Here is a 125,087-nt window from a genome sequence, read left to right on the forward strand (position 1 = left end):
TAGAACAAGTCCAGAGGAAGGCCACAATGATGCTCAGAGGCTCAAGCACATCTCCTATGAAGACAGCCTGAGGGAGCTGGGGTTGTTCAGCCTGGAGAAGGTTCCAGGGAGACTTTGTAGCAGCCTTCCAGTACCTGAAGGGAGCCTACAGAAAAGGTGGGGAGGGACTCTTTGTCAGGGAGTGGAGTGATAGGACAAGGAGTAATGGTTTTAAACTAAAAGAGGGTAGGTTTTAGATTAGATATTCGTAAGAAATTCTTGACTCTGAGGGTGGTGAGGCACTGGCGCAGGCTGCCCAGAGAAGCTGTGGATGCCCCATCCCTGAAAGTGTTCAAGGCTAGGCTGAATGAGGCCCTGGGCAACCTGGTCTGGTAGAAGGTGTTCCTGCCCCTGACAGGGGGTTGGAAATGGATGATATTCAAGGCCCCTTCCAACCCAAAGCATTCTGTGATTCTATGATCCACTTAGGCTCTTAAATCATGCTTGGTCATCATGCAAGAGACTGTACTTTACCCATGTGCTGCAGTAGTTCTGTCTGCACGAAGTACATCAAACATGTAGAGCTCCTTCAGAAGCCTCTCACTCTCTTCTGCAGCTTCTTCAGGAGACGGCGCCTGTAACCAGACACATGTATGTAGCACGCAGATCTAATACAGCTGCAGCAAGGGAACCATTACTTGCTGTCCTGCATTTGCACTGCAGTGATCACCACACACAGACCTGTGACATACCTGAGTGAGAATTTAAACATGCCAAGCTAATCCTTGACAGCAAGCAAAAATGTATGCAACTTACACACTGTGATTCCCTTCTACTTACTTATAAAAATAATCTCTCTTCAAGCACATTACAAGGTATAATACATGCCTTTGCAAATACATTGTTGTCTACATAGAAGCTATAGTTTTGATTATCTTCATTTTCAGGCTTTCAGGAGATTATTTAGGATCTCAGAACTAGCAAAGAATATGCACAAGAAATAGTCTCAGCAAGTTTGAAGTTTAAAAGTTATTTTTGAAGTGATTAAATCAAATCCCTTGGATTTTATGCCACTTCAGGAGAAAGTCTCAATAAACATACAGCTGTACCAACTCTCAAACTTCGCACCTTTAAATCTCAGTAGAAGTTTTCTGTTGCAGGGGAGAAAAACAAGTGCAAGGGCCTGTTGAACAGTAAATGTATTTACCTTATGGAAATATATATATCCTTGTGTCAGCTCATCTGAGCCTTCTCCTGAAAAGATGACCACACTGTCTGTTTTCTTGCGTATGTACTTGGAGACAAGATACATACCTTAAAAGAAGGAGAGAGTTATTAAAATAGAGCTATAGATACATTATATACAGTACAGATTTAATTTAGCATTTTGGAAGTTTCTCTCCAACCATATGTTCTTCTGTAGCAAACAGATTCAATACACTAACATAACATGTCGTTGATACTCAAAGCCACCACTAGCCACACAAACCAAGTGCTGCAAATAGATCTAAACTGTGTACTTATACTTGGCCCTCAAAATATCACTTGAGACGTGTGTTTGTGTGTGTTCATGATCCTGGGAATGCTGGAGGATTCCCGTAGGAACACATATCGGAGTTGTTCTGTCTCAATTAGAAATTAAGCATAAGATTAATTCCAGCACAGTCCTGAACAAACTTTTTAGTTTTGGAGAACAAAAATACCAGCAAAAGCTGCTGCTTAGCTCTCTACCACTATGGATTGAACTAGACGAGGGCATTTTTTTTTTCCCTTTTTTTTAAAAAAATGTTTATTAACCAGAAGTATGTCTTACCCTCATTGCATCTTACTAAACAATTAACTTTTATAACATAAGTATTAGAGATCTGTTGAAAAGGACTTATTTTGCTGTATTTCATATTAAGCAAGAATTGCAAAGAAAGAAGGATGGCAAATGAAAAGTTGCTTTCATTCTTAAACTAACATTTTCAGTATTTCACTTAGCAAAATTCTAGCTTCTTATCCCATGCAGTTTTCAAAACTGTCTTGCCTGTTTGGTATATTAGCTTGTTTACAATGCTTTGCACTGACACAAGAGTAACTGAGTAAAATGCTGTAAGGGCATTACACAGAAGGCCTCATTAGATAAGGGTTTTTCATTCTTATCATGTTGGCAACCTTTTTTAAGGACCTGCTGATGGCTTGTAATTTCTCAGAATCAAATGTACATTAGAAGTCTACCTGACTTCAGTGTATACGTATTACTACTAGAGGGTCACAAGAAATACTTCACTTTAGTATTATTCAAGAAATGGGGTAACCATAACTGTTTGGCTATCATAACATTCAGTGACCCAGATACTGAGCCTCAAATACAGGTTATGCCTCAGACAGCCAGCAAATTTTCTCCTTTCCTCCAAGGTTCATATTTATCACAATAGAAAACTAAGACCTATAGAACTATTTTTTTTAAAATCATGTTTCTTTTTAATCCCAAAACTTCAGGAACAGCTCTGGACAACATTTATACAGTCTGTGACTTTGAAACTAATAACTCATTTTGCCTCATTGTGAGGTCACAGACAAGACTAGGGAGTCTCATTTCCCAAGTTCTACAACAGCTGAAGGAAGGATCTAGTAGATGACTACAAGGTTTTGCATAAAATTTATTCAAGCAGCATAAAGCAAAAATTGTTACTAAAAATCTTACCGATTGAAGCTCTTACTGTTGTTATGTCGTAGGTTTCCAAGGAGAAAATAACCTCCTCAATTGCCTGAATTCCCTCTTCAGAATTAAATATTACTTCATGATGTTCGCTGCCTATATGTGCTGCCACCTGTTTGCAAAAGGTTATAATAATGTATTGCATTTCAGTTAAAACATTGTTTTAAACACACCTTGTGTTTTACACACCCATTTTACACACAAACTGGAAGCATCAGCTAACTTCCTTCTGCCACAGTGAGGATGAGATGACATAAGGCCAAGAAAAGGTGACACTGGAGCAACCACTCTGACTTGCAGTGGTATGTTTGCCGAAGAGAACACAGTCTCCCTAATTACACAGTGTTCAATCGTGACTGCAACAGAACATCCAGCTGCTTGTCCAAGGCCTAACAAAATCTGCAGAGAATCTAAGTACTTTGAAATTTGCTCTGAAGAGAAAAAGCAGCTTAAAAGCCTTAACAGGCTGGATACCCAAAGTATATCCACAGTTATCCTTTCCAGTGTACAGTTTGTACATGGCTCTAAATTAAATAAAATAACAATTAAATTGCAATATTTAATATACATACAAATGTCATAGCATAGGAGCAATAGCATGGTGATAGACTGTAAAACCTAGAGGCAGAATTGGGACAACTCTGAAGGATTGTCCTGTTGGTAACAACACAGTAATAATCACAAAAAAGTCTTCCAAAAAGAAGAAAAAACGGCTAAGACTCAAGATATCTCTTTCTTAAGATTTAACTAAGCAGCAGATGTCGTACTAAATGATTTACTGCAAACTGATTTGCATCATAGCAATAAATGAATACTAATCAGCATTATAATCAATACCATATCGTGAAGTTACCACCATTAATTTACATGGTTTAACATTCAGCAGCTGCAAAGTGGAAGCCACATTTACTGTACCTTTCTGGCAGCCAGTAAATCAGGGCTGTTTTCCATTCCAATTGCGAAGGTTTGTAATGGATAATTGATGTTCATTTCTTTCATCAGTTTCAGAAGAATGGCTGCAACCAAACTGGAATCTAAGCCCCCTTTAAAAAAAAACACACAAAAAGCCACCCTGATCAACCACATTTCTGGTTAGGTGTTTGACTGTGTTTTGTTTCCCTCTAAGGGAACCAACTCTAGAAAGCTGAATCTTATGAACAGGTTTCATTTTTAAGCAACATGAATCTAAGGTAGTTCTTCTAAAACTTTACCTCTGCTTAACAAGATAATCACGTGACTTTATTGGAACATCTTCAGTAAGTTACTAGTACTTTTGATATCAAAAGCATCAATGGAAATTCTGCATTAAGACAAAAAGTATTCTAAAGTCACTGTATCACTAGAGATGTCCCTTCTCAACTCTGCTACAATTGGCTTTACTCTTCATTCCAAAACTGCTCTCCATCCTCTTCTTACCTACACATTTGATACTGAAATAATAAAACTATTTACATTTTTTGTTTTGTTGCTTGAATCAAACAGAATTAAGTAAAAGCCAAGCAAAATATTTTGTCTGACCTACAACAGAACATTCAGTCAAAGGATTCCACTCTTCCCCAATCATTTTTCAAAAGCACCTCTAACTTTTTTTAGTGAAATTAACCTTTGTAACATCAAAATTAAAAGGTTCACTAGCTAGTTCTATTACTTCTTGACCACTTCTACTTGTTGCTCCACTCTCTGAAGTACTGATCAAAGCACAGTACCTCTTCTCCCACACCTGCCTGCAGTTCTAACAAGCAGAAGGCAAAATCCTCTTCTCTGCTTCCTACACTCTGCATGTGTTTTTTCAGCTGAGTGCATCTGCATCTGTTCCCACCCTGATTCCCTTTGTAGGAATGCTTCCCTGACAAAAAACGTCTTCTCTAGAAAAAGACATGCAAAGTCTGAAGAAATAATGAGTGTAGAAATCAAACCAAGTGCTTGGGATGTGAAAATCAGGGAAATGAACACCTGAGTTTCCACTGTGAACTTGAGGAACTCCCTTTGTGATTGAAGTGCAAGCATTTCTCTAACTGTGATGCTCCAAGCATACTCAAAATTGTGAAGCATGAAGATACTCTGTTATTATATCAGCCCAGGACATTAGATACACCACAGATACACAGTGTGCATGTGGATTTGAGGAGCTGACTGTCCTCTGATTTAATATCTGAAATTTGGTTTTGAAACGAGCTTTTTGACTGAGGCTGGGAAGTTCTAGCTCTGCGTGTCTCTGTTTCGTTTATTTCCCTCCTACTTTTTATGATTGTAAGGAAATACTCCAACAGTATTTCCTGTTCAGTTCTCTCTCATTCAGATGCACACTTAATAGAGTATGTGATAAATGAATGTAATTACTGATGCTCAGTGCATGAATGAATAGCATACTAGAACTCTAGCCACAAGTACAAAGTGCTACAAAAACACAGTGAATAAGGTGTCAGTCCCATGGCTACCAAGCCTTACCTCTGCAAGACTGAGCCACCAAATCACAACATTGATCAGCTAAGTCAGAGAACAAGTTCTTGAACCACAAGCTATTACCTCACCTGAAAAAGAGTGTACTAAATAATTATGGTCCAGATGCTCCACTGCCATTTGGTAAATCAAAGGCAGTCTGGGATGGAAGCTAAAGCAAAGTAGGCGGTAACAAGACTACTTTTTCTTTTTTCTTTTATCTTTGGTTTTTCTTCGTCAAAAATGGTCAGTGTTTCAACATGACAACATCCCAGCTCTAAACCTTAAAAGCATAAGACTTTCAAGATATCTGTAAACTGGATTTTTTTTTTTTTTTTTTTTTTTTTGTCACAAACCACCAAGTTCTCTGTAACCAAGAAAGCAAATGAAGATTCAGATCACTTCAGATACCTCACAGCAGAACAGTCAGTTTACTTTCTTCTAACTGGTAGATGATGTGTGGAAGAGAGAAAAGACGGAATCATTGGAATTCTTGCTACTTACCTGACAAAAGACAACCAATCCTTCTGTGAGCCATCAAACGCTTTCTAACAGCATTTTCAAACAGAATACGGATGTTACTTTTCACTGTTTCAAGATCAAAGCCTGTCCAGGAAAGAACAAAAACAAACAAAAGAAACATTAACAGTTCTGCTTAAAATTAGCTGCATTATGTGATTAGGAAAAAATATAATTTGTCTGAATCTCCTTTGATAATAAGGGCATGCAAGTTCATACATCTTTGTATATAAATATCTTCAAAAATGATTCTCAACTTCCTACATCATAAACACTGTTTCAGTTCTTTCAAATAGAACATTTTAAAAAACAATTGGTTCAAGTTTCATATTGAAAGATTATGATTTTCCTCCACTTTTTAATCAAAATTTTAATCAAAATTAACAGGCAAGTGTTTTATTGTACTACCTGAAGGCAGATTTTCCACTGTATCACAAGCAGCATGGAGTGGTTCATCTTTATAACTATGAAACTTTACTAATTCTACTGATGCAACCTTGCCAGAAGGCTTCAAATCCAGCACTTCATAATGTCCCGGAAGAAATGGTTCCACTTTAGGAAATAAGGATTCTGAATGCTTTAAGTTGATAAGTCCTATAGATAAAATGGGAACAACAACAAAAGAAAGTTACAAAAAGTGTTACAGAGTTTTTAACCTAGATTGGCTAAGGCACATCTCACTCAACAACCCCACTACTAGAACTATATAAAACCATTTTCTCCAGATCTTAAATTTGGTATAAAAATATACTTCTGAGTCAAGTCTGCCCTGGTTTATGGAAAGGTAGAGGGAAAAATGCAGTGTCCTTAGGTTCCTCAGCTGCAGCATGGCTGGAGAAAGCAATGTTGGCGTGACAGTAAACACAACACTTCACTTACAGGTACTTAGAGATTAGAAAAAATTGTTAGGCCCCTACATGTGGGACAGTTAGATGTATACAATCCAGAATTGTATTCCACTGCAATCAGTGGAATAAAACAGTTAGGACACGTAGAGGCCTGAAATTTCATCTCCTTTAGCGTTTAGAGACAAGAACACCTTGAGTCTCTAAACAGTTAGTCTTTTGAAGAGACGCAGGTATAACCTCTCCTTTAGAGAGCATGGTGAGAAAACACCGCCTCTCCTATTTGTAAAATACCTAGAGATTAGAGACCTCTCATCCAGGAAGTGGTATGCCCAGCTTGCCACTATGGAGTACGATTCTGCTTCTGGCAGGTTACACGCCCAGATCTGAGCCATTTCAAGCTGAGGCTGACAGCATACAAAGGAAGTGTGATTCTACTAATTGATAAGAAGCACTTGACTCCTGTGAGCATTTCTCTGACTGAATACATGATGTCCAGGTCAAGATCTAAGATGCTTATGACAATTCAAAAGAGTTAATAACTGATTTTATGTTAAAAATTAAGTGTAGTCAAGCTAATAATGGGGTTGTAATAAAGCTATATCACTGAAGTGATTGCTTAATTAACACTGATTTACTGATTTCATAATTCATCAGTTTCAGCCTCTTCTACAATGTTGCTTAACAGAAGCCAAGAATCAGACTTGTGGCCAAAACTTATGTCCACTCCTCTTATGAAAGAGGATGTTTTGCACCTGTTCGTCACCCAGATGCTACTTGAAGAATTCTACAAAATGTTCCTAAGTTACTGTTATAGACAGACTGCCAATCCACAGTGAGTGTTACAGGATACAGTTCCTAAAATATTCACTTCCTTTCTTCCTCTCCAAGAACCAGAGATGGTACAGCTGTGGTACCACTGAGCATTACTAGTAGAGGAGTCAACTTACTTCAGAGTCTGATAATAAAAGTGATATACAACAACCATGAAAGTCCATTTTAGTCAGAGGTCATTTTAGGCAAGAAATTCACTTTTGGCATTATTTATGTAGACTGGAGAGAATTAGGTTAAAAAAAAAAAAAAAAAGGAACAGTAAAGGTGTCATCTCAAACTTTAAAGGAGTTCATCAAATAACATAAGCATCAGTAAAAAAAATATCCAAGGATGCAGGAAATTTTAGTAGGGTTTTAAAATTCGTGGCTTTTACAGATTAGCGGTTCTTATGGCATTATTTCCCAGTTCACTACAGAATACCAGGAACAAATACTAGTATCATTTACTGTGGCATAAATCTAGCCCAACTATATAGACTATATTCAACTTTGAGCCTAAGGGGTCTTAAGTTAACCCAATCTGCAAGTTATTTTGTGGATATTAAGGATAATTAAATGTCTTCAAATATTATTCTCTGTAGCTTTTTGTTTTACCAATGCATAGATTTTATACTACTAAATATAATTCATTTATCACTGAACTTACAGTTCACTTTCTCTTCACACTTAGGAGAGCCTGACAAAGAAGTTGTCTCCAATAACAACACCTAAGTTTATTTAGGCACTAAACACAACTGTTTTTACCTTTTGCCTCAGAACAGACACCCAAAAATCCATCATCGGTCAGCACCTTAAACAGTGGTCTGACTCCATAGGTATCTCTCGCCAGAAACACTTTTCTGTTTGCTGTGTCCAGAAGGATGAAAGCAAATACACCATCCAGCATGGATGCCGTTTGTTCTATTCCTCCTTTGTTGTAAAGATGAAGGATAACCTCACCATCCACCAGTGTTTGATATTCAAATCCAAACTGCTTCTGCAACTAAGAAAAGGTAAAAAGAAAAATGCAAATAAGTATTTGCAAACATTTCTTATTAACTGGGAAAAAAAACAAAACAAAACAAACAAACAAAAAAAACCACCCATGTAATTGTTTAAGATGACAACAAAGTTGTTTAAAATACAGTTCAAAGTTACACAAACATTTCTGCCAGTGAAGGAAATTAGACTTTTGTGTTCAAATTACCATCCAAGATCATCTCTCACCCAACATCGATTGACTCTGTAGTCTTAAGCAACGTTCATTATAGCAGGTTTTCAGAGAAGCATATTTGGGGATGTCAAAGTGCAAAAACACAACACTAGTTTAGCCTCCCCATCTCCACAGACAAATGGCAGGAGGAGACAAGCACTGGTTCTAAAAATCCAACTCAAAATAGGACCAGGAACAAAAGACAACAGCATTTCATGTAGTCTCAGATCTCTCAAGATACCACTTTCTTGTCAGATAATAGAGATAGAGATAGCAACATTTACTTAAGACTCTCTGCCCTCCAACACACTGACACAGTTAACATCTTTGCAGAGTAAAGTACTTCAGAAACAAACTGTGTTTGATTTGTGCAGTTACTGCAATTCTTCAGTGTGTTTTACGCACAGAGTATTTCCTTCTGCATAATCTTCCTCCATTCTTCAATCTAACCTTTTCACTTTGCCTGTGCAGGTGAAGTAGGGGAGGAAGAAATGAGTTGTCAGACTAAGTCAGACCAACTATGTATTTTGTGTTCTTGTGGTGCTACTTTTAAAGGCCCTTCAACATCTTCCAGGCACCTGGGGTGAAGATAGGGATGACAGGTTCAATAAAACACTAAAAAAAATAAATAATACTGAAGAAACCCCACATAACCAATGATTTTGCACTTTAACTTATGTTCTTTGGTTTCACTTGGTATTCATGGAACATAGAGTTGGCTCAGACTGACTCAGTATTAAAATCACTAAGCCATTGCCCTAAACAAGATGGCTGTTTTCTTCAATGATGTTTTCCCTAGGTAGGTTTCAGATATATATTTGCAGTTGAAAGCCTGAAACAAAAATTTATTTATAAAGAAAGAAGGCACCTAACCAAGGTAGCGAAAACAACTGAACAAATTCCTGCTGATGGTAATGCAAGTTTTATACAATTAAATTCCCCCTAGGTTTCTGTGTGTGACACAACTGGGAGTGATTCTTACTCCTTTCAGCAGCAGAAAAAAACAAAAAACAAACAAGACAAAACACAACACAAAACACAGTAAATACCGTAGCCTGCTGACACAACACATTTCACATACGTTTTGCCCTGCCATACACAAAATCATAGAAGCACTTAGGTTGGAAAAGACCTCCAAGATCATCAAGTCCAACCGTTAACCTAGCACTGCCAAGTCTACCACTAAGCCATGTCCCTAAGCACCACATCTACATCTATCTTTTGAGTACCTCCAGGGATGGTGACTCAACCACTTCCCTGGGCATCCTGTTCCAACGCCTCACAACCCTTTCAGTGAAGAATTTTTTTCCTAATACCCAAGCTAAACCTCCCCTGGTACAACTTGAGGCCATTTTCTCTTGTCCTATTGCTTGGGAGAAGAGACCAGCCCCCACTCTGCTACAACTTCCTTTGAGACCACTGTAGAGCCAGATACTTACAAGATTAAATAATAATAATAATCTCCTTTCTTTTCAGTCAAAGTCCCAATGACACCATTGACGGTAACCTGACTGCAAAAACGCATCGTATTAGAAGTACTGACACTTCAAAGTATTTGTAGATTTCTGATACTACCATGCTCAATTTATGATCCATTTTAGGCATTTAGTTTCAGCATGATTCAGGATCATTCAAAAACCGCAAGCCATACTATATGCTATATTGAGATGAATTAAATCACTTCCCTTTATGAGCAACACAGGCAGTGTAGACATCTCAGCACTGGGAGAGAGACACAGACAATGCTCAGCAGCAATATCACACCTATCAGGGATATTCTGACACAGGACAGAGTTGCAGCTTGTTTTGTGCCTTAGAGACTTGTTTAGGTGACTCTCAAAAACTCCACAAAGCTTCTGCCTTAAGCTGCAGACACCTAAGGACTTTGGTGGCCTACTGGAAACTTCTCCCTAGTGTTTGTTGTTGTTACAGAAACACATATGCATTCCTGTTTTAAGTTAATAACTGACAAGTCACATCTAGGTTGACATGCAGAAGTAAAAACGAAATACCTGACAGACTGGAGAAAGATCCAAAATAACTGATGTGCAAGACACTCTAAAATCATTTGCATTATGAAGAGGAATGCGGGTGAGAAAGGGGGCTTGGAATTTCCCTCCTGAAGGATTAACGAAGAATGAACCTTTGTTTTATGTTCAAACCTATAGATACAAATACTATTTCCTTTCTTGCCAATTAAAAAGGATTTTTCAATATTGAAGACTGTTTGTCACAATCTAAACCACCAAAGATTGACAGCTTATCCAGAAATTTTTCTTCCTTTTTTCTTCCTTCATCTGATAGCTTTTTTTTTTTTTTCCTGATATTTTAGTCTACCACGTTTTAAACAATTTCTGAATACCTACCAGTTTTGAAATAAAAAAAGAAAGAAACGTATGATCCCTACAACACTTACCTGTTTGAAATTGTAGATTTCTCCATTGTAACACAGCCACAGATAGGGGAACTTCTTCACCCGGATAGGCTGCATGCCATACAGCTGATCAACAACCGCGAGGCGATGGAAACCAAAACAACAGTTGGTGAATCCATTGACGTTCTCAAAACGAAATGCATCGGGACCTCTGTGTGCAATCTTCATGGCACTTAGACACTGGACAGAAAGGCACTCATCGCTTCCAAACAGGGCCCAGATACCACACATTGTGAAGCTGTTGAGTTACCTAAAAATGAAGAATGTGTTCAATTAAAGAAAACAGCATCACAGTGTTATTTAGGTTAGAAAAGACCTCCAAGATCAAGTCTAACCATCAACCTGATCTATATGCAATAGATGACACCTAGAAAGCAGAGATACAGAACCCAGGTACCAAACGTAGACTATCGGATGTTGGACTATAAAGAGAACTGATGAAAAAGGTAGCAGACTTTATTAACATAAGGTAAAACAGTTTCCCACAACGTGATAAGCAATCTTCGTCCAACTCAAGAAATTCAGTTTAAACCTGCTTTTATTTTTTGTTTGTTTGTTTGTTTGCTTGTTTTGTTTTGGTTTTTTGTTTTTCTTCATGGAGCACAAACAAAACAACTTATTTCTGGGCATTGGGTATGACCCGCTGAAGTAACATCACAGCAGCAGATCCCTTCAACTCTTTCAGAAGAGAAATGCCCTCCCATGCTGCAGCTTACCAAGGCATGAAGTAAGTAAGCCCACGGTCAGAAATCAAACAAGTCCAAGCACTTCCCCTCGCATTTAGGTACTGAGGTAAAAAGCTGTTCACCCAGTTACGCTACCTGGGCAACAACTCTTTCCATGCTCTCAGCCAACAGAACAGGCACAGACCCAGCATTTACACCAGCTGCAGAAGCCAAACAGCAGCTGAAGGCCCCAGGTGCTCCTCAGGGAGTTGGGATGTCCCAAGCGCTTCCCTGGGCCTCGGGATGCCCCAAGTGCTTCCCCCGGGGCTGGGACCCACCGGGCACTCCCCCCCGCGGGCTTGGGACCCCCTCTCCAGCCCCTTCTCCCCTTTAGCTGGGCAGGGGCTGACATTTGGCCATACAACACACCGGGTCCCACCTGGGCACGCCGGGCTCTCAGCCCGGGGAGATGTCAGGGCACGATGCCAGGCTGGGGGAGATGCCCCGCAGAGCCAGCCGCGGGGCGGGATGCCCACAGCCTGCGAGAGGCAGCTTTAATAACCGGGGAGAGGGGAAAATTTGCGCCATCAGAGAGTGCCTCCGGCCCTGCCGGGTGCCTCGGGGCAGCTAAGAGCAGCCAGCACGAGGGAAACAAACCGCTCCTGCCCCGCTCGGCTGGCTGAGGGGAGCCCATTCCCCCCGGCTCCCCCCTGAACCCCGGCAGCACGGACCCCGCGGCCGTGCCCGTGCCACCCCGCGGCCCCCGCCGAGCACGCCCGGCTCCCCAGGCACCACGCGGCAGCGGGCCCGGGCCGCGGCCGCCCCCTCCCTCCTTCCCCGGCCGGCTGCAGCCGCCGCGGGCACAGCCCGGCTCCCCTCGCTCCCGAGCCGCGATGCGGGGCAGCAGCGGCGCCGCCGGTGCCCGTCCGCCCACCAGCAGCCGCCACCGCCCCCCGGGCGCTTACGGTGTGCCGGGGAGAGCCGCTCGTCCTCGCTGCGGCGTGGGGAGGAAGAGGCGGCTCCGCGCCGTGCCAGGCAGCCAGAGCCGGCTGCCGGGCTCCTCCCCCGCCGCCTGCTGCTGAAATCCGCCGCCGGGTTTCATCATGCGGCTCCCTGCCTCCAGCCCGGCGGCCCTCGTGCGCCCCGGAGCCGCCCGGCGCGGGGCGAGGCTTCCCTCAGGCACCCGCTGCCCGGAGCTGAGCCTCCGGCCTGAGCGTGCGGCGTTTTGCTTTCTCCTGTGTTAAAACACGGCCCTGCGGGCGGTGCCGGGGCCCTTAGGTTGATACTGGCGGTGTGCAGCCATCGGAGATCGCCGCGTGGTTGCCCGAAAGCCGCTTTATTTCGCTCGGAAGAGGGAGCGCTTACAAAGCTGATCCCGTCAGAAGCGTTCGCTGAGGGGGGAACTCGGTCTTGAATAAAAGGTGCTATGGGTAAAGGCGTTTTGGTCCTGATCTCACAGGACCTGAGCTTCATTAAGGGGCTTTATCCTCCACACAGCTTCAGGGGTGCCATTAGAAGTCATTTACATGCTCTGCGGTTTCATGGCTTGCTTTAGTGCACGTGGTTTAAAGCTGCAGTGCATAAAATTCCTCAGGTTATGGAGACTCAGCAGGCAGGGGATCTGCATGTGGAATTTTAAAAGGATCTTTAAGAACCCTTTAAAATGAAATATTTGAGAAAGAAAAGCGTGTTAAGGTATTGCATGCATAAGAAGCAGGCTCCTGAGCTGGCCGTGAACATATGGAAGCTTCCTTTCAGCACTGCTTCACCTACACCTAAACCAAACAGCGCTGAGACTTCGAGCAGCTGCGGTGCCAGGTGTGTAGTTCGCAGAGGCTTTACACAACCTGGACGAGCAGAGTGAGAGCGAGAGCAGTGGCACATCAAGACACAGCTCACAGAATGGTGTTTTTGTTTTTTTCTTTTGCTTCTTTCCTACCCGCAAAGACACACAGAAAAGATTTTTGGAAGGGTCTGCTCAGGCTTAGGTTGCTGTCTTGGTGTTTTTATTTTATGGGCAGCTCCTGGTTCATAACTGGATCTCATGCAGTACTTTACAATAGCAAATGCAAAAGCATTTGGGAAAATGAAGGTCCTTTCATGGAGAAAGTGAAGGAGAGCGGTGAGAAACAAATTGCAGGAAGTCACCCAGAAAGGCCGGGCAAGCACAGCCTAAAAAACTGCTGAAGTCATCACTAATGTCTGCATCCCTGGGGCACACTGGATAACAGCCACATATTTCCCTCCCTTTTACTACCCTCTTGTAAAAACTGGAAATAACTGCTACATTTTAGTATGTCTTGCATGGTTTATCTTCCATTTTAACAAAGTTTATGGTGTTAAATATAGGACAAATGGGAGAAATACCAGACAAAGTCTATTTTCAGACATTGGCAGTTTTACTATTCTCTAGCTACAATAGCACAGGTAATAACTGATATGTCTCTGTCCTTTTCTAGCCTTTTCTTTACTATGGCCAAGTAGCCCTTTACTGTCCATTTACATTAAGTGTTGTATTTGCATGTCCAGCCTTTGCTTTTATCATGTCTCTATACAGCACCGCATGTAATTATGCCCCAGAGTCTCCCAGCTCCATTCCTCAGTCATTTTTCCTCTCAGTTTTCCCCCTTCTGCAGACATTGTCACACGTAGTTAGTTTCTCCATAGCATTGTCTTCTCCACTATTTCCTTAGAGCAACTTGTGGAAGCATTCCAGCTTTCCCATTTCTGTATGCCAGGATCACAGCCATCTTTGTAAATCAGACTCTTTGCAAGAAGACTCAGATCTGTATTCCTTCTTATTTTGATAAATTCCAGGCTTAGATTGACTTTTGGTCAAGGTTCTACATATCCCAATGTCCAGAATCTCTCCTCTGGCTACTCAGAGAAAAGCTAGAGAAAAGTCTGGCTGTCACTAGTAGAAGAGGAAGGTTTTGTTGACCTTTTGGCACCCTCCCAGTGTGGCATTCCAGGACCACCAGCTAGAGCATGCAGGAATATATAGTTAGGGAAGAGCCAGGTCATTTTTTTCCTCCCGTGTCCCCTGCTCTTCTTAGCCTTAATGTGACTCTGTACTAGAGCAGTGGCTGAGTTCCAGTCCCTCAGAAATGAGTCATCTCCCTAGTCATAAGCCTAGAAAGAACTTTTCAGAGTGTTGCACCATGGGTGATGACTCACAAATAATGATGAAGAGGGGTGAGTAATGCAGTCATTAACGTTAAAATGGTAGCTTCTGTCTTACTTGTTCACGAAGGGACCAGAAGTGCTTCTGTTCTTTATTTTCTTTTTTAAGTCTTAAGAATTCTGGTGCTCATGGGTGATACCAGGCAATGAAGGGCACAGCTGTATTGTAGCTGACAAAATGGCTTTGTTGGAGGTATGGGACACCTGAAATGAAGGGCAGAGAGCTTTCACTGGAGGCAACAGGTAATTGAGTATTTAATTAATTGAGTGGAAGAGACCAGGTAAGTAAGTATAATGTAGCAGCAGAGGAGCAAGCCCCAGAAAGGCATTAGTGGGAGTTACTGGATATTTGTAGACAATTTGTAGAGAAACTAAGGTTGGGAAAGATATCCTTTGGAATGGACAAGTATGAGTAAATGTCATCTGCCTTCCTTTCTGACCCTGCCCTTCAACAAACTCACACTTTTTCTGCTTGGCTAACATACTACTACCATTAGAGAATTTGCATCTGCTCCCTTTGAAGATGCTGCCCCTTTGACAATTTGCAAGCAATAATTAATGAGCACTGACTTACGAATAACACTCAAGTCCACTGTTTCCTCTTGGTCAGCTGGCTTGCTTTCACACTCAGTTTTTGGAAGGCTGTATGTCATTGAACTGTTGCAGCTATGTTAGCTATTGCACTGAGGTGGTCAGAAGTTGAGCACTGCTCGTCATTGAAGTCCGTGCTCAGTTTTTTCCCTAAAGATTAATACTTTTTCTTCATCCATCAGATGTAGTGCCACCAGCATGCCTGGAAGACTGGAAATGTATGAGTTCTGTGAGATCCATGAAATCTGCTTGTAGGGCAGGTAGAACCAAGGGGACAGCGGAGAAGTCAGAGGTTGTGATATAAAGAGACATGCAGTGAAAGTCTTTTGGTTTCAAAGCGATCACTGCAGTACCTGGAGGTTTTACAGAAAGTAGCATTCTGAAGTGTCCCTCATGACTTTCTGGCTTTTTGCATGAGAACAAGTTTCAGCTGTTTTTGTGACCATAGCTCTCCAACCTCTCTGTTTCCATTCCGTGCTCTCACCAGGAGAAATAAGAGTTTTTGTTCAAGAAAACAAGATCTTAAGTAGAAGACAACCGACAGAATGCTACAGAAATCCTTTCCCTTTTATGTCAGCATCAAATGCACATACTCCAAAGTTTCTCCAACAGGAATTGAAGGCCCTATGTTGACAACGAAGATCACAATGAGTGGATTTACAGGCCAGGTCATTAGGTAGGGTAAGACTGCAAAACATCTAGTAATCTGCCTCGGCTCAGCCTTTGTACCACCCCTCTGCATGGCAACTAGTAGTGAATAGCTGGGGAACACAGGCATTCTGCACCCCGTCTGAACATCTGCATAAGGGATTGTTAAAGACGCTTTGTCACCAAAAATGTGAAGGTTGATAAGGATAATTCTGAAACATTTTCAGTTTTTAAAAAATGGGAGATTTGGGGAGGGGCGAGGAGAGTGATATATGTCTTGTCCACGCCCTTATGACTTCCTTTGCATCATGTATCCATTTCTAGCTTGAGCCAACTACTCTCCATTTAGCCTTGAACACATCCTGAATTACAACAGCAATTTTTTTTTCTGTCTCCAGTCCCAACTGGTGTAGTAATACAGTCACGGGAATAGGCGGTTTCTGGATTCCAGATGCCTCATGCTATCCTTTTTTCAACTCTTAGTGACTGGATGCTCATGATGTAAACTCGTCACTGATCACCAAGAATCCTGCATTTGCCAGCTTGAAGTTTTTCCTTGTTGTATTCACTACACAGCACTTTGCCACATATCGTCATAGGCCCAACTGAACAGGATATGCTACTAGGATTTGTGGTTGCCAGCATCCACAAATTACTTTGGTGTTGAAGACTGTGTACTACACTTTATGTGCTTCCATCTTCTCTTCCTGAATGCACACTGTAACAAGAATATAATGGCATTCTTGGGGCAGGGAGAATCAAGTGGCAAACAGCAAACACTTGTTCTGGCAGCAGCCTGGAATATTTTCTAGGGTAGGAACTGTACTTGAAGACAGAAGGCTGCTTCTCCTGGAGCCCCACGGGAATATGATAGCTTTGGCAGCCCATTATACACTGGGAGATATTAGTGGCGGGCAGGACCCAGTGGAAGCTGGAGATCAGTTTCTCCTCCCCAGCTGCATGGATTGACAAAGATAATGTATACTCTGGCTATCTTTACAAATATGAAGACATGCAGTTGGATATATGTACACTTACCAGGAAATATTTGCAACGCTAGGTGTTCTGGTAATATGACATACAGCTATGTGTCAGAGATATGCATATGCAGAGAGCAAAGCCCTTTTCCTATCTTGGTTTTTCTTCCCCAGGGGAATAGTTACACGATGAGCTAACTAGGTGAAAGTTTGAGCGATTGCACTCAAGATCTCAGGCAGCACCATGCTTTCATACCCATATTTGAGTGGGGAAAAAAACTGAAAACAGAAACTATCAAATTCAAAACTGTTTGCAGGTCTGTAGCTCAAAGCAAGATAGGCTCACATTTGTATGAGCCTTAGTCTACCTTTTACCCAGGGGGATTGCACCGCATGTCAGAGAGCTTTGAGTTTACAGCTTTTAAAAACCTTATCGACCTATTGCAGAGCTGCTTATTCCTATAATTTTGAATATATCTATTTTTCTTTTATTCCTCTGTGTTCGTTTTTTTTATCCTTTGGAGACATTTAAAGGACATGCAGACTGTTTGCCTCTCCTCCAGACAAAATCCTCTCTTGCTATAAAAAGTAGTCGTCTCTCCCCCTGGGAGTTTCTATTGCTGTCGTCTCTCTTATTTAATCCTTTTTCTTTTCTTTCTACTTAATTATGTTAAGCTTCAAAACAAATAAGGCTTGCTCTGACCTCAGAGTTGAGAGGTCACAGCACTGAAGTGTTAAAAGAATATCTTTTCTAGAGCTGGGCATTCAGATCTTCAGTAAAGCACTAGAAAGGCATGTCTAGTGCAGCAGTGGGAGAAAAAACAAAGTAAGGTGATTTGTTACCACCCGCACAAAAGCCTTGGCATTTTGCACTACTGCAGCATCCTTTTTTAATGTCCCAAGTCCTTCCATTGTCCCCCATGTGTATTAGCACATACAAGAAAAGGTTGTTGAAAGAGCTGTTGGCCATACAGCGCACATTGGAGGCATGGCATATGGCATACCAATGGCTCTTTTGTAAGCAGGCCCAGGACCACAGAGGAATGAAACACTGCTGACTTTAACTGAATAGTGGTCTTGGCTAATGAGAAGAAATCCGGTGTAATTTATGCTCTCTTCCCTGGGGGTCGGTGAACAAACCCCCAAACCAAAGAACTATTACATATGTTTTTTTAACCACTTGTAAAACGAGACAGAAAAATTACTTGTCTGATGCTAATAATATAACATAAAGCAGAATAATTCTCTAGAGTTTTTAGTCATACTAGTAGAACTAATTTAAATTCTGGTTCTTCTTCATACAGTAAGAAAGACTGTGTCAGCTGAATTAGCATTTAAACTAACAGATAGAGTCAATGTGGCAGGATTAACTAAAAATTACAATCTTCAGTTCACTTCTTCATTGTGATTGACCCATTGTGATATTTTGCCCAATTCAGTAGATGTTTTAATACAAACAAGGTCCTTTTCATCTAGAGTAGAGCTAAATTCCACTGTAAGAGATGTGGCTAGCTGATGTAAAGTTGTTGCAGCAAAATCCATGCTTGAATGTATATAACAGTCTTAAACACGTTGGAATGTATTTTTCATTTGGAATAACTGGACTCGATTCTAACAAAGTCATTTTCACACACATCATTAGTGCTGCTTTCGTCTTTTAAAGCATTGTATTTCATTTTGTGGTGTATCTGGAAGACATCATCAACAGTGTCCCAGGAAATATGCTTGGATGCACGTACGTGTCCTCCTAAATACAATTAAGAACAACAACAGAGGAAGAATGACAATTATTGAATACTACATGTGGATAATTTTTTCAAATAAAGTAAAATGGTCTTCGGCAGAGGACTGAGAAACTATTCTAAAACGTATGAGTGCAGCTGCTCTTTCCCATCACTAGGTAGAGCTATTGCCTCAAAATGAGAAATCGTCTCAGTGTTTGCAGCTATCAAATATGGGTGGAGAACAAATACAACTAAGATCGGCAATAAAATAATTAGACTAGCAAATGTAACACTTTGCAGTGTGGAAAATAAACAGCTGCAATAGCACATACACTGAGACAATTATTTTCGTTAAAAGAAAAAAAAATGTTTTTTTCCAGTTTTCTCACCAAAGTACATACTAAAATATAGCTTGCTGCACAGTCAGTGTATAATGCCTTTTTACTAATCTGTTAAATCAAACAGTATTGAACCCTTCAAATGATTGTCTTGCTCCTTTATTATAGCTATTTAGTCTGCTTTTTTTCCTAGGAATTAATTCTGAAATCTGTACAGGAGTAAACTTTTTTTGCTGCTATTTCTATTGTATAAACGGTAAAATAGAATGTCTCTCCCTTTTATTCTTCCCTAGCTAGAAACTCTAACAACAGGCTTTGTAAAAATTGTTTCCTTACATATTAGAAGAAGGTAAAAGAGAAGAAAAGTAATTTTGTAATTGGAAAAAGAGAAGAAAACTAAAAGGAGACAAAAACCTAAAGAGAAGAAAACCAATTCTAGTGAAACTCAAAATGCAGTAACAGTTCAAAAGGATTAAAAGAATTGAACAATTGAAGCACTGGAAAGTAGGAGAAAACTTTGTTCTGCGTGTATGAGGTATTGTACTGAACAATACCTCATTTCTCATCATAGATGTCAGATAACAATGTGGATAATTCTACTAATTAAACAGGTTAATTTCCAATATTAATTCCAACATTTTTATTAATCCTTTTTTTTTTTTTTTTCCAAAGAAAAATAAGGAAATAAGAGCCAACTAAAATTTTCTATTGACTCTCACAGAAATACAAATATATGATGTTGATGCTCGAATTTCATTTTAGCTCACAACGATCCATTAAACCTTTTCACTTTTGCCAGAAACAAGTCCAAGATAGGCAAACAAAAGAATATATCCACAAGTGTTGGCTACTCTTCAATCCATTCTGAAATGTACTTCTTTTGGTTGGGACCTTTTATGTGACATTTTCGTAGGCTTTGACAGAGAAAGTATTTGCTCTTGCGATTGCTACCTTCTAAATTGCTTGTAGCTGTAGAATAAACGGAAATTTACTTATCTATATAGAAATATATCAGTAAGAATAAAAAGAGGTGCATTTTTCTTAGGTGCCTAAATCATTTTTTCAATGCTATTTCTATAAATAAAGCAGGGCCAGCAAGTACATTTCAGTACAGTAGGCTGAGTAATTATTACCACACTTGTCAGTGTGATTTATGCCCATGCCAAGCAGCATTCCTTGAGAAAATCCCTGGGCATGGTTTACAGAATAACACCCACCAAGAGCTAGTTCTAAGGAGTGCTATGGGCAGGACCGAGGTTTCCCCCCATCCACAGTGCAGTCCGCCAGGGGAATCCCAGCAGACTTCATAACTCTTCAGTACCCCTGCATGCCTCCTCTCCACATTGCCCAGTATTGACAGTGTGCGTCATTTTCTCAGTTTTGTGATACAAAAATGTCATTCTGGCAGGCTGCCAAACAGCCCTCAACTTAGTTTGAACTGAAAAATACTAAAATAATTATGCCAAAGAATGATCCCTAGCTCTGTCTTACTTAGAAATAGGGGTGTAGCCCCAAGCATTTGTAAGTCCTTTTTGGGGCAGGTCTGTAAGCCGGACAGAAACACTGTCTGTGAGCACTGTGGGATGTGCTCTTCTTGCAGAATTTCCAGGACAATATCATATTGCATTTTGTCCAATATTTCTAATAAAAATACAAAGACATTTCACACTCTTTAATTTTGGTAGCGAACAAAATTCCTTCACTTCACACTCTCTTAAAGTGCTCTTTAAATAACACATGTTCAGCAAGATCCAGTGATTAATTTTTTATTCTGCCACTCGAGGTGTACCGTTTAAGTTTTTGGCAGGTACCGAATACTAATCTATAAATTCACAGCGGATTGTTTTAAGTCAATTATTTGTTGCAAGTAGATCTAATTAACGTGAATACCAATGCAGATATTGTACATTGTTTAAATGCAGAGAGTACTTCTAACTTTACAGATCAGTGGTGTGTATTATCGCATGGCAATTCCATTGTTGTTTGTGCAAGCAATGCAGGGAGTGAAGTTCCTTACCATAATAGGTGGTCAGACTGGGAGGCAGCTGGTGTGTTTATGAATAAAGGGAAAGCGGGGTGACACACTTCAGCACAGAGAACCCTCTTCTTTATTATATTAAAATCCCATTTTCTCAAATAGATGACAGTAAATAAATTAGAATTACAGCTTTTTATATGGTTCTAATTGTCCCAAGACAGCCAAAGGAAGGACCAAGCACCAAAATAGTGTGTGCCTTCACAAGTGGGCAAAGGTCAGGTGGTAAGTTGAAACTTTGCATGCTTTCCTAAAGGCCTTTGTTTTGCTCTTGCAGTTAGTGTAGGCATGAATTATACTAGTACCTTATCTAGGCCAGCGTGCCTACAGCTACACTTTGTGGGTTCACAAGGTGACACAGAATAGGCTCCTTACAGAACGGTCTCCCTTAGTCTGAAAGGCCAAGATAATAGAATTTTTTTAATAAATACTATAAAGCAAATAAAATAAAACATTTAATCTGGTCATCTCTTTGATCAAAAATGAGTGAGAATGGAGAACACAGAAGCAGCTTTCAATTAAAACACATGGAAATTACTCATTAATATATATTTTCATGGTCTTTGATGATTATTCATAAAAGTAATGGTATAAAGGAAGTCAAGATAAAGTCAAGATAAGACCATTCATAATTGAATAAATCGTTAAGAAAACAAAACAGCTATCCATGAGAGTATGTAGAATTTCACAGAATGACAGAATCACAGAATTGTCTAGGTTGGAAGAGACCTCAAGATCATCGAGTCCAACCTCTGACCTAACACTAACAAGTCCTCCACTAAACCATATCACTAAGCTCTACATCTAAACGTCTTTTAAAGATCTCCAGGGATGGTGACTCCACCACTTCCCTGGGCAGCCCATTTCAATGCCTCACAACCCTCTCAGTAAAGAAGTTCTTCCTAATATCCAACCTAAAACAACCCTGGCACAACTTTAGCCTGTTCCCCCTCGTCCTGTCACCAGGCACATGGGGGAACCCCCCACCTCTCTACAGCCTCCTTTAATGTACTTATAAAGAGCGATAAGGTCGCCCCTGAGCCTCCTTTTCTCCAGGCTGAACAAACCCAGCTCCCTCAGCTGCTCCTCACAGGACTTGTTCTCCAGGCCCCTCACCAGCTTTGCTGCCCTTCTCTGGACTCGCTCGAGCACCTCGATGTCCTTCTTGTAGCCAGGGGCCCAAAACTGAACACAGTACTCGAGGTGCGGCCTCACCAGAGCTGAGTACAGGGGGACGATCACTTCCCTAGCCCTGCTGGTCACACTGTTTCTGATACAAGCCAGGATGCTGTTGGTCTTCTTGCCCACCTGAGCACACTGCTGGCTCATATTCAGCCGACTATCAACCAATACTCCCAGGTCCTTCTCTGCCTGGCAGCTCTCCAACCATTCCTCTCCCAGCCTGTAGCTCTGCTTGGGGTTATTGTGCCCCAGGTGCAGGACCCAACACTTGGCCTTGTTGAACTTCATGCAGTTGACCTCAGCCCATTGGTCCAGCCTATCCAGATCCTCCTATTTGACCTAGAAAAGCTGTTTTCTTGCCAGCCATCAGCATGTAGAAAGCGACTTGTGAAAGGAAGTCAGTTTCACCTTGGATATCTAATTAAATATTTAAGTGTATTATGTATGCCACCAATGACTTGCCAAATGACAACACCTCTTCCTCTTCCACCTGAACTTTGTCCTTTCTCTTATTTAGAAACCAGCATTCTCAGCCTCCTGTACATGGCAATGAGCAGGGTTAAGTAGCTGATCTGTAGCTGTTAGAGTAGATGTGTACTCTGGAGTGCTCTCCAGAGGGCTCACAGGTAAAGATGCCCAGCCAGGCAGCTCATGAGGGTGTGTAAAGTGGCTGAGGGCCTCTTTCCCTGCCTCTACCATGTCGCCTTTTGAAAGCATGCATTAAAAAGTCCTTCTGTTGACTACAGCTAGCCTGTCTAGGTAGGGAAAGATCTGTCTTTCCTTCCTTTCTTACATACTGCCATGAAGACCAAAATGACCAATTTCCTTGTAAATTAAATGACTGAAATGTTAATTTCCCTCTCATTCATTCCCGGCCACACATACCCGAGAAGGTAAGTGACATGAGCAGAGGATAAAGTCTCTCACAGAAGTAGTGCATTTCTAGAAAGGACTGTGGTCAAGCAGATCTGCAGGCCCTACAAGCAAGAGAGAGCACCAGGCTGCTCCCCTTTCCTACCCAGAACAAGTGGATGGCTTTTCCTTCTGCAGAGCCACCCAGAGGCATGCCTTGTTGTGCGGAGCAGAGCAGCACTACAGAAGGTTTGCAGAAGTGTTTGCTACCGCAGCTCATGCTGGGCAGCCCTTTAGAGGAAGTCCAGCTCTGCATGCTCTGTCGCTCTGAACCCGCAGACTGCTTATCCATCCCCAAGTGAAAAACAAACAAACAAACAAACAAACAGCTTGTATGTTTGCTATGCAAGTTTCTCCATAAAACATGAAACAGCAATTATACAGTGGCCAAACCAGCCACATTTGTTAAAGCAAACACTGTGTGTACACCAATATTGGCAGACCATAATTGACCTTCGTTAAATTACGGTACATTCCACCTTCTCTTTGAAATTTTCCTTTCAAATTAAGCTAACAAAGAATAAGATGGCTCAGTAAACGTGTCCATATGAAAATGTGTAGCATATGTATATATACATGGACCACGATCCTTGACAGTGCCACACCCATAACACAGGTGCCAAGCAAAACGAAGTCTTACATTCAACTAAATCCTATTACATCATCCATAAGATGAGACATTTTGAAAACTTCATTTTATTTCAGAATTTTAAGGCATGCCCTGGGCATGGGTGGACAGAACTCCAGTCAGAATTAGCCAGGGGAAAAAAGGAGGAAATGAGTAAAAACAACTCTCTCTATTTTGCAGCCTTTGCAATTTCCATTGCCTTTTAATAGTTTATAGTCAGATTTATTAATGCCAAACCCTCAAACTTTTCCTCTACAACAACAACTGTATTCACCACACTTTTGTCCTTTCTTCTCTGATTGAACTAGCTCATGGAGATACCATTTCCTAAGTTGCTTTTAATTATTATTTTGAGGGTGCAGCAAACCATGAGATGGGACAGGAATGGAAACAGTGACCTGAAGCCACACAAGAGTTTCTTTGACCCATACAAAAGCCAGAATCTTGTGTACCTATCGCGAATGCCTCATCTTCCAGAGAAAAAGAACTGAAAACAAAGGAGAGGACACATGCCACAGTGTCCCATTTTTTTTCAGAAAGAGGAGAGACAAAGAACAAGGACACATCTCTTGCCATGAGGGGTGATGCTATAGTTTGAACCAGACCTCTGGATGGTCTGGAGGGAGAAGCAAGAGTCACGGGGAGGGGGCTATGGCAAGACACCAAGAGCAGTGTGTCCAGTGGGCTCCGCTGACAGGAACTGGTGGCCCTCACCAAGGACCGGTTCTTGTCCTCACTTCTCTGCACCCCAGTCCTCTTACAAACACGTCCCAGTGGTGGAGTCACCGTTCCTGGGGGTTTTAAGGTTGGACCTGGTGCTTAGGGATGTGGTTTAGTGGGTGACAGTGGTGACAGGGGGATGGTCGGACCAGATGATCTCGGAGGTCTTTTCCAACTTTAATGATTCTACGTTCTCTATGTGGGAACTACAAAACCCCATTAACTCCCTGCTGCTTGCAGGACGGCTATACAGCAACGCAAAGCCCCTTTCAAATCCACAATCCGTCTCCGTGCTTAGTCAATTCCCCTCAGGAAACACACCGGGGGCGCGTTGCCCGCCTGCGCTCGGAGGCAGGCCGCGCTCGCCCGCGGCCACCAGGCGCCATTTCCGCGGCCGTTCCCTAGCAACCGCCCGCAGCATGGCACGGGCACGGCGGGGGCTGCCGGCCGCCAGCCGCCCGGCCTGAGGGCCGCTCCCGGGGGCGAGCGGGCCGGAGAGGGGCCGGTAGTGCGGCCGGGCCCGCAGCCGCCGGGCCGGGGCGGAGCGGAGCGCAGCGGAGGGGCAGGGCCGGGGCGGGCCGGGTGACGCGCGGGGCAGCGCCATGGGGGCGGCGGCGGAGCGCGGCGCCTTGCGGGGGCCAGCGGCTGAGGGCGAGCCGGGCCCCCGCCGGTGAGGTGAGGGGACGGCAGCGGGGCCGGGGGGCGGCGGCGGGCGGCGGGGGGGGACGGAGCGGGGCGGGCGGCCCCGCGGTGCCGCTGCCGGGGACTTCCTGGAGCGGGGCGGCCGGTATTGGCACGCAGGGCTGCTGGGGGAGGGCTTTGGTGCTGCTTGCTTGGGCGCTGGGCAGCCAGCGGTGCCGCCGGGGGTTCGGCTCGGGGCGTTGTGGTGCCCGGTGTGGCTGCCGGGGGCATGGTGGCACGGATCGGCTGGCTGCTCGCTGCAGCCTCAGGGCACGGCTGCGGCGCGCTGGGCCCCAGCACTCGCCGCCAAGCCAGGGGTACAAGGCAGAGCCGGCCGCGTGTGTCTGCCACTCGTGTTTGTCACGGTGAAATTACGGGATCTTAGTCTAAAGCGATGGCGGGGCGGCGCTGGGATTAAACAGGTGCAGAAGTATCTGCATTCTGTGCTGCATGCTGTGAACTGCGAAACCCCAGATTCATTATCCGCTGTTGAATGCGTTTCCTCTGAAACAACTCCAGAAGGTTTTATGGTCTGAGTTGGCTTAAAAATACGAAAGGTGGTTTTGGGGGGTGAGCTCCAGTGTCATATATTCCTATTCCTTGCGAATCCCCCTAAGGAAGGACCCTAACCCTTCTCAGCACAGCCAGCAGACTGAGAACAGTATTTTAGAAGATGGGATAAAAGCCTCATCTCCAGGAACACAAAGGAGCAGAGAGGCACAACGGTGAAGAAGGGAAGAACCATTAACATCATTTAGGCAGGAAGCTCCCTGCCCTGTCACAGGAGAGCCAGCACCCTGTCTTCCAGGTGTGAGATGTCAAGAGAAGTCAGCAGAAAGGGTCTTTAGATCATCTTACAGGGTTGAGGTGGGTAACTGCCTACAAGGTATGGGGTCATGTTATGGGATGCAGAAGAGCGTCTTGTGGTTGTATAGAACTTACAGGATGCGTAGGATAGGGACCAAAGGAAGGTGACCAGGTGGTTTGCAGGGGAATAAGTATGAGCAAATAGATGGGTAAGAGGATAAAAGGGCCATGCTCTGTGCCAGATTACCACAGCCTGTTCCCTTTTCTCATTAAGCTTCATTTCTAACTGCTTTCCTGCATGGGAGGACTCTTTATTCTGTGTTCACCTGTGCATAGTGAGGTTGGAGCTCCAGCAACAGGAGCAGTCGGTCCTGTAAGACCTCCGTGTCTGGAGTCAGATGGTCTAAGTACCCGTGGTGGACTGGGAGCACAAGTCCACAGTGCTGGTAGCAGAGGGTCTGGAGTGCACACACGTGGTATGCGTGAGCCCATTGTGGTGCTGTGGGTGGAGAACATCGGGCTGGGCTGGCGCACGGTCAGCAGAGTGAGAGGCCGGGGAGCCAGGGACCGAGCTGTGAGTGTGGGCACGGCACTCGTGAGATCAGAGGGTCCTTGGGCGGACAACAGGAGAGATCAGGATGTCCAGGCCAGCTTCTGGAGAGACTGTAAGATCTGGGGGCCACTTCAGAGACTACTTGATTGGGTGGCACAAGGCCAGACCACTGGTGCCATCTGTGTTTGCACGAGCTCTCAGTTTAGCTGGGGCAGTCTCCCTGTGCAGGTGTGTGTGTAGCTAGGGAAACGCAGCCCCTGCCCGGCCCCTGGCTGCACCTCGGGCTGTGACACTGGGCTGCCAGGTCCAGCAACACCTAATGTGCGTACAGGACCTCCGCTGTACGTTGAGGACGCCAAAGTCTTTGGCTCTCAAAACTGAAATTTGGAGCGAAATCTGCAATGGCTGTTAAGTTGCAATAGAGTTGTAAAACATTTGTCATTCTGGCTAATGCAAATAAGGCTACTTGCACGGGTGTGTAAATAGATTTGTTTAAGCTGCCGCGGTGTAGTAATGGAGCACAGATTAAACACAAATTTAGGCTTTGTAGGTTTTTTTTTTTTTCTTTTTCTTTTTAAATGGGATCTGGTGTTGAAGTCAATAGAAGTGAAGATAGAAATAGGAATAAAAATGGGGAACTTTTAGTGTTGTGGTACGTTTTGCACTTTCCTTTTCCCTCTCTATATTTCTCAATCTTGAATAAATCTGGTTGTGGAGAAGAATGGTAACACAGAGCCAGAACGGGGGTGCTTATCATCGTAAGAATTGACCTTCCTTTCAGACACTTTCTGGTTTTAGTCCAATGCTGTAACTGTCAGTTATCGTTGCCGGCAAATTAAAGGACTCTGCTTGTATCAAATATCAACATCCTATTAAAAAAAGTAAAACCAAAAATTGCCATCCTGCTTGCTGTTGGAGCTTATGAAGATGTGGATATGCACTCATGGGTGTAATGGTCCAGTCTGGTGACATGAAACTGGTAGGCAGAGGAGCAGATTCTTTTAGACTGGAAACTGTGACTGGAGGCATTTCATAGGGAATCTGAAGGGCTGCTTCAGCATCTGTCCCTTCTTGCCCCAGAAATCCTGCTTGCCTGTGGAATACCACAAGTAAGCTTCAGATTGCCGAATGGGCTGGATGTACTTTCTTCTGCTTTAACATTTTCCATACACTTATTTTTTTTAAATTATTTCATTGTTGTTTAAGAATGTAATGCAGTTTTAATTTAACACAACGCCATAATTTAATAACCTGTCGTTATTTCAAATGACTTTATTTTGCTTTCTCCAAGCAACAGTAATTTTAGCAGCTGTTAGGGCAGATAACCGAAAGTGCATGGCAGAGAGACACGGGATTGCAAAGTGGAACAATGGGGACTTCCAGAAAGTGCTGTAGGTATGCTGTGTGCATCCATGGATGTTTTTTTTCCCCCTTTAAAATATGCTGAAGGAGGCATTGTTTTATCCTGATGCTCTCCCTTTCTGTATTGCTAATTTTGAGGGGACCTTTGTGGTGATAGGTGAGATAAGTAACAACGACAAAACATATTTTTAGTACAGTGAATGCTTCTCAGTGTCATGGGCTGCTTCTGCATACAGGCTGTTCCTTAAATTGTGGCGGGGGCAGGGTTGGAGTGTACATGGTGTAAGCCTTTGTGTCTTCTTTCCAAGTTAGTGGCATGTAAGACATCAGAAATAAAGCTAGACACGTGATGTATGACAATATATGATTAAAAATTGTATACTATGCATTTTCATATTAAAGGACTGGAGTTCCTTAAGACCTGTAGCTGTAATTACGTGAATTTGGTACAGCCTTTAAGTTTCCTAATTTTTCTTTTGTGCTTCAAGTTGTGTTTCCAGTTTCATTTCATTTTTGTGGCAGCACAGAAGGAAAGCCCTACCACATGTTACAGCTTCTCCCCTCTCAGATGATCTAGGTGCATACGCGTGCAGTCAACCCGATGATCTCCGAAAATGCCAGCCTAGCAGTAGGCACACCTGCTCTCTGCCTGCTCTGCTTTCTGATCAGGAGAGAGGTGGGAGGGATGAGAGCTGGTGTTCAGAGCAGGTTCTTGCTGTGGGGCTGGCTTGGGGGCAGTCTTTTTGCCATGGACTCTTCGTAGCCAGCAGGAGAAGTGGGTGCAGGCTAAATAAATTGTGTTGGTGGTTGCAGCTTGTCTCTGACCAGGGGTTTTCAGCAGGAGAGCAGCGTTTGGCAAAGATTGACACCTTGCTTGGAGTCAGCTGTGTGCATTGGGCCTTTGCTTCTGCTCAGATGCAAGACTTGGCAGCACCGGGACCGTGTAAGATGTAGAGCCTGGGGTCATCCCAGTGCTTTTCTCTACTCTTGTTTCTTTTCAGTGGTAGTAATGAGATACACTTCTGCAGATTGAATGTATTGCAGACAGCAGGACATCAAATATAATTGCTGCTCTAATATTAACAAGGAGGGGATGCAACAACTTTTTGAGCAGTGTCCCACCTTTATACTTTAATATGTGCTCATTTTGGGTATTAGGAAACTTGGAGATGAATTCAGAACAACCTAAATTGCACGGGTTAAAAGATGTTAGGAGATGGTACTCTATTAGCCTGGTTCGCTACGTGTCAGGGAGCACAGTAACATTCCTGTTCCCTAAATAGTTTCTCCCTTTTATGTCTGTGTGCCTCAGACATACCTTTGCAGTCTGGACCCCGTTCTGAGATCTCCTTCCCTCGTTCTTGTGTAGGAGGGCCCCATTCTTCTCCCACACTAGTAATTCTTCTCCTTCCTTGCAGTTGTTTTTCCTGCAGCGCTGTCAGTGTCACCACAGAGCTGAAGGATGTTGTCATGGAGTGTCTGAACACTTGCTCCTGCCCGCCTTGCTGATCTGCAGAGAGCAGCAGATTGTGCAGACAGCACTAGTTCTTTAAAGCTAATCCGGATGGTCTGTGTAATCCCGAACTTTTTTTGGCTTGCTACCTAACACAGTTGGGTTCACCGTTGGTGATGCTAAGAGTGATGCTAGCGGAGGGAACGCCATCAACTCGTTTGTAAGGTCCTGGCTTGACTCCAGCGAGGATTTCACTGCCTGTGGTTTTGTAGCTTAGTCATGGACTATTAAAAAATATCTCAGCCCTTTCCAAAGATGAAAAGGCCTTAGGCCTTAATGGCCTGAAATTGGCCTGCAAGCGCTTAATATATTATAAATTCAAAATTGATTTGAATGTGTAAAGCACACTTTACATAGGCATAGATGTTGGCTGCGATTAATTTTATAAAAATGCTAAGCCAAGACCTTTTGGTTTTGAGAAACAAGGGTGTGGCTGAAGTGGAGGTTTACATGACTGGAATACACACTTTTTTAATGTGTAGAAGAGGCTTTAAGGCTGATATGTCTCATTTGCCTCTTCTGCCAAATGCCTTCAAAAGAGAGTGTTTCTTCATGAAAATTCAGATGTTGTCCTACTCTTTCTTCTGAACATCTATCCTCAGCACTTTTAAAAGTGGAAGAAAAGCTGCCCTGCTTTGAGATGAGAGTAGATTTGCTGTATAAGTCTTCAATATCTGCTTGTATTTGACATCTGTGAAAGAATTCCTGTAATAAACTAACTCCTCGGGTTTAAGTACATCTCATGGTGACATGGGATCCTGACAAGTAGATTGCCTTTGATTATCATCTTTTAGTTTTGTAAGATTGAGCTATTACTTTTTTTAAGCACAATTTTCTGAAGACCAAGAGAATAAAGAAGTGAATGTAAACCACCTTTTTATAATTAAGATCTTGCACTTTAAATGTGTACATTCTTTTATTAATATTGTACCAGTATAATTAAGTAAATGAATGTTTTCCGTTGTGTATTCTGACTGTCCTTTACAATTCTAAGCTACATAGTACACAGCTGGCCTTTTACTAGATATAAGTCTGTACAGTTTTATGTAAATATTTGCATTGCTCTTGTACTTAAACTTCCGTGCAAGCCCCGGGGAGCTGGATCTGAGGTAGTGTTAAGATTTCTACTTTTAAAGATTTGGTCCTTGATTTTTTCATATTTTTTTTGATTCGAGTTCTGTGTTAAACTTTTAGGCTTAATATATTTTTCATTTGTTTTGGACAGTGCATTATCTTCAGGAAATGGCCTCTTCTAAGTCCTTGATGAACGTTCTAACCTTCAGTTTTGGATCTGCAATAGGATTTTTCCTATGCTATCTTCTGTTTAGCATGATACTGGAAGAAAAGGTTGAAATCCAACCTCATATTCTTCACAATGATCCACATGGCCAACACGCAGCAGATACAGATAACGATCAGTTGCAAGGACAAATGAATTTCAATGCAGACTCGGGACAGCACAAAGGTATCTTGTTACACCTGACTAATGATATAGGGTGTTCCCTTTTCATGTATTGCAAAATGTTGTTTTCTTCACTGCCAAAATTTTGTATGAGTCATTTTCTTTCACTTGCCAATGTTCAGGTTACACCTAAATAATTTTGATCTCCCAAGGTCTGCTGAATGGTGGTTGTCTTCAATTACATCACGGCAGTGATTTTTCCCTTTCCCCTTGGAGCCTGTTTGTCCAAGTACTGTGTCCAGACTTGGCAGTTTCTTTAGGAAGTTTAGAATTTCTCTGTAGGAACTTCTCAGACGAACCATTGACATCAAATGTGATTTATTAAGGAGATATATTTGCTAGTGCTGTAGATGTGGTTGAATTGCTTTTTAGCTTTTAGAAGGTAATTTTGGACCATTTCTAACATATGATCTAACCTCTCAGATGAAGCTAAAAAGAGGGGAAAAAAAAAAAAGAAGAAGGAAGAAAAGCAGCAATGTGTCACTGGGCCCTCCTTACTAGGCTGATTATGTGGCAATCCAAAGACAAATTGGTGTTCTCAGTCAAAACCAGAGAAATTTGTTTACACTTTTTTTTTTTAAAGATGGTAGACCCATCTAATATTTCAGGTATACTTTTACATTTGACACATCTCATTATATGAGTTCATTCTAAATCCTAAAAGCGGGCAGTATCTGAACTGGGGCAGTTCAGATTAGAAAAAATGCTTGCGCTATAATGCGTTTGCTGAACAAAGACATTAGTAAGTAATTTGTTATTTCAAGTTATTTAAATTGCAAACTCTGTAAGATAAATTTGTGAGTGCTTTGCATGTAATCACAGAAAACTGTTGCAAAGAAAACCTTGAAAAGGTTATACGGGAATATTTTAGGACCTATGGTGCAGATCTCCCTCTCCATGGAACGTTCTGTTCTATGAGTTAGCATCACTCTGTGTGTGTCAGTTGATAGGTTTCTTTGAGGGAAATGAACACTTTGGCACCATGGAAAACATTATATTGCATACCTTTTGTTCAGCACAGCAATAGAAGGTTCATACTATGCCATTTTACTACTTCTGACATCTTATAAATAAGATTTATCATGATATTATGATAAGTTCTTTTGTTCTGGCTTACCATCTGCTTTTTCCCTTCAAAACCACATTGCTTTTTTAGAAATATTTATTAGATTCTGTTTGTTAGCATAAAATTACATAACAAAGCTGAGAAGTTTTTTGACCTTTTTGTTGCAGTCATGTTCACTGTGAATGGTAAAAATACTCAGTTTTTAAATTGTCATTCGTTTTCCAGTGCCATAAAAAGGATGGCTTCTGATAGTTTTTGTGTACAAATGAAGACATTCTAAAGTCACACTTTCTCAAACAGATTCCCATTTTGATGTCAAATCAAAATTTATCTTTCGATGTCAAAGTAGCTTGAAGAATTTTAATTTCTTGGTTTGGGGAGTTTTGTTTTTCTAAATGTGAAGTTAATTTCATTTGGAAACAAAGACCTCTTCTCTGTCTTTTCTGATTTAGGAATGGAACGTTTGGGGAGACGTTGTTCTTGGATTTATTTTACCACTCAGTGAAGTCTAATGCTTTCAAATTTTCCTCTTTTTTTTTTTTTTTTTTTTTTTAGATGAGAATAAAAATGTTGCAGATGGACTGTATCAGAAGGTGAAAATACTTTGTTGGGTCATGACTGGACCTCAAAATCTAGAAAAGAAAGCCAGGCATGTTAAGGCCACTTGGGCCCAACGTTGTAATAAAATACTTTTTATGAGCTCTGAGGAAAATAAAGACTTCCCAGCTGTGGGCCTAGAAACCAAAGAAGGCAGGGACCAACTGTACTGGAAGACTATTAAAGCTTTTCAATACGTGTATGACCATTATTTTGATGCTGCAGATTGGTTCATGAAAGCAGATGATGATACATATGTTATACTGGACAATTTGAGATGGCTTCTTTCAAAATACAGTCCTGAACAACCGATATACTTTGGAAGAAGGTTTAAGCCTTACGTGAAACAGGGCTACATGAGTGGAGGAGCAGGGTATGTTCTAAGCAAAGAAGCTCTGAAGAGATTTGTTACTGCATTTAAAACAAACAAATGCTCTCACAGTTCCTCTATTGAAGACCTAGCACTAGGAAAGTGCATGGAGATCATCAATGTAGAAGCAGGAGATTCTAGGGATACAAATGGCAGGGAAACCTTTCATCCCTTCGTTCCAGAACATCTCCTAATCAGAGGATACCTACCAAAAACATTCTGGTACTGGAATTACAATTATTACCCTGCTGTAGAGGTAAGCCTTTAGGAACCTGACAACTGTTTTATGAAATTCATCTTATGATGGTATGATGTGTGTATTGGCATATTAATGGCAGCTAAATGTATTCTAGAAAAGAAGATTTTGTTGTGACTTCCTGAGAAATACCTCTGAGCAGACTCATTAAACACAGTAGTCATCAACTAAAACTTGATGCTAAGAACTTAAGATCCTGGAAGAAGTAATGAATCTGGAATTATTATTGCTGTCTTCCTATGTTCTGTGGACAACAAGAAATGATTAAATCTTTCCAATAGGTTTATCTGGTGTCATCACCACTGCCTTCCTTGCAAAGTTACCGCTCTGTTTTGTACCTTCATGTCCCATGTAGTAGCTTCTCTTCCAGCCACCCACCTACCAGAGTGCAATGAGAAGGGAGTCCAGTGAGGTTCATTACAAGCTGTGTGTTAAAACTAATATTTGTTTCTTATGTTTTTATATGCTTCCTCATCCTTCAGGGTGTTTTTCTTCATTTTATCTTACAGTTTTAATTTTGGCTGGCTTTGCTTAAATTAAGTTTCCAACTTGAGTATTTATTTGTTCAGCTCAACCGTTTGAACTTTCACTTTCAACTGTTTTCATGGAAAAGAATAGTCATTTTTCATTTAGATTTTTGCATATCTTTGTATGCCATATGCTCAGTTACAGGATTTTTTGCCCTAAGATTAGCGTTGATAAGAAATTTCCAAGTGTAAAAAATACCTGAATCAAAGACATTGTCTCAAAGCTGAATCAGAGCTAGTCAAAAGCAATTTGTAAAAAAATGTGTTAACAGCCATCTTTTAGCTCTTCAAAATGCTTAGTAATGTCAATTAAATTAATAAATTTAAATAAATAAATATAATACCTCCAAACTGATTCATTACAGCAGCTGCCTCTATGTAGAAAGTTAGATACTGGCAAACCAGGCAGTGCTCGAGCACACAGAGGTATACGTGAGCACGTTTGGCCTTTATTCTGGATAACTGATAGCATGATAACAAGCGTGTATTGTGTCATATATAAATGCAAGTGTATTGTTTCATTTATAAATACAATATACTTATACCTGCTTGATGCTGCTTAATTTTGTTTAAACACTGACATAAAAAGTGAAATATGGAAAAGAAAGAACACCCTCTGACATTTATGAGAGCAGCTGGTTTCTTCACTGGCATGGCTACAGAGGCAAAAGATTTTGTCCAACTGTGCTTTTGGAAAGATGAGTTGGCAAATGTGTCTGATTAATATTAAGCAAGCAAAATGGATTAAGCTTTGAAATACATGAATGATGATGGTGAGTTTCTTCCCATGAAGTCAAGTGTGTGTTTGAATTCTTCCTACAGTATGCAGGGCATGCTCTGGAATTCTTCCTGATTATTTTGACTTGTTTTGCATTTTAGGGTCCCGGCTGCTGCTCCGACCTGGCCGTTTCATTCCACTATGTTGACTCCATGACTATGTATCATTTGGAATATTTGATTTATCATCTCCGTCCGTATGGCTATTTGTATCGGTACAATCCTGATTCGGCAAAGAATCTAGAAGAGCAGAACAAAAATGAAGCACTAGAGGATAATCAAAAGCTAAAGCAAACAATTTCTGAGAATTAAGTGGACTTTGAAGGAAACTGAATGAAGCCAGTACAGAGAAAAAGGGTCTTCCCCATCTCCTGCATGAAGCTTGTGGACTAGGATTATTCGTGGATTCTTATTTCAAAAATCACGTTGGCAGTACTTCCAGCCAGTGTCTGTGCACAACAGAGTCCAGCGTGGGCTCTGACTCTTTGGGATAGTATGATCTTGCAGCCCTACTCATGAAGATTTGGGGCCCTAAAGCTGTGAAATAGGAGGTGGTTCTGGTACATTAATCTCTGGAAGAACTTGTATTAAAAACATAGTGAACAAGTTCGAAGATAATCATACAGTATTTCTTTTCTTTGTTTCTTTATTTCCTTCCAAATGTTCTGTTAGGTGAGGTCTAATACTAGAAATCTGATATTGCACAGTCAAATATTTCGTGATGGAAATATTTATCTTGTGTTCTTAATATTTAGAAATTACTTTGGGTATTTTGCCCTACAAGGAAGGGAGAGGGGTAAAAATACAGCCTCAAATCTGCTTTGCCTTAACGACAGACCAGTCGATATGAATAGACAGAGACACACCTCAGTGAATAACTTCTGAATTATTTCAGAAATGAAATTCACTGCTGTGAATTAATTTTTTTTTTTACTATAAGTCTCTATTCTACAAAACAATATGAAGTTGGATTACTACTAGTAGCCAGGAGCAGTTACAATTCAGATTGCTGAGGTGATGTGAGGAGCTTGCATACTTGGCCATGGCTTTTTTTTGTTTGTTTTTAAATCAAGTTGCCACCTGGTAGAATGGATGACTCATCTGAGAACTTCATAAGATAAGCTAGATGCTTTGTCTTACAAAAGTCTCTCCTCCTTCATACCTCCTCTGTAAATCAGAAAGGTTAGTATCTTAACAGAGCTACAACGGCATATAATAATTTGGTTTCATCCTGTGTTAGAATTACTTCATCTCTCTCTGATTCTTACATTACTCTACTTTGTGAAATTATCTTATTCATTAAAATTCTGCAGATACAAGCAAGTCCTATTTTAAAACTACAGCAAAGCTGATTTGACTGCTTGGCCAAAGTACTTAATTTCACTTTTCTGAACTTTTTTTCATCCATTCTTAACATTTGTTCTGTATTTGTTTCTTGTTGTATTTTTCCAAACGAAGTGTTACATGATCCCTGCTTCACTCTTGTGAAGCTGAAGTATGTAGTTGTTCAGGTGCACCAGCCTGAATGCAGGAATCTTTCAAAGTGCATTAACTCTCTCCACTACTTTATGAGTATCTCTGCCTCTTAACTGCCTCTTAACTGAAAACACTTTCTTGGTGTGAGACAAAATTGTGTTAATAACTTAAGAATTTTCAAAGGCCAAGCCTGTGTTTTATGTACCCAAACCTTCTGGCTTTCTCTTCATCAAATTCAATTGATAGCAAAGTTCAGGGGATGGGGTTAAGCTTGACATGCCTTTATTCCACACGTCGACAAAATTTCTTTCTTTTTTATCATTTTTCACCTTCATCATATTGATGAATTTGGACATAACCTGATTACCTCCAGTCATTGCTTTGGAGAGGGCACATACTGGTAGCAGACAGCCTTGGGGACTGCTGCTGTCCTTCAGGGTGTTCCTTGAAGAGGACGTTACCATAAAGTACTGGAATTTTTTTTTCCAAAGATAGCTCTCGCACACAGATTGGGGTTCTCTCTGTGGTCCAGCAGTAAAGTTCATGACTTCCTTTCTGGTCATTACTCTGCAGTATAATGGCAATTACTGAAATAACTTAAGGAATTGAAATGCTATGTACAACTTCTCTGCCTGAATGCAGGTTGGGTTTATATACAAAGTATTAGTTAAATGAATAGTTCCTGTTGGGTTAAATCTGTTGATCGTGAGAAAGATCCTCTCTGAAATACTGAAAGAGACAAGAGCTTTATTTTAAGTTAACTGACTTATGTAGAAAATTATAAATATATTTGTTTAGAAAAAGGAAAAAGTCTCCAGTTAGCTGTAGTCAGAGGGACACTTGTCCAGAGGAGAATGTACGATACTTTATTTTAGATAGATGCTTCCTTCTGTGAGCTAAATGTTTATCCCATGTGCAACACAAAACAATAATATTGTGAAATCCATATGCTATTGATAAATCCAGTGGCATTGTTCAAAGCTGCAATTAAAAGATTCTGCAATATGTAAGGAAACCATAAAACGTAATCAATATCCCAACTTTAATCTCTCTGCCTTTCCTCAGCAGCAGTTGTAATACTTGTCTGCTACCCAACTGTCTTGTGGGTTTAGCAGGGCAGGGCAGGAGTGTCCCTCCAAGAAACATGCAGCACCCTACAGGGAACGAGGAAATAGAGGAACAAGCAAGCAGCGTGTATGTGCAAGTTGCATCTCTTTAGGGAACGAGGCAAAGAACATCCAACCTTGTGATAAGCCAGCACCCTATCTGGAGGAGCAAGAGTCGCCTGCTCTTCAAATGTTTGTTCTTGCTCTGTTTTAAAGTGTCCTTGCTCTTGGGCCTCTGAAATGATTTTCTTTGCCTTTTTGGCAGCACTGCACAGTATTTATTTTTTCCTTTCAATATCCAGACAGGCTGGAAAAAAGTATTGATTTTTTCATTCTGTGGTTCTCACAGAGGGCTCTTTGTTGAATTGTATGGTTGTAACCATGAGCTGATACCTCCCAGAACAATTGGTTTGCATCTCACTCTTCAAAAGCTTAGGGAGGGAAGATCGGAATGTGAGCAGCTTAATTTTCACATACAATATTACACAACTATTAGTAGTTTATTATTTCACTCTCAGGGCTTCGTGCTTTGACAAAATATTTAATGAGTTTGAGTATTTCAGCAGCCCAAGGAGGCTACGTTACAGGTGGGGTCCCCATTCTGAAGCACAGGAACAGGCTCTTTCAGGCTATTCAGATTACTGTGCTCACTTTCTCTGAGATTTCTTCACTTTATAAAACCTAAAAGCTTCCATCACCATAGTAGTGATTTAAAATGTCTCATCTCAAAAATTTTGAATGAGTTTTCTTGAAATTACAGAGCAGCAGGGTTTTCTTAAGCAGTTGCTTGTGCTTGGATGTGGGATGTCACTTAGTGTAACAGCACCATTTTTACCTTGTGTTAAGTCAGTTTTAGATCAGAAGGAACAAGAAGGCAAAGTAGCTGCCTTCTGATCAAAGTCCCTAGCTGAAGGACAGAGGTAATCTTGGCTTGCAGAAAAAGACCAATTTTAATCTTCACTCCCAGTTCAGTTTTGCAATTTCTATTGGTCTTATATAAGAGATTAGACACAGTCTCTTGTTTTGTGGAAGATCTTTGCTGATGCATTTTGCCTTTTAGACCGCTTTGGTTTGCTTTGTTGTGGGTAGATACTACAATCACTTTTTGTTCACATGTTGCCATTTGCTCTGTTACATTTCCAGAAGTGTACCTTTCAGTAAGTAGCTGATAGACCTGTTACATGCAGTTTGCTGTCTGAGAAGGGTTTTTTATCTTTGTACAACAGAGAAAAGTGGATTATTTCCCTGATGTACCTCCTACTGATGCTAACAGTGCACACATGGATGAAAATAGACCCCTCAATATGGGTCTGCTTGGGAAGGCTGCTTTGTCCTTTTTCTGTCAAGAAAAAATGTCTGTGGAACTCAAAAGGTGTAATTTGCTTTGTTTTACCATACTGTATTTAAAATACTCCAGAAATGTTGTTAATCCTCTAAAAAAAAAAAAAGATATTGCTGCTGGACAGTATGTTCCACTTAAAACCTGTGAATGTTTCCTTTTGCGGTTCTAGGTAGTTGTGTCCTTAATGGCAGGTATAGGTGACTTGTCTGGACTGATCACCATAAGGTTTGTTTCTTAAATACCTTCTTTAAAGTGCCTTTGACCAAATTTTAGCATCAAAATTAAGTTGAGAATTGAATAAATAAAATAAGTTATCTCATACACAGTGCATGTCTGTCTTCATTTACCCATCCCATACACTAGTAGTGTAGCAGCACAGTTTTGATGAAGAAAAATCACAGAATCACAGAACTGTAGGGGTTGGAAAGGATCTCGAAAGATCATCAGGTCCAATCCCCCCCTGCCAAAGCAGGTTCCTCAGAGCAGGCTGCCCAGGTAGGCGTCCAGACAGGCCTTGAATGTCTCCAGAGAAGGAGACTCCACAACCTCCCTGGGCAGCCTGTTCCCATGCTCCGTCACCCTCACTGTGAAGAAGTTCTTTCGCATGTCAGTGCGGAATTTCCTGTGCTCTAACTTGCAGCCATTTGATGGATACAGGAAAGTTGAAAAGCTTCTTGCACTTACTAAGTTTTCTGTTGTTATAGTTACATTACTAACAGATAGCAAGCTATGTAGAAAACAGTTTTGTTTCAAATATTAAATTAATTGTAAGTGCTAGTGCTAGATTCACATACACGGACTGTTGTAACTGTGTTTCGCTCCTTTTCAGTGTCTCCATGTTGTTACAGCATCCTGAGTGAGCTTGACTGTAGCTGGTACCTCAAAGATAGAGCAACCCTGTTCAAAATTAACCAGATTTGACAGGGAACACTGCCTTTTTTAAAGGATTTATTCTTTCACTGAACCTCTTCTGCAAGAAAACTGTTTAGATGTAAATGTGTTTTCTAACCTCACTTTCTGCTACCTGTGCTGAGTCAGGTTCAGCAATAAGGAAAGTTCCGTGTGTGCAGATAGGAGGCATCTTTATGTGTGTCCTTGCTAAGTACAGGAAGTCAAACAACCAATTTGACTGTGCTCAAGAGCTGGCACGTTTTAGCTAAGAAACAACAGGCAGTTGAAGAGAGGATAAAAGCTTCTCTCTGGAGTTCCGTGTACCCGTTACACCCTTATTGCTGCTACCGTAACTTTCACCTGTCAGGATGAAACTAGATCCAGCAAATTGCAGGATGCCATTGCTGGGGCAGAACAAAAACTGCTCTAGTGAAAAACTGTTTCGTAACTGGGTTTGCTTTGCCTTTTTTTTTTTTTTTTTTTAATATGTAACAGACACTGCAGATTTGATTACCAGAAGTTGCAAAGATATGAGTGAAAGAACGTTAAATGAAGGTAAGTTCTCAAAACCAGTCCACTTACAGAAAGCTTCACTGGCTCAAGGGAGTTTTCTGGCATTCTTTTCTCTGTGCTACCGTGAGTTAAAAAGAAATTTAAGTAAATATCCAGGGACTGTGAAGGTTGTTGTAAGCTGCATGGAAAATAGGCCTGCACGTTCCAGCACTCACTGCAAAATGTTTTTTCCTCCTTTTTGCTAGTTTTTCACCTTAATGCGGCATGTGGCAGGGAGAGATTACTTCTAAGTGCGCTGTTGTTAACACTGGAATTCAGATGTGGTTTTGCACTGTGACCCAGGCACTTTCCTTTTAACTCTTCTTTCCAGATGACCTCAGCCCCATCCCATTTACATGTAACACTTCACTCTTGTGGTGAAACTACAAGCCACGAGGTATGTGCCCTTCCTTCCTTTCCACCAAATGCCTTTCTATAAGCTATGTGGTACTGGCCCCAACTTCATATTCCAGCCTCCGCTTCTACTTCAATGTGTAAGGCAGCTTTTGGGATGAGAAAGCGGCAGTTCTTTTGCATGCTCAAGGTGTTACTTTCTTTGAAGGTGTGATTTGGCTTTTAAAAAGATTCACTTTTTTTTTTTTTTTTTTTCTCCTCCTGTGAATAGCTTCAGCTCCTGCTCTGCGAAGTGCCGAAGTGCCGTTTGAGGAGCGCATGCTGGTGGATGGGTTGTTGTCATTTTCACACTTCAGGTGTCTGCGGTTCACTTCAGGTCTGTCTGTAAAACGTTACACTGTCATCGGTGAAGTTAGTAATTTACCAAACATTTTGAAATCGCCCTGTCTAAATGGGTCACTACTGCAGCAAGAGTCAAATTAAAAGTTACAAATTAAGAAGATCTGAAGTGATGGAGTTGTGAGTTTCTCAGGAATGTTTGTTAAAAAGCAAGTTGTGAACAGCTTGCTTATTTCCTGTCATTTAAACTAAAGTTTTGCGTGAGTAGGTAGATAAGTTTGCAGGATATAGCTCTTCAGGTTTACAAAACCAATCTGCAGCCTGTGTGAACACATCACTTTGACATCTCAAAGTCAACAAGGCTGGTTTATTTTTCTGAATTTCTATTTTGGCTGCCAGCAACACCTTGCCCTCTTTCGATTTCTTTCTACTTCTAGGATAAAATCCTCGTGAGCTGAAAGGGGAGAAGCTTTGTCAGCAACTTCACCCCCCTGAAGAACTGGATCAATCTGCTGCTTTTGTCCTGTTCCACCCTGTGGTTTCAATGTTCCCAACAGCTCTAGGTCCTCCTTGCTCCTAGGTGGTCAAGGTCTCGACTCTTCCTCATCTCAGAATTGATTAGAAGGACTTAGAAATTGATGTGTGTTAGTACCCTGCACCTTTAAGAATTTAAACAATGATTTTTTTGTTTCATTGTCACACTTGAATTCTTATCTAGCAATCACAGCAACGTTAGGCTGTTAAGGGTTGTAGTGTAAGATTAATGATAAAAATTAACTTGGGGCCAAATGCTGAGTACTTGGTAGAAATCAAAACAAATAGATGTCTGTATATTTTTTTATGTATGTTTTTTTCTCCAAACTCGCAGTTCTACTAAATTTGGGAGTACAACAACACTGTTGAACATCTGTTCTCTGGCTCATCTATCCCAAGTAGAGGAGGTGGCTGTAAACTTGAGTCCGTATCCTTCCTAGATTTGTAGCCCAGGTGAGCAGCCTGCAGGGATTAAGCATAAATCATAGGAAGATCACACCTGAGGCTCTGAAATCTTCCCAGCACAGAACAGTACTTCACCAGCAGCTCAAGTGTTTCCCATCCGAAATGGCAAGTTTCACAAACTCCACTGTAGACTCTCTTGGAACCAAATCTACTGGTGTTTCAAGGACAGGAAGGGTAATCGTATTTGAAATCAAATTTCAAATATTTAGAAAGGTAAACCTCTCCTGTTTAGCAGCTGGCGGAAGTTCAATGTGAACAATGAAGTCATTGTTCCTGTTGGTCAATATTAGTGGAGAATAAGTAGAGTCTGTTTACACAGATTAGAACATTGGTTGTCGAACTAATTGAGAGCATCCTGATTTTAAAACAATTCCATACCAGCTAGCTTGGGTTTTATGGGCTTTATCAGCATCAAAAACTGCATTTCAAGCACCGTGTTCAGATTACTTAAAGTAAATATTACTAAAGTGCACTGGCCATATTCCATTCTAGGTAAGTTTCACAGTCTTTAAATGTAGACATTCACAATCTTTAAATGTAGAAGTTGCCTTACCAAACTTAGATTTGAATGTTCACAAATTCAAGCCAATTCCAGTGGAAGAAATGTTTTCATGTTTTCAAACCATCATTACAATGATAGCATTTCAGTCCTATTACTGCATTGTACAATTACTAGTACTTTCTCCAGGAGATTGTGCTGAAGATCTGGCAGACCTTTTTGTATTTCATCTTTAGAAAAACCCAGTTGTAAATGCAGTTATGCCAGTCCACAGTCTGGCCAGTGCTTGTTCAAAGAGCTTTCAGCAATGTTGACTGAAAAACTGGTGGCTTTCTGGTTTGTGCTGGTCTTTGCTGTACTGATCAACCCTCCAGCATTTGAATCTTGGTCTGGATTTCACAGGTATTTTCAGCAATGCTTTTTAGAAGATCCATGTGTACTGGTGGCAAGCAGTTGTGCTGGATACTCAGTGTGAGTCCATAAGACGCTCGTCAGTCTTAAAGAAGTGAAGAGACCATGAGCTACTCTCATAGCACCCAGGAATTTTACTCCTGACATCATTGTAAAATAAGGAAACTGTTACAAATGTTTAGCAGCATGTGGAAAAAAAGAAGGTGTGGTCCTTTTAGCTAAATATGTTCGTGTGCTAAGTCTGGTCCCAAGTGAGAAAGATCTTGCAACATGTAAATGAACCAAAAATGTTGGTTGCTCCTGTGGGATTTTGCAGTTAAGCAAAAGTTAATTACATGCTTTTTTTTTTTTTTTTTTTTTTAGCTGAACCACCTAGCATTTTTTATTTCTAAATGTGTAATTGTGTACTGTAAAGGTATCTCCAAGATGGGCGTAAGGAAAGAAAATACTAGTACAAGTAAAGTGGATGTCCCCTGCTAATATATCAGTCGGTAGTAGCAGTAGAGGAATTCTAACAGGACTGAAGAGAGGACAGAAACTTTTGATTTTGCACTTTTTGCATTATGCCTGACTGCCTGGGTCTCTGAATTCCCACATCTGTTTCAGCTGGAGCATTTCCTCAGGGGAACGCCTTAATGACGGGGTTTCCATGTACAGCTGGAAAGCTTTGTACTCCCTGCTGTCTGGCAGCACATTCTCCATTTAATAACAGCCCAGGCTTTTCCACCCAAAATGCCCTGACACTCCTGAAGAGTTTTGAGCTGTTCAAGATGGTCAGGTTTTGGGGGATGAGGCTCACTTTTGTGGGGTATTTGCCTGTCTGCTGGAGTGTAGAGGCTTGAATGATCTGGTTCAAGCATGCAGCTGACTCTTTTGAGAGGGACTTCTGGATGGACCGGATGACTTCTGTGGTCCCTTCCTACCTGAGTTATCTCCTACAACCCTAAAATGTTTTGTCAGCTTTGCAGGGACATGTTTTGGCAGCTGCATGTTTTCTCCTGAACTCCTCTGGGTCCTGCTGGTCCCAGCTTTGTAGCCAGCTCCATCCACAGCCTGCAGAGACCCTGCTGGACCTCTGTGGGCTGCAACCTGCCCACCTCATCATTCCTGTGATCCCATCCTGCTTTTCACTTACCCCCTTTCTTTCCAGAGGAAAGGAGATACCAAGGCAGGAATTCTGTACATCTTTTTGACTAACACAACACGAAGTCTGACTTTCACGACCCATTTCACTATAAGGGTAGTTAGATGGCTGTTTTATCTCAATGGTAAAGCATATTATTTCCATCAGGTGGGGAAGGGACTGTTCCCTTCTGTGTCGTTTGTGACATTTATACAGCGTGATGTAAGTGACTAACTGTAGGTTGTTTGCCTTCCTCCTTTCGGTGTTGTATCCTGGTTAGCACACAGTTACTTTTACGGGTGTAAGATCCTCTCTCTGTCTTCCTGTTCAGTAATTGTGCCTATTGACTGCTGAACTGAGATCACATTTCCTTGGTATACAGAGCTAGCAGGTTATCCCTGGTAATGACACAGGTCTTTTGTGTAACAAAGGCTGCTAGTATCTGACAATCAGCAGGCAGCTGCTATTGAAATCCCCATAAAAACAATTAAGGACAAGGTGAGAACATAATCCAAGACATTTTTTTCATGCATGAACGTAATGAAGTGTCACACAGGCTTGCTGCCTGCAGCACCTGTGCCAATCTTTAAGAATTACTTTTTGTAATTCTTAAAAAGTGAGTACATAAAGAACAGGAAACAAATGCAACAAGGTAGAAAACGCAGTCCCTTGATGTTCAGCTCAGCATTATGCTGATATTTAGCATGCCATTACTGTTTCAGAAATACATCTGTTCCTTGTTAGAGGGAGGAAGCAAACTGGTTAAAGAAAGCACAGTTAAAGAAACACAGGCAGTATCCAAAAACTTTACTCAAAGATCCATGAAGGAAAATGTCCAAACTAGGGCTTGCCACACCGTGGAGTAACCTGTTCTGAGGAGAGCACCTGAGGACAGGTGGGGATGGAGACCACAGTGTGCTGCTGCCATGTACGGGGACAGTGAAAGCTCTACGTACACCTACATATCTGCATACACCTAATGATCCTGATATGATGGTTGGGCTTATTTTTATACCACAAATAACTTCTAGATCTGGTGTTAATGCTGCCCCTTCCCATTGCTGCTGCTTGACTAATAGCCACTGTTCTTTGGAAAGCAGAAAAGGGATCTCATTACAGAATAAGAAGGTAAAAAACAAACAAACAAACAAACAAACAAAAAAAAACAGTGTAAGATGCATAAAAGGGAAAAAGATGGGGGAGGAATTTAATGAAATGATGTTCCTGGAGTGAAGCCTGGTTCCTGGGGCTGTAACATTGGAAAGCTCTAGAGAATGGATATTTTGGGGCGTTGCTCGTTCGACCTGAATGGGGAGGAAGGAAGGTTGTTCAGCTTCTGTCCCACGTTGTATCCAGGAAGGGGTCATTCTTGGCACACTGATGTACCAAAAGCAGAGATCAAAATCTAATCCTGCCATCATCCTCCTTCACCTCTCTGCACACTTCCTTCTGAGCTCCTTAAGCTCCTGAGCTCCTTACGGGCTCCTGAGCCCTTACCCTCAGATCACCCCGGTGAGAAAAAGCTGTTCCTGTGCAACGCCTTCATTTCCTGCACAGCCAGTTCTCCACCCAGCTTTGTGTTGGAGACAGCCTGGGACCGGGGACTCTCATTCACTGATGCTGCTGTTATGCTGAGCCCAGGTTTCCCTGGTGCTTGGGTTTCCAGAAGGTGCTCCTAGGCTTGACCTTAGTTGCCTGAAATTTGTTAGATGCAGCAGGTCGTGGCATGGTCACAGATAAAGTCGCGTGCTGCAAGGAGAAATTGATATCTGCAGTTAACCATTTATAATATCTGCAGTTAATAATTTCTCTCCTTTTCATTGTGTGATTATGGGAAGTGTTGCTCATTGGCTTTATAACAGTGATATGGTGCTTAAACACCCTTTTTATAGCTGTGTTCCTGCTTCGGCAGAAATACCCTAGAACATTTGTCCCTGCAGTACTCAGTATCTGGCTTCGCCTCCTACTTACACAATACCCAGTTTAAACATCAGTCATGAGACAATTTATAAATTTGTAAAGTTATAAATTAGACTGAGGAATATGGAGTAGCTACAGTGGTGAGAAGTGAATGTAATTTTGTGGGATGAGTTATGAGGCAAACCAGAAGTCCTCAACCAGCTACTGCTGAGCCAGTTGTTCTGGGAGTTGTTACTCCAATCTGATTTTGCAAAAACCTCTTGAGATGTTGCTGTGATTGCTTTATTTTGTTGTTTTCCTCCTGGTGGCACTACAGGATAAAGCTATGGTTGTTGGGGCCCTGGGCTGCATCACGTAAGGTGCTGGGATTTCTTTTCCCTGATGTGAAAAATTCTGTAATGCTCAGTTTGGGAACCAGTACAGCCTCCTGCTTCGTGTTACCCTGAGTTACCAAAGTGAGCTTTAACTTATTTAAGGGAACTTTTGCTGGATAATTTAAAAGTTGTTTTTGTGTGCAAATGGTTTTCATTCTGCCAGGGAGTCAGAGCCCAGGGGCAATAAAGTTAATGGAAAAGCAGCTTTTCCTCCCCTTCGCTGAGATTTGGATGAGAGATTATTAGCTGTGTTTGCAGCAACCTTATAGCTATTCCAAAATGGGTTTATTCTGCAGGTTTACTCACCTATTTATTCTTGTCAAAACTCTTATCTCTTGTTATTTTTACACTAACAGATTGTTTTGTTTGTGTCTCACGGTCAAATAAATGTATGCCAAATGCTGGAGAAATCCCTTTGGCCATGCCAATAAAACATAAATGTGGCCCTTCTCCCTCTCCCTGTCCGCACATAGGAAGGTTACAGTTGTGGGAAGCAGAGACTGTGAGACAATGGGTCAGTGTTCTTCCTTTATTCTTAGAAATTGCTCTCAAATAGGCATTACATACTGTTAGAAAACCAAAACAAAAGTCTTCATGGATCCCAGTTTAGTGCCTTATCCCTTTGGCTGAATTTCTACATATTCCTTGTTAGGAAGAAAAAACAACAACAATAACAACAATACAAACAAACAAAAAACACAAAATGGGTTTAAACAGAACTTGGCTCAAAATTTTGGTTTCATGTGTCCATGAAACTTAGACCTGATTCCCTCCCTCCTAAAAGAAGTGATAAAACTCCTGGAAGTAAAGACATTTATATTGAAGGGTACCTCAAGTAATAACCTACTATTATTGATATAACTTATATTTCTCTTTTTTTTTTTTTTCCTTTTTTTTTTCTTTTTTTTTTTTTTTCTGTTTAATCTCAGATTCACCTCTTGATCATTTGGGGACGTATTTTATTCCTTTATTTGAATCTTATGAAAAAATGTTATGGTCTGTAAATGATAACAGCTACACATGATTATGGAACACAATGAATTGATTCTTGCTCAAGAATACGGGTTGGGTCTTTGACAAATTTTGGGGTTATTCTGAGTGATTTGACTTGTTGAGTTTATGATTTGACATTTAAGTATTCTTTTTTCAAACTGAAACTATTTTCCAGCACTCATTACTTCTCTGCAAACACACATTTTTTAATATTTTTTTTTTTCTTCTGAGAATTCATTGTGTAGCTATAGGCTAATGGCCTTTTCAGGAACTTAAAGCAAGCATGTATTATATCTTTCTATTGTAGATGCCATTTTTTATTCCTTTGCTATTCTCTGTAAGAATTAAGACAAATTTTCTGTTTGGCTTTTTTTTTTTTTTTGGCCAGATTGCTTGGCTGCTATATCCATGTTGTTTTAGAGATGGTAATAAACAGTTAAATAGAAAGCCTTCTTTTAAGACTGACCTGCATCTTGTCATGTCACTTCTCTATGCTATGTATTAAAAGAGGAAATTAAAGATATTGATCATTGCAAATCATTGCATGCTGCTGCTCATGCAATGCTCACTTCTCCCAATGCTTCTTCCTCCCTCAATTTGCACATGAAAAGCATATCTAACATAAACTGAACCAGATAATCTAATTTTTCAGTGTTTCTATGCTTTTTCAAAACGGTTCCATGTTAGTGACAGAAATGCTTAGCAGACAATTTTATCAAGTGAGGGGCCAAGTTTCCCAATGCTTTGCTAGTAGTTCTGTTTATAATTTGCTATCCAAATATCTCAAATAGAGAAAAAACTAGGTCTGATCACTTTACCTTTTTTTTTTTAAATAATATATGTATATACATACATATATATATATATATTTTTTTGCCTATTCTTCTGCAAAAGGCTACCAATAATGTAAAAAGAATCATCCTATGAAAGCAAACAGCAGTAGGTAATGCAAGAAACAACAAAGTAAATTTAGTCCATAGCTCTTACTATTTTTATTTTTTGGAGCAGAAGTTTCTGAGAAGATAGTGAGGTTCTCGTGATCTTTATTTTAGCATGTGCTTTGTTGAAAAGAACCATGTTCATGGGTTCATTTTTAGTCCTTGTACCTCTCAGTGCTAAACCTAATTACAGCTCCCTGTGCAGACAGGTTAGCTGAGGGACAGAAGGGGAAATTATAATTCTGTCATAACCATGATGGTTTGGGGCAGTCTATAACAGGAGCTGGTTATATGTTGTATGCAGAGCTGAAAAAAAAAGTCAATGCAGTTTTAGGATGTGTTTACCAAATGGAGCCACGTGTACATGAGGACATTTCTGTGTATGGCTGTACTTGTCATCTGAGGGAACTTGATTTGAACTGTGTGCTGGGCGTTTCTGCAAACTCTGAGGAGGGTGTGCTGCTTGTACAGTTGGCACTGAGACAGCTAAAAAAGATGCTAAGGAGGAAAAGTGCAGGAATGCTGCCCTAAATCTATACTGTTCATAAAAGTTTCCTGTCAGAAACAAAATTAAAAATAATATAAAATAAAGTTAAGAAAAAAAAAAAGTGGGTGTTTGGAGCTTTTTTTACAGCCACGTCCAGACGAGGAAACGTGGTAATCATTTTCCTGCTCAAAACTGCAGTTCAAGGAACGCTGCCTATGTTTAGTCAATTTAGAGTAACGCAGAGGAAATTTGAAGATGTGGGAGAAACTGAGGAGTGCAGCAGGACACTCAGTAAACAGACAAGGTTATTAACCACTTTGAATGGGCCCTGGGGACAGGCAGCAACTAAACTGGATTAAGGCAGAGACGAATTCATTTTGATGGTGGTTAGCAAGAGAATTGCAGAGTTGCTCAGAGTAAAAAGCTGCTGCTGCTCTACTGTGAGTAGATAGGTTGCTATTTTCTTTTAATGAATTTTCTTTTCTGAGCCTTTTTCCATGGTTACAAGCACAGATGTCTGAAATAGAATTCAGATTACAATGATCAGTTATACACGGGGTGAAAAAAAAAAGTGTTATTCTCAACCATTTTTAGCTGTTAGGGCTTATAGCATTGGGCATGGTCTTTAACAAGATTTAAAGATGTCATGATTAAACTCTTCTTGCTTTAAAATTTACCTATAATGTTAATAAACTTTTTGTTTGTTTCCCAATGGAAAAAGTAATACTTTCAACTAGTAATGATGTTCTAGAGTATTCACAACTCGGGAATAATCAGTGGGCATTTGGCAAAGAGTGCCCTCTCCTGGTCTACTGATCCCAAACAACCTGGAGGATGTGCAGCTGGGTGAAGGGGCAGGTAAAGGACATTTATTTCAGGCTAATCTGACTTAAGCAGCATATAATTATTATTATTGTTAATATTATTATTATTATTAATAATAATAATATTAACAATAATAATAAACCTTTATAACCTTTGTTTCTGCTTTTTTTACCTGAGGAGTCATGGCTTGCAGAGGAAGAAACAATCCTTTGAGATCATCACTCCTCAGTGTGCATAGTTTTGGGGTGTGATATGGAGAAAAAGTCTGCTGGGTGAAGTTCAGTGGAGCCATGGGGACTCTCTTTAGTGGCTTGAAGGAATTAATGGTTGGGGGGGTACTTCATTTTATTTTTTTCCCCCCAGTAAGCAGTGACAGCTTACTGTATTTAAATGAACATACAAAAACCACCCTAAGAAGATCCTCCTGTTAAAAGAGGGCAAATTTGGTCTTTGTCCAAGTAATGATGAGACAGCTTCTTGCTTACTTTTGGATAATCTTGGTCCAAACAACAGGAGGTCCAGTTATCACTATCTGTATTTAGGCATGGAGTTTTTCAACTGAGCTGAGGCCAATGGGATGAAGTTCAACGAAACTTCATTGTGTTCAAGAAAACCCTCATTGTTGCCTTTCAATACTTAAAGGGGGCTTATAAAAAAAAAAAAAAAAAGATGGAAAGTGACTCTTCACATAACCAGATGATGACAGGACAAGGGAGAATGGTTTTAAACTTTAGTTTAGCCCTGTAGCGTGTGCAAAGAAGGTTTACGAAGCTGGTGAAGGGCCTGGAGCACAAGTCCTGTGAGGAGCAGCTAAGGGAGCTGGGTTTGTTAGTCTGGGGAAGAGGAGGCTCAGGGGAGACCTCATTGCTCTCTGCAACTGCCTGAAGGTGTGGGGAGCTGGGGGTTGGCCTCTTCTCACAGGTAACTAGTGACAGGACTAGAGGGAAGAATGGCCTCAAGTTGCACCAGGGGAGGTTCAGGTAGGAAATGAGGAGACATTTCTGCTCAGAAAGAGCAATCGGGCACTGGGACAGGTTGCCCAGGGTGGTATTGGAGTCACCATCCCTGGGTATGTTCAAGGAAAAGTTGGAGGTGGTTCTTAGGGACATGGTTTACAGTGGGTGACATCGGTGGTAGGGGGATGGTTGGACCAGACAATCTTGAAGGTCTCTTCCTACCTTAATGACAGTGTGATTCTATAAATTCAAATGGACGTTGCCACTGTAGGGTGTTTTTTGTTTTTGTTTTTGTTTTTCAGGAGCAGCTAGTCCTAAAATATTTCTGGGAGGTGTATGGTAAGCTACGGTAGAATTTAACTACACAAAATGTTCATCTTTTCTGGATGGAAAGTTCTCTTCTCTGTATACTCATCTGGATACATATCTCAATTCCTATATATAAATATATAGGGACCTATTTGTTTCTCTGGTTATCTAAATCTCTCTCTGTCTCCAACTTCAATAACTTGCTTGCCTATATCAATGTAACAAGTTATTCCTAATGAAGTGTAGGATATTATACTGACTTCCTGACTCCAGGCTACTTTGGGGTGAGGGTCTTTTTGGGATGGGGACATGTGTCTTTTTTTCCCTTCAGATGACTTTTTTTTTTTTTTTTTTTTTTCTCATGAAGGTCATATTTTGTGCTAATCTTGTTCTTAAAAGGATTGTCACTGTCTCTTTGTTTTAGGATTTCTTACATTGTCTTCGTGATCTAACTGAAATAAAAGACAAATACTGGATTTGAGACCTAGCCTAGAAAAAAGTCTCTCAATACATCTTCAAAGTTTGACAGTATATTAATGTTATGTATTAGTATTTTTTAAGTTTTGAATGTACCATTTCCAGCAAAACTGCAAACAATACTGTGATCTATCCCTCTTGCTCTTCTGTTCCCCTAGACTTTGTGTTTATTCCTCTCTTGCTGACTATATTTGCACATCTGTTCACTATTAAAGGTCTCCAGTGCATAGATATTTTTGTATGATAGCACAGGCTTTTTTACAGAGCAGTAGCTTGATTCTTCCCATGATCTTTTTGCACCATGAGTAGGCAGTTTATTTGCTTGAAACCTTTTATTTGACCCTTTGGTTATTTCCAGCTCTATACATAGCTAATATTATTTATCACAAGAAAAGATCCAGATCATTTATAATATACTTTGAAGATATTTATTCTTCTGATTTAAAAAAAAAAAAAAAAAAAAAAAAAAAAAAAAAAAAAGGAAAGCAACCAAAACCAGATTTATTTAAAGTAGTGTCAAATTTTAGTTCAGACTTCTTTCTGTAAAAGGCAAATAATTCTTGATTTCATCAGCTTTTTGTTCAGCTTTTGTTCTACACCACTGAATCCCTTCATTTTCAAGGTCCTGTCCTTGTGTTCTAGTGTTCCTTGGCAAAACAAAATTAATTGTGCCCTCAGGGCTGTTTGTTGTTGTTGTTTGTTTGTTTTGTTTTGTTTTATTTTTGGAGTGTCATTATATTAGTTCTGAGTATAAAAATAGCAGGATTTCTTGTTTTGGGCTGCTGTCCGTTTTTTATTTTCTAATTTATAACTAACAAAGCCAGATTCTTGGAAAAAAAAAAACAAACTTTTAATCTGCTGTAAACAAGTTCATTTTGTATGGCATATGCCATCTTTTGGTTATCTGGGGAGGGGTAGCAGTTGTACAAGCATTGTTTAAATGTATCAAGAACTCAAGAACTGTCCAGAATGCCTATGTCTTAGTATCTACTAAGGTGTTTTTTTTGTTGTTGTTGGTTGTTTTTTTTTTCTGTCTGCAAAAGAGTAAGAATGCCACACTTTATCAGATGTTGCTTTCTATTTTAATCACATGATAATATTTTTCAGTTTTAATAATAGGGTTATTAGGGTTATGGTTAAAAGTAGAAAGGATATTAGCAAATATTTATATACATCTCTCAGTGCTTTTCTCTTTTTAACTTAGTAGCATATATTAAAGCATAAAATAACTTTTTTTTTTTTTTTTTTTTTTTTTTAATTAAACACAGAGGCCCTGAGAAAAGAAATTTGCAGACTTGACATAAAGGACATGAAGAATCCTGTGTTTTATGTAATTCCCAATGAAAGTCCTACCCTGACAAGTGAAAAGATTGTACTGGTGTTAATCCAAATGTGCTTTAATGAGGAAAACAACAACAACAAAAATACTAATTACTTATAGCTGTGGAATTTACATTCAAATGAGGTGATAATTTGTCTTAATTTATGGCACTAAATGCTGTAATAAGAGCACTAATTTCAGGAGCCACTTACTCTTGTTTAAAATGAGAGCACATTTTATTCTTCCAAGAGAACAAGACACCTCTGTCATTAAATGCTGAGTGTAAGCAGTTTGGGTATTTTAATCCTAAAAGTAAAATCTCATCCTTGCCACATGTAATATTACCAATTTAATATAAACATGGATGGAAAAGTTATGCTCCTCTGTGTGTGTGTGTGTGTGTGTGTGTGTGTAATAAAGTTGTTGCTATGGTGTTGTAGATAACATGCTATACAGGAATCTAGTTAATGTGAATACCATAATGGGAAGAGCAGTGGAGAGTGGCAGTAATATATTCATGTTCACATGGGTTTTGGATTCTTCTCAGCCATTTCTTTCTCAATACATGTGAACTCCCAGCTTTAAAAACTTCAAATGGCAGTCATTTCTAGAAGAAATAAGGAATTGATTAATTTTCTTGAAATGTTCAGAAAGAAAATATGCTGCTAGTTCCCTGTACTGAATTTTCCTGTACTGAAAGAGGAAATATAGAATTCAAAACGATTTACTGGGGAGGAGCTATATGGCTTTTGTAAAGGAAGTTGTGCACCACTGATAACAAAGCTCTTTGGAGCCCATGCCTCACTCACTGAGCATGTGCACCTAAGGCAGTTAGTACAGTCTTCCTGGGCTTCCAGAAAGGTACCTCACCAAAGGAAAGTTATATTGGATTAAGAGGTAAAGTTTACTAATTTATAAATAAGTCATGAGGAGAAGAAAAAGGAAAGGGAATAAATGGCCAATGGAAAGAAGTCACTGGAGGATGCATGCTATGGCCTGTCGTACTCAATATGGTCATAAGTGATCTAGAGAAAGGAGTAAAAAGTGGGGTGACAAATTTTGTGAAAGTGCTGTCAATGCTGATGAATGTGAAATAATACACACGAGAAAAATGATCTTAAATTCACATATAATATGATGGATTTTCAACTTCTCTGACCGTAATGATCAAAAAATCAAATACAATGTTAGAAACTGTATGATAAGGAATAAAGAGCAAAGTAGAAAACCTCACTGTGTTACTGTATTAATCCATGACTGCAAAGTGCACTTTTGTTCCCACCATCTCAGAAAAGCATCAAGACTGATCAAAGGTAGAAAATATGTATGTATCACATATTATAGGAGACACTTAAATAGATTGTTTTATCCTGGAAAAGAGGTGCTTGAAGAAGGACCTGGTTAAGACAACTTACTTATTCATCAATGCAGGTTTTTCGACATTCTTCATCTGTTTCAAATCTATTGTTGTTACCATTACAACCTCCGTACCAGAACCGACCACAAGAATTGCCATTTTTGTCATAATACCATTTTACCACATAGTCTCGACAATCCCCTGGTTTCATAGGTTCCAAGCACCTTGGATCTGAAAGTATATTATTAAAAGTTAGCTTGGATTCCGGGGATAAGTTACATTATCCTAAGAGTTCATTTTGTAGTTAAAGCATCCTTTTTTTCTTTTTCTTTCTTGTAGTGCCCAGAATATATTTGCATATGAAATTTGTAGCCAAATTCTGTTTCAATTAACAAAGTACATGAACAGGTCTGAAAAGAATACAGGATCGGTTTGAAATGAGACTGCTTAAATTCAGATGCAAGACTCAGATGGGTATTTAAATAGGTAAGCACAATGATACACAAGGTTGTCATCTAGGTTTGAAACTCTGGCTCTCAGTGTGTGCGCTGTCTGCAGCCAGAGCACCCAGAAAAACAAAATTATGATTACAGTGACTGCATTGGGTAGGGTTTGTTGGTTGCTTGTTTTTGGTACAGACTTGCTACCCCATAGTCAGGTTAAATATTGCTTACCTTTTTGAGATGATGCTATCTGTGGTTGCAACACTGCTAGGCTGCGATCTTCAGTAATGGTTACATTGAGCAAAGGATTGGCAACGGGACTGTGGGGTCTGGATTCAACTATGTCATAAAGTGGGGGGAATTTTGATTCTCTATGAACAGAAGTGGTCACAGTGTGATCCTGAGCAGATGGCAGCACCTCAGTGTATCTGGTCTGCGGTGGACTAAGCTGCAAAAGGAATCAAAAATCTGGTAACTTAAAATACTGTCTCAGATGTTACGAAGAAAAAAATGAGAAAATTAAGTAGGAAAGTAAGGGTCTTTCTCACACATGTTATCTAGCAATAATGGCAGGTGGATTCAGACCTTGTTTTAGTGATTACTCAGTATGGGGCCATGATTTTAGAATCCTAGAATTACAGTCCAATGCAAAAAGCGAAACAATACCGAAGGGCTGAAAATTCCTATCACATGTAGCCATGACGAGCAACATTGCACCAACAATCAACTTTTACATAAATAAATGCTTACATACTATCTTCCTGAACAGGGAATATATCTGCAGGATTTCCAAATCATTTTTAAGGTGCATCAGAATTCCAAAAAAGTGAGGACTGCTATCATTTATTGCAACTAAGAAACAGTATTACCCTCTTCTGCAAACTGTTCTAAACAAATAATTTCAATCTAACTTTAAAAGTTTTCTTCAGATCTTTTGGTACAGCCAAATGACACATTCTTTACATATTACAAGATTGATAATGGTGCATTAAATAGTGTATGAATTTAAATAAATATTTGATAACTTACTGGGTAACCAATTCCTTCTGTAGGGGGCATATAAGTCTCTGAAGTCGTCATTGTAGGTAACTGACTAACTTCAGTGGGTATTTCAGATCCTGGGCTTGGAGACGGAGATAGAACATCTTTTCTGGTGTAGACTTCAGATACATTATCACAAATTTTTGTGAAGAGTTTATTTTCAAGAGCTGAAAAGATTAACAAAATAATGAAATGTATTAGGGGTAATAAAGAAAAGTCACAGTGATTCTCCACAAGCTTTTAGTGCAGTATTAACCTTAAATCTTCAATGACAATGAAACACTGCCTTCTGAAGTTATGTCAAAACTCAAATGAGAAATAATAAAGTAACACACTCTCAAAGTTATTTGATTTTAAGAACCTCTAGTTCTTCTATGAAACAACAGATAAAAGTACCAAAATCCCTTTTTAAGCCTAAATCATAACTCCATGGTCTACAGAAAAAAAAAAAAAAAAAAAAAAGCATTAAAAAAAAAAAAAAGAGTTTATTTCTAAGAAGGAAAAACTGGGTTATACTTTCTACTTATGCACACACACTAAATAAATAAATAAATAAATAATCAGCAACTGGGATATCTTTTATGTTGAATTCTGAAGCCAGAACCAGAGCCCTAATTTTAATGCTAGCTGGGACCAGAACTGTAGCTCGGATTCTGTTCTCACTTTTTAAGACATCAGCCTTAAATACAGACCTAAGTCCATCCACAGGCTCAATGTAGCAAAATGAGTTTATGCTCAGGATAAATACAGTTTATAGGGTTAGTCTGTGGTTAGTCTAGACCAAAGTATATTTTTTTTTCCATTGGTCATTATAGGTTTCGTGTGTTTTTTGATGTGATTCCAGTTGTGGCCAGATAATTTTTCAAGCCTTGGTTTGAAATGAATAATGGAGAATAAAGCAGATCCCTTGTTGGTATTCCTCCACCATCTCTTCCCTAGAATCAGGATGAAAGCATAGCTTTTCCTATGGCTTTCAGAAGAATACAAGAGATGGTAAAGGGACTACAAGACTGACAAATCACCAGCGGAGTACAACAGCCATAGGAAAGACAGAGAGAGAGACAGAGCTATTGCACCAAGGTGGAAAGAAATCTGCACCTCTCTCAGGGATGAATCTGTGTGTGGCCCAGCACAAAAGCACTGTGAGAGAAAGCTGGTGCTGGCTCTCAGTAAAGAGTGCCCCAAAGAAGGCTTTTGCTGTGAAATTGCTGTACATTGTGCTTTATTGCTTCTGCGAGAGGTAAGAGCTTGGCAAAGGTTTCATTTGCCCAAAGAACAAGGGAAACTGAAAAACGAGCTGCATCCAAAAGACAGACATAAGCTGCCATTCAATGAGCCTCTACTGGCTGTCTTGCCTTGCTACAGGAAAGGACAAACCCTGTTAATTGCTTATTTAAAATTTTCTCTTACAAACATAGTTTCTTTTACCTGAAAGTGTCATGAAGTCATCTATCTCGTAAACATGTTCTTCATTAGGATCTGTTGCAATGAGGTCCATTTCTTTCAGAAAATCACCATAGTGGGGATCAGTCTTTTGAACAACCCCAATGACAAATATCTCAATATTTGTAGTGTGGGCCTCCCTTACCACCACATCCAGTCGTACTTTGTCACGAGTGTCTGCTTGTCCATCCGTTATTACCACAGCAACTTTCCTCACTGCTGGGCGTGCTGCCTGAAATAACTTAATAGTTTCTCTGATGGCAGAAGCTGTGTATGTGCCTTCTCCTAAGTAGGGCATTTTATCAACAGCAGATTTCAGCTGTTCTTTGGTTGTGTACTGCTTCAGAGAAGACACCAACTCCACTTTATGGCTGAAGTTGATAATCCCAATGCGGGTTGTAGCATGGTTGGCTGAAACCTTGTCAATGACTGTTTTCATAAAAGTTTTGATAATATTGAAGTTATCTGGTCCAACACTTTCTGAACTGTCAATGACAAATACTAGTTCCAGTGGTGTTACTCTGCATCTGATACCACAACCTAAAAGAATAACAGTTTCAGGTATTTAATGAGAAAATATCTTCTGATTATAAAAATGAATTTAAGTTGAATATCTGATTTACAGTCAGTTAAAACTCAGCTAATAAAATTATATAATACTTAGAAACAGATTTTATAGTCGGTGGTACTGAGAAATAGAAACAGAGTTGGACTAAACTACTTCCATTATTGCTCTGGAAACAGTGAGTATTTTTCACATAAATGGTATTCTCACACACAAGCATGCAGAAGATTAATCAATTCAGGCAATATAAATTCAGTGTGTTTTATTAGATTTTTTTTTCAAACTCGAATGCTTACCACATATTTCACTGATAAGTCTGATAACTTCTTCTCTCTGAAAAAGAGTATTAATTAACTTGATGTTTGTTGTAGTTTTAAGAATGATTAAATTTATTAATTTATTTACTTATGAAAGTGTAAGACAATGTAACACCCCCCGATCAACCTTAATATCACATAAACTATGAGTATTTAAAAAAACAAACAAACAAACAAAACAACAACAACAACAAAAAAAAACTTTTAAATTACTTCATGTACATACTTACCGAAAGACCAGGTTCACCTTTTCTTCCCCAAATTCCCTGAAAATATGTAGAGTGAGATAATTAACACAATACAAGTTTGTCTAATATCTATTGTAAAAAATTAAATAATGTGAAATATATTTTACTTTTGGTCCTGGAGGTCCTGGATCTCCCATCTCTCCTTTGGCACCTTTGCTTCCCGGATCACCTTTATCTCCATAGTCTCCCTAATTGAAAACAGTCTTATTAAATACATCCACAATTCCAGTATTGGTAATAGTAAGAGCTGCTGCTGTGGTTCAAATAGTCTTCAATATTAATCTTCTGAATTTTGTCCTGTGACTGGTTTATCATGTAGGCATGAACTACAGAATCTTAGGGAAAGCAACACTGGCAATATAAACATTTTCAAGAGATTTCCATGAAAAATTACCTTAATTTAGGAGTGAGAAGTAAAGACACCTTTACAATGATGCTGAGATTATATATTTTTTCCTTTTCTTTGATTTTCTTGAATTCTAAACTAATTAGACCTAGATTCTAAATTCTAGAATTCTAAACTATTAGACCTATGTTAATACAAACCTATGGAGAGACTTAACTGCTTCCAATCTGCCAATGTATTGAAATTTAGACCAGTTTCGCTCAGAACCCCCATGAAATATTGGGAGCTTGCAAAGATGAGAGCAAGAGATATGCCTAGACTGTTACATACATTGGAAAATACATAGTTTCACATTTAGAAGCAAATTCTGCACTTTTTTCTTCAAGTAACTAGACCTTTTGATTTGCAAGTTCAACTTTACTTCATTTTGAGATATAGTTTTCAGATAATGCAGGAATTAAATATAACATCAAAACATTCAGGATCTAAATTTGATACTTCTTCAAGAAGGTGATTGTGCAGGACAGTTTTTTACTTCTCTCTGAAAGTTACTAACCACCTTACATTTCACTTGAAATTTTAAATTTTAGGGACTTTTAACTAGAATACTATCCATTTTTATATTATTCCTCATTACTACTAGAGAATGGCATCACACAGATATTTCCTCTGTTACAGCATTTGCCATGGTGATTGCCATCAATTGTATGGACCTCTTTTGGTTCTCTGAGTCTGATTCTGATCTTATTCAAACTTATATAAACCTGAAAATTGTCTATAGGTCCTCCATAGTGTAAAGGAAATCAGACTCCACTAAGTAAGCTCTTGTAGGTCACTTTCTGTTCTATTTTCATAAAATGATAATATCCAGCAAACAATATTTCTTTCCATTATTTGTCTGTGAGCTATATTTAACCTCATCAAAGCTAATGTCAGCATAAGGGACAGCAAATATGATCTACTGGCCGTGGTGATGCTGGTATTCTCTTACATATAAATTGATTTGGTAATTGGCATATCCAGTGGAAAATATGTAGATGAAATTACTACAGAACTCATCTATTCCTTTTCATCTGTGACAACTCTGCTTTATTAATAGCAAACAGCAAAACTGAACATTTGGAGACACTGACACTGGACCCTCCCCTCCCCCCCCCCCCCCCCCTTTTTTTTTCCGTCAAAGCCTGGCAAATAAAATGACATTTTGTAATACCTGAAAAATATCTGAAGATAACTGAATACATAATTTGAATAATATTATTCTCCTACTAACAGGTATGATCTCATTCCAGGTATTACTTCAGAGCCTGATCCTTCATGACATTTGGGATATTCACAGACTCCAAAGCTGACAATAAGTACCAAGCATTTACCTTGCCAACTATACAAAACAATGTCTCCAATAAAGGAAGGAAAAAAAAAAAAAACAAAAAAAAAAAACAAAAAAAAAAAACCACTTTTTTCTTTTTTTCCTACTGCAAGCTTAGAATTTACCTTTGGTCCAGGAATACCAATTCCTAATGAACCCTTTGGTCCAGGAAAACCTTGATTTCCTTTTTCTCCCTAAACAGAATATGGAAAGAAATTTTAATGGAAAATAGAAATAAATTCCATGCATTATCTATTCACTTTGTAACATTCTGCATCACAGAGAAAGCCAGATACTTGTATTACGAAATTAAATGTAATTTTCAAGACAGGAGCAGTGTGCAGCTGGAGAGATAGGCAGTTGAGTATGTTTCATAATGTACGTGAAGCCTTCATGAAGTATACAACAATTTATTCTAATTTAATTAAAACAAGATGTCATTTCACTGACAGAGGTGGAAGACAAAAGTAACCACAATGAGGTTCACTCATCCAGTCTACAAGTAGTGAAACCAGGTCCAACACAAAAGTTCTTTCATCATAGCCCCCAGAATCTCTTCAGGGTTGACTTACTTTTTCTGATCTTAAGTAAATGAAAAGAGATTTTTGTTTGAGATCTCTGATCTCAGTGTGGAGAGAACAGCTTTCTGATGATACTTCTAAACACACTATCAATCCGGCTACAAAGTTCAAATTTGTTTATAAGGATTGTTCTGTATGTCCTGCTGTACGCACAGACCTGAAAAGCATGCACATGCCAGCAATGTGGGCATACACCATGTTATAAAACACAGTTGTTAGGAAATATGTACAGAAAATCCTTCACATCATAAGGGTTCCAGAAACTGTCCTGTTTTCTTTAACAACTATCTTTTCAGATCAAATACTGTATACATTTCAACCACAGCTAGAAGGGATTATATTCCCTGATATACACAAGCTTCATTAAAATTCATGTTTGCAGCATAACAGCAGTGCCCTGTGCAGGTACCAAAGAGTATCAATGAGATCAGCTATCACCTGTACCAAACGTAGCACGTGAGATATTAGCTGAAGCTTCTGCGCAGCCCAGTACAAGGCTAGTTATTTTTCAGTATTTTTCAGTCAAGAGCTCTCAGAGAGTCTCTCTAAAACATTATTATTAGCCTAATATTAGGATAGCTGTTCACAACTAGTCTTAGAGTGGCTATACTGCCCAGGCAGAGAAATATAAAAATATATTTCCAAATTTATCAAGACTCCAGCCTTTACCATAGGCACACTAGTGCCTTTGATGGACAGATGGACTGATCACTGATCATTTCTGCTGGGCTGGACAGGGGCTAGACAGGGACTTGGGGGCTTCTGCAGGTGGAGAAGCAGCTACATGGTGCACCACCCAGGCAGACACTTTCTCTTCCCATGGCTCAAGGTCCCGGCTCTCATGAGCTGGGAGTTTATCTGGAGTCAGACATGAGACACAGCTTCCCAGAAGAGGCAGCATACCAGAAGTCACAGGCAGTGGGTGGTTTTCCCTGGTCAAATCCTGAATTCCACAAAGATCCTGCTGAAATAAGAGCTTGTGCTTGCACACAGGTGAGTTGTGGCCTTGCCCTGTGCTAGGTGAAGGCACCTGCCATGCGCCACCTTTCACATCTCCACTGGGATGTGCCTCTCCACAAAACCCATAGAGCTCTGTCCTGTGGGAGCCTCTTTGGTTGACTAGCCCCAGCTCCGGGAGCTAAAAACCTCTGCTCCTCATCAGCCCTATATATCACTCATCTACTAATCATCAGCCTCTTGCTTCTGGAAGCACAACTCTCCCATTTCCCCACTCCACAATTTCTTACAAAAGCAAAAATTCAGACACTGCTGTGTGGACTCTGCATACTGGGCAGGAAACTGCACTACAGCAAACTACACAGCTGATTCACTAAGGAAGAAGAAAGGAATTTCCTGCAAAGAGGAAATGTTACTAAGGCAGTGGGATGCCCAAGACAGTTTAGCTGGCATTGTTGTAGGAACATACAGTGACTATTTAATCTAATTTACTTTAAGGCACATTTTAGCAGGATTATACTTCCTAGGTTGCTAATGAAAATGACTTTTAAATACAGTGAAAAAAAATAAAAGAAAAACAAACAAAAAAAAAACAAACAGCCTGTGTCAATGCTAGCTGGGACTGACTATCTTTCCTAACTACTCATCACAGAACTGCCTGATCAACCTCTTTGCAGATCTACAGAGCACACACACATGAACCAGAATTAGTATCTGCTTTGTATTCCAGTGGTCCTTCACTAACAATAAACGTCAGATCTAACAAAACTATAGATTTATTGAAGTCACTTGACACTGTTAGGATGGTGTTTAGACAATGAAAATTGAATGAAACCTACACTTCTAAAAAAAAATCATACCTTTCTCACAGACACATAAGTGGCTTTTATCCTTCAAAATGTCAACCCCAGAACCAAATCCTGCTTCCCCTACTTGTGTAATCAATCATCAATATAGAAAAGATTTATCATAGATACCACAATTAAATGTTTAGAGACAAAACAAGAAGTATACTGCATTAAATACTTTATACTTTGCCAGTTCAATTTATGTAAATAATTGAATTTAAATTTGACCATCAGTCTTGTTCTAAAAGCTAAAGCAGTATGCATGTAAAAATGTACCCTTGGATCCCTGACCCTGCTATCATGCCAGATCGCTGATCAATAAGCAGACTTTTATGTTAAAATGTCATTCTCCAAACTGAGTGTAAATCTCGGAATGTCTAGACTGTGGTTTTAAAAGGAAACCAAACATAAAAAAGAAGACCTGTGGATGCTGATATCAACATAAAGTTACTTGAAATCCATCTCATTTCTAACATTCCATTCTTACTCAGGCAGAGCTCTACATATATATAAAAAATACTTGCAATGATATTGATAATTCAAATTCAGTAGCACAGTAACTCTAAGATGATGAAGAGGGGACAAAAAAGAATGAAGCTTGACATGGCTGTGAAGAGATAGAAGGACAGATGATAGATGCTCAACAAGCATCAGTGTACGGAAGAAACAGGCACTGATACCATAGCAGTACCAATGTTAACATCCAAAACTGTACGTGTATCTGTTTATCTATCTATAGACACAGAGCATATTTTGACTAACTTTTATCCTTCCTCAGGAATGGAAAAAGTAGTATATGATCTGTATAATGTAACATGATCAGATGCATTTGACTGATGAAACATTTCTGCCCAGAATAGCAAATTGCTTTTATAACAAACCGCACATATTCATGAACTTAAAAAAAATATATCCCAAGTATTAGATTCTGGGAACACGACAGAAATTTCTGTTAAAGCCACACAGGAAATTGTTTTCCTATACCATCAAACATATAGAAATAGCAGAAATTTTTCTATTTGCCACAAGAATAGTGTAAGCAGGCTTTAGAGATTCAGAAAAGGAAAATGAGATGAGATGAGAGGAGAGGAGAGGAGAGGAGAGGAGAGGAGAGGAGAGGAGAGGAGAGGAGAGGAGAGGAGAGGAGAGGAGAGGAGAGGAGAGGAGAGGAGAGGAGAGGAGAGGAGAGGAGAGGAGAGGAGAGGAGAGGAGAGGAGAGGAGAGGAGAGGAGAGGAGAGGAGAGGAGAGGAGAGGAGAGGAGAGGAGAGGAGAGGAGAGGAGAGGAGAGGAGAGGAGAGGAGAGGAGAGGAGAGGGAGGGGAGGGGAGGGGAGGGGAGGGGAGGGGAGGGGAGGGGAGGGGAGTGGAAGGGGAGGGGAGTGGAAGGGGAGAGGAGGGGAGGGGAGGGGAGGGGAGGGGAGGGGAGGGGAGGGGAGGGGAGGGGAGGGGAGGGGAGGGGAGGGGAGGGGAGGGGAGGGGAGGGGAGGGGAGGGGAGGAAAGGAAAGGAAAGGAAAGGAAAGGAAAGGAAAGGAAAGGAAAGGAAAGGAAAGGAAAGGAAAGGAAAGGAAAGGAAAGGAAAGGAAAGGAAAGGAAAGGAAAGGAAAGGAAAGGAAAGGAAAGGAAAGGAAAGGAAAGGAAAGGAAAGGAAAGGAAAGGAAAGGAAAGGAAAGGAAAGGAAAGGAAAGGAAAGGAAAGGAAAGGAAAGGAAAGGAAAGGAAAGGAAAGGAAAAAAAAAATCTGTATATTGTCACATTAGAATACCTAGTATCTTTGCGGCTACAGATAATGATTAGAAGAAAAATGCAAACAGATCAAGACCAAAGTTTTTGCCATATGATTCTAACCACGCACAGATCTCTGTCTAGAAAAGTCCTGAGACATGATAAATCAGAATCAGTTGAAGAGACATATAGGAATGAGAAAAGAAAGAACATGGTAAGGTAAGTTTCTGTGCTATAAAACACTTCACAATGAAAAAAATGAAAGAGCTTTTTGCTGTATAAAAAGGGAAATGATTTAACAGAAGTATAAAAATGGGTAGACAGCTGGAGGACATTGAAGTTGGAATCAGAGCGAGTACTGAGTAAAACAAAGAAGCAGTAGGTACTTTCTTGGTAAAGCTTGTATGGGATAATTCCACCTTGAACCAAAGAAAGGTTCTCCTGTGAAATATTTTGCCAACAAAGTATGTTTTTATGATTTTTATTTACTTGTTATAGCATGCCAGTATTTTCCAATTAAAACCTATTTTGTCATCAAATTCTACTGTGGCTTCAGTTTCTGCAACCTACTGAAGTACCGTGAGGCATCTTTCTCAACCCAGTTGAAATAGTGCTCCTTTTACTGAGTCATGAGTGGTTTAATAACCTGTAATTGAAGAGTGGAGCTCAACTCTCCCAATCCAGGGAAATATTCAATCATATGTTCAACTTTAAGCATTCATTTAAGAGAATAGGAGGTACTTGGGTTTTTCTTCACTAGAGCCTCCAGTTTTAGTTTTAATTTTTCCACTTGCTTATGAAAAGACATTTTATTAACATTGAATACTGACAACGTGCCATGTTTGTGATTCTCCTTGTAAGGAGAGATGTTATGGTTATGGCTGGAACTAGGTAAGTAAAAATCTGCTTAAGAGGATGTGGAAGACTGGCTAATTTCTTTCATATTTCTATACCTATGTGTTGTTTGACTTCTCTTAGCAAACATGGTAGCTCTGTTACTGTCTTTATATAACAGAACCTAGAGAAAGCTGTAGATGTCTTCTGTGGACAGTGCTTTAAATCCAAGTAAATCAATAAAATGTGACAGAGATGAGACTTTTTCCACATTAAATATATCTGTAGCAACAAGAATAATTAGAGAGCAATCAATCACTTACCCAAAATACTGGAAGTCAGCAACTAAATTTTGCACACCTTATGTACAAGAAACTTAAATTACACTGAATATTTGCAGGAGTTCACTGACTCAGTGACACAACAGAATTTATGCAGGAAGAAAAACAGACTCCTTGAAACTCCTTGAAGAGACAGTTTTGAGAAGAAATTGGACTCATTATCATACAGAACTGGATTACCTTGTTTCCTTGTATGCTCTCGCCAGGGGGGCCAGGTGGACCAGGCAAGCCTTTCTGTCCCATAATACCCTATGACAGTCAGTCGGGAAAAAAAAAAAGAATTAGGAGATAAACACTATTCTGGGTAATAAGTAATCTCAAATTTGCTGCAAGCAAAAGTAAAACCTTTTTAAAGACTCTGGTTCTGATCTTTCTTTGGTTTATGTTTTCACACTGTAGGCTTTAGTAATTATCCCTGACAAATTCCCAGGAAAATAAAGGAACAATTAAGCTCAAAGTAATTAAAGGCTAAGATATTCCCATGAAACAGTGTGATACTTTTCACAGTTTTTCCGGGGCAGAAACCGACTTTATGCAACAGCTTTGTGCAATCACTCCAAATCACAAAGGCAACTGACAGTAGATGCACAAAAGGCCAGAGCAGTAAAACCCAGTGTAAGTTAACCTGCCAGGCACGTTAGCTCTTGTGCACCACGTACACATATATTTCAAACCACTGTGGTGCCACAGTGTCTGGGAGCACCAGGTCAGAAAATCCTAAGTGGGAGAGGAGGAAACAAAAGCCAAAGGAACACCCTCTGGTTTGTGTAGCTACAGTAAAAGACAGGTAAAAACTTTGCGCTCATCTGTGTGACAAAAGATTTTGCCACAAACTTTGAGAGAATGTCTTGTGAAAAATATTGTTAATCTGTGTAAGTATAAACAGGGGTTCACCCAAAATATTGTTGTTCTAAAAATCTTATCTCAAGAACTAGATGCTGCAAGCAGGCCCTCACCCTTGCAAACAAGATATTGTTTCCCCACGAATAACATATTTTTCATTCTTGAAGGCTCTGGGGAAGCAGTATATAGGGTCACACATTTTGCGGGATTTTGACACTCAGTTTAAACTTACCAAACTTTTTAAACTGACTGTGTCCATATGATTTACTGAGGAAGTGAAATTTTTTTAGCTTCCAGAAAGCAAAGCAAAGTCAGACATATATCCTGCAGAAATATTCACACTCTACTCCTCACTACATTCCTGTATCAGGCTGGTAATAGCAACATTTCTCCATTCAGATACCAGTTTGTTTAAAATGGAGACATCTGTTAGCTTCTGCTACAGAAGTAAAAGTTACAAAGATGTATCTATGATTACCTTAAATTAATGTGGAGAAAGATACACAAATCCAATGTTTCTCCCCATTGACTTTGTAAAAATAATTGATGGACACATCCATGATAAAGTAATACAGGCATGCACTGAATTGCCTTTTTTACCAGCATTTTTTTTTCTTTCTGAATTATCAGTCATTATAGTTGAGGGAGGAAAGAATTGTCTAGATGTTGCATGCTGGCTCCTTATAGAATTAACTTCTTGTTTTTATGTTTCCTTCCTAATGGTTTTACTAATGAGATTAAATGGATTCAATCTCATTGAACAAAACATAGAATTCATATTTGACATGTTTTCATCCACAAAAGAATCTCTTGGAAACATAATCAATACAAACAGAAGAAATGTGACATTTAACTCATTTATTAGCTTGACAGTTCTGTGTAATTTCCAGCTGTAATCTCATAAAATTTGGCTGCAAATGCAATTTTCATCCAGTCAGTATTCCTTCCTAACCCAGGCAGTAGAAGCGCATGTCTGGTGCCCATGTTTTTATGCGTGATGCCTGCTGCAATTGCACCAATACAAATCAATAACTGAGGAAGCTATTCTGGTGTCAGAGAGATCAGAGTCTGGCAGCATAAATGTGCAGAAAGCTTCAAGGCAGTGCCACACCAACCTTGGGACCAATCATTCCACTCCCCCGTGGCCCGGGGGGCCCAGGATAGCCTTTCATTCCACGGTCTCCCTGAAAAGAGTCATGGTATCATCAGTAGTTTTACATTTATTAACTGTTAGGCCTTTTACCCACTTGCAAAGCATTTTGTCAAACTTCTGAGTTTTAAAATCAAAATACAAAAATGTTATAAACAGTTGCACTATAAATTAAACAACAACTAAAAAAAGCCCAAAATGTAGGCACCCACATCATTTAAGCTCCAAGTAAGAACACTCTATTCCTCAAGCAAAGATCCACATGGTATAAACCACCAGCAGAGTAACACTCTGATTTATCTTACCAGCTACAGAAAAAAAAAAAAATCAATTGAAAATGACATTTTTTTCTATCATGTTCTGTAAGTGCTTGCCAGAATGGACAAGATGCCCACTAGGAACAGGTAGGCACAAGGGCTCCTTATCGACAAGAAAAGGCACAGAGACATAGAGGAGGCTTTATTTTCCACAGTCTGTAACTGTGCAAGTCAATAGGCACACATGCAGCATATTTTCACTAGAAAATGCTCATCACTTCAAAAAGAAAAGAAAAAAAAAAGTACGTTATAGATGCAGAAATTTCTGAACCAGGTTCAGTAAATGTCTGTAAATCTGTGCATGTGCTGGCAAGAAAAAATGTTCTGATAAGCTATTGATCATCCAATATATTAACAACAGAGCCACTAAGAGATGGTATTTCTTGACAAAATAAATATTTTTATTGATAAAACCCTTCATTCTATTAGTTTTTGCAGTAGGAAAAGCTCTAATAATGGATGTGCCTGCAGAGGGAGCATTCTAACCAGAAGAGAGGCACAAGCATGAATCATGCAGATCTCAGATGAGACTTTGTGGTAGGTGAAAAGAAATAATATATTGTACTGGTTAAAATGGAACGAAAGAAAAGTACAGAATCTTTTAATGACTTCTTTTACTTTCAGTGAAGAATTGTGCAGCTTTCACATTATAATGACTGCTTTTTAGGTGAAATGCCCGAGATTCAGCCTCTAGTGAGAGATCACTCCAATCTGTGGTTTTTGTACGTGGTTATGAAGCTCCCATGCCAAGTCCTGACTTGTACTGTTTATGTAAATATATCACAGCCTAAACTATGCTCAGGTTTGATGGATTTGGAGAGGTGGGAACCCTGAATCCAAAGGCTGAGGCTTAAATTTAGCTTATAATGCTTTCCTTCTTCATGTAACATTTGGCTTCCAAATTTATTTTCAAACCCTTTTTCTTCCAAAACAATGGACATTGGCCAGCTTGAGTCAGGACACAGGCATGGTACAGGGATGCTCTTAGCTTTAAATTGGTGTGTCAAGCTCACAGTCTGTGGGATAAGTCAACTGTCGGATACAGTTAGGGGGAAATTTCTCCTTCAGATGTGATCAGAGAGGAGAGTTTGTTGGTTGGTTTGGTTTGGTCTAGACAGGTTTGGAAAAGGAAGCAAAAAAGATGGCTACTTTTTTCTCACGTATGAAAGGTGTTCTTACTGTGATCTGAGACTTTTATATCACACCTTCCCTACTAATGCAAACAGAAAGGACATTGGAAATGCCCTTAAACCTTTTGTTTTGTTTTGTTTTCATTTTGTGGCAGATTCTAGCTGTAAACATTTAGAGATTACAATCTTAAGCACTTCAAGATTGTAGCACTCGAGTCTGACACACAGTGCTGGGAAATGCCCTTCTGCAGTGAGATGAAGGGTAGATATTCCTCATCGATTAAAACCTTCCTGATTTATCAGTTCCTCCTGCAAAGTATTTTCATTAGCTTCAGATTGTCATATTACTAGCAAATACTCAGAGTCTAGGTAAATGCAGCCATCTTCTTATTTAGTTCCATCTGTTATTAAGGGAAAAACTATTAGTCTTCAGTGTCCTCATAAACCATGAAACAAACCTAAGCAGATGTTGCACAGAGCAGACAAAGGTTTCTCTGCCTAAGCCTCTGAAACACGCCAGAGGTACCAAAGCTAAGAGGTGGTTATTTAGATATGGTTTTACAGTATGCATTGCTTTTTGGAGATTCTGGGCTGCTGTCGATTGTGAAGCAGCCTGTAAGCCACTGTGAAGGGAAGTAACTCAGCAGGGAAACAATTCCATGTGTTCCAGTATTGAATATACCTGCAACCTGCTCTTGGATCAGTCCTGACCAAAAAGAGCACATGAGGGACTTGAAGTTGTGTCTCTCTTCCTCCCATGGGTAACACATTCTTACACAGGGTCATTGCAGGTGAAGGATTGAATTTTAGCTTCACATGCTTAGTTAATACCAGATGTCTGACTGAAAAGCTCTTTTGTAGAGCTTTATAGTAATTCTCAAAGTTTCTGTATTTCTTGGCTTAGGAAAAATACTTCTATTTTGCTTTATGAGTTGTGAAGTGGAGCAGTTCTTTTTTCTAAGATGTGACACTAAGCTGTCCTCCAGGGAATTCATTTCAAGAAGGATTAGTACTGCTCTTTGATGAGCTCTAATTTATTTTCTGCACTGTGCTTGTAGACAAGCTTGTCACCATCTGCAGTGAACTAGAAAAACACCACTGAAACAAGAAAGAAAGAGCTGCATCAAGACAATGAAAGTGTGGTACTCCAATGCCTATTCCTTATCACTGGATCAAGAAAACTTGTTTAACGAGCTAATGCTCACCTGGGAAATAAATTTTGGCTTCTCATCATATACATCTCATTTACTGCGAGGCATGTATATTTGGTATTGAAACACACAGGAGACATTGCAGTGCTCTCTTTAGTGAGAACTAGTTGATAGAAGGGTATTTATAAGAAGAACATCTAAGAAAAGAGTAACTGCATCTCCACCTTCCCTATTTTAGTTCAAATAGACAGGCCCCAAGCTGCAGAAGGCATATTGCAAATGGATCCAGCCCAAGCGTTCATACACTAGGGGCTATGCTGGTGAGATTAATAATCTTTCTGTTGTGCAATTACTGAGAATGAACCTTTATTTCTAGTGATGTGCTCTTGCTCTTGAATGTCTGCAACCCACCCCCTAGTTGGCAATAGTGCTTTTATATCTTTTTTTAATCCTCTGACATTATGTGCCTCTGTTTTAATGCTAGAGAAAATAGGGTGCTGCCAGGATTGAATGCATCCCACATGTTCCAATTGTGTTTTCATGTGAATTTGACCTCTGATACACAAAATTCCTATCTTGCAGTGTGCACATATGTGAGCCATTTCTGAAAGGGGGGGAGAACAGAACTCTGATTCAGCTGAATGGAACATTCTTATGTAGTGACAGTCAAAGGAATTTTACATTAACTACCATGTAAATTTATGAGTCACTTTTATCAAATAAATGTTCTTTTTATATGCTGAGATTGCTGGATTTTTTGTTTACTTGTTTGTTTGGTTGGTTGTTTTTAAGTGTGGAAAGGATAAGAGATAGCCAGTGTACTTATATTTTAATTAAAATTCAAACAAATATATAAAAAAAAACAAAAACCATGGAAGATTATGCACTTTAGGAACTAAGTTCTAGGGGAATTTTTGCAATTCAGGTGAACTGTTTTCCCTTGCAGCACCTTTGCTACCAGGAAGTTCTGTAGAGACTGAAGATTCCAAACTTTGTATAAGCAAGCAGGAGTACAAAATTGAAAGGAGAAAAGCTGTTTATATTCTTTGTTTCTTTTTTTCCAGTGTACTCTCCACCATGTTTAGCGTGGATGCACAGAACTACATCACAGGTGTGGCTATTTACCTAGATAATGAATGCTTTGGAACAACAGTCCCACATTGCAAAAGCAACAGCTGTTCACCACTTAGAGAATCAGTACACATTCTCACCCTATAGCATTAACACGTCAATCTAGTTCAATCACAAAAAAGAAACTTGCCTATTTTAAAGTTAAAAATACAAATTAAGTTTTTGTTTTTAACTCTGATTTTTTTTTTTTTTTTTTTTAATTTCTGACAGAGACCGCTAGATAAGCAGTGCTCTGAGCAGCCAGATTTTATGGCAATGTCACACTGCAACACAATCAAACCCGTAGATCTACGCTTGATTTTTTAAACAAAATCTGATATGAGCATGGTTTGCCCTAATTATGTTATTTGTGTTATTTGCAAAGACAGCTATTTCTACAGATTTATTTTTTATTTTTTTTTTATAATACAATTCTTCCTAGAATGAGATGCCACCTCTCAATATCCCACAGATGTGGTGCATTCCCAATCTACACCATGACTGGCTATGAGGAGTAGAAATCTCTGCTCTACAGGAAGCTTCTAATAGCACGTGTCCTCCAACAAACAGTGCTACAGGCCCAATAGCAATGCATCTGCAGTGACCGCAGGCAGCTCCTAGCCTGCAGCTGTGGGCTGATCACCCACTAGTGGCAGAAGCGCATTAAGAATGCTTCCAGCTCTGATGATCTAGCTCAGTTTCATCTGAAGGGAATCCATTTCTTGTGCTATGAGACCGTTTGCTCTGACCTCTTTTTGGTTCATAACCCAAAGCACAGTAAATTGGAACTAATTCATTTCAACAGCACATTTCCAATCCAACCTAAAAGCCTCGTGCAGAGTACACAAGAAGATTCTGAGTTTGTGTGTGTGTCTTGCCTAAACCAGACGGACTGCAGGTTCTGAAGCCTTGCCCATTAGGCTATATAACACCCAAGTCCTATCATAGATAATCCATTACTGTATTTCTGGAATAATCAAATACTATTAAACTATAACAGCCTCACTTGGTCACTTCTTTTGCATAAATTTATTATGAATCAATAATGTTCAATTAACAGAGCCTCAGTCCCATTCCTCCACAACAAGAAATTACCAATAAACCTCCTTTACTAGTACTATTAATATACTTCAGCTCTCAGACCTGCAAGGATGGTAATACCTCTGAGGTTGTTCAAAGGTGGAGAAGAGACTGACAACTAAGGACATTAGGTCTTTACAAGAGAATATGCATAATTCGCTTCGATTGACAATGATTTACATCACATAGAGCTGAAGGTGAAAACATAAGTATTGTAATAGCTAATATATGACTTATTTATATATATTTATATATATATATATATTATTATGTCATGACAGTTACAGAGGTGTAAGAATGCCTGTGATAAAAAGACTAGATCACAAATCCTCCAGTGCAAAAGCTGGATATATTACCTTCTACTTTACAGCTCTTACCTCCTCCCATCTAAGGCATTTTATGATACTGTTCTGTTCTTCTGTCAGTCATGATCTGGTTTGGAACTTTCGTAATAACTATACAGCCAAATAACTTCTTGATCGAGCAATTACATGGATTCATGACTATAAGAACAAATGTGAGTTGTGACCCACTTTTTGATCTCTTATATTAGCCAGGCACTATGATTTTCTTAAGTTTATTTCTGTATACTTCGTGTATTTCTGATGCTTTTCAGAAACACAACCACAATGGTTGAGATAAAAAATTCCAGCTGTGAGAAATTTCACTGCAGTTATTCTAGTGGTTTCCTTTCATTTAAAAACAAACAAACAGAAAAATAAAACAAACAAACAAACATTATTTGCATTTTGTATTTGTTTAACTCAAGTTTCTTTAAATCAAACCCCTATATTCCCATTGAAATGTTGATGTATATTTCTGGGGTTTGTAATCATTCAACCATGGTATCATGGTGGGAGATATTCTTATTGGATGACCTGATATGACATTTCAATTCCTTTTTCTGGGGAAAATGCTACTCTCCAGTAGGAGGCGCAGGGGAATTCCAGATGGAAAGATGCCCCCAGACATTTTGTAGCCAGAGGTTACATTTTTATGTAATATCTGACTTCATATTTTTATACAATATCCTAGGCTGTAATGGAATGTTCTTCTGTGGTACCAAGAAAAATTTCTTGTAAGGCTGCATTATATCAAGTGTAAAATCTATATTTGAAAAAAAAAAAAAAAAGAAAAAAGAAGATAAAAAAGAAGAAAAAAATTCCCCTCACATAAAATATCTAGTTAGTTTAGCTGTATATATTTTCTGTAAATCTATACCAAATGGCATAACTGAAATTACTTTTAGTTCTTTAGTAGTTCTGTCATGTTCTAAACCACATTATTTCATGTGGAATATCTCAATATATTGATAAGTGGTAGCTCTGAACAGAAGTATAAAGCCAGGTTTTTCAGGTCCCTATCTGCAGGCTATTGGTCATTCTAAGGATGAGTGGCATTCAGTTTTTCCTTTATTGTGGATATATTTTAAAGACATTATTGTTGTTGTTTGCTTTTAATGGGAACTCTCATGTTCTGGGAACTAAAGTTTAAAGTCCTTTCTGTTTGGGAAAAATTTTGTTTGGGCAATATTTATTTTACTTTCTATTGCAGCATGTTCCCTGTTTCCTATTTCACACATGTAATAAGGAAATCATTAATAAAACCACTCTGCAGGATATTTTAAAGCAATTTCTTCTATGATTTTCGTCATACATGTAAGTCTCTTCTTTTTCCAAGTTTTTATAACACAGTAGTTACAATGTGACTTTTTAAGTCAATTACACCCTGCTTAGAACTTTTTAACATTTATCTATTTTGTGTTTTATGGAAAAAAACAACAACAACAACAACAACAACAACAACAACAACAACAACAAAGGAAGTGATGTATTTCTAATCTCCATATCTTTTTTTTTTTTTTCTTTTTCATCAATTTTTTTTCTCTAAGCTGATATTCATTTTAGACTAAGACTCAGTCTTCTCTTGGGAATCGCTTTCTAGTAACTTTAATAATATTTAATTGTTTCCAGTAACCTCTATTTCCGCTACTCCTTGGGGGCCTTTGCCCTTTTCATTGCCATAGACAAAAGGAGATGTGAAAGTGCAGTCAATACTGTACTTGCATTGGATTCTAACTTCTACATGGAAACTCCAATACCTAGAAACATCCTGGATCTTTGGGTGTATGAAAGATCTGCAGAGATAAAGCAAGAACTGTTATGCATCCAACATGGCAGAGAAGCCTATCAACAAACTTCTGACTGGAATACAAAGATTTCAGCATTTTCTCATCCTAATTTAATGCACTTTTAGGAGACATATTTGTCTACCCTGTCTACTAGTCAGATGGATGTACTACCACTGTGCTAGTACCTTTGGTCCAGGATCTCCCACACCTTTTGGGCCTGCTGGTCCTGGAGGGCCTGCTGGTCCTGGAGGTCCCTGGTACAGGAGAGGAATAAAGCATGTCAGTAGCAGTCCTAAAGAAGTAGTACTTACGTTCTTCCATATAGTAAAAAAAATCAGCAGTAGTTATTAACATCTCTGTTTCTGCTGTATTTTGTCGAGTGCATAATATTTCCAATGTGTACTGAGCATCATAGTTAGTCCCAGGTGGAAACCTAAAAAGACTACCAGAGTGGAGGAAAATAAGTCCTGCCCCCGACTTAAGAATATCAGAGCTGTTCTCAGCTGAGAAACCAGTCAGAAAGCAGATATTGCTCCATGATTCATACACCACATCTGGGATACCAGAGCTGATCCATTAAACCTGGGGGTCAGGCAGAACTAACATATTTTGATTTATTTGTGTTGACAGCCTGTTTGCTGAACTTCCCATTCAGTCCCTCACAGCCCCTTCAGTGGTCCTTCATGCTGTTGGAGGCATCCCTACCCTCCCTTTCAGCATTCAGATGCCAGATCTCTTTGCTCTATCAGAGCTACAGATCCTTAACTACATATATCTTGTTCGTGTCCACGAGTGATTTATAGAGTGGGATTTTCCAGACCATGGGGCACGCAAAGGTGGAAAGCTATAATAAACATAACAAACATCAGGAATACTACTGCATACTGAATACTGTATACAATACTGAAGCTTTTTTTTTTTTTTCTGTTCTTTTTTTTTTTTTTTTTTTAAATTATTTAGTCAGCAATAGCAGTGCAGCATGCACACATCCACCTAAGTTTGCCATCCTGTGACTGATGACTGGGCAAACTACAACCAGCCTTTGGGTAGCTTTATTAATCAATGGTTACTAAACCGGGCTGATCTTGAATTCTTTGATTATTTAGGAACGAAAAGTTTTCAGTCTTTCACTGATCTCTTTGATTCTGTATCTACTGATATTTTTTTCTCCCACCTAGCTTAGACAGAAATCTTGTAAGGTTTAAAACTTAGTTGCTACGATGCATTTTAAGGCCAAATAATATTTTTTCAATCATCTATTTGCATCACTGTCTTTTTTATTATCACCTTTGCATTTGCTTTTTGGTTTATCTGGGATAATGATAGGGGTTTTCATTTCATTTATTTGTATGTAGCCTGTTCAATGGACCTGGGTCCAAAACTGGCACTCCTTGACCTTCCAAAGAGTCTCGAGCTGGTCTAGTGTCACCAAGTGCTGTGAAATGTATCAGGTACATAGCATTTCTCCAGGAATTTTGAGTGAGTACCCTTTGAACTAATTCTGAATCCCAAAGGGAAAGGAGGGCTGAGATCTCTTCCCAGGATCAGTTTGAATGACAGGAAATTGGAGCTGAGCCATGACCTATTTGGAAGCAATCAGGTCCCACCTCAGAATATTTGGGAGAGCTCTTGTGGTTGTAGTGTGGAAAAAGGTTGGATTACAGACGTGGCGAAAGAAGGATGGCAACAGTATTCACACCTTCTAGTGAAAGATTTGTCAAACACATCTGTGTGGCTTTGGATGACTGATATTTAGGATGATAGGCCCTTGTGATGGATGTGCCAGGTGGAACACTCAGGTGTTAACTCCTTCAGTAGCTAACCATCAGGAAAGCAAGAGGAGGGGGAGAAGGAATCTTCAAAAAAAGATAACTTGACTCCCCCTGGTATGAGAAGCAGCTGAAAAAACAAGGCAGTGAAGTCTCTAAGATTTGGCCAAGAAGATGTTACTAGAGATATTGAACAAAAAAGGAAGGAAGGAAGGAAGGAAGGAAGGAAGGAAGGAAGGAAGGAAGGAAGGAAGGAAGGAAGGAAGGAAGGAAGGAAGGAAGGAAGGAAGGAAGGAAGGAAGGAAGGAAGGAAGGAAGGAAGGAAGGAAGGAAGGGCTTCAAAATATATGTGAGATACTTAAATAAGCTAAAGAGTGAAAGAAAAACTTAATTACATTCAGTTAATTAGTTAAATAGAGAGCATACACAGAAGTAGTAGTAGTAGAAGAAGAACACAATGTACAGAATCTAATTACAGACAATAAAAAGTAGAGAATTAAAATTATACTTACAGCTTCACCTTTGTGGCCATCACCTTTTGCTCCACGGGGTCCAGGTAGTCCAGGCAGGCCCTGGTTACCCTAAGTACAAAAATAATAAATCAGGCATTGTGTCAGTATCTGGATCATCATGACGTAACAGTAACAAATATGTGAGGAAACTGTTTAATATCCTTTTGGAAATATAGAATAGCAGTTGCCAGCTTTTCCAATTTATTTGCAAAGCTCAGAATTTTTTGTGCTTTTTTTTTATTGTGGTTTCAGTTGATCAAATTAAGCTTTTAGAAGAATAGAAGGTCTCATTATGAAATCATCAACATCTAGATTTGTAGTTGCAGAGAGAAATCTTCAGAATATTACCTTTATCTTCAGCCAATTAAAAAAAAAAATCAAAAAGTTAAACCTTTGTGACTTTGAGGGTAACAGTCCTGAGTTTTGAACAATTAAATCAACAATACTGAAACACAGTATGCTAACCATAAGTTATATTATGTAGCACATTTTGTGTTTCAGGGAAATCACGTTGGTTCTCTTATGCAGTAAACTAAAGCTGCATTTTACAAGGAAAATAATTTAAAGAAATATAATCAATAACATGACATATTTATTTTCTCATAGCTTAGCCTAAAATGCCTTGTATTAGGAGACAATTACTCCTTATGTTCACTCTTCCAGTGACTCCCACTAAAGATTTTATCCATTTGCAAAACCTCAGTGCTTCCTTTCACTACCAGAGAAACCAATAGCAGTCTTCTCTTCCTTCATTTCAGCAATCATTTTCCTGACATTTAATGAGTAAGTTAACCGAGCTTGTACTAGACTGTTCCTTGCAGAACCAAGAAAGAAAACGTATTACTTTAAGGTATCCCTCAAGGTATGTTGACAGTCTATAGTATTTATGTTCGTATGTGCCAGTTGGAAATCCTTATTGATACTCATAAGACACACACCCAACCCATTCCCAAGCACAGTATGCATATGTCCATACAAGGAGCAGTGCGCATCCTTCACTCAGTCCCAGAGAACCAAGAAAGGTAAATGGGCTCTGTTGCAGATTTTTGGAAGGTCAGTTGTTAATATACATAAAGATAAAACATCCTGAAGAACAATTACATGCAAATAGCATTCCTCTCCCCTGAGGAATAAAAATAGATAAAAATAAAAATAGATAAAATTAGATAAATAATTCCAATAAAAATAGATAGGGGAAGGGAAGGGAAGGGAAGGGAAGGGAAGGGAAGGGAAGGGAAGGGAAGGGAAGGGAAGGGAAGGGAAGGGAAGGGAAGGGAAGGGAAGGGAAGGGAAGGGAAGGGAAGGGAAGGGAAGGGAAGGGAAGGGAAGGGAAGGGAAGGGAAGGGAAGGGAAGGGAAGGGAAGGGAAGGGAAGGGAAGGGAAGGGAAGGGAAGGGAAGGGAAGGGAAGGGAAGGGAAGGGAAGGGAAGGGAAGGGAAGGGAAGGGAAGGGAAGGGAAGGGAAGGGAAGGGAAGGGAAGGGAATTACAAGTGACTGAACAATGCTATTTTATCAGTGTATTTCATCAGCATATTGTGCCTGGAAATTTCTGCAACATACAATACTTCAAGAAACTACAGATGGATTCCTGACAAGCAGCTCAGACCTCAGGGACTGGTCTGTATGAGTCTCTCTTATTGTACAGTCCAAAGGGATAATTTCACTGAAAGATTTTAAAGGCAAACACTTGAATCTTACCACCAATTTCAAACTGCAAGAGCCCTGGGAGATGTTTCTTTATGCTTCCTACTTTCCAAATCATGAAATTCCAACTCAGTTCTGAGAGAATTTAACAATGAGTGTGCTTTTAGTCCATGAATAGCTTTATAATGGAAAACCAATTTACCTCTTCCTCATTCTTAATACCCATAGTTCTTACATTATGGATAAAATAAAAAATGTTTTAAAAATGTTTTGTGACATTTTTTTAACAAGAATAGAAATCATGGATCATGAGTTCATCTTTATTTTTACTTCCAATTCTAGTGCAGTAAAAAAATGCCAAACAGATGTTTTCATTTAATCTTACCAGACCACTGTAAATACCAAATACATGTTAACACATTATTTTCTTTCAGAACTGGGATTTTGTCAAGTAGCTGGTTTTGCCATTAGTAGCATAGCTATAAATCTACTTAAGTCATAAATCTACTGCCAAATCTGCTGGACGAGACAGTTCTTTAGTCCAGATTATTTAGTTGTTTTTGTGCTTTTTGTTTTTGTTTTAATAGCTGCATCCAAAACACAATAGAGATGGACAGGGAGAACTTCCATGATTACTGTTTCCCACAGTTTTGTGGGATCTGGATAACATAATCCCAGTGACTCACTGCAAGTCAGTGCACTGCCAACAAGGCAGGTGCCATTGTTGTCACTGATGACATGCTACATTAATTCATCTACATTGCTTTCCTTTTCAGAGCAGGTTGTAAAGTCATGTCCTGAAGCAGTAATGTAGAAGCAGTTGCTTCTTCACTCTTAAAAACAAACAAACAAACAAAAACACAGTATATAAACATACATTTTGTGCCCATGGCTTTGACTGTCTGTAAACATTACCACGTGTAAAAAACAGGAAAAAGTTTCAAGAAGTTTGTAGATGAGATTCTACATATCCAGCAGGAAGAACAGGACAATGTTATTATTAAGAAAAAAAAAAAGTTATGGCATGATCAAAACCTAAATGATTAAGTACTAGACTGGACAATTAAGTCTCATTTATCACTTCGTTTTATGGAAAAACAGAGTGAATTAGCATTCCAGATTACAGACAAAGTAAATCATTTTACTGTTGTTGAAAATTCAAAAATACAGGCTACTGCATGCATCACTGGATCAATACTGAATATATAAATGTGCTATCCACCACCCTCCAGCAAGGGTGGTTAATCTTGCCAGTAAACCATTAAAGGCTTGCACAGTGAGCATAGCATAACCTGCAATAGACTACTGCACCCCTTTGCCAGTGTTGAAGTTAAAAATGTAAAGGATTTGACCAAGTAAAACCCATTCTGTAACCTATACACAAGTAAGTGTTAGGAGATCAATTTTTAAAATCCATTATTTTGTGTTTTACATATGTTTTTGAAATTGCAGGGTTGGTAGTTCTGAAACACCACTGTTAAAACAGATAATACCTGTCCGCTCCTACTCAAAAAAGTGTATATTGTTCAAACAGAGGCACCAAAGACAACATGAGGTAATGAAAGGTGGAGATGAATTTCAAGAGCTACCTTCTTAACGAAGGCTTCATGAGGGAAATTTGCAGAATGAGGTACACTGTACTATTTATTTAATATATTTTGAGTTTTTTCTTTGAAAAGAATATAAGCTTATTTTAAAGCATATACTTAAGTTGGGATGATAGAAAAGTTGAAGAATTAGTTGGTTACTTTCCTGAGAAAGTTGTTCAGGCAGTTTATACATTTTCACAAGAGCTTTGCATTATGTCTCACATTTCTCTGCTTTCCAACTTTTGTCTCCAAATTCCTACCATTGGTCCCATTATTGAATTTCCAGGAAGCCCATCATCTCCTGGTGGCCCCTTGGGTCCTGGATCTCCCTATCCAAAAAGAAATAAAACGAAAGACATTTTTATTATTTTTGGTTTAATATCAGTTTAATATAATATTTTATTATTTTCAGCTTAATATTCCATTCCTTCTGACAGTGACATGACTGTTGCTGAACCAGGTAATATGAAATCAGCATTTCTAGAGGAAGTTTTTAACATCACAAGCTAAGCACAGACTGGTGTAAGGCTGGTGTAACCTTGTTTCTGCCAGAGGACAGCAAAGAAATTCAAAGTGCTGGCAGACAGGATATGTTCAGAAAGGTTACAGATGCAATGGCACACCATTTCAAAGTTGCAGGCTCCACAGACTTCTACGAAGACCCAGGAAGTAACTTGCATTTTTCTTCAAATATTGCCAGAATAACTGTTGGCAGTCCTAGCTCTGCCAGTGACTTTCCTAGAAAGCAACGAGGCTTAAATTTCACTTTTCGTATGTTAACCCTTGGGTTCCTGATGTTTAATCTAAGGCAACAGATGTTTCACTTTACATTAAGGATCATAAAAATAAAAAAGATGGTTTTCAATGAAAGTTTTCCTTTTTTTTTTTTTTAACAGTAATGAGAAAGTCAGTATTTCAGGACTTTCACTAGGGAATGAAGATCAAAGGTTCTATCAAAACCATGGAACAGCTGTAACCATGAGAGGAATATGAGAAAAAGCAGCTATCTAATGTTACTGTCTCTGTATTGGTAACAGCATAACGGTTGTCAAGGGAAATGAAACTCAAATCCCCAAACGTGGGTGTAGCTTAAAATAAATAAATTTCCAATTGACACAACCTTGTCCAGGGGTTAGACATCTAGTGATCACCCACTACTACAGCAAATACTTGGAGATGTAATAAATAGACCTCAGACCATGACAACTCCCAGCACTGAAAGACATGCAGTTTTCCTGCACAATAAATTTATAATGCCTTGTATTCTTTGAACATCCTGGTAGTGAAACAAATACTACTAATCACTGTACTTTCCACAATGCAGAGAGAGTATGGACGTGCATAGCTTTTTATATTTTTGAGCAATTGGCATAAACATAGGTGATATTTATTGAAACAAAGGTATAGGTATTACTATGGAACTAAATAGGCAATTTTTCTAAAAATCAACTTACATAGTATAATTACCCAAACTAATCGTTTTGATGCATTAGCCACTGCATACAAAAGGTCTGACATAAAATTTAGTGAAGAGCCTGAAAACACTTTTACAGACTCCAGAGGACTTTGGATCATGGCTGGTCTGCTAAGAAAGTGGTATGAACTGTACTGAACTGAATAAAAGAGTGAAAAAGATAATGAAGTCTACAAAGTTATTATTATTCAGCAAGAATGTCATCAAAAGGCTGACTTACATGTCTTCTCAAAAATGCCACATTAACCAGAAAAATGGCACCATGTCAAGAAGGCAGACGGGTGTTCTGAAACCTGCCTTCATGCAAGTCATGTGTTACAAGATGACACTTTTATTTTCCTGACATAATGTTTGGCACGTGGCTATTATTTTAAACCTATATAAGAGAAATGGAGCACCTTTCACTCCTTTTTTCCTTCTCTGTGGTTCCATTTTTACTGCAGGTGCACCCTGAGCTTCTTCCATTCTCTCTTTTCTTCATCTTCCATACACAAACAAGTCCAAAACAAATCCTAGTCCCCTGGGCTGTCCTGTTGCCAGGCTGGTAAGTACATTGTGTATACAATATCTACATGTGCATGTGTGTAGGTTCACATATATTTTTACAGAAGAAGAAAATTGGGGATGAAGTGACTCCAAAGTGGATGGATATCCAGTAGTGATTATTACACCAAAACTGAAGAGCAACAATTAATGCTGAAATTAACTGGGGTATTATAAAAACAGCATTGATTCTATCCATAAAATAAAAATGTGGGCAATAATGAATATTCAAATGGTTTTAATGCTAAGTCAGCATATTTCACTCAGAAGGACAATTCACACCCATTTCAGGTACATTTCAGCCATAGATAAAATGAGATAGATGTAGCTCTAGGTATCTGGCATATGATATTTCATTTTAAATAGAAAATACAGTCCAGTTATTCACTTGGAAGTGACATACAAACAATCACCTCCAAAAAAAATTTCTACATCAGCATATAACTCCCTGGAAGTGTCCATAGACACTTTTCTGCAGGGGCTTACAGCTGCTTTCAGGAAATCTTTAGTCTTTACAAGAAACAAACAAACAACAAAAACAAACAAACAAAAAAACCCACAAGCATAAGTAAATGTGAAATAAGATGATTTCAACATGATTAATTTCAAAGGAAGACACCCACTAAGCCCAGCACCATGTTAAATGGCTTCCAGACATACTTCATTAATTTTTTGGTACTTTTCAGTACTCCTTACCTTTAAAATTCACTCAGATTTGCTACTTCCAAAATAAATTTTAACTCATTTAGTTTACATTCTTTTAACTTTGACAGAAATGTGCAATAAAAATTTTCTGATCTCTGGTCTCCAGCAAACATACAGATAATCACCTTTGGTCCAGGTGGCCCCTGAATAGATGATCCAGCTACTCCAGGTGGCCCTCTCTCTCCTGGTTCACCCTGTTACAAAACAGTATCACCTACATTTAAACAGTTTCATTTTCTGCACAAGTAGATAAAAGTTTTTTCAACACTTCACATTATAAAAATATGTGTAAAGCTTTAGGTAAAGATGGAAAATAATTGGGGTAAAACAGTAAACTTTTTTCTCTTGTGGTTCAAGTTTCAAGCTTTAAATAACTATTGGTTGAACTGCGTATCTGATTTTTTTTTTTTAACTGTAATTATTTGTATGTGTGTGTGTCTCACTTACAAAGCCAATGGAATAACCAGAATGCTTGGATTTTTTCAATTTCCTCTCCATTAAGAGACACACAAAATTATTATTACACACAAAATACTGTAATAGAAAGTTAATGTTTCCAAGTCAAAATCTGCAAAATGCTTGTCCTTAGAATCACTTGGAAAATTCTAATTTACCTTCTCAGTGCTTGAGCATAACTGTAAGGTCTATAATTATATGATTACCTGTTATTTTTCTCCTTAGGACTCTTATTTCATTCAGGACAAACAGGAAAAATGATGGAATTACTTCTGCTTTTCCTTTTTTTTTTTTTTTATTTTTGTGTCGTCTCAAAGCAACAGACATTTGAGAAATCTGTACATTAAATATATCCAATAGATTCTTGTACGATGTACAAAATGAAGGGTTACCCTGAAAGAGCAAGCTTACTTTTGGTCCAGCTGGGCCTTGCACTCCTTTATAACCAATCAGTCCTTGGGATCCTTTTTCTCCTGGGTCACCCTGATGGAAACAAAGCTTTTGTTTAAATCACAGCAAAGGTTCATTCACAACTGCATGATGCCCACAATTAGAAAGGTATTTAGATACTTCGCTCCAAGTGAAATCCCACTCATTTTTAGAATCTGCCCCAAAAGTCCCAAATTTAACTAGGTAGGAGATAAAAGCATTAGTTTGTCTACTAATACACCTTTCCAGGCTTTTAATTTCATATTTAGAAATCTAATTAGTCACCTAATTTCCTTTAGTTCCTCCTCTTGCCCTATCAGCATACTGAAATAATTTTCAGTAACCTAACTTTAATGAAAATTCTGTGCCAAACATTTAGAAAACCTCTACTGTCTCATTAACTTTAGTGTCTATGTTCATAGTCTGATTTTCCTGCACTTGTTCAGGCTAGGGATCATATCTGTCTCCTTTAAATCATCAGTTAAAAGGTAATTGCAACTTAAGATATAACGAATGAAAAAAATATGCAAGAATTGGAACTATTACAAAAGAAGTCCTTCTAAACTTTATAGTGCTTCTCAAGTGTGCATGCTAAGACATACCTTCTGGCCTACATCTCCTTTGCCAGGGGGTCCTTCTGGGCCTCTTGGACCTTGATCTCCCTTTTCCCCCTAACAGAGATTAAATGGTTAGTTTTTATTTAATTCATTGTATTGATTCCATCAATGATTGGACTTACAAAGTCTGCATAAGTACTTTCCCAAAAAATGTCAGTTAAAAAACTGGTCAAAGAAGAAAATATTCTATCTTTTTACCTCCCACCCCCAAACCTCCTACAATCACATTCCTTTTGCAGTAGAATTCCATGTGTATACTCATATGTGGAAGATAAATGTTTGCAAAGTTATTAGAAACAGTCTGCTGACCAATTCTGAGACAACCAACTTTTAAGAAGCAGTAATTTTCTGCATTTATATAGCCAAAGGGCAATCCAGGCTTCAAATATTAGCCAGAAACATTGCTTCAAATAATTCACAAATAATCTGCATATTACATCATGCTAATTATTTATATATAAATATGTATATTTATATACATATAAATATATGAAAAAATATTTATGAATAATATTGGTCAGATTAGGGCTTCAGAAAACCTGCAGGTAATACAGAAAATGAAAAATAGATTTAAATGAAGTTTTAACTTCTATCTCTGATACAAGCTGTTGATAGATGTGTTATTATAGAGCCTGCTCATGATACTGGTGGCTACCATTTCTGTGAGACAGTTCCTACCTGCAGAAAACTGCTATAACATCTCTGTGCCCACTATTCACTGCAGACATCCAACTGTTCTTTGCATTGTCCTGAATACACAAAGTAGCTGCTCAACTCTAACATTTTCACTTATAATTAATTATGACAGCAATAGTACCAAGATGATCATGAGAATGGCAATATGTGAAAGAAAAAAGAAACCACAGCATGCCCAAATAAAGAATCTAACTGTAACCTTAGCTTAACATCTACTCTGTGTTCTGATGTATCTTCCTGATACACTGAGAGGTTCATTTCTAAGCACTTTAATAGCAGGTGATTTCATTTTTTTTTAATTAAGTAAAACCAGAAATGTTATGTATTTATCCATAGTGGGAAGCTTATGGCCTCAGACTGCCACTTTTCGAACTCTTACATGCACTGCCCTTGCAGCTGAAAAAAATGTGAAGTTGCATCCTTAATAGATGGTTATTAGAGGTATTCAGCTACTTTCTGATTAAAGACAGTCAAAAACTGTTGATTTGCTTGCACTGAATCATGTTCAGTTCATCAGTTCAATATGTTGGGCAGGTGTCACCCTCATTTAAGAGCTGTACAGCAGCAGAGTTTGGAGACCACTGGATTGTCTGCAGCCATTCAACAATCAGCCAAAGCACTGAGTTTTGCTCACTCAGCAGCTCATTTTCTTTGGATAAAGTGGAATTAAAAGAGAAAACAACTTTTTACTTGGAGAGCAACTTTTTACTTAGGCAAATAATGATAGGACATTTTTTTGCAATATGGCTGAGTTTCTCTTAAAATCTCAGAATTTCGATTGGAAAAAAGGAGCCCTGGTTTCAGTGTTTTCTTATAGTTTCTGTACCAGGCTAGGGGACTTCAGCCACAGCTCACAACCCTACTAGATGGAGGGTTACCGTAGGTTGCACCAACTGGAGCCAGACTTCTAGGTGTCAGGAAAAAATCTAGGCAGGCCATAAGACACGAGCTATCTGTTCTCCAAGAAGATTGTGAAAATTAATGAAAATCAGTAGCCCACAAAAGGCAGGACAGGTAAAACATCTACAGATTCAGATGGCAGCCACTGTTAATAAAATCTGTTGGAAACTTTCCAACTAGCATACTCACTTTTCCCTAGCAGAACTATTGCCCCATGCCCTCCCCCAGGATGAACTGCTTGTCACTACATACCTGTAAACTGATAAAGATTGAATTTGGTATTCTTTCATCTATAGCTTTTACATGCAGAAAAATATATTTCCTTACCTTTTCCCCTGCTTTTCCAGGGTCTCCCTGCACCCCTCTCTCTCCTGGGACTCCTGATGGACCTATATCTCCCTTGAAGAAGAATAAATAATTGCATCTACACACATCATATTTTTATTATTATTATGTAAAATATTTCTAACAATGCGCTAAAATATTAATTCATTACATACAATATTTTTGTTCAAGTAAAGGTTGTTATCCCCAGTTAATTATTCTATAGAGCCAGAAAAATGTGAACTTTAAATTTCTCTTAAAGCCTTCCACCTACTTCTTAAATCTTTGTTTTGTATTAAATAAACTTGCATTTTTCAGCAAGTAAAAACATGAATTAAAACTATTTGTTATTCTGTGCACAATGATAATGTGATAAGAATGCAATTTACTTGAAAAGTCAAGCATTTGGGATTGAAGAACTGGTCAGTTGGACTGGCCTGTCCAATCTAATCATTTCTCTCATGAATCTACATTACAGTCTTTGGTTTACCTGACTTAATGATATTGCATTGCATGAGGTGAATGATGCTCATAGATTGGCTTGTACCCAAAATCGTGTTGGTTAAAGACTGCCTCTCTTGTTGTATAAACTGGTCTAGGCATTACTTTTAAGACAGACCTTGACACAAATTGTTGAAAATGTCATATGAACTACTCCTGCAACATGCTTCTTCCATGATCCTTGGAAAAATCACTGAAATCAAAATATCCATGTTATTTTAGCCAATTTTTGGGGAAGCCCTACTTGAAATGTCAAGGATCTGATATACAGGTTTCAAACTGGCAGCTGAAGTCAAAGCTGTAAATGTTTACCACCTCTTCTAACACACAGGCAGTATGAGCACTGCTGTCACACAGACTTTTTTTTTCTTTTCTTTTTTAATCACTGCAGAGGAACAGAGATAGTAGAAGCCTTCCAGAAGGCTGTAGAGATAGCTTAGAAAAACTGGAGGCAAACTCTTTCAGTTATGGATGCAGTAATGACTTCAGGAGAGAGGGTGGGAGCCTTAGCACAGCATTTTGAGTTTAAAGGGTTAAAGTGTGACATTAAGGGAATATCTCTCACTGAAATTCCTTATTATTTTGATCATAGTCAATGTATAGCAAAAAAAGTCTACTTCATTTATCAGCAACAGGGGAAAGAATCAGAAGACACTAAGAAGCAGTTAAAAAGAGGCTCACTTTAAGTCCTCGTAATCCAGTTGCTGGGAGTCCTGGTTCTCCTTTTTGTCCACGTTCACCTTGTTGACCCTAGTAACAAAAAGACTTCTGTTAGACACAGGAATATAGTTTGGCTTCATTCATTACTTGTATTATCTCACCAACTGTTTTACACATAGAGGTGGTCCAATTTTCAATCAAGTGATTTTTGACTGTAATATTCCATTCTGTCAAAACTCCAATAACTTGTAGAAGTGCATCTATTTTATTTATTTATAGAAAGTGTAAGTGAATCATGCCATATTTCTTCTTGTTGTTTTAATTCATTTAAGTATCTTTTATTTTCTATTTCCTACTGGTATATCAAAGATTCTGCTGTCACTGTAAGAAAGATGAATCCAAAGAAAGAAAAATCAGAACCTCAGTTTAAAGGAAAGTTTTGATCTTGCAATTCTTCCTTCCAGTAGTTCTAAAACTATTTCTAAAGAAATTGGAATTAAATTTTTCAATTATGCTTTTTAAAGTATTTTTTCACTGTAGAGAAAATGTCTTCAAACATAACGTATTGCAGAACTACATCATTTTCCCTGCATTGATATTAAACACTGTTGCTGTAACTGCTACTTACAAGCCAAAGTAATGTCCAGATGAAAATGACTGTATTTCTCCCTGCTTTTAATGGAGTGACTACTGTGATTCTTCCGCCAATCAAGGTGATTACTAAGCACACAACTGCTTTACAGTATATCAGTTCTTTCCATTTGTTCTCCTGAATATTTTGTCAAATTCCCTTTTCACCCTCATAGAGTTCTCACCTGACACCATATTGCTGGAGGCTTGGAGTTTGGCAGCAGTAATTTTTTACCTTACTTTCCTGTTCTCTTCCTCCTTTCCCTCTTGCTATGGTGCAGCATCAGCTACTAAATAAACTCTAAATAAGTTCTTTTTTTCTCTCCTAGTGTTTCTAACTTTGGTTTCATCTCTCTCTCATGGTCACCATGGAAGGCTGAAGGACAGACAAGCATTGCAAAAAAGAATTGGCCTGATGAGATCAGCCATAAGTCTCCAAACCATTGCTGCTTTACAGCTAAGTTGCTTAGTAAAATGCTAAGAACAATGTGAATAAGACACCAAATTGATTAGATATAAACATGTCTGAAAGTCACTTTGTTTAAAAAGTTGTGTTCATTTGGAAGCCAAAATTTACACTGAAAAAGGGGTGGATGTCAGCCAAAGCCTTATGCTCTGGGGAACACCTTAATAAATGAGTGTTTTTTCCTTGAAGAATCAGAAGTAATTGTTATCTCCAATTAACAAGCTCAGCGGTGAACATATCATCAAAACACACTCTTGAAAAGCCTGGCAAAGGATACATTGCTTGCTGCTTCTTCCTAGTGTTATATATATATATATATATATATTTAGTATCTTAACCATTACCTTTGGACCTGGCAGACCAAAACCTTTGGATCCTTTTGCCCCAGGATTTCCTTGTGGACCCTGTACACCCTATAAATCAAAATAAATGAGTTAATGCATTATATTTTTCTACATTTTAAATTCATCATGAGTCTATCTTTCAGTTAATATTTTATCTCATCTTCGTCACTATCTTGTGGATTTCACAGCCTTATCCAAGTGTAATGACTACAATTGCAAGCCTTGTAAAATGCAAGCTTTATTACAAGTGTAATGACTACAATTACTATTCAGGGATAAAGCCAATGGGAAGTTTCTCAGTATCTAAACCTCAATTTACTGGAATGCTGTAAACATGAATAATATTCTTTCCTAAAAACAAACAAACAAACACACAAAAAATGCAGAACAAAGCAAAACACACAAAAAATATATCTTTTTGGATGTTTCTGTTGTTCTGCATCCACCTAATCAAGGCTGTTGACAAACTTCAACGGGGATTGAAATCCAGATGTGGTGGACTCTTACCTCATGAAGCCCCTACATGTCATTGTCCAAGCAGTGCACTTGATTTATCTCCTATGCAAATTATTATGCATATTACACCATATTTCTATTTTCTTAATCCTAAAATAATTCAAATCAGTTGTAACCATTAATGTCAAGATGCTTTCGCTGAAGACTAACTTCATGCCTTTTAAAATGCAAAAACACTGAGATTTTTAACGTCTTCAAATCAAAATTAGAGCTCTGAAGTATAAAACAAAAAACTATGTACAAATACATACATATATTACATTTCCAAAGTGTAGGACTGATCTGATAGTTGTTTTGTTTTTTTTTTTTTAAATAAAGTTTGTAGCAAAGCCATTTGCTCTTAGAAGAGCAACAGAGCTCTTCCATCTTTCTCATCCGCTATGGCCACAAGAGTAGACAAACAGGATTAGAATTAAGAACAGTCTTCTTAAATAGGAGTTATAGTATGCAGTATTTTTGATGAAATTCATTATATGTTGCTGCTGTTTAATTCTTTATAAAAAGACTAGAATAAATGCAGGACAGATTTCACACTACAGCTAGGCAGTTTATGGGTGTCTTCTAACTTAACAATGGAACAGACAAATACCTCACTCAGGTCATACTAGCTGCCTTCTTCATATCTGCAGCTCAGTGTCTGCCTGTTCCTGATTCAAACTTACCTGGCTTCCTGGATTGCCTATTCCTGGTGGTCCTGCTGGGCCCTGTGGTCCTACTTGGCCTTGTTCACCCTGTATTGTATAAAAGTATTCCAGAGAGCTAAATTGCAATAAACTATGTTAGCTGATTAGTACATTTAAATTAAACACAGAGCGGTAGTCCCCAGACTGTATGATCTTGAGGTTTGCTGCTTCTGTTTGAGGTAAATGAGAATTTTGAATGCCTTAAAGTCTGCTTATGGCAATTCATCTAACACACCTCTTCCTTTCTGCAAACTCTATTGCATTTGTAACATTAGACAATCACATCTAGAGGGATCTGCAGCTTATCTTTCCAGACTGAGATTAATTTTGCAGATTTTCTTGTATTGAAATATACAGTTGCTTGCACAGCACTCAGAAGAAAATTTTGCAAGTGTAAAAGAGCAGCTAGAGGGTATTATTTTTAAAGAGGAGCTAGAGAGTATTGTTGAAAAATCTTTGTCAGGCGGTATTGTACAGCACTTAAGGCTGGAATAGTGGAATTACAGGAGTTCCTTTGGGTATTGAAAGTGGCAGAGACCCATAAAGGTGTCCGGGAAGTGGGACAGCAGTCCCTTCAAAGCAATAGTTAATTTAACTTACACCAGACACTCTTACATATTGAGATGGTCCCAAACACTTACTGCCCTGGCTGTCACTGCATTTTTCCTACATAGACATGGGAATAAGACAGTTTGTTTCTTCTCAGGTAATCAGTCTTCCTGTAACTAAAGCCTCGAGCAAGATGGTCTGGAAGGTGTTCATTGACCATGCCTCTTACAGATGGGCCACATCAGACCACCTAGGTTTCCCTGAAGATCTTGGAGATCCATTTGACAGAACAGTAAGATGAATAACTTCAAATCAAACTTCCCACATCTGAGAAACACTCCCTGTTGACTAAACTGTAGGTAACTCTGTATGGGAGTGTCATCTTCCCCTCTCACAGAAGAGAAGTGTGGGATAGTGAGGAGAGCAGGAGTCATGGGGACATGCGGGAAGGCAAAAAACAGGGAGTAGGAGTAGGGCTACATCACTAAACCATTAGAAGGAAGATTTGGATCAATGTCTCTGCTCTACATGACATTTGAGCGTTTTTCATCAGTCATCCTCTAGATCCATGCAAGTTACAGGCCAGAATCTCCTCAGGCCAAGGGAATTACAATTGTTCTGGATCATTCTTTGAGGGCCTGGGTGCCAAAAAGCTAACTAATTTCAGACGCCAACGTGTTCATTGCCTGTCCCAGGTCCATTAGACTAGATAACCGAAAGGGTTTTTCATTTTTTTAAATATTTAATTTAAAATATTTTAAGTACAATATTTCTGAGATAATTTTAGGAGGAAAGTAAATCAATTTCTTCCCCCAAACTCCCAGCTGCATAGAATACCGTCCATAGTGCAGTTAACTTGTATAGATGAATGCTATGAAGTTTATGAAGCTGCATTGAAGGAGTACCTCAGATACAAGCTAAAACATATTCTCGTGTTGTTGTTTGAATAATTCATCATTAATTTACTATAAATATAACTATAAATATGATCAGGAAAATACTCTGGGTCTCACCTTGTCACCTTTGATTGATTGACCTGGCAGTCCGGTTGGACCAGCTACACCTTCAGAGCCTTTTTCACCCTAGAAATAAGTAACAGTTTTGTAACTGTATATGGGAATTTATGAAGGAAACGATCCAAGACAAACTTGTCAACACAATGTGGGTAATGAGGAGAAAAGTATTCCTTTGCAAAAAAACAAGAAAAACAGCCAACTAAATTATTAGTTTTACAGAAAAGTTACAATTTTACAAAGTTACAATTTTGGTTACAATTCATAATGTACTTCATCTGTATTCATTGTTTCGTTGAACACAGGACTTCAAAAGGAGAAAATTAAATACCATGAAGTCAGAAAGTACATTTTGAGAATGCGATAACGTGTTCATTTTGTAAGTAGATAGAGTAGTTCAGAACCTTCTGGTGCAAGGACATGGCTAACGTCTTTTCCTTAAAAGGAAGAAAAATCTGCTTTGCTTGGTAGCTCAAGGCTCTGGAGAATCTTGAAGCCACTTAAAGAGGGATACACTTTGATGAGAAACCCAGTTATGATTCTACCATAAATCTTTGCTTGTTTATACTTATTTTTAAGAAAAGGAATGTTCACACATATTAAATTGCCACGTGCCCTTAATGAGGTAACTGTCCACAGAGACTCATATAACCCAAGTTTTAGCTTCCAAAAAATGGTAAGACAGAACAAAAATACTTCCTGAATGTTTTCTTCCAATAAAAAACATAAATAGCTAAATAGTCTTTCAGAAGACTACTTATCTCATTAATGCTGGTGAAAAAAGGTATCTTGGTAAATACATAAATACGAGAATCATTAACTTCTTACATTTAGAGGGACACTGCAACTCTTTTGTAATTATCTTAATAGAGCTTTTGAACTAGGAGGGGTATTCAGAGAGCACAGTGATTCAGAAGACCAAGATCTACCATACATGTATGATATTTTGTACCACTAAAATGATCAGTGCTCTTAAATAGCTTAGGCACTAAAGCAAATTTGTCCTATGATTAAATAATTTAAAAAATGTTTCCATAAAGCTACCTTTTGTCCTTGAATGCCCTCTCCTGGTAGACCTTTCTCACCTGGCAGACCATCAGGGCCACGTGGTCCCTGTAAGAAAAGAAAAAAAAAAAATCAGATTATATCAGCAATTACATTTCTTACTGACATTTTGTCTAGTTTGCTAATATAGTTCCTTGCAACTCTTATGGCACTGATAAGTAGCAACACTTACACAACAGCTGGCTGAGCCCAGACAATCAAATGAAGTGTAGTAAACCTTAATTGGAGGATTTAGATAAGAAGAAGGTAATGCTGAAATGATCTGAATGTCATAATGTCTAAAGACTCTATCCTTAAAACCCAAATGAAGTTGTGGGTTAATTTATAATAAATATATTTACTGCCTTGTAATTTATTCCTTATAATTTCATGTACCTGAAATAATGAAAATCATTAATTTGAACTTTTTTTTTTTTTTTTTAATACAAAATGGCTGGCTAAACATAATTAGAAAATTCCAACTTTTGTTTAAATGAACACTGAAATAATTCTTTTGTTTTGTAGTATTTTTGGTTCTTCCAGAAAATTCAGCTTTTATTATTTAAAGCTACTGAAGAGTTTTTAAGGATGATCTTGATTAAATAAAAATATTACTACATTTTTTGTGAAAAAATATATTTTATAGTCACAAGGAGGCTTTCAAAAATAATATTAGAATGAATTCTAACAATCATCTACATTTGTGGCTTCTTAATTAACAATCTTTTGATTATTAATGAAGTAAGAAAACTACACATTTTATACAGCAGGAAAAAAGAGCCACCAGCAAGCACTAACTTAACAATGGAAGAAGGAGTACAATCCTTTGCTTTGCAGCTTCCAAGGAGGCTATTAGAAGAAAACTGTTTCTCAGAGCTACAAAGAGCTTGCTAAAGGTAACTTACTGTAATTCAGAAGAGAAAGGTGTAATTAAAAGCATATAATTTGGATTTTTGCTTCTGATGCAATTCAAATTACAGACTGGAGTTGAGGAACATCTCAGACTTTGGATTTTCACCTTCTTAAAATTTGATTTTAAACATTTTTTAAAGATCTCCTTAATTCAAACAAGTAAGGGTATGCCTATTAGTATACAACTCCATGTCTGTCTGAAAACTGTATGCTGTAATCTCGCTCACATGGACCATGCAATTTTTTATTTCACCAAAACTTATTTGGACATGACTTAATTCTCCTACTCCAGCAATTCATGCACAATTACTGTTGCTATATTAGGCTGGCACAGCTGCTGCTCTAGACTATGTAGATTGGCTTATGGAATCAGTACCCTATATAGCTGCTGTCATTCAATTAAAGTCTTATTTATTAAAGACTTATTTATTTTCACTTCCAATTCATCTATCCACGACTTACAGGTAATCCTGGCTCACCAATTCCAGGAGGTCCCGGGAGTCCAATTTTACCTTCTCGACCTGGAGCGCCCTTGTGAAAAAGAATATTACTAAGTTCAGTCTTAATTCACCTTCATGCTTTTGAAAAGCTTAACATTTATATATAGATGACTTAATCATGTCATTAGAAAAATCTGAAATCAAACAATATCTCTTGAGGTAAAACAAACATAAATGATAATTTAGAAACATTTGAAAGTACATTTTAGTTAACATTCAGAACCTTACATTGTATTTCAGTCCTCAAGCCAACTGCAAAGGATATAAGAACATCAGTTCCCATAGTGAAAAATAGTAAAGCAAATCTGTCACTTGATTGTATATCACAGTGACTGAGATGTATTTCTATGCCTTGAAGAATGATTACTCATTAACGCAATCATCTGCTAGTGCTTGACTTTGATCTCAGGTATTTAACCCTCATTTAAATGGCATTATTTCTGGCCTATTGTTTCAGTGGAATCATAATCAAAACTTGGGGTTGAAGGAAAAGCAGTTCTGTCATCTCCATTCTATACAAATGCACAAACCAGTACTACACAAGATTATAAGAGCTTGAGTTTGATAAAACTTCAGATGAGAACTTTCATCCAAAAAATGACTGACCACAGTTAGCACTTTAACAGACATATAACTGAGACTTACCTTGGGTCCTGGCTGTCCAACACCAGGGAGTCCTGGCGGACCATAGGGACCTATAGGACCTTGTTCTCCCTAGAGAAAAAAAAAAAAAAAAAAAAAAAACACAGAAAGAGATTATTAAAGAAATAGTCTCTTTTCATAATCAAATTCTCCCAGAGTATCTTTCCATCACAACCATTCAGGGCTATAGAAATATGTATTTAAAGTAAAAAAAAAAAAACAACCAAACAACCAACCAAACAAAAAACAAAACAAAACACAACTGTTTTAAAACTAAATGTTTTGGTTAGTAGCATGGCCAATATCCTGGCCATACAATTTTCTGGGATAGATAATAAAGTCATAACGCCATTCAAAATGTGTTTCTTCCTCATCATATCTTTTTGGTCCTGATTTTATTCAATAATTTGGTATGTGCTTCCTTCACTCCTTTTCTTGCCAGAAAGACAGGTATCTGGAAATCGATCTGTGTTTATGCTTTATACATAGGACTAAAGATTTTTCCAGTAGCAAAGGCTGCATATCACAACTGTTGCTCTTACTACTGTCTTTGACTGCAGCTCCTCTTGTTAGCTGAATATGTTTCTAACAAAGCCAATGTAGGTTCTAGTGAAAACAAGCATCAGATCCCCCAAATTAACAGGTATTTAGAGTCATAAGCAGGAGCGAGGCAGATAAAACCCTTTGAAGATCTGAATTTCATTGCCTGGAGAACCTGACACAGACTGATACTACAAATACTAGTTCTGACACATTGGAAGATATATTCTAAAACCACTGACTCAGAAAATTATTAAGATCTAATTTAACCTAAGTAATTTTCTGATTAAAACATTGTATAGCTAATATGGTAATGATTTTCAATCAATTACAAATTTAAGTGCTTGGCAGTTCTCCAAATCAAAACAAATCCAGACAACCATTCACAAATACACATTTAATCCATGCACTTCACACAATACAACCCCTGCGATGAATAGGGTCTGCACCTTGATCTATTTAAAAAGTTCAGTACAACTGCTATGATATATAGAAGGGCCGGAGGGCAGACCCGGGAAACTACAGGCCTGTCAGTTTGACCTCAGTGCCAGGGAAGCTCATGGAGCAGATCCTCCTGAGAGTCATCACACAGCACTTGCAGGGCAAGCAGGCAATCAGGCCCAGTCAGCATGGCTTTATGAAAGGCAGGTCATGCCTGACGAACCTGATCTCCTTCTATGACAAAGTGACGCGCTGGGTGGATGAGGGAAAGGCTGTGGATGTGGTCTACCTTGACTTCAGCAAGGCTTTTGACACCGTCTCCCACAGCATTCTCCTCAAGAAACTGGCTGCTCTTGGCTTGGACTGGCGCACACTTCGTTGGGTTAGAAACTGGCTGGATAGCCGGGCCCAAAGAGTCGTGGTGAATGGAGCCAAGTCCAGTTGGAGGCCAGTCACTAGTGGCGTCCCCCAGGGCTCGGTGCTGGGGCCGGTCCTCTTTAATATCTTCATCGATGATCTGGACGAGGGCATCGAGTGCACCCTCAGTAAGTTCGCAGATGACACCAAGTTAGGTGCGTGTGTCGATCTGCTTGAGGGTAGGAAAGCTCTGCAGGAGGATCTGGATAGGCTGCACCGATGGGCTGAGGTCAACTGCATGAAGTTCAACAAGGCCAAGTGCCGGGTCCTGCACCTGGGGCGCAATCACCCCAAGCAGAGCTACAGGCTGGGAGAGGAATGGTTGGAGAGCTGCCAGGCAGAGAAGGACCTGGGAGTGATGGTGGATAGTTGGCTGAATATGAGCCAGCAGTGTGCTCAGGTGGCCAAGAAGGCCAATGGCATCCTGGCTTGTATCAGGAACAGTGTGACCAGCAGGGCTAGGGAGGTGATCGTCCCCCTGTACTCGGCTCTGGTGAGGCCGCACCTCGAGTACTGTGTTCAGTTTTGGGCCCCTCGCTACAAGAAGGACATGGAGGTGCTTGAGCGGGTGCAGAGAAGGGCGACGAAGCTGGTGAGGGGCCTGGAGAACAAGTCCTACGAGGAGCGGCTGAGGGAGCTGGGCTTGTTCAGCCTGGAGAAGAGGAGGCTCAGGGGTGACCTTATCGCTCTCTATGGGTACCTCAAGGGAGGCTGTAGCGAGGTGGGGGTTGGCCTGTTCTCCCACGTGCCTGGTGACAGGATGAGGGGGAATGGGCTTAAGTTGAGCCAGGGGAGTTTTAGGTTAGATGTTAGGAAGAACTTCTTTACTGAAAGGGTTGTGAGGCACTGGAACAGGCTGCCCAGGGAAGTGGTGGAGTCACCATCCCTGGAAGTCTTCAAAAGACATTTAGATGTAGAGCTTAGGGAAATGGTTTAGTGGGGACTGTTAGCGTTAGGTCAGAGGTTGGACTCGATGACCTTGAGGTCTCTTCCAACCTAGAAAATTCTGTGATTCTGTGATATCCCCTACGTGCATTTGCTCTAGGACCCTGATATAGAAAAGGTCTTTAAGCATGATCTCAGTGGACCTACTTGTGTGCTTAAACACCTACTGTTTCTTCTATGTAGGAACACTAAACACTAAATACTAACAATTTCTTCAAAGCTTAATGTTTAGACAGAAACTCAGGTATAATAGTAAGTGAAAATGGATGAAATCTGAAATATTGCTGGGACAAAATTCCAAAATACTTCAATCTCTTCATCTTAACAACAGTATGCCTCAAGACTTCATATTTGTATGTTATATTCACTTACAATGAAGACCTGCAAATTCAAAGATTATTTAAAATTCCTTATAAATATGATAGTTTGGGAAAATAATTGTTCTAAATAATGGAGAAATTAGAGGGAAAATATCTTAAGAACCTGCCTTTTGCAGGAGTAGGTGCACTAGCTTTAAGTCATAAGTGACAAATTGCAGAATAGCTTTGTGAGTTTAGCTATTCTACATGTACTATGTTGCTATGAGGGACACGTTACCCATGGAAATCTCTAGGCAAACTCTAATGCCTGAGATCAGAGTCTTCATCTTTGTAGCCCTCCTTTGGATATTCTCTAATAGTTTTAGAGTGTGGCACCCAAAACTGCACACAGTACTTGCGGTGAGACCACACCAGTGCAGAGTAGAGAGGAAAATCCCTTCTCTCAACCTGCTAACAATGCCGTGCCTGATGCTCTATGGGATACAGTTGGCCTGTTTTGTTCATAGCTGTTTTTTTATCTCCTGTGTCTGTTTTGAAACTCACTAAAAATAAAATAAAATAAAAAGATTCCTCAAATGGCCCATCATCTAGACTTCCAGCTCATCCGTGGAATTAATTTAGCATTGAACATGCTGTCCTTTAGATTCAGCTGATCAAAAAGAATTTTTATTAACCGTTTCCCATCAGCAGGAAATTTAGGGAAGGCCAAGAATAATACAACTAAAGCTAGCATTTGCATCCTCTTTAATTCTCTTTTCAAGCTCTCTGTTTTAACACTGCTGTACTTTAGCTGAATTTCAGGGCTTTCTGGGATGATTCTGTTTAGACAAGAAGTAGAGAAAATATGTAAGGAAATGTTTATTTCTTTAGAAAATGATATACACTACAAGCAACATTTTCAGAAGGGTTTTTGTGACTTAGAAACATCCATTTCATTTCCAACCATAGCAATTTTGACTACTGAATTTCATCAATGCTGACAGATCACAATTAGCTAAGCATTGGTGGAAGTTCAGCTCCTGCATTAGCATGTAGAAGTGCATTGGCCGAACAGTACCAGCAAAGTCCAGTGCCGCTGGTGTGCACTGCTTCCCAGGCAAAGGCATCCCTATGGGAGCTACACAGGTAAAACTGTTGTATTAAGGTTTCAGAAGAAAGTTCTGCAAACAAATTTCCATGCATAGACACCCTCCAGGACAGAGACACTTCTGCTGTGTTTATCTGCAGCTGTACTTCTTGCAAAGGTCATCAAGATATACAAAACATGGCTTTTGGAAGAATATTAAGCAAACAAAAAAAAAGCCCAAGATAATTTGCCTTTCAGCTCATAGCCTCCCATAATTCACCACCAACTCTTACTCCAATAGCTCTCTGCTTCACTAGTGGAGCTAACAGGTACAGCCTCTTGTAGTTTCAGGGTCTGTATATCATAAAGTTAGGAATGGACTTCACCTCAAGGCAGAGGTGCCTCTGACAGAAAGAATTAGACACAGACCACTGTAAATGCTGGCACTTTTAGAGTGGCAGACTGGAAAACTGACACAACATAAATAGTTGATTATTGCTACCTTCCAACTTCTTGAGTCTGATCAAAAGCCTACTGAAATCAACTCCTTTTGATTCAAGAGGCTTTGGTCAACTTGGCTTCTTTGTAGGAATAGGGAAGTCCATAAGGTGACAAAGCAGTTGCTTTGGCTTTTCTCTCTCCTACATGTACTTTATCTATTGCCACTAAGAATCTCTGCCACTACTCTTTTTAGTATGTTGCAAGATTTACTTAAAACATGCTAGTGTGATTATCATTCCTCCTACTAAACTCACACGCTGACAAGATGATATGGCTTTGACAGCTGCTGGAGGTGGATCCCCACTCTGGCTTCCAGCCTGAGCAGCTATAGGCTCCTCCAGGAAACACACACACAAGCGGTGCCCTCTCCCACTGCTACTGCAAGAAATGATGCACACATATGCACACACAAGCCAGCTGTAGCTGCTGCTGGACTCACTGTTTTCCCTACAGGCAGAGCTGCAGGTTCATGTTTTGACATGGTGCTTCCTTCCTGTGCCCTCTCACTCATTCACACAGGTACGGGGTGGCAGCCATGGCCAGGCAGTGAGCAAAGTGTTAGCTTTTCAAATTCTCAGTCGTCATCTTTATCATGGAAAAGGCAGCCTAGGGTGTGTGTTGTGCCAGGATGAATTAGCATGCCACACAGAAAAAATGCAAAAGATATGTGCAAACTTGAAAAATATTAAATAAATATATCAGATTCAAACAAACAAACAAAGCCAAAACCAAAACAGCAGCACGCTAGCCTACTAGGTATAAGCAGGCTACTTTGGACACAGCAAAAGCCCCTAAACACACTAGCTACATTTGTCAAAACTAAGCCTAAGAAATCGTGTAGGAACTTGTTCCGTTCTGAAAACCAATGTTAGGTAAATAACAACCTCCTAATGCAGCTGAAACAATAAACCATACCCCTTTGTTGTGTTTGGAAAGTGTCTTCCAATTTTTATTTTTATTTTTTGGCCTGTTGTCCAAACAGACATTGTGTTTCATATCTATTTCTGACAGCTTCTGACAGAACTTTCCAACGACAATAACTCTGGGGAATGCTTCCTATTGCAATTTATTTGTTCCTGCTCAAGTTTACCCACATGCTAGGGCTATGCTAATGCATGCATTGTCTCGATGGAAGTCTCAGAAAAGTTAACATTTTTCCAAAAGCTCTTATTTAACCATGATGAAAACATTATCTAGTTTTCTCTCCAATAACTGATGTCCTTTAACCAGCTTTGATGCAGCTTTTATTTGTTTTTCAATAGATACCGGTGTAGACACTGTTAAGTAGGCATTATAATAAAAAGAATGTAGAGTAGCATGAAAATTTGATAGGGGAGGATGTCTGAAGATTAATGATGGGGGAAAAAAAAAAAAAAAAAAAAAGAAAAAAAAAAAGAGCCTTTTTCCAGACAAGATGCAAAATTGGAACTTAAACTATTTTTACCTGTTTTAAAGACTATATATCAGTCATATGTTCATACAGCTATTAGCAAGCCTCTGTTTTAACTTCTACAATCACAGTGCTACAAGAAATGTGAAATTTATTAAAACAGTAAAGCACTGCCAATAATAACATTACCTACAGTCAGAAGGAAAATTCTACTTTTCAAAGTAGCTTCTTTGTAATCATTCTCTTTGTTTAACATTCCACTCAAATCCACTCAAAATTTTTACATATTAAAATTGTACAATTTTAAGCTTGGAAAATACATAAAAGTCTACCCCCCAGCAAACAGTTTGCTATGTTATGATAAATACCAGTTAGTGCCAGCATAAATGGCTTCTTTACTTTTAGGAACGCACATACACCCTGCAAGGAACAGGAAGTCTGTATGTCAGAGTCTATAAAGCTATTAATGACTAAGATATAACAAATAAGCTATAGTGAAAAATATGCTTTCAAATATGATGATCTTTTTAAACATTTGAAACAACAATGGAAACAGATACAGATATTGAATATATATTACTGATATTTAATATTTCTGAGGTAGTTGTGCTACACCAAAACTACACTTCTTTATAGGGAAACTGTATTGTTCAGCCTCCTGGGAAACATATAACTTGCCAGATAAGTAAGGAAAGAATTTGTAAGTCATGAGAGAAGCAGGAATCCTTAGCAGTTCATTCTGGGACACATTTTCAGGGAAATATGCAACAAGGGAATTTTCATAGAAGCGTTATCCCAAGATGTTTTCATGGAAATAAGTGCTTTCAATACCCACATTCAAACTTAACTATCTCCTTTAAAGTCTGAATACTCATCTGTTCTTACAACTTTAGCTGGTAATTCTTTGAGAGTTTTTGTTAAAGGCACTCACTTTAACAGTGGCTTTTAAAGAATGTGTTGTTCTCAATCTTTCCATGAATATATCAGGGTTTATAGAAATGTGTTATTTATTGCCAGTAGCTGGTCTAAAAGTTTAAGCAAACAAACCCAGTTTTATTTTTGAAATGATAACCATACCAACTCCCTGCTCATTACTTCCTTCTGAGTGGCTACCTTAACTACACAGGTCACGTCCACTTCCTGATTTTATGCCCCAATTTTATAATGTGTAACCAAATCATTCTGTTTTTAAATTGTCCACCGAACTTCTGAAAATTCAGTCCCTCACTAACAGATTTTCAAAATTGCCTTGAATACAAACACTCTTACAGAACCTCACTTGTGCAATTGTACGGAATATGCTTTATATATATATATATATATAAAATAAGCAAGTATCTAAATCAATTAATGAAAAGCTCAGTAATAGGCATATGCATGTTGCAAATTCATTTATCTAACTCCAAGAATACTAGGAACATGTGGATCCGCACATTTTATGTTTTCAACCCCAATGAGATACTTTAGCTTTGCAAAAATGTAGCAGCAAAAACTCAGGACTGAGAAGTTTGCTTGATCAAAATAAATGGCATTACATTCACTCTTAATGTTCAGAATTCACTCTTAGAATTCACTCTTAGAATAGCAGAATATAACAATGTAATATAGGAGGTGATAAATAAATCCGATGAAAGTAAATGCCGTAGCCAGCTACAATGCTATTTTCCTGTATTAGCCAATGCAGATAAGAGATATGTAGAAGAGAAGTACTTAAATCACACAAAGCAGACTACTAGAACATTGGAAGTGAGATGAGATTCTCTTTGGATCATGCTTCTGGACATTGGTGCTTAGGGCAGAATATATCACATTTACAGAGCAAGTAAATGTTTTGTTTCCATCTACAGAGAATACTAACTTTACCTCCTGTGTCCCCTTATGAAAGCCTATGCCTTCCTGTAATAACTTCAACGTGATCTTTGAGAAGCTAGCCTAGCAAAAGCAAACACTACTGATTTAATCAACAAACCATCTGTTAACAAGCCATCTAGCCGGCTCCTGGAAATCCAGGCAGCAATATAGGATATTACTGGAGCAGAACCAAGCACAGCATGGCTTTTCTCTTTGCTGACCTTATATTTCTAGTACTTTTAATCCTTCTGTAAATGAGATCCTGTCTTTTCTTTGCTTCTTTGTTTGTCTTTGGGAAACTGTTGTTTGCATCAGCCAGCAAAATCGTAGTGTAGGCCAACTATGCTTTCATGGTGAGACAAGGAACACAATTAGTTCTTTACTCTTACAAGCTGCAGTGTGACAAGAGTCAAAAATGTGTTTACCACAGGTAAAGGTTATAAATCGAAGTTCTGCAATTTAATTAATTGGGTGTGGCGACTTCAAAAGAACTACAAAAGCTTTTTCTTTTTAATTTTAATTTTTATTTTTTTATTTTTATTTATATGTTCTATAGCTGGATAGAGTATGTAATATGCTTTGATGTAAGTTTTTGTTTCATGTTAGAATGCAGATAACATGTTGTGGTTGATAAAGCTGAAATATGCCTTAAAGTGAATGACCTTCAGCAAAGTTGTAAGAAAATATAAAGCACAGCTATGAATGGTATTCTTTCTCAGTATTTTAAGTTAGTGAGAGAGAAAAGATAACGTACACTTTGGCATTAACAATATAACTGTTATTTTGTGAATTTAACATCTTTTTAGTGAAATATGGCCAATAAACATAGGAAAGTCAATACAAGAAAAAAAAAAAAAAAAAACCTACAACAGGGAACAGGTCCAAAATGACTGATTTATAAGGCAAGAGATACAGAGTGAAATTAGCCAGTTCCCAATTCCTAACTAGTAGTGAAATTTCCTGTTCCTCTCTAATGTTTTTCTTTTCAAATGATTGTGTTTTATACTGAGTTGTAAGTTTCCTCTTATCATGTAAGTTCAACATTCGGTTAAGTATAAATATATTTAGTCAGGGCAATTAATAACAATATGGCATAAGGAAAAGATGAGTTAACGTATTATTATTTATATAGAAGCAGAGTTTAAATTTGTCATTTTAAATCTCTCAGCATCTTTATGGAAAAAGTTTATATCGTAATAAAACTATTTATATTTATTTGAGATGCTATAACTTTGCACAAGTGCAAATAGAGAAAGCTTTTTAAATTTTGCTTAATAGCAAAAGCTGTTTTTAGTTAATATCATGCTGAGCTGTGTTTTATGCAGGATATAGGCTGCTCTACAATTCATATATGAATCTAGAAAAGAAGGCAAAAGTAAGGTGACACAGTTTAGTTTTGTAATAAAGAGGTTATTACAGATAAGGGCTGATTGCAAAGTGCATCAGAAAGACTTTCAGAGGTTAAAGATGAGGTTCAGCTCCATATGAACACCCCTAAACTTTAGTGTCTACATGGAAACACACTACAAATGGAAAGCTGTTCAATGCAAGTTGTGGGACTTTGCAAACCATTCAACTGAGCACTGGCAATACAATAAGGCAGTATCATATTGTGCAAACAGCAAGAATTATACCCTGACAGATTAGGCAGCATTTTAAGAGAGAATAAGAGAATGCAGATGGATGACAAAGGAAGTAAGTAATGAAAAGTTCCTTCCAGTAATTTCTTGGATGATGTTTCTGGACTCTATGCTGCATTGCTTCAGACATATCACATTTAAGCAAATAAATTAAAGTTGCAATACCAGCAACCCTCTCCTGCTGATGGCTGCCAGAGCCAGCAGCACAGACGACACAACCATCCCCAACTGTCTGCAACCCGGCGCTGCAAAGCAGAAGGGGTATGGCACTGCATTACGGTCAGGGATGCACCGAACTGGCCAGATATTTGAGTGAACAGTAGACTTCACAAATGAGACCCAAAACATCTGTAGGCTGAACTTGATCTGGAGTTTATATTTTGAGGAACTGACTCTCTCCTTTCAAACCTCAACATGGCCCACAAACAATGAATATAAATGTTCAGCAGTGGTGTTCTGCATTATGTCATATTGATACTAATGCCATGAAACTGCCTTCAGCTCTGCTAAACCAGACTGAAGGCACTAGCTCAGCTCAATAAGCAGAAAGTATTAGCATGGAAAGGCCACGGGTACAAGGAAGGGCACTAAGAATAGTCTTATTTATTTTATATGAGACAGTTATAAATAACTGCTACTTTTCAGATATATTGTATTATGTGTCATGAAAACTAATTTTAAAAGAGCAATTGACTAATCTTTCTGTAAGGACAAAAGATATTGGAAAGATCACTATGTGTCTGAACCAAAAAAGGCCTTGACCTTTACCAGCTGAATGGGTGTTTATTAAGCTATGAAGAACTACTGATTATCTGTAGTGATCATTGAAAAATTTTTCACTCTTCTCAGATAAGCTCCAAAATGCCAAAGGTTGGCTTTGGCACTAGGTAAGGTCGACAGATAACCTCTATGTTTCTTCTATATTCTTTAGCTTTTAGTGTAATTACATAAGTGCAATTAAACTTGTCTGAGAGTGTTTTTATTATCATAGATGTCTGAGCCTGAAAAACCTTGGCTAGAGATCTTAGTCAGCAAGTTGCTGAGTTGGAAGCTGAGAAACAAGGAAACTTTTCCATACTGAAAATCTGCAGAAAAAATGAAAAGAGGCCATAAATATTGCACCCAGTTAGAAGAATTATAGAGAGCCAGCTTCAGGTATTTTACAGATAGGTAAGTGTATAAAAAGACTGACAGAACAACAAATAACATATAACAAATATGGTTTAGTGTATAACAAAAGTATCTAGAGTACTATCTTGGACTCATCAGTGTGAAATGACAGATAAAAAAATTACTGTCATTTGCCATGCTGAAATTAAAGAGAGGCATGACTTTTCCACCACATTCATGAATAGCTTCTTTCAGACCCTTTATCCTCTTTCTTTCCTCACTTCTGAAATATTCTGTAGCAATTTTCCTAATCAAGCATTTTGTGAAAAGATGAAGACACAAGAAGTATGAAAAAGCACTTGTCAGGAAGAGGAAAATCATGGTGGATGCCAGTATTTCAACCTTTTTACCATAAATATTTCCCACAACTAAGTTTATTTCTGTGAATCTTCAAATTAACTTGTTGCCTAAGAAACAAAACATGAATGTATAAATGTTGCATCCTTGGCAAATTGTTCTATGTGAATTCAGTTGCCTGGTAAAACTTAGATATGGCATTCTATTATTCATGCAGTAGTAAAATGTCCTTGTCATTAGACCCCATATTTTCAAACTGATACATAAAAGATCTTTCTGTACCGAACAATGACATTAATAGCTGTCCTATGGGCAAGATAACTATTCACATAAAGCAATTTGCCAAAGGTTTGAAAATCAGAAGACTGCCTAAATTAATCAGATACTTTATCTAATTGGTTTTGCTTGACAAGCTGTAGTCATTATCTCCAAATGATCTATTTTCAATATAACTAAGGTATTAATCATCACCAAATCTTACACCCCTACCAATTTTAAAGTTGTCCTGAACTTTTACAGTATATAAGCAGTATAATAAATGACTTTAAAAACTCCATCTCAATATTTTATAACCACCATCTAAAATCACTTAACAATGTTTAAGCACAAAGCATCAGAGATATTCTAGAAAAAACTTCCCACATGATGGCAGAAGCAAAGACATATTCAGATGGTTTAAATTCCAAATTCAGTTGCTGTGGCTCTAGGTCCCAAGTAGCACCCGACTGTGGCCCTACAAAATGCTCTCCCAAGAGATGGGATGGCTGGGCTCGAGGACCCAGGTGGAGCACGGGCTGTATGTCCCAATGAGACAAGGCCTAAATACCATGATGACACTACTGTGCACAGTGCAGGTGATCTATGCAATTTTTGTACAAGGGACACCACTAAAAAAAACTACTGAGGAGAAAAGATAGCACAGTATAAAGATCCCATGCAGATTTTCTGCATCTTCTCTCCTTATATAACATCTACACACACGTGACTACATCTTACCTTGCTGCCTTGAATGCCCTTCAGACCTGGCTCACCTGGAGGTCCACTGACACCCTACACAAAAGTCAAAGTAGAGAATGAATTTCCTTTGAAGATGTATGTGATGTTTCTCTTGAATTTGGCCTGAGCAGGATACAGTACAATGTAGCACAATGCTAAGGTCTGCTTCATATTCTGTGAAGTGTCCGGCATGTTGGAACTGTATTGTTAATATTCATTAACCAATGCTGACAGAAAAGGTATCTTACTACTCCATACAAATTGCATCATTTTTCTTACTCTTTTCCCAGGTTTTTAATTAATCATGTCAGATTTTAGTCTCTCCTACAAAATTCTATCTCTCTGGCTGCCTTGTATTTCAGGAAGACCATGTTCAGGTTTCCAAGAAACATATATGATGAGAGGAATTTAACATGTTAGGGTATGTATGGGCATGATTTTACACTAAGGGCAGGAGGAGAGTTCTGCAGCTGGAAAGCCCGAATGCACAATTCACCTCTGAGAAGCTTCAAGCAGCAGCAGCCAAGAACTTTTCTTTGAAAATTATTTTTGAATGCCAAAATTTGCCAGACTCTGACATCTTGGTGCCTCAGGCACCAAACATACTGCTCTCCACAGAATTGTCAGGTTTTATGTAGAATAGACTTACAGAAAATAATGTTTTTTCTTTCTATTTGATATCTTTTAGTTCCCTTACCTGAGGTCCCCGAGGTCCCCTTGGGCCAAAAGGACCTTCCAATCCCTAAGAAAAAATAAGATTCAATTATCCTATTAAAAAGAAGTTGCAATTACCTGCTACAAAGTATTGAAAATTGCAGTGCACATGTAGTGACCCATCTCTCTCTCTCTGTTCAAGCATTTTCTAAGGAGTCTGTTTTTTCTCCACAATACTGCTGTTCTCCTTCTGTATTCCGTATTGTTGGATACACTCCATTTTCAATAATTGGCTAAAATACTTCCAGAACAAACATTGTGGATGGCCACTTAACATCTTAGCTATTTGGTTACCTGGTTGTTCTTTGCCACAGGTCTTAAAATTCTATTTCTACTGGTATATTAGATACAGAATTCTTATTAAAAAAAATAAAAAATGATACTGCTTATAACAAAGTAACTTCAGCTAATGTTGTCTCAGTCACCTAAACTGTAGCAGGGTAGAATCACACTAATAGTTTGCAAAAATCATTTTAAAATTCCATATTTAATTATTCCATCAGCTGTTATTTCTCCATTTAAAGAGCTGTTACCAGCTACTGCTACTGTGGATAGCTCACAAATCTTTTTGCTGCGCTATTTTTCTTCAGTCACCACAATGCTTTTTCTATGGGATTTCACTTACAGTTGACTCAATACTCAGATATAATTTTTCTAAAGAAAGAATAGTTTTCAGCAGATGTGGTACCTGTCTTTTCGTTCTTTTAATTAGTAATATCTCTGAGTACAGAGGCATCGGCAGACTGTTGCATTTTTCATAGAACACAGTGTATTCTGAACCTCTAATAGCCCTAGCAAATTTGTCAGTGACATCTATGAAACCAAACTCCCTCTACTATCTTCATGTACAGATTCAGAAGTTCTAACAATTCTGTACTCCCAGGCATTAGCTCCCAGGCTGAGTGCCAACTGCCAGAGAGCAGACAACCCCACTTAGTTCTCGCTCATTTTACAAAAACTACACAAGCAACAGATGGCACAAACAACAACATTTTGATGTCATGATACCTACTTTTGGTAGAATACAAACATATGATTGGAGGCAGTTTTGATTTCAAAGCTGAACACAAACTTTCCAAATTTCAAGCTTTATCAGCTTTTAAAGAAACTGAGACTGATGGCATCAAAGCCTCTGCTACAGTCAGTTTGATTTGTGGGACTGGAAAGCTAGTGGTAGGGAGAATGGAACATTTTCAAATCAGACAGTGCTGCCAATTATGCTTCAATACCCATCTCTGCAGTTAAAGGTTCAGTTCAGGATACTGAAGCTATGCTTCACACATTTGGGCACGTCCATTCTGTTTCTGGTGATTATGCCTGATATAGATTACTTTCATAAAAAGAAAAAAGGGAAGAAAAAGAAAAAAAAAGAATCATTATGTTCTATCTTCTGCTTTTTGTAATGTGAAGCTGGGAATTCTGGAAGTGACTATAATTCTCATTTGTTCACTAAATTCTTGAAGTCCATAATCCATTTTAATATCTGATCGTCTACAGATGTCAAACTTTTTTTTTCTTTCTTTTTTTTTTCTTTTCTGTCCTCAACAGAAATGAAACAAGCAAATTTCCAGCAGCCCTGGCATATGGTTTCTACATCCAGATTTTTGGCTGATTTGATTATGTTCTTTGCCAGTTTCTGAACAGCTTCCTTTTATCCCCTTTCCGGGGAACTATAGGCCTGTCAGTTTGACCTCAGTGCCAGGGAAGCTCATGGAGCAGATTATCTTGAGAGTCATCACACAGCACTTGCAGGGCAAGCAGGCAATCAGGCCCGGTCAGCATGGGTTTATGAAAGGCAGGTCCTGCTTGACGAACCTGATCTCCTTCTATGACAAAGTGACGCGCTTGGTGGATGAGGGAAAGGCTGTGGATGTGGTCTACCTTGACTTCAGCAAGGGTTTTGACACCGTTTCCCACAGCTTTCTCCTCAAGAAACTGGCTGCTCTTGGCTTGGACTGGCATACGCTTCGTTGGGTTAGAAACTGGCTGGGTAGCCAGGCCCAAAGAGTCGTGGTGAATGGAGTCAAATCCAGTTGGAGGCCGGTCACTAGTGGCGTTCCCCAGGGCTCGGTGCTGAGGCCGGTCCTCTTTAATATCTTCATCGATGATCTGGATGAGGGCATCGAGTGCACCCTCAATAAGTTCGCAGATGACACTAAGTTAGGTGCATGTGTCAATCTGCTCGAGGGTAGGAAGGCTCTGCAGGAGGATCTGGATAGGCTGCACCGATGGGCTGAGGTCAACTGCATGAAGTTCAACAAGGCCAAGGGCCGGGTCCTGCACCTGGGGTGCAATAACCTCAAGCAGAGCTACAGACTGGGAGAGGAATGGTTGGAGAGCTGCCAGGCAGAGAAGGACCTGGGAGTGATGGTTGATAGTCGGCTGAATATGAGCCAGCAGTGTGCTCAGGTGGCCAAGAAGGCCAATGGCATCCTGGCTTGCATAAGAAGCAGTGTGGCCAGCAGGGATAGGGAAGCTGTACTCGGCTCTGGTGAGGCCGCACCTCAAGTACTGTGTTCAGTTTTAGGCCCCTCGCTACAAGAAGGACATCGAGGTGCTCAAGCGAGTCCAGAGAAGGGCAACGAAGCTGGTGAGGGCTCTGGAGAACAAGTCCTGTTAGGAGCAGCTGAGGGAGCTGGGCTTGTTCAGCCTGGAGAAAGGGAGGCTCAGGGGCGACCTTATCGCTCTCTACAGGTACCTCAAAGGAGGCTGCAGCGAGGTGGGGGTTGGTCTGTTCTCCCACGTGCCTGGTGACAGGATGAGGGGGAATGGGCTTAAGTTGAGCCAGGGGAGTTTTAGGTTAGATGTTAGGAAGAACTTCTTTACTGAAAGGGTTGTGAGGCATTGGAACAGGCTGCCCAGGGAAGTGGTGGAGTCACCATCCCTGGAAGTCTTTAAAAGACGTTTAGATGTAGAGCTTAGGGATATGGTTTAGTGGAGGACTGGTTAGTGTTAGGTCAGAGGTTGGACTCGATGATCTTGAGGTCTTTTCCAACCTAGAAATTCTGTGATTCTGTGATCTTAGTAGGCATTTCACATAACCCCATGCTATTTCTCACATATTGCCTGGATAAAAGAATTTAAGAATTTAAGAATTTATGATATTTTTTATTCTTCTAAGAAATGCAACTCTTTCACATTCTTGATAGATATTTCAGCCTTTTCTGACTCACTTGCTGACATTTTGTATCCCAGTACCTCACAACATTTTTGTATCCCAGTACCTCACAACAGTTTTTCAATTTTTATTAGTACAATTTATTATTTTCTTTGCAACAAATACTGCTGCTTTAGATATTTCCTAAAGCCTATCTGAAATGCATCATCAAATAGCAGGTGCCAGGAACAGCAAGCGTTTCAAGGTGGTCTTTGATAATGACAATCATAATGTGGATGCTAAAACTGAAGAAATGGTTTGACAGAACAATCAATTCTTAGCAGGTTGGTAGTACTTTATAATGCTAAACAGAATTCAGTAATTTTGCAGTACTTGCACAAGCCTCTTTCCATGAACTCAACATACACGATTATCCCTATCAGGACTTCACCATCCTTCCATCTTTTCACTGTAAAATCCCAGTTAAATCTACGTTCACCTGTATGAATTCTGCACTTCAGGTTAAAAGAGGAGAAACAGATAAAACTCTAAATACATATCAGCACAGAAGGGCTAGCAGCCTTCTCCTTAAAGTTGTTCAGGTTGTTAAAGAACCCGTTTCCTCTGTAATATAATTTTATACACTCGCATTAAAATTTACATTTTAAGGAAAAAAAAAAATCTGTTTAACTCAGTGACACCCTCACAGTCCTTTGTAAGTAGAGTTTGGCAACAGTTACGGAACTACATTTCTTCTGCAAAATGGAAAAAAAAAAAAAAAAAAAAAAAAAAGAGAATATAGTGAACTGGAGGTTCAGTTTCTGTGAACAGTATTTTTAGTGTGAATATACCTCTACAACCAGGGAATTATATGATGTTCAATTTTTACAGTAATCTTTATGAGCTATGTTTATGAGTATGTCACATGATTTTCTAACATCTCCATCAGTGTGCAACAGTTTAAATAAAAATTGTACTTACTCTTTCGCCTTTTATTCCTGGGGATCCACATTCCCCTCTTTCACCCTTTAAAAGAAATCAATAGGTTAGCAGCTAAACAAGTTGTCTTGATTACCCTAAAGGCATTTAAGTCTGTGCAAGCAGTTCAAAGGCAAAAGAGGTTTAGTAGATTTTGAGGACCTGAGAGTTGCATCCTTAGATGCAACTCTGGAAGATACAGTGTGCTGTACTTTTCCTTCCTGAAAATACCTACAAATTTTCCAACCTACATAGAAAAAGGGTAATATATTAAAATCTAGTAAATTTTTCTGTATTTTCCACCTTGCTGTGCTGCCTTCAGAGAGCCTGTCTGTATATTTTAATTTCATTACTGTGATGTTCAAGATTTTCCTGTGTAACAATTACAGGATTGTATGAATGGAATGAAGAAATAGAATTACTTGTCAAAATGGGATATCTCCATTTCTCTACTGGCTATGATGGTCAAGATTGCTGTGATAATTTTGGCTTTGGCATTAGGCAACTCACTGAACTATACAATTTTTTTAGCTCCTTGGAGAGCCTATCTTGAGATTTGGTTTGGCCAAGCATTAGCTCTTTTGAGAGATAGTTAGCTTCCTTGTGGTAATTTTTTTAAAAGCTCCCAAGTGACACATCTTTTTGTGTTTGTGATAAGCAATTTCACATTCTTTCTGCTTAATTTGTTCTTTGATCCTCATCTTTCTTACTCTTCTGAGCAGCTTTATTTCTGGTCTTTGACATTTTTCATTTTATATTTAGATTGTATTTTAATCTTTTACTTTGTATGTATTTATTTTATGTATTTATGTAAATTCCAACAAGCCAGTATGCAAATTTAGGTAAATTACGTAAATGATGACTTTACTTCCAGGAATTGCACTGGGAGCTCTCATGACAAAAAGGCGAGACCGGCTCTTCTTTCCACTCTTTCTCATACACTGTCAACAAGTGACAATCCATTCTTACACTACTTCCATTCCATAAAAATCTTACCTTTTCACCCTTATAGCCAGGAGCTCCCTGTTTGAAAAAAAATCAAAAAAGGGAGGAGAAAATCATAAAAGAGATTGCAAAAGCATTACACACTGTTAATTTACATAGGAAAAAAAAACAAAAACAAAAACAAAAACAAAAACAAACAAACAAACAAACAGTAAAGAATTATGTTTAAGTTTAACTATTCATGAAAATAAAATATCTCTCTGGAATACCTCATTTAACTTGTAATTACCTGAAAATTCAGAAATGTGTACTTTTTCCTCTTAACATTGGACATAAATGTGCCAGATTAGCAGTCTCTTATCAGATATATACTACCATTTAAAAAGGATTTTTAAACTGAACTGATCTTGCTTATGGAGTAGTGTTTCTCTGAGAATCAACAAGAATTCAAGCTTAGAAATATTAGATAACAGAAGCCAGAACTACCTATATGCTGTTAGTGATGACATCTTCTGCTCTATCTTCACAAAAATTATAATACAAGTCAATTCAAAATCACATAGCAAGAGAAGTTCCTTTTGTCAGTAGCATCCTAACTTTACATTTAAGCACATGGTTAGACTAAAGCAATTTTTAATGTGTTTCCCTCAGTATAGATGCTCCTCTAGACTAGAACTTAGTTTAGGTGTTCTAAATAATTCAGTAAAGTGGATGTGTGAAAAATTGAAAGAAAAAAAAATTGTTTTCAGTTCAGTGGAGTTAAGCTGTGGTATCCTGTGATGTCACTGTGATAACTGTGGTATCACATACCTCTTCACCTTTTTCTCCATGATCTCCTTTTTGAGCATCACCCTATTGGAAACAAAGGAATACAATTGAAATATATAGTGCTTTTCTATTTATTACTGTTACACTAAAACCTAGAACACTGTTTAAGGATCAGAAATTGCTTTTCCTACTTAGGAACATCCCACAGTCAAGAACACACAGTTGCCAAACATTAACACAGTCAACTACTGTCAGTAGATGACAGAAATCTCAGTCACCAAAGCAAGCTGCTCCATACAAGAGATTTGTGTACTGTCAGAAAGCCCTGTGGAGCTTAATGAACCTTCAGACAGATGCAGAGATCTCTGCTAACAGAGAAATACTTGAGATAGGCAGTGTTACTTGGTAGTAGTTTAGTTTCAATTTTTTCTTTCTGCCTCCTGAAGCAGCTAACTACAAATCTCTCATAGCAAAAGTCAGTCTTTTAAATCACATTGTACCATACCTCTTCTTTGCTATTTTCACCTCCATGGTTTGGACAAAATGATTAGATAGAAATTTGCTTTATTGCTTTTTGTTGGATAGTGTGTTTGTTTACTTAAACTCTCTTTACCTTGTTTCCTTTTGGTCCAGGCTCACCTTTTTCCCCCCTGTTTCCAGCACTGCCCTGAAACAAAGCAGGAAAATGTTATTACGATTGCACGGAAAGAATTCCTAGTTCCTCTAAGACTACAGCTTTGGAGCAGGCCACAATTATTCTGGAATAAGCTTAGATATAAATCCACACTGATTCAGGTATAGCACATGTGAGATTATTTTCACATAACTAAAAAAAACATAAGGTAACTGTGATTTGTTAATTAATTTATTTATTCATCCATGTTCAATGATAAGTACATTTTTTACCTTCAACTTTAGCAAAACAGAGCCTTTCAAAGTCTAACCAGCAAGGTGTCACAGAAAACATAACACAGTTTCTCCTCCCCATTTTTTTGAGAGGTACCCATCATTGTCTGCTCCCCTCTACTTCAAAAAAACACAACACTGCATAGAACATCTTAGTGTCGATATTCAGCAGCTCTAAAATTAAAAAATAAGTAGATACCCTTAGATCTGTTTGGAGGATCATGAAGGTGTGGAATGGAAAGCTTAGTGTATACATATACATATATATACTAATTTACATGTGAATATATATATATGTGTGTGTGTGTGTATAAAAATTATATATTATATTAGGTTACATATAATCACTTTGCATAAAATACCTAAAAATTCCTGGATCTTAAATTATCGACTGGAAGAAGGGGTTTTAGTTCCAGGACATTATCTGGAGTCAAGAGACTGGATGATATGCCCTGCTTTCATAACCTGCTACGGGTGTTTGGTCACTTGCTTTGGGTCAAGGGAGAAAGGCAAAACCATTTATATGTACCTTGGCTGTCTGTGGGGGAGCTATTAAAGATAGAAAAGGGATCAGAGAGGTCACAGACTCAGAACTCTCACTTCTGTGTTCTTTACCAGAGTCAAGAAACAGTTATGTGCTAAAGTGTTACAAGAGAAAAGAGAGTGTCAGAGACAGAGTTTTAGACTTTTCTTCACATATGCCACTACACTCAATCTTTTGAACTTTTATCCCTACACAGATAGAAACTGCTGGTAGGGTTTTAAGTTTCAAGAATAAATTCTTGGTTTGGGATTCAAAATCATGCATACAATGTTTACCCAGTAATATAAACGTATTTCCAAGGCAGTATGCGATTATAGATTTATTTATTTATTTATTTATTTGTTTAAGCTATTAAAACATCAGTGGCCTTTCTGGAGATGTCAGTGATATGCTATGATACTTTACTTCTGCTTACTCTATATGCACAGCTAATGTCTTGCTTTTATAGACATAGTAACCCATTATAGTATCTTGAACCACTGATCTCAATGATTAAAACATAGATTTCCAAGTTTTTTCAAGTGAATGCATACTTACAGAATCACCTTTGTCTCCTTTTATTCCCTTTTCACACACACAGTTCTTCTGCATACACTAAAAGGTTGATAGAAACATTAAGAAGAACATTTTCAAATGTATTATCTCAAATTTCATAAGCAAAAAATCTGCTTTTGCCTGGTAGAGAACACGGTAGAGAACATAAAAATAAACAATATGCTAATAACTATCTCCTTTATAATCAACATTACACTTCCGTATAGCTCCACCAAAATTGTCTGTTTCAATCCCAAACTTTATTTATTACACAAGCAAATAAATCACTTACTATTGTAACTACAAATATTTAAGGTTGCGTATACATAGTATATAGTGGTGTGAAATCTTATATAATTTTTGGACAATTTTGACATTGTTATTTTTTTATAATGTGATAACTAATGAACTTTCATGTGTTATACCAGTCTAACTCCACTTTGTTAGGAAGGGTTCTTTATGCCTTTAGGCCTTACTACTGATATTACCCACCAACGAACAGAAGTTGTAGATTTATCAGGAACAGGGGGGGAAGAAATGGATAAAAATGTAAATAAAAATCATGGTAGAAACTCTACTCAGGAAAGGAAGGGTGGTTATTCTTGCAGTACTGATGCATCACAGGAGAAGCAGAGATCAAGAGAAAAAGATAGACTGTGGTATTGATAAGAGTAATCAAGAGTAATACAAATAAAACTCAAAAAAACTACCTGCTTCTGAAGTAAGGCTTCCTGGAAAGAAAAAAAATAAATAATATTATTTCCATATAGACTTCATTTAACAGTGTAGTAATTTAACCATTTTTCCCCTCTAGTTTACAGAATTTGCAAGGTGAATGGTAAAGAAGGTGAACACCTTCAAGCATCATCCCTTTCTTACATTGTTAATTACCAGTCTATGGAACCAGTCACACAAGAATGGATTCTGTGGTATGAGGAGGGGGTTGCTCCATCTGACCCACAATGATCAGAAAGCTAAATAGACAGCTAAATAGCCAATATTAAGAACCAAAGCTAAGAAGGGGAATATGAAAAGACTAACCAGCTATGGAAGCTCTTACAAGGATAATATGTAGGGGAAGGAATCAATGTTTTTATCAGTGTTATACATGACATCAGTAACCTTTTAAAGTTTTAACATGTGCTCAGAGACATGCTCCATGTGCTGGGAAACACCCTTCAATTGTTATGACAGCAGTTGTGCTATTATTGTCCGAGCACACAACTCCTTGGAGAGAGTCTGGAAGAAGGAAGCTCCCTCAGTCCTGATTAATGTGACAGAGCCATACACCACAGAAACATTCCTCCCCATAGCACCATTTCCAGAGATCTCGGGAAAGAGTTTTCATTTTCTAAACGTATAACTTCACAGGTACACACGTCACAGGTATACACGTGTAACAATATGAAATATTTTAGAAATGCCTTTTGCTACCTATATCTGTGAGATCTCTAGCCTTGTGCACAACCTAGCCATCTGTTTTCAAACATACCACCTAGCAAGTTTCTGTTTTCAATTTTAAATTTTCCAAATCAGTTTTACCACCCTTGAGAGAATAATGAAAAAAGACATAAATTCTGTATTGACTATTCCCTTAATTGAATTCCCTATTGAATTTTCTAAAAAATATTTTCCTCCAAATTATCTTAATTTATTATGTGCAAAGTCTTCTCTTACTCAAAAGTACTTTCTAGCATTTTAAAAAGCAAGAGCTTCCTAGGCCACCCTAACACTTTGCACGTTAGTGCTTAAAAGACAGAAGGATCATGTCCAGCTGCTATCTATAGTACTACAAAACTTTTGTTTCTCCTAAACTAAGAAGTTACTTAAGCAATATTCCTTACATTTTCTTATGTGTGCCTTATGTTGCAATAGAAGGGCAGAGAGCTAAGTGCCTTTAAATAAATAGAGTGGTAGATTTAGAGTATTTTGGAAATCTGATCCCACTGAAGACAATAATAAAAAATTCCTGTTGCTTCAGCAGACATTCTTGAACTGCAGTGGTGAAGGCACCTGTTTTTGACATATCCCAGTGACTTCAGTAGACATACTTCAATACAATCTGTAAAGAGAAGTCTTCTCATTTGTCTTCAGGATCAGGATCATACTGTGTTTGTTTGTTACCTCTTATATCTGCCATGAAATTTGAAAGTTGATCAATCTGAGTCCAGAATTAATAGTTTTATCACTACTCTAAGTAGTGGAGTTACAAGCCTTGACTACAGTTAAACCAAATTATCAATCTTAAGTTGCTTCTCAAGCCAATAGTTACTGACCTTCTTTGCTACCAACCATGGAGCCCATCTCATGCAGACATCCCACAAAGTGTTTAAAATCTTCCTGAAATCCCAAGCCTGAGGTCAGCTCCAGACCCCGTTTGACCTGCAAGTCTCTGCACTGAGTTCAGGACTTATCTATCAAAGTTAAATGAAATCTGCAATGGATACATATGGGACAAGATTACAATCAGCATTACTTACCAGCTCTGATGCTACATCATCTATCAGGTTATTATCATCCAGGCTTAAGACTTGTTTAAAAGATGAATCACCAGATATCATACGCAATTTTTCTTCTTGAACGTTTTTCTTAGAAAGGCCAATGGTGAAAAAATGTATTCCAAGACTCCTAGCTGCTGCAGCTATACTCTGGACATTAGGGCTGTTGGGATGATCCACACCATCAGTCATCAAAAAAGCCACTTTTGCACTTCTTTTACGACCTTCTGTTTCAAGCAGCTGAGTGGCATTGGAAATTGCATAATAGGAGTAGGTTCCATGGCCAATGAAGCCCAGAGCCTTGATTTTCTCTTTAAAATTCTGCACATTTTTCCATGCTGTAAAGGGTTGATCAATGCTGACTGTGCTGCTGAACTGCATACTTGCTAGTCTGATATTGTACTTCTGAGATTTAACTGGTTTCATCTGGAAAATGTTGTCAGTTAAGTTTTGAATAAAATTCTTCTGTAAATTAAACAACTGGTTTTTGGCACTTTCTGAACTGTCCAAGATAAAGACTATATCAATTAGACACATATCACCTGTAATGAAACAAGAAAGGTTTATGAGTGATGGGCACACCTGCATGACAGATTTCAGATAATTCTCTGCAACAAACCCAGTCCTAAAGCCATTTCCCAAATAATTCCCGTCTTTCCAGTAAAAAATCCAAGAAGAAACTTCATTGTAAATGCCAAGAAAGTCTACTGAAGTCAAGTAATTTAATTTAATCTAATTTAATTCATTCTAGTATTATTAAAGATGTCTATAGACAAAGACATTCATAGCAGTATTATTAAAGGTCTATAGACAAAGACTTTCAGATCAGGGTCTTAATGGGATTGTTTCAGCATTTTAATTGATTTTGTATAATTTTTCCACACAGAATTTCTAATAGGCTACTTATCACTTATCTTAAAAGAGGTATGAGTGTCAATGAAAATCATAGGTCCAAGTGGAGTGCCTGAACAAATAAATGCAGGATACACCACAGATTTGAAGCCTGATAATCAAAATAAATCATATTTTATAAATGCATGCATAAGTTTTCAATTACTAGTTAATTACCCTGAAATATGAGGAGGCATGCAATATGGTCAATCAGATAATTTAAGAAAATTGTTTTACCTTCATTGTTTTGCACAAGAGAATTAGATTTTTTTCCTTTCTTTCTGTTTTGCCCATATACTATTTGGTATGTTGTCATAGCCAGAAGTAAAAAGAAAAAGAAAGAATGTTTGTTCCACATAGTGACTTTCATCCCAAATTAGATGACTTTTCCTTCCTGTTATAAGAAAAATAAACAAATATCTGTGAATAATTCATTAATAGATAAAAATAAGTAAATACACATACTTTACAGACAGAACACAGATTTGTGGGAAGCACAATTCCAGAGGCAACATCTAAAAAACTATTATAAAAAGTCACGGGGAATGTGATTTAAGACAAGCAGCCACTGCAATCCCAACTGTAGCTCACATGTATATTATAGCCTGTTTTACTGGAGAATAAATACAGGTGCAACACAGTGATCCCTTTTCTTTCTTAAAATTGTCAGTGCTACCTTTACACCTCAGAAAGAAACATCTCAGAAAGAAAGGTAAAAGAAATTTGTATTAACTTATACTGCTTTTAACATATTCTGCTATTAAACTAATTATATGAAAATAGCAGAAATATTATAGAAAACGTTGAATTTAGTTTGTTTCTAAAAATCCTTACCTGTTAGTAATAAACAGAGCTGGGTGTTTTGGAATGAGATATACTACCTAGGGCTGGAACACCAGTATGAACAATTTCTTATAAAAAACAATCACTTAGTAGTGAAATTCAGTACATGAATGTATCATTAATATATAAGGCTGTAACAGAATGTGTGCAGTATAGTCTGTAAAGACAGTATGCTATTATGACAATATACACTAATAGAATCAATACTAGAATCTTTAAGTCAGTGATTCAACACATTTCTAGAGAAAATTGATATCTATTGAAATAAAAGATGCCTTTAATTCACAGTAATTAATATTAGAAATCATTAATAACAAATACAATATGTTACATTTAAAAGTCTTTCCTAAATACCATCTCCAACTCCATAAAGCTGTTACATATACAGAATCCATCAGTGTAATCCTCTAAAAATATGAAAAGAATAACTTTATAAGTCTCTTACCTTCAAAGTCATTCAAAGAGCAAACTGTGGATTGAATAAGCTGTCAGTGTAGAAAATATCTCCAGCAGGTCATACTGGAAAGTATCTACTTTTTAAGAAAATAAAGAAATCTGTACATAGTCTACCCACTTGTAAATGGCTTTACCTTGCATCTAGATCCTTTATGGTCCATTATTCCTGTTTAGTTGGCCAATGTTTAAATGAGAACAGTCAGGCACTTAGCCAGTGCTATTTTGTTAAAGGCACAGTGTCAGTCTAGGAGCAATAGTGTTTTCTCATGTTACAAAACTAAACTTTTACATTAAAATACTTGCTTCTAAACAATCTGCATCTTTACCTATCACTTTGTCAGCCACATCTCTTCAGCTTCTCTACGTTAATGTCGCAGTACTGGCTAGATCAGAGATGTGACATTAGTATATTGTCGCTTACATAATTTGGTTTGCAAACCTGCCAGGAGCATAAGCACACCTCAAAGGTGATAACTGCATTAGCAATTACAATAATAAAAGATGATTAAATATGTATATATATATAGCCAAGCTGTTTTCCTCAGATTTTTTTTCTACTACTTAAACCCTCTTAAAGGATCAGATGCAGGCAGGACATACAAAAATAAGCTGTCATTTAGGTAACGTGGGAAGGGAGCAAGAGTACTGTAAGAGAGCACTCAAAAAATAGCTGGTTCATTTCAATAAGGTTAAATACTGAGAAATCCTCATTTTTGATTTTTTGGTACAGTTAAAGACCCTAATATCAATGCATTTGAATGTCTTATAGGCTACTGTTTCTCCTAAATTTTCAACAGTTATTGCAACGTTCGATCTCTCTGACCACAGACCCTGAAGCAGGTTGTGTTTGACAAACTATTGCTTTTTTAAAACAGTGTAGATGAACACATTTTCCTATTTCTTTTCTGTTCCCTTGTAGAAAACTGTATGAAAGCATGCTTGTTTTGCAACAACAACAACAGTGCAACATGCTAACTAGGATCTTCTAAGTAACCATAGTCCATTTCCTGCTGATTTTATTAAAATTTCAATGAAGAATCTCTTGGAAAAAGAACACGGGGGGGGGGGGGGGGAGATCACTGACCAGTGAGCACAAAAAAGTCTCTGCCTTCATTCAGGCTAGTAGAAGCACAATTCAGGAATGGCTTGGAGATGATGAAGGAGATGCAGCACCTTGCCTGCAAAGAAAGGCTGAGGGAGCTGGGGCTGTTCAGCCTAAAGAGAAGGCTGTGGGGTGACCTCATTGCAGATTTTCAGTACTTATTGGTGACTCTGCTCAGTCAGATAATGACAGGATGAGGTGGAATGGTTTTAAACTAAAAGAGGAGAGATTTAGATTAGAGGTTAGGAGGAAATTCTTCACTCAGAGGGTGGTGAGGCACTGGCACAGGTTTCCCAGAGAGGCTGTAGATGCCCCATCACTGGAGGTGTTCAAGGCTGGATGGGGCCTTGGCCAACCTGATCTAATGGGTGGCCACCCCTATGGCAAAGGGGTTGGAAGTAGATGATCTTTAAGGTCCCTTCCAACTCAAGCCATTCTATGATTCTGTGATTCATTTAGCATGGGAACAAGGTCTCCTCTATTGTTACAGCCAAAACTTTCTGTAGCACCTACTTTCTGCTCCTTCATGGGTAGACACCTTTTTTTTGAAAGATCCTCAGCAGGAATTCACAATTTGGCAATAATTCCCAGCACCTCTGAGCTGTGTTGCTACAGGGTGATGCCAGCTCCCCTGTCTCACAAGCCAGTATCTTTCACTGACTGCTGAGCCAAATTAATGACTGTTCGTTGTGCAACGTGTAACTTCTTCCAACCTTTCAAATTATTAATGAATGTTCCTCACATTCTGTTCCTGAGGAAAAACAGGAATAGGGCTAGGGGGTTTCCTTTTCCTTCTGAGTGTATATTGTAAACCTTAACTAGCAATAAGGTAGAAGAAATTGCTACCATTGAGTGCTGTTTTTGTCTCCATTTTATTAATTTCTGAAAAAGAAAAAGCTATGCAACCAGTTTTGGGAAAGCGGTCTAAAGACATTTAAGCAGGAAATTTACTACATTGCAAACTGGTAAATGAATTTACAGATCACTATTTCTGAATCCTTTGGGTGTAACTTTTATACTAAATAGCTTTAACCTCTTTGAAAGTGTAGGCACTTTATCTCTGTTATGCATTGTTTTGAGTCCACTGTAACTAGTGAGCCTTATGTTCACACTCCAGCTCTTATTTGCTACTTAGTGTGCTTTGGATGTACAACCATGATCTTGACAGTTCTGTAATAGAAGTGTAGAATTAGAATACAGAGCTTTATTTTTTCTCTAGTCTTGCCAGTATATAGCTTTATATTCACTTAGAGACCAACTCTAATAGAAGCAATGTCTTCATATGGATACAGCATCATTTTAAACTCTACTACTACTTCTTGCTAAGCTGTTCAGCACTGTTTCAATGGCTGCACTGAACCAAGTACAATTTCAGCTCAGTGCATCTAGATTCCCATGGTACTGAATCTGCCTAAATGCACTCATTCCATGATCACACTAAAGCTCTTGTCTGCAGTAAAGGTTTTATCTGTAAAACTCATCTTATGTTGCTATTGAATTTTGAGTCCTGCAAAAAAAAAAAAAAAAAAAAAATCCTGTTTCTGCATTCATGTTAAATGACTTCTTCTATTGGAAAATAAATAAATAAATAAAAATCACATATCAGCTTTATTTCCTTGTACAATACCTGTCATTGTTAAATAATTCCTGCTATTCTACTTACTGCAACTCAGAAATTATAAAGAAGAATAAAAAGAAACAGAGAGAGGTGAAAAAGATGAGAGAGCTTCTGAATGAAAAGAGACAAATTACGTTACAAATCTTTCACCTGGACAAATTACTGTGAATATGATGCAGATATATAAAACCTTGAAAGAAGGTTACTATAGTACAAGAATCTCATATGTCAAAAGACTTGCATTTTGGTTCTGTTTTGTCAATGATTTTAACCAAATTTGACTGCCCTAAATTTATTTATTTATTTGTTTGTTTGTTTGTTTATTTTGCCACTAAGTTCTTCACTCAATAAGAATGTGTGAATGAATTGTAAACTATAAAGAACTGTATATTTTTTTCCAGCTAGAAAATAGCTAATTGTTGTAATTTAGAGTACTCATTTTAAATATTTAAAAACAAACAAACAAACAAACAAACAAACAAAAAACCACCTCTGTTCCTAATGCTTGAGGTATCTTAACTCAGTGCCATTGTTATTCACACGCTGTGTAAGGTAAGGCCTTTTTAAAACCAGACTGCAATACACATAACAAAAAGGATCATTTATTTGCTCAATTCAATTTATGTAAACTATAAAAACCTGAGATATTATTCATGCTGTCTAAATTCTGCCCTCTGGTGCATCCACATGATAATGCATTATGATTTCTCATATTGGGTGACATACTCAGCATTTGATCAGGACACATCTAGTAGATATGGCTACTGTCTGGGTAAAATATATGTCTCCTTGTAATAGAAGGTTAAAGCTGAAGATTAAGATACTAAAGAACTAAGATACAGGGATTCAAGGAGGGAGGATAGATATCTCCTGGAACAACTGGTTTCACTCTTTAGTTCCTATCTGATTCTGATAAACTTAATACTCATTTCAGGTACTTCTCTGTTAGATACACAGACTGGGAGTCCCAGGACCTGATGTATGGATTTAGATACGCAGCATTCTTACTGAACTCTTAATGGGAAATTCAGAAGCAGTTAAACAATCCATGACACCAATCCTACTAAGGATTTCTAAGGATCAACAAAACAAAGTCTTGTGCTCCTAAATCACATAGGTCATAACATCCTAACAGTTTTTTGTTTGTTTGTTTGTTCTGCTATAAACCACCACCAGCTACAGTGCTGGAGCAAGTCTCATATGCATTAGAAACAGTGAGAGCAAGATTCAGCAACAGCAGTAGTAACTCCATGCTATGAAAGAGAAGTTGCAAGTGGAAGTGATTTGTGAATTATGTCTCTTTTTTGCCACAATTTGTGAACCTCTTACATTAAACTTTTTCGGGTTACTCAACTAACTCTTCTTCAAACTGTAGAGTTAAAGAAACACGTTCTTTTGTTCCCCCTGTGCACATCCCAACAGCAACATTTGCAATGACTGTGTTTTCTACCTCCTCTCCCTATTCACATCCATATTTAACGATGCCTATAACATTATTGCCATTGGGCAAAAGGCAACATATGCTCTTACTTGGTACACTATATGTTACTAGCATGCTTGCACTATCATTAGGACTCACAAAATGAGTAAGGTGTCAGGTATTTAAGTTGCTGATTCCCTCATACCTAAAGAACTTCCTCTCAAAATCAAAGTTAGCTAACATGGTTATTGGAAGTATTAACTAAACTCATTTCCTATACTTTCCTGTGAAAAAGTGTTAGAAACATACAAACTAATCTAATCTTTGTTATAAAAAGAAACAGCAGGTGATTATTGGAAACAGATGTGAACAAGTCAGTATGTCTGACTCCAACTGTAGCAGAGGAAGTGATATGATGAAAAATGAATGAGCAATGAAATTATAACCACGAAAATACAGGCTGCCAAAATTTACCTTCCATATATGATATAGTACTCTATTTGAATTGCTTTTAATTTTTCCATAAATTTTGTCCTACCTCATTTATCAAAATCATTGCTGAGATCCTAAAGATGATCATAATTAAGGAAAAATTGCTGTGTTTTCATGAAGAAAATGCTTTTAAAATGGAAGGAACATAATGATTAAATCTAAGTAAACTAACTGTTGTACTATTAGACCATGTTTGTGGCTCAAATTAATAAACCCTCTGATATATAACTCATGAAAAATAACTTAATACAAGTTCTCCAATATGTTTAGTGATAGGAAGAAACAGCCAGCACACAATAACACAAATGATGGGAAAAGCCACTCCATTCACATGTTTGCAAACTAGAGGCACTGGGCAGATTATTAGAAAGATGGAAAAACAATTGATTATCATATGTTTTCCTTTAGAAGTTTTGCAAAGCTGTAAAAATGTTGGAAAGACCATTAAAATGATTCAAGAGAGAAAGTAGGAAAATACTTAATCAGGAAGCCAAAAACTTTATGTCTTCTTTGTTTTCGTAAAAAAGAAGGAAATATGAAAGGCAGCTAAAAGAAAGAATTAAGATCCTGACTCAAATGGAGCCAAAGAAAGAGTAAAAAATGTGGCAGTTAAATGTTTCCGGGCCAACTATTAGCATGTGCATCTGAAGTAGTAAGGTATTCAAAGAAAATCTGAAGTGGTCTAATTAGTATTTCAGCTTGTAATTTCTATTTCAGACAATTTTAAAGAGAGTAACAAGCAAAGGAGAAGACGTAAAAAGTGTACTGCCTCATGACTTGCAGAAAAGCAGGTTCTGAAATGCTGAATACCGAGGAACAAGGAAATCTTTGTTTTGTGTTTTTTCCAGTTGATTTGGAAAAAGCAGTTTTCCTTTTCAGCCACGACATATGGTTATTACTGCCACTGTAAGCAGCACATACAGGCACATCTTCACAGGCCTAGTGCCTGCTGCAGAGACAGGCAATCAGTGCAGCTGGTCAAGTCACCCCAAACGTTGTTCATTGCTCTCACTTCTCTGTGTCTGCACAGACAGACTTTGTGACAGACTTGGAGGTGTTGCTGCTTCATCAATTCCAATGGGTCCCAGGAGCCCAATTTTTCTATCTTGGCCTCTTTGACCCTTAACAAAATGAACATTAAAGAGTCATTATTGTTTGAGACAGATCTTCTTTCTACATCACAGAAGAAGACTAATCTCTTTCTTGAAAAATTTGATTTCTTCTTCAAAAAACAATACTTGGCCCCTTCAAAACTACAGCTTACTGGAAGTCAACAGTTGGAATATCAATTTCACGTAGGATGCTTGTGCAAATATGAAAATTTGGAATTATGTCATTTTTAATTTCCAAACTTAAGAACCCAAATTTGATGCATTAGAAAATGAGAATGTTCATTAAAAACTTAGGCCCTTGATGTCCTGTGGTAAGGAGTGCTAGAGGATCATAAAGACCAGGGGGCCTTGCTCTCCCTGCAGGTACAAAAGCAAATAAGAGAGTAGTGTTGATCTCAGATAATCCATTCATTTATTTACTGCTTTGGTATTGAAAAGGTATCTAACTATGTTTAGTGTTTGATTGGAAAAAATGGCTGTTGCTAGGACTGCTACCACTACTTCCATTGAGAGGACCTTCAATCTGCTTGCTTATAATTGTAGCAAACTTGATTTTGGTACTGACACTTGACATCACGGTCCTGGTTAAAGTTTCTTCCTACTCTTAAATATTCCACACCTAGGAAGAAGAGCTCTCACAAAGAAGTTACTTTATTTGTTTTTCTCCTCAATTTGTAGCTCCTGGCTTTACTTTCTGCTCATTATAAAAATAAGACTCTAAAGGAATAATTCCTAATTTCCACGTGGGTTTTCCTATGTGTATCCTAAGCTTTATGAAGTTTAATGGAGGCTGAGGAAATGAGGAATAGTTCAGCCTTATGTTACAGAAATTAAAATCAAAAGCTTTCACATATTCTAGGTGTTCTGCTTGAGATTTTCACATTTTAAAAGGATTCTATAGTATCAGAGAAATGGCACTGTCCATCAGAGGGAAAACAGAGCG

The 125,087-nt window shown here is 38.6% G+C and overlaps 3 protein-coding genes and 1 long non-coding RNA gene across 8 annotated transcripts in view; 2 read left to right on the plus strand and 2 right to left on the minus strand.

The window, feature by feature from the left end:
* The window catches only part of ASNS (asparagine synthetase (glutamine-hydrolyzing)), a 16,271-nt gene extending 3,564 nt beyond the window's left edge, over positions 1–12,707 (minus strand). The window contains exons 1-9 of the mRNA XM_084507909.1: positions 12,577–12,707; positions 10,929–11,196; positions 8,065–8,302; positions 6,050–6,235; positions 5,627–5,728; positions 3,599–3,726; positions 2,669–2,795; positions 1,187–1,293; positions 514–614 (exon numbers count right to left, since the gene is read on the minus strand). Of these exons, the coding sequence (XP_084364035.1) occupies positions 514–614; positions 1,187–1,293; positions 2,669–2,795; positions 3,599–3,726; positions 5,627–5,728; positions 6,050–6,235; positions 8,065–8,302; positions 10,929–11,177 (1,238 nt within the window). The 5' untranslated portion in view covers positions 11,178–11,196; positions 12,577–12,707. The remainder of the gene's footprint in view (positions 1–513; positions 615–1,186; positions 1,294–2,668; positions 2,796–3,598; positions 3,727–5,626; positions 5,729–6,049; positions 6,236–8,064; positions 8,303–10,928; positions 11,197–12,576) is intronic.
* A 12,404-nt stretch (positions 12,708–25,111) lies between these two features.
* Positions 25,112–38,765, plus strand: C1GALT1 (core 1 synthase, glycoprotein-N-acetylgalactosamine 3-beta-galactosyltransferase 1). 5 transcript variants are annotated; one of them, XM_084507911.1, is made up of 6 exons: positions 25,335–26,097; positions 27,882–27,985; positions 28,794–28,895; positions 30,691–30,930; positions 32,549–33,216; positions 34,623–38,765. In XM_084507911.1, the coding sequence occupies exons 3-6, from the start codon at positions 28,868–28,870 to the stop codon at positions 34,830–34,832; spliced, it is 1,146 nt and encodes a 381-aa protein (XP_084364037.1). In that variant the 5' UTR covers positions 25,335–26,097; positions 27,882–27,985; positions 28,794–28,867; the 3' UTR covers positions 34,833–38,765. The 5 variants fall into 5 exon arrangements, with proteins under 5 accessions (XP_084364038.1, XP_084364037.1, XP_084364041.1 ...); XM_084507915.1 differs by lacking the exon at positions 28,794–28,895; XM_084507912.1 differs by lacking the exons at positions 25,335–26,097; positions 27,882–27,985; positions 28,794–28,895 and adding an exon at positions 25,112–25,224.
* Positions 38,766–39,828: 1,063 nt separating this feature from the next.
* Positions 39,829–40,598, plus strand: LOC311430951. The gene is made up of 3 exons (XR_014689140.1): positions 39,829–39,890; positions 40,219–40,284; positions 40,513–40,598. It is a non-coding gene; the product is annotated as an uncharacterized lncRNA (long non-coding RNA).
* Positions 40,599–51,844: 11,246 nt separating this feature from the next.
* Positions 51,845–118,544, minus strand: COL28A1 (collagen type XXVIII alpha 1 chain). Its single transcript, XM_084507910.1, has 36 exons — positions 118,390–118,544; positions 117,339–117,495; positions 116,193–116,752; positions 114,423–114,443; positions 113,716–113,772; positions 112,342–112,395; positions 111,771–111,812; positions 111,012–111,038; positions 110,019–110,063; positions 105,924–105,968; positions 105,227–105,280; positions 93,656–93,724; positions 92,973–93,041; positions 91,599–91,667; positions 90,555–90,623; positions 88,972–89,040; positions 87,794–87,862; positions 86,375–86,443; positions 85,196–85,267; positions 83,258–83,326; positions 82,638–82,709; positions 81,896–81,964; positions 79,309–79,377; positions 75,817–75,885; positions 73,721–73,789; positions 66,582–66,650; positions 64,804–64,872; positions 59,467–59,535; positions 57,734–57,814; positions 57,609–57,644; positions 57,358–57,394; positions 56,482–57,036; positions 55,042–55,220; positions 54,244–54,460; positions 53,628–53,800; positions 51,845–52,819 (listed from the first exon to the last, which is right to left on the minus strand). Exons 2-35 carry the CDS (start codon positions 117,469–117,471, stop codon positions 53,628–53,630), a joined length of 3,495 nt encoding a protein of 1,164 aa, XP_084364036.1. The 5' UTR covers positions 117,472–117,495; positions 118,390–118,544; the 3' UTR covers positions 51,845–52,819.
* Positions 118,545–125,087: the final 6,543 nt, after the last annotated feature.

This window comes from Aythya ferina, assembly GCF_964211825.1.
Source record: "Aythya ferina genome assembly, chromosome: 2".
Lineage (NCBI taxonomy): Eukaryota > Metazoa > Chordata > Aves > Anseriformes > Anatidae > Aythya > Aythya ferina.

Bases quoted from the DNA above. Each gene is read 5' to 3' on its own strand.
- C1GALT1 (XM_084507911.1), top strand. From the start codon at position 28,868: ATGCAAGACTTGGCAGCACCGGGACCGT. The intron at 28,896-30,690 runs GTAAGATGTAGA...TGTTTTGGACAG, and splicing joins CTTGGCAGCACCGGGACCGT to TGCATTATCTTCAGGAAATG. The intron at 30,931-32,548 runs GTATCTTGTTAC...TTTTTTTTTTAG, and splicing joins AGACTCGGGACAGCACAAAG to ATGAGAATAAAAATGTTGCA.
- COL28A1 (XM_084507910.1), bottom strand. From the start codon at position 117,471: ATGAAAGTCACTATGTGGAACAAACATTCTTTCTTTTTCTTTTTACTT. The intron at 111,039-111,770 runs GTATGTGATACC...TTTTTCAAACAG, and splicing joins ATGGAGAAAAAGGTGAAGAG to GGAGCTCCTGGCTATAAGGG. The intron at 93,725-105,226 runs GTAAGATGTAGT...TTTTTTCTCTAG, and splicing joins AGGGCATTCAAGGCAGCAAG to GGAGAACAAGGTCCTATAGG.